Source organism: Lethenteron reissneri, chromosome 59, assembly GCF_015708825.2.
Source record: "Lethenteron reissneri isolate LAM-NWPU_2019-01 chromosome 59, ASM1570882v1, whole genome shotgun sequence".
In the NCBI taxonomy this organism is placed as follows: Eukaryota; Metazoa; Chordata; class Hyperoartia; order Petromyzontiformes; family Petromyzontidae; genus Lethenteron; species Lethenteron reissneri.
Genome location: NC_083837.1, coordinates 4,940,320 through 5,054,874, shown reverse-complemented (window position 1 = coordinate 5,054,874; position 114,555 = coordinate 4,940,320). Strand labels below are relative to the sequence as shown.

Below are 114,555 nucleotides of genomic sequence, written 5' to 3'. Positions count from 1 at the left end.
TTATATGATTGTGGTTATGGTTGCACTTTATTAATCCCTAATCTCTGCCATCACATACAATGAAACAAGAAAAGGTAAAAAAGAAAAAAACAGAGCAATGCAATACAATACACTATAGACATTATTGTAAAAAAATTAATAAATAAAAAGCCCATCCTATGTGTTAGTGAATTTTTTTCATATTTTAGGCAGGAAATGGCAGGAATTTAGTTTTCAAATTTAGATTATTTTCTGGGGGGGGGGGGACCCCAGACCCCCTGAAAGATTTGGTCCCCCCCAATATTGACTCCATGGCTACGGCCTTGCCCTACAGTCACGAAAGTGTCAAGTCAGCATGTAACCTACACAACCGGCCTAGACATCACCTCGTGGCCACTGTGCGTACTGCATCTCGTGGTGGTGGTGGTGGCATCGTGAACACGCGGGGAGCGGTAGCGTCGTCGCGGTCATCGCGCTGCGGCACGAGATAATAGACAGCACTTGCCCCCGACATTCTGTTAAGGCTACACGGGGGATCTGTGCCTTTGTTTTGTTGTTGTTTGTGGTTACGCAGTAGTGCAATGGTTCGTGCGTTGCCCTGCGAATCCGGCGACCCGGGTTCGATTCCAACTCACGGTCACCACCGCCGGTGACGATTCTCTCTGAACCGGTCCTGGGCCTCCCCACTAGGTCGACTCAGCCTCAAAATGAGTACTAGGGGAGACAAAGGCGGCCGGGCGTGGTGTTGGCCACCCACCACCTCGTGCGCCGTGCCGGCCTTCATAGGGTTGCTAAATAGGGCAGCTGAACGATTCGGGGAAAATATCTACAGTATCATCTTGGTTCTTTCGGTAAAGTCACGTAGAAGGGAAATAATAAAATAATAAAAATGTAACATAATAAAATACAATGCTCACGACGTTTCGGCCACAACGCAAGCAGCCGTCCTCAGGTGAAGAACAGGGCTTTAAAATCGAAAAATATCTACAGTAATTGAGATTTTTCTGACAGATATTGCGATTTGATTTGAGATTCAATTTGTTAAAGTCAAGCTTCAGTTCAATATTCACTGTGTAATAGATTTAAAACATGCGATGGAGCATTTCCACATGATACCATCACAATATGAACTGTTCTATATATTCTAATGCGAGGATGAGAACTTGAAAGATATGAATTGAATTTCGATTTAAAGCTTTCGTGACTGCAGGGATTCATCTTCTTGGTTCTTTCGGTAAAGTCACGTAGGACGGCTGCTTGCGTTGTGGCCGAAACGTCGTGACAATTATTTTATTGTTTTATTTTTATTATTTTATTACTTCCCTTCTACGTGACTTTACCGAAAGAACCAAGAAGAGATATGAATTGCTTCCGGCATGTATTTATAAAAAAAAAATTGAAATAAAACAATCAAACATAGAACAATTGTTAAGGTAAATAAATACAATAATATGTATCTTGGTGATATCTGTCTGCTTACATTTCTGTCTATAGTTTTCTGATTAGATTCTATGTCGCTATTTCATTATACCTGATGATGATTGCTTGTGTTGCAATCGAAACGTCGTATGCTATTATTTAATTTATTCTTTTATCTTTATACGTGACTTTACCGAAAAAACCAAAGAATAGGACTTTTCAAATAGCAAAAAAATCGCAGCCTTTACAATTTGCTAACCGCATTGCTTCAAATTGCGATTTCGATTTGAAATCGATCAATCGTTCAGCCCCCAGTTGCTGCACGCTGACAGCACTTGCCCCGACATTGCGTCACAGGCTACACGGGGCGCCTTTGTCTTTAGTGTTTTTTCTCTGTGGGCGGAGTCCGACGTCACGGGGAGGGGCCACCGGCTTCAAGGTGACTCGGCCAGCTCCATCATCCTCCTCCTCTCTCTGTCGTCGCTTTCTCGCCATCGTCACCACCCTCCTCCATCCTCCTCCTCCATCACCATCGTCGTCTCTGGCTACAGCGCGCAAGGCAGTGGGAGCGAGAGACACAGAGACAGAGACAAAGACAGACAGACAGAGAGACACAGACAGAGAGACAGACAGAGACACAGAGAGCGGCTTCACGAAGCGAAGTAGGTTTCGCGACGCGAGATGTCTCTCAACAAGGTGACCATCGACAAGGTGGACGTGAAGGGGAAGCGCGTCCTCATGCGGTGAGTGTCTTAGTTTGTGTGTGTCTGTGCCTGTCTGTGTGTCTGTCTGTGTGTGTCTCTGTCTGTGCCTCTGTCTGTGTGTGTCTCTGTGTGTGTGTCTGTCTCTGTGTCTCTGTCTGTGTCTCTGTGTGTCTCTTATAGGTGCTCGTTAACAGCACTTGCCCCTACAGTCTGTTAAGGCTATACGGGGGATCTTTATCTTTGTCTCTGTGTGTGTCTGTCTGTGTGTCTCTGTGTCTCTGCGTCTCTGTCTGTCTGCGTCTCTGTCTGTCTCTGTGTCTCTCTGTGTGTCTCTGTCTGTGTGTCTGCGTCTGTCTCTGTGTGTGTCTGTGTCTCTGTGTGTGTCTGTGTCTCTGTGTCTGTCTCTGTGTCTCTGTCTGTCTGTCTGTCTCTGTGTGTCTCTGTCTGTGTGTCTGCGTCTGTCTCTGTCTGTCTGCGTCTGTCTCTGTCTGTCTGTGTGTCTGTGTCTGTCTGTCTGCGTCTGTCTCTGTCTGTGTGTGTCTGTGTCTCTGTGTCTGTCTGCGTATGTGCCTGTGTCTGTCTGCGTCTGTCTGTCTGTCTCTGTCTGTGTGTCTCTGTCTGCGTCTGTCTCTGTGGCGGAGCGCTACGAACCCCGTGCCCCCCACCCCCCGCTGCTTCCATTTCTCGCTCCACGGCCACCCAACAACCACCCACAACGATCACCCGAACCGGTTCACGGGTCTCCCCCCCCCCCTAGGTCGACTCGGCCTCAAACGAGCCACCCCGGTTACGGGTGCGGTGTAAAACGTCGCCATAGGGGGGGTGGGGGGGGAGACAAAGACGGCTCTGGCGTGGTGGGTGTTGGCCACCCCACGTGTGCCGACTCTTCAATGGCCTTGCTGCTGCACCGTCTGGGCGAGTCGCTGTCAGCTGGGGGAGCTTTGTCTTTGTGACGTCATTGGGGAAGACAAAGGCGGACGGGACGGGGCGGGGTGCCGGCCAAACCCACGGGACTTGATGGGCGATCATCAACCAAACTTGCCCTCCAGGTTGACCCGATGCCTATTATGCGGTAATCAAATAATACGAAGTGGCAATTGAATTGTTTTATTTCAGGGGCCACTGAGGGTCACCATAGAACAGGGGTCGGGAACCTTTTTGACTGGGAGAGCCATAAAAGCCAAATATTTCTAAATATCTTTCATTGAGAGCCATATAGTATTTTTAACGTATAATACATTTAAAATGTCTTACTTTTAATGCGACTTCTGGTCACGGGACCCGTGACCCGTGAAATTTATCTTCAAAACTAATTTCTGTTTACTTTAAAATGACACAGTATTATTAAGCAATATCACAAGTATTTTAAAATCAGTTCCAAACTGATTTTATTATTTTTTTATTTTCATTTTTTCAACTCAAAATTGTCTGGGAGCCATATGCCGTCACCGGAAGAGCCATATATGGCTCGCGAGCCATAGGTTCCCGACCGCTGCCATAGAACGTCGCACGAACGTTGCGTCAACGTCGCCCGAACGTTTGGCCCGACGTTGGGACACCGCATAGCACACGCAATGTCCGTGATGCTGTCCAATTTTTTAAGTCTTTTGATGGTTTGCCCCGGAGTGACCGCCATAAGCTTCAAGTGTCAAATCTTGAGTGATGGGTTTTACAGTAACAATTCTTACATTGCCCCCGTTAACGGCGCTGACCCAACATTCTATATAAAAATAGATCGTTCCGCACAAATATAAACGGAGGCGTCTATTAATAAACGTTGACATTTTAACAGCAGAGAGCCGTGGAATGCGACGGTCAGCAACGAGGATGGACCCCCTCCCCCCCAAATCCCCCTCTCGGTTATCGGTTCTCTCAACCGGTTACCGGTTCACAGCCCTCGACCCGTGGCTGGTTTGTGAATGATGCGTCGACCGGCGTTGCCATTCCCCGAGGGCATTTTTTTTCCCTTCGCCCATTTCCGCATCGATGGCGATGATTTTTTTTTATTTTGAAAGCGTTTTGAGGCTTTAGTATTAACGCGGCTTTAAAGAGGAAGAATAAGACTGGGTTGTAGGGGGGGGGGGGGTGCAGACTTGGTGTGGTGTTTGCGCGGCCCTCTGCAAAAAAAACATGAAACGTCGGGACGAACGTTGCGGCAACGTTGCCCGAACGTTGGGCAGGACGTTGGGTCAACGTTGCATATTTGATGGACGGCGCATTCGCTACGTGGTCGGCGCAGCCCAAATGAACATGAAACGTTGGGGGGAGGGGGGGCCCGCCAACGTTGGATGAATTAATAAGTGGGGGGGGGGGGGGCAACGTTGGATGATTGAACACGTGGGGGGCCCACCAACGTTGGATGTATGGACAAGTGGGCGGGGGTAGGGCAACGTTGGATGAATGTACAAGTGGGGGGGGGCCCCAACGTTGGATGTATGAATAAGAGGGGGGGGGGCGAACGTTGGATGATTGAACAAGTGGGGAGCCCACCAACGTTGGATGAATGTACAAGTGGGGGGGGGCTACGTTGGATGAATGTACAAGTGGGGGGGGGCAAACGTTGGATGAATGTACAAGTGGGGGGCCCACCAACGTTGGATTTATTAACAAGTGGGGGGGGGGGCAACGTTAGATGAATGAACACGTGGAGGGGGGCCCAACGTTGGATGTATGGACAAGTGAATGACTTTGCATGGCTGCTCGGCACCACTGCGCCAGTTGATTCACTTCCCCTGCCCCCCTCTGCACCGAGTGCGCACGCGTGCGCCTATTTATCAAACAAACACACACACGCACACAAAGCAAGTAGCGACCTCGTCAATCCACTGCTGCTTGAGGACCTCCCAAGACCAAAGCCCGCACGAACCGCGCCTCAACCTCTCCGGCAAGGGCGCCCGAGCATGAGACGTGGGCGCGAGCATAGAAGTACAGCACAACGATGGATTTTTGCTGCGACAGCGGCAGCCGATTTAACGCGAATGCCTTGCCCTGGTGCAACGTTAGTTAGGGGCCGTCCATAAATGACGTCACGCACCTGGGGGGGGGGGGGTTAGACATTTGTGACGATGGGGGGGGGGGGTGAGAAATGTGACGTCACATCAAAATGCGCAACTTTAAATAATTATAGACAACACGTTCTACTTAATTGAATAGACTTTTTCATAAATGTTTTCTATTACAACATCAGAGTGCAGCGCCACATTAAATACGCACTACACTGACAATAGTTTAAAGCGATTTGAAGTATGTATTATTTTCAAAATGGAAATATGGTTTTGGGGTGGGGGGGGGGCTTTGTGACGTCATATTTGAGGGGGGGGGGGGGTCTGACTTTTTGTGACGCCATGTGACGAGGGGGGTGGGTCAAAAATCGTCCAAAATCGCGTGACGTCATTTATGGACGGCTCCTTATAGCATGGCTTCACTGGGGTGTTGGCCGCCCATTCAATCACTGTCCATGATCATCAACTCTGCCTATGGTCCGAGATCTGACGAGATTGGGCACGTTTCAAAGTGATTCGGTCATGAATCAACCTGAAAACATTCCTACAGTGGGTGGCTTCGACAGGACACCCTCTGGATACCCGTTACCCCACTTGTGAAAAACCACATGCATCCCACGAGCATGTTTTACAGTCTGCAGCACCGGCATGGAATCGGCGTGTAGCCCCAGTGGGGGTCGGCTACCAAAAATGACAAGGAGAGGCATTTTTGTTTTCGGATTCGGTAAAAATAAGAAAATCTGCAACATTTCAAGAGCCGCAATGCATGGTGGTGAATACGAGAAACAGTCCTTAATGGTAAACTGGACTCCCATGGTGAACGGGACTCCCATGGTGAACGGGACTCCCATGGTGAACTGGACTCCCATGGTGAACTGGACTCCCATGGTAAACTCGACTCCCATGGTAAACTCGACTCCCATGGTAAACTCGACTCCCATGGTAAACTCGACTCCCATGGTAAACTCGACTCCCATGGTAAACTCGACTCCCATGGTAAACTCGACTCCCATGGTAAACTCGACTCCCATGGTAAACTCGACTTCCATGGTAAACTCGACTCCCATGGTAAACTCGACTCCCATGGTAAACTCGACTCCCATGGTAAACTCGACTCCCATGGTAAACTGGACCCTTGATAAACTGGACCACTTCCACAGTTATGGATTGGCAACCAAAATAACAAGAAGAGCCATTTTTATTTTCGAATTTCCAGAGCCGCCACTGCAGTCCCTTAAAGAGTCACCGCACGCCATTCGGCTAAGCAACCGCAGGCTGCTGACCCCCTGGCCACCGCCAGGAATACAACATAATTTGGAAGCTTGGCAGATTTTAAACTTGGATTTCACGTTTGGATGGGCAATCGCCATGCATGGCTGGTTGATATAGGGTGGACAGTGTAGCAAATGGAATTGTTCTGTACTGTACTTCGATGCTCATCATATCAGCGGTCCCCACCTTCAACTTACACTCACCAACGTGGTGAAGTATGGTGAGCAAATAACTCCCTCATCTAGTAGGGAAGGCTGTACATGTGTAGTGACACAGCACCAAATGCTGTCCAGCAGCGGCAACTGCGGTGGACAGCGCACACGCAGTCGAGCACATACACGGCTGTGTGTGCCGGCAGGGCGGAAGAACTGGGGCAAGGGTCACGGAAGACCTCATAGGGAGGCCCCTGGAACCATCTAGTATGTTCGAGAAGTCTAGAAGGGAGGCGCGGCTAGGGCGGAGCCAGGCTGCGCCGAGTAGAATAAAAGCAGCGGAGAGCGAGAGCTCCGGCCTGCCGGTTCTGGGAGTGGACTCGTTCCGACGTCGCAGCAAAACAACAGCAACAAGAACAGTCCCAGACCAAATCAAGACAACGACACGCAGTCCGTCAATAAAATTGCACATGACGGTACTGCGTCATCCGCAGCCACCGCCGAAAAACCACGGGTCTTTAGCGAGCGCGGTGCCAATCTGCTGCGTGATGGAGGCCGTCCTCCCCACGTCGTTTTGGTCGTGGGAGTTTCGCAACCATAGGCGTCGCCACACCCGCTCGTTCATTTTGTGTCCGTCGTTATCGACTTGGTCCGATCGTTGACGACCGTTCGTGTGCACTGGCCCACGCGCGGTCAGTCCACGGGCGTAAATTATCAGCTGTGCACGGCTCCTCGAGCAGGCCAACCACATATAAACATGCATCACTTTGCCAATGGGAAGACTGACCTTTAACGATACTGTAACAAGTGACCTTGGATAACAAACAGTATTCAACCTCCGTCAATCGACTGCTGGAAAGAAGGCCTCTGCCACGTCATTTCAGTCATCGTGGTCGCTTGACTACTGCACCACGCCAGTCAGTCAGCATTGAAGGTTGGGGGGAGGTGGAGGGGTGGCAGAACTGATTCAGATGTCCACTCTGCCGCTGGCTGGGAATCAAAACTCAGGTGGCCAGATTCAGAGTGCGGTGTGAGAAACCCGGGCGCTGCCACTGCACCATATGCGTATATGTCCAGACCAGCGTAGGCTTCGCCTTATTACTGAATCGTTCTTCGTAATATCACTTCACAACGTTAGCAAGGTGGCAGGTGGTTCGTTCCCCTTGTATGAACCGCTTGCGTTGTGCAGCGCTCGCATAACTGGAATAAATAAGTAAGGTCACCGGAGCTGCGTGTAGCGGTGCACGTCCTCAAACCGCAGGGGATTTCAGGGAACCGCCCATCCCTGCCCTGCCGAGCCCTGCCCAGCCCAACTAGTTCTGCCCTGCCCTACCCTGCCAAGCCCTGTCCAGCCCTCCCTACTAGCCCTGCCTTGCATCTCGAGTAACTCGAGCCCGCGCAGGAATTTGCCCGCGTTGCTTTGGCGTGGAGCCGTTTTGGCAATAGCACGCGTGGGGACGTGGGTGCAAAGTACAGTCCTGTTTGCAGTGGATGCTCCCGGATAGGACGCATCACTGTGACCTCTTTTCCATGACTGGGCTAATGTCTCTGGAAGCACGAAGAAGTTTTCATTAGGCGATATTTATTTTTTATAAGGTCATTTACCCAAAGGTCTGCACTTGATCAGATTCTTAGATGTCGTAGCGGCGACAAAGTTGTGGAACCAACTGGTGATCGCTTCTCTGGCGATCACCACTGCCATCTCTCTACTCTTTTAAACATACATTATTGAGGTCGAAATAACACAAATGCGAATGTATATAATTGTTTTGTAAGCTCAATTGGTTTTAATGACTTTATTTGTATTTTATATCGTGCCTATTAATTGATGTATAACTCTTGATGCCGTGCCTGTCTGCTGGCCGAGTCACCATTGAAAAATAACTCAATGGGTAATCTCCTTGGATAATACATTTCTGATTCTGCGAGGCATCCCAAATTGCCAAATCGCCCAGAATGCGCCAGACAGAGGAAACTAGGCAGGCTGGATGGCTGCCGTAGGGGGTTGCGGTGTCAGCAGAAGGCAGTGCCGCAACCATCCATTGTCGTTCTGTACAATGCTGTCCACCTTTACAGCCGTACTTACCGGCGTGGTGAAGTATTGTCAAATAACCTGCAGCACCTGCATGGCCTGAATCCAGCAGGGGATTGGCAAAGGGCTCACAACCATTACTGTACCATGAAAGGGTGGAACAGTGTTAAATGTCAGCCTGCCCATTTGCTAAATTACACCTATATAATGAAAACTAAAAACGATGAAATTTTTTGTATCTTACCAGGTAAGGCCCACTGAGCTACATGGCTCTTTTTCAGAAGTGACCTGGCCACAATTGATGACTCGACGAAGTGTGGCATTTGATAGCAGACAAATATTCTTGAACGCACGTTGATTCTAAATGTGGAGGGAAAAACCGCCAGAGGACGCGGAGAAAAATCCACGTGACCACGGGGAGAGAGACACGCAAACTCCAAATGTACAGGCGTCAAGGTTGCGATCGAACCCGCAAACTTATTTGCTTAGAAAGTGTGGCTGACATTGGAAAGTATCACCTCTCTATGACTCAACATTTTATGATTCATTTGCTCCAACGCATAGAATTAGCAGAATCAATCGAATGATTCACTTCTGGCAGCACAAGAAGCGTTTTTTTTTATTTTACAGGAAATGCTGCTCGCTATAATTCGGCACACAGAGCGGGGGTTCTTGAGTTGATTCTTTCTGCGGCAAACAGAATTCATGAAACCATGGTGATTATCATCGATATCTCTTCTGGGCTTGACTGGGACGTACACCGTGTGTGTGGACTGGAGCATTGCTTTTCGGTTTGTGGGAAGTTGGAGGTGCAGTAGTTGTCGTTCATGGAGACCGGCCTGGGAATGTGGAACTTTCCACCTGTGGCTCAGACACTGGCAACAGAGATGACTGCCCCCCCCCCCCCCCCCCCCCCCCTCTTTTGAGCAGACTCTAAAATGCGTTACCTTTACTGTAGCCTTATACTCCTTTGATTTTCAATCGTAAAAAAATTTAAACTGTCAATAAATACATAGGTTTAATGAAACAAAGTAAATGCATACCCTTTGGTTCTTTCGGTAAAGTCACGTAGATAGGAATTTAATAGATCACGACGTTTCGATCGCAACACAAGCAATCGTCATCAGGAGGGGTGGCCACAGCAATAAAAAACTGCTGTGGTTGTCCTATCCGATAACGGTCGCTTGTGTTGCGAACGAAACGTCGTCGTCTATTAATTTTCTATCTACGTGACTTTACCGAAAGAGCCAAAGAGTATGGATTCCTGCAGTCACGAAAGCTTCAAATCAACAAAGTAAATGTACTTTCGTGTCCCGTGCTTAATTTGTATTTTGGATGATTTACCTCCGAAAAAATCCTGGCCATATCTCGCACCCCAGAGAGTGCTTGCACCCCAGGTTAAGAACCACCGCGCTAAGCACTGGACTGCAGGCCGAGGGTGGGGGACAATGTGTGGATGTTGAGAACCTAGCCTGGTACGGACCGCCACGCCGGATCGGCTGTGTTGTGATTTGACGGCGTTTGCCTGTTTTTCAGGGTGGACTTCAATGTTCCTATGAAGGGGAAAGAGATCACCAACAACCAAAGGTAACTATTGCCACGGAGAGCTGCGCTTGCTGTCCTATCGGAGCTACCGCGACCCCTTGGCTCATTTCCCCTCTCCGGATGGCTGTGCGTCACTCGCTCGCACGCAGCACATACGCTCCCTGCTGCCGTTCCTTGGAATTCCCACCTACTCCTTACGATATGGCACGGTAACGGTAAACTGCGATGCCTTTGCGATGAGCGCGGCATCGAGGGTTTTGAATGGGTCGTGAGTGGCGTGAACGAGGTACGGACGTCGCCACCTACGAGTGAGATGGCAAAAGACGGAAAAGAAACTCGACACTTTCGTCAATAATAACGCTGTGCGTGCGCGGCCTGAAAAGGAAACACAATACGCAAAGTGGGAAATGTTTGGGGCAATGGCCTTTCTTCGTCGCACGATTGAGTTTGTCGTCTACGTTACTTGTGCTTGTTCACCACCAAGCCGCGCTCGTACCGCCGTCCGGCAATGTGCCCACGCCCCTTGGATCACCCGTCATTGCACAGTTTATCCCGGCGTCAAACACCTGCCGCACTTTTGCCGCGGCGCTTAACGCGTGGGGGCGATTTAACGCCGCGCGACGGGAAAGAAACCCTGAACGCGAAAGCAAAGCCCCAGACCATTCCGCTGTCAATATTCTTGTCATTGCTCGGCTTGTTTGCCCAGAAAACCCTCACCGAGTCTCATGACTGCTTTCCAGGAGTGTCCTGGCAGGGTTTCGCAGTAGCGGGGGTGGCAACAGTTTATAAATTCAAATTTAGTACTTTGCGGTGTAATTGTTTTTGGAAAATTACCCCCCAAGATAGGTATTTTCAAACTGAAATAAAATGCATTCTCTTTCTATTCCCAGTTGTGTACGTTGAACTTCTTTCGCACCGTACGTAGCCAACCGTGCTAATCGGGGGTGCGGGGGAAGGACAACAAACTTAACACTAAAAGCAGTTCGAAAGAATTTCGTTTCCAATCTAGATTTTAAAAGTGCATAGCTCCAGCGGCCTCCGTGTATCCGTACCGGAGGTTTCGGTTCGCTCATGTTTGGGCACACACCGAGAAACTAACACCGTAGTCACGTCCGTGACGCCGCCGCGTGTTTTGACTGGGATCTCTCTCCGTCCAGGATTAAGGCGGCAGTGCCGAGCATCCAGTACTGCTTGGATCATGGGGCCAAGTCGGTGGTCCTCATGAGCCACCTTGGCCGTCCCGACGGGGTCCCCATGCCCGACAAGTACTCGCTGGGACCTGTGCAGCCCGAGCTGAAGAAGCTGCTGGGAAGGTGGGGTTCTGTATGTGTGTGCGTGTGTCTTTGTGTGGCTGCGTTGGCTGGGTCATGTAGCCTGCATGCCCAGCCACCGCATGCCTAAACAGCTTTTGTTCGGCCCGGATCGAGGGGGCTAAACGGGCATGGCATGGGCTAGAGAACAGATGGAGTGATGTGGTACAGGAGGACGTGGAGCTGAGTGGACTTGGCATTGACTGGTACCAGCGGTGTCAAGATCGGCCTCTGTGGAGGAGGCTCGTGAAGGACGCTACTGGACAGTTGGAGGCAGTCGCCCTCTAACAACAACGGAGGGCGGAGGAGCGACGCTCGCAACAACGAGCGGTGCGCCGGGTGGCTAAAGCACAGCAAGTTAGCACAGTAGGGGGCACAGGTGGTGCATCAGCCAGTCATCTCAGTCTTCTCAGTCAGTCGACCCGTGGCACCTGGGTCTGCCCCTGACCTCCTGACAGCGGGCGTTCGACACTTCACGTGGCCTCAAGGTGCACATGGCCTGGCACAAGCGTCGTGGTGACATCACCGCCACTTAGTGGCGAATGGCGGTTTTTGTTGTGTGTGTGTGTGTTTGTTTTTTGGGGAGCGGTGGTGGCGCAGTTAGTGCAAACCTAGCGACTCGAATTCGATTCCCGCTCACGGCCAACACCAATGACGATTGTCTGAACCGGTCCTGGGCCTCCCCGAGGTCAACTCAGCCTCAAATGAGTACCTGGTGCAGTGTGTAAACATCACCACTGGGAAGACAAAGATGGTCGGGCGTGGTGCTGGCCACCCATCCGCACGTGTGCCGTGCCGGCCTTCATAGGGGCTCGCTAACAGCACTTGCCCCAACAGCCTGTTAAGGCTATACGGGGGATCTCTATCTTTGTTTCTTTATTTGTCTGGAGTGGTAGTGCAATGGTTAGTGCGTTTCCCTACGAGCCCGGCGACCCGAGTTTGTTTCCCGTTCACGGCCAACACCAGTGACGATTATCTGAATGGGTTCTGGGCCTCCCTTGAAGTTCCTCAGCTGAATTACTGAAGTTGTCTTTCGAATTCGTCACCAGCGGATATTTTTTTTTTATCATGCGACGGTTTTCGGTGAACCAGGGAGCGGAGAAAATTCAGGGGGAGAGTTCACGTAGAATTAAAGAGTGATCATGGGGGGAATGTTCAATCGCTGCGATGAGACAGAGGGCGGCAGTGCGACGCCGGGCAGCAGACCGTAGCTAAGGCTGCGGCCGCGACTCTGTGTCCGTTTGCGATCGAGTGAGAGTTACGCGGCCGGTGCCGTACCTGTTCGCGACGGAACGCAGGGACGTGCAGTTCCTGTCGGACTGCGTGGGGCCCGAGGTGGAGGCGGCGTGCGCCAGCCCGGCCACCGGCTCCGTCCTGCTGCTGGAGAACCTGCGCTTCCACGTGGAGGAGGAGGGAAAAGGCAAGGACGCCGCAGGGAACAAGGTGCGTGGGCTCCCCCCCCCCCCTCCTCGCCTGCAGTCTACGCCACTAGCCCATTGGCACCTCTCTGGCCTTGCTCAATGAGCCGTGCGTGTCGGGGTAGCTCTCGGTTTGCAGTGTTGGAAATATGCCTTTTTCTAAAAACTTATATTAAGAGTGATTTTGCCTATTTTTAATGGAATCGTTTTTTTTAAATCCTTTATATTAAGTTCGCTTGCTTGCTTAGGACCGTGCAAATCTTTCGGTCGTTTTTTAACCCACTTCCCGTGATCCAATCGAGCTGACATTTTGCACACAGACCCGTTGTGCGTGACAATGCATTTTCGTGAGAATTTTTTTCCAAAATTTTACACTGTTTAGGGGAAACAATTTAATATTTAATTACCAATTGTTTAATGCTGCCAGACAATCATCTGACCCATAGGTGGCAGCCATCTCAAGCCAGAGGACGAGAGGACTCTAGCCGCCCCGATGCCACGCATATAAAGGATTTATAGTGAAAAACTTTGTTTTTACGGGTTAATTTTTTTAGTTAGATCTGCATTTAGCGCTGTGGCACAGACACGTGGTCACTGTGGGGGAGGGGGGGTGGCACGTGCCAAGGGCAGTGAATCATTACAAGCTGGCTGGGGTTTAAAAGTTCAGCAGTAGAGTTCCAAGCTTGGCTATATCATCAACCTCGGGATATCAAAACATAACTTGAGCATAAGAAGCGCGGACCTTTGGCGACACAGATGGGGAATAAAGGTGAATAGGCCCTCGACTGAGTGTGTGTGCGCGACGCACGCCGCCCGCACACACACACAAGCCTCGAGCAGAAGGAAGAAGAGACCTACGACACTACACTCCTATACACACATAGATCATAGATATACACTTTCACGTAATATTTTTAATCACACATTTAATTACACGTACGATTGATTATATTACACTTACAATTAATTAACATGAAACACACGCACACGTTTAATTATTTTATTATTTTCGCCTAATTTGCATACTTACATAATTTCATACATTTGCTGAGAAAAATCACGTGCGGGGAAAAAAAGATCTGGAACGCCCTGCCACCGGACGTCACGAAGGAGCCGAGTGTCTCTCAGTTCCGTGGTCCATGCAAGACGCATCTGTTCATACTCGCATTCCCGTAAAATATTACTATTTTATTTACCGCTTATTTTTCTCATGCTATTCGTTAGGCCCGGTAGCACTTCATTTTGCGTGCGGCCGCAATCTACTTTGCTCAGTTGGTACGCTCCATCACCGTTAAGCCTTCGTGCAAAGGTTGTGAAGAGGCTTACCGGCTGTTGCGTACAGAGGAAGAGACGGCCCCCCACCCCATACGGCAGTCGTCCCTGTAATCGTGGCTCGGCTTGTGTGTACGTATGTATGTTGAACTTCTTTTGCACAGTACGTAGCCAACCGTGCTAATCAGAGGTGTGGGGGAAGGACCTTGGTTTGGGTGTGCAGTGGTCAAATGTTTTTGCTGTTTTCTTATACAGGATTGTGAGATGCAGTTTTGCATGAACGACGCTACGTAAAATGTGATTATGATTATAAGTTGTACATATCACTCGTGACTCATGTTTGCCATGGCCGGGAATCGAACTCAGTTTTCCGCGTTTATAATGCAGCATGGAAGCCACCGCTACACCTGGTCTAAGGGGTGCGATGTGATGGCTGATGGCGGACGGGTGATGATGGCTATGAAGGGCATGAGAGAAGGGGGGAAGCCCCTTAGTTGTGAGTGTGTGGGTGGAGGGTCTGTGGTGGGTGTTGTGTTAGAACGGTGTTCTTCATTGTAAGGCCTGGGGCCCCTGGTAGCTTTTTGATGGGGCCCCTGACAATACACAAATGTGAAAACACCCCACCATCATCATCGTGCTGTCTAACCCAAAGGTTTCAATTCAAATGTGTGGCGGCCCTCGCACTGAGATGTCTTCTCGGCAAAAGTGCCCCCCCCCCCTCTCAAATTGAGTGAAGACCACCACGTGAGCAGCGCCTTGTTTCTCCTCCCGCGCTCGCAGATCAAAGCAGACGCAGCCGCCGTTGCGACGTTCCGAGCATCGCTCTCCAAGCTTGGAGACATCTACGTGAACGACGCGTTCGGCACCGCCCATCGCGCTCACAGGTGTGTCCCCCGCACGCGTGCCCGGGTTAACGGCCACCCTGGTGAACATGTGCCCGGGTGAACGCACACCCGGGCAAAGGCGGCGTGGCGTGAGTCATGCGGAGGGGTGGGGTGGCCTCGATCGCTGGCAGTGAGCAAGCCAGCGTCTGTGTCGTGTTAACATGTCGCGCGCGCAAGTCAAATTTATATCCGGGAGTTAATTTCACCGTGGATTTTCCTCGAAGTGTTGTAAACGTTCCATCCGACTTTGCAGCAGCAAGACAAATTGTGACACTGTACCGTGCTGATGAGTCTGACCTGAGGATGAAACCAGCCCATAGTTGTGCATCACTGCTGCTGATGCTCAAATTTTTATTTTGACGCTGATCTAAGACGCAGGACCACGATGCACCTCTTTGGGAAACGGTGATGGCGATCTGGTTGCAATAGGCGCCGGGTAAAAAATAATTACCACTTGATTGACTGACACCAGGGATGCTGCCTTGCTGCGCTACATCGTACGATTCAAGATCCACACTAATCGTATCATCAGTTACGCAAAATATCATATTGTGATTTATAGTTGGTCATTTAATTTGTCTATTTCATTTTGTGACAGACTATAAAATAACAACAAAGATCGAAATAATAGTTTAACACATTGGATCGCAATAATAAAGTAAAAATATAGCTTTCACCCATCAACTTAGTGCATGGTAAATTATTTTTTGGAGTAACGGACTGCCCCAATTATTATATTACGTCACAATTTTCTGACAGCATGTGCGTTATAAACATAATTTTCACTCTTATTTGAAGTACCAGGCGAGGTAGTTAACATCTCGCCACCAAATTGCCCTTCCGCTCTAATCTTTTGCCTCGACTTCTGCTAGACGTCTCAACATCGATATCGTGCGTAGTTCAAAGCAAGAAGGACGACAACCGAAAGTGATTTTTTTTTCTCCCCTTTTCTCGTTCCCGCGCGGTCGCGGACAAAACGCGGAAGAGAAAGCCTCTTGGGCGAGTTTTGCGAATCGCGGTCCGCTCGTGTTTTTTTCTCCCCCAGCTCCATGGTCGGCTGCGACTTGCCCATCAAGGCGGCCGGATTCCTGATGAAGAAGGAGCTTGACTACTTTGCCAAGGCTCTGGAGAAGCCCGAGAGACCGTTCTTGGCCATTCTCGGAGGGTAAAGAGCCAGACCCGGCCATCGATTTGAGCGATGTGAATTGTGTGGTTGGTGACGGCGAACGATAACCTTTCGAGGAGCGGCGCGCTGATGCGAACGATCGATTAACGCGCTCCGTGGCTTAATTGGTGCACCATCTTCGCGCCTCTGAACACTTTACGTTCAGTTGTGAAACCATAGATCAGAGCGGTGCACACGCTCGTCTATTCGCTCATCTATTTATTGCGTCCCCCTCGTGTTTAAACCGGCAAATGTGACGAGTTTTAATGGGGAGAGTAACGCTTGCAATGCATCTGTTGCATGGCCTGAGCAGGGCCAAGGTGAAGGACAAGATTCAGCTGATCAACAACTTGCTGGACAAGGTGGACGAGATGATCGTGGGCGGCGGCATGGCCTACACCTTCCTCAAAGTCCTGCACAACATGGAGGTGTGTGTGCACTCGGGCGTCTTTCTCTAACAAAGGATTAATGAATTTCGATTTAAAGCTTTCGTGACTGCAGGGATTCATCTTCTTGGTTCTTTCGGTAAGGTCACGTAGAAGGGAAGTAATAAAAGAATAAAAATAAAACATAATAAAATTATTCTCACGACGTCGTGAGAATTATTTTATTATGTTTTATTTTTATTATTTTATTACTTCCCTTCTACGTGACCTTACCGAAAGAACCAAGAAGATGAAAGGATTAATGATAATCATTTTGACTTGTTACGTGCACACATTTTTGCTCGCCCTCGAAGAGAGTACGTGTGTGTACGCATGTTGAACTTCTTTCACGCCGTACGTAGCCAACCGTGCTCATCGCAGGTGCGGGGAGGGATAACTAAGCACAAAAATGAGGTGTAAAAAAAAATGGGAACGAACGACTCGGAGGCACGAGGAGCCCACCGCGCACGAGCGGGGAAGGCAGCGACCAGGCAGCGAGGCGGCACCAGCATTTGCACCCAAGCTCTGCGGTCCTCCGTATACGAAGATGTTTTCGGCCGAATAGTGTGAGCGTTTATATGCATGGGAGGAAACCGGAGTACCCGGAGAAAACGAGATTGAGGGGTCCAGCTGGAAATCGCCAGGTCACCTTGGTTGACGTTACCCGCGGTGTAGCAACGGCGTGGTGAGGAAGGAGTGGTGAGGAAGGAGGGGCTATGTTCATGTATTGAGTCTCAAGCTGTGACACGCCCCGTGGCGTAAGTTTTTATAGTACGCACAGAATGTATGAATGACCGATGCATTTATTTATTTGTTTAATCAGCTTGACATACGGTTTGATTTGTTTTCCTATAATTCTACGATTGGTTGCGGATTGTAAAATAGTTTTTTAGATTTTTACTTGATCGAGGGTTGGCACATATTCTTAAACGGCAGGGCACCATCTGCAGTTGCAACGTTGTGAATGAGATCTCGTTGGAACTTCTTTCGCACCGTACGTAGCCGACCGCGCTAATTGAAGGCGCTTACCAGGCCGTCCTTCGAGCGGGAGAGTTCCTGCTCTCGTGCCCGTGTGACTCGTCGCCCCCGCGTGCTTGCGCCAGATTGGCGGGTCGCTGTTCGACGAGGAGGGAGCGGGCATCGTGCGCGACCTCATGGCCAAGGCGGAGAAGAACAAGGTGACCATCACCCTGCCCACCGACTTCATCACGGCGGACAAGTTTGACGAGAACGCCACCACGGGCACCGCCACGCTGAAGACCGGCATCCCCGCGGGGTGGATGGTACGTCGCGAGCCTGCACCACAATCCGTGAAAGGGAGCGTCCGTAGCTCAACGAATTCCTCCAGTATGAATAAAATAATCTGATTCTCATGCGACGTCGGATCGTCGCTTGTCAAAACGGTTGTTGCGGAATTCCCAGAGCAGGGATTTTGCCAAAAAACAATTATTGGTGAGCGGGGGCTAAACTCTCGACACTTGAGGATTCCCGGTTTCAATCGCAGGCAGTGGCCGAAACCATTTTGAACGCAGGATCTCAGCGGTGCTGGGCTCAGTGCTCTGACCTCTGAGCCACCCTGAGCAGCCACGTATATTAAAAAAAGACGTGTTCAATGGATAATTCATTCATCACAGATGCATGCGTTCCGTACGTATGTGTCGCGCTTGCCGTCAGTATCCATAAAGTCACTTGAAACTCTGCCTCTGCTAAGCTTTAGGCTTCGAAGTTGCGGTGGGGGGGGGGGGGCCGGCTTTGGACAAATAGTGAACAATCCTGCCGTGCGTGTTGAACGTTGCCAAGGTGTACTTGACGGCCGTGAAAGTTGGCGGCGTCACCGATTGGTGTGGGGTTTTTTTTTTTTTGTATTCAGGGCCTGGACTGCGGACCAGAGAGCGTGGCCAAGTTCACGGATGCGATTGGGCGAGCACGTCTGATCGTGTGGAACGGGCCCGTGGGCGTGTTCGAGTTCGCCAAGTTTGAGGGCGGCACCAAAGCCGTCATGGACAAGGTCGTGGAGGTCACCAAGTCTGGCTGCATCACCATCATCGGTGCGTGGGAAATAAACATTTCTCTCCCCTTGCTGCTCTCATTGACATGCTAATTTCTCTGCCCCCCCCCCCCTCTCAGAGTGTGTCTCCGGGTCCTCTGTTTTTTTAAATCCTTTATATTAAGTTCGCTTGCTTGCGTGCTTGCTTGCTTACGACCGTGCAAATCTTTCGGTCGTTTTTTAACCCACTTCCCGTCATCCAATCGAGCTGACATTTTCCACACAGACTCGTTGTGCGTGACAATTAATTTTCGTGAAATGTTTTTCCCAAAATTTTACACTGTTTAGGGAAAAAAATTTAATATTTTATTACCAATTGCTTAATGCTGGCAGACAATCATCTGACCCATAGGTGGCAGCCATCTCAAGCCAGAGGACGAGAGGACTCTAGCCGCCACGCATATAAAGGATTTAGAGTGAAAAACTTAGTTTTTACGGGTTATTTTTTCCCTCTATATTTAGAATAATTACGCATTTAGAGTATTTGGCTGCAATACATTTCCACATGATAAACCACTGAGTTGAGACATCATTAGTTGCCAGGTCGCTTCTGAAAGAGCTATATAGCTCAGTAGGCCTTACCTGGTAAAATAAAATAGTTTCATACATCAAGTCAAGTGAATGTTTTCTCATGCTTCCTCAAGTGACGCAAGTTTCAAGTTGATTTTGTTTCTCACCTGTTTAATACAACATATTAAAATAAACTAATTGTGGTGTCATCGATAAGACATTTCTAATGTAGCCTCACGGCCTTACAGAACACCCCGTGTTCACATTGTTTGCTGCCCCCCGTGCCCCCCGCCTGTGCCCTCGCGCTCACCTGCTCTGCCGTTACCCGTGTTGCTGGGCAGGTGGAGGTGACACGGCCACGTGCTGTGCCAAGTGGGACACGGAGGATAAGGTCAGCCATGTCAGCACCGGTGGAGGTGCAAGCTTGGAGCTGCTGGAAGGTGAGCTTGACAAGTGGAGAGGAGTGGACCCAAGGTCAATGCGAGATGAGGAAAGTCGGACAAAGTTTGGGTTTGGCTTGAGTGGACAATGGACAAAGATGGTCATTCGAGGCTCGGTCCCAAGAAAGCGATGGCACGACAGGACCCAGAAGAGCTCGGACTCGATGTCGCTGTTGTTGCATGGGCAGGGCTCGGGTGTGGGACTGCTCCTCTCAAGGACTGCCAGAAAACGGAGCCCTGTGACGTAGGAGAGTCCATGCCGCAAACAGCCCTCGGGATCGAGGAAGGCTAGAAGCGGCGACAGACGATAGACTGTAGCCATACTCTTAGTTCTTTCGGTAAAGTCACGTAGGTAAAAAATGAAATTAAAATTAAAAAATATATATATTTTATTGTTTTTATTTTTAATTAATTTTAATTTCATTTTTTACCTACGTGACTTTACCGAAAGAACTAAGAGTATGAATCCTTGCAGTCACAAAAGCTTCAAATCTAGAATTAGACTGTAGCCAGTTTGGAATTGGATGGGGTTCAGTGAAGGGAGAGCTGCTCAAAAGAGATGCACGAGTTGGCGCATTTGCTATGGAGAATTTGAAGCCTTGAATGAAGGTGATGAAATTCTGCCACCCCTGAATAGGCACGAGCATGCTCTAGCCAGGAGGAATGGCTGCATGGGAGCTCATTGGGTTTCTCAGGCAGACGATGGCCAAAAGGTGCCCTTCTTGCAGATTGTAGTGGGCGAGAAGTGGCACAGCATTGATTGAGTGGAGATTTAGCTGGGTGAAGTGAACAGGAGTTGACTTATGCTGCTCGAGGAGGATACCGTACAGCGGTGGAGGTTGTTGAGGTGAGATGGAGCGGTTGTGGCATAGGGGGTGTGGTGGAAATTGCCTTTGAGTCGTCGTCGTCATTGAAGAGTGGGCAGGGGAAGTAGACATGGGGTTGTCTTAGTTGATGTGATGCAGCATTGGATGTGGAGGTGATGGAGGATGTGGGGGAGGGGTTTGGTTGGCTTCGTTTGTTCATTGAGCCCTGGTAGAGAGTTGTGGAAATATTTAAGTCTGAGCATGCAGGGTTTTTTTACACGTTTTTATTTAACTCGCTGTCTGTTGTTGTATCCTCAAATCTTGTAACTCAATTTTAACCCACTTGCCAATGTGGTATCGACTGCAAACTTGGTATACTTATGTCATACTGATGACAATACTATATTCTATCATAAAAAAAAAATTTAAACATTATTTATTATATGTTATGTTTTGGCTTGGGTCTAATTGTCCACGCTAAACTCACGTTGGCTGTAAATCACCACGGCCCCTTACGTTATGGCAAGCTTCGGGGCCACTTCCTGGAGTCGTGGAGTTCTTCCATTACTAGTACGGTACATTTCATTAAAGCGTGTTTAAAAAAAAAATTATATTACTTATTCCATTCCTGGTGGGACCAGGCCAACAAGATGCCTAGAGACATGCTTGTTTCAGCAAACGCTGCCTTTGGCAGTGTCCTGTTCGTGGTAACTCGACCATCTCCACCTCCACTGATTTTAGCTCTGGCATGGATCCCAATTGTCTGGATTACATGGCTAAAGATAGTAATTCGGAGAGAAAAAAATCAGTCTCATACAATTTCTTCTTTTGGGCAGTGGCTGTTCTTCAGACGAGTCCTTTTATGATCATTTGAATTATTCCAAGTCGTTAACTTTGGCATTTGATCGAAGATATTACTGGTAGGAACCACCTGGTTACACCAGCCCACAGGGGATTATTGTGTCCGTCGTGCATCCAAAAATGGGTGGGGCTGGGTGGAGAGGGGAGGGTGGGGAGGGGCTGGGTGGGGAGGGGCTGGGTGGGGAGGGGCTGGGTGAGGGGTGGGAGGGGTGGGGCTGGGTGGGGAGGGGCTGGTCACCCCGTGGTGCCCTTATCAAACTTAACGTTTAACCTACTCACGCCGGCTTGTGCCCGCCCTCACAGTCGGCCATATTTGCGGAATACACCACGCCGCCGTTGACCCTGGCCATTGACCGAGCAACCCGACGTTCCTACCAGCTCCCTCCGCAGGAATGTTTTAAACATTGTTAGCCGTGAAACTCTGAAGCTGTATAACTTGCATATCTGTGTGGTTATTTTTCAACAGGGGAGTGGCAGTGTTAGTGGTTAGCGCGCTGCGCTATGCACCCAGTAACCTGAGTTCAAATTCCTGCTCACAGACAATGACAGTGGCGAATATTTGAACCAGTCCTGGGCCTCCCCTAGGTCTACCGAGCCTTTAATGAGTTCCCAGTGATCTGTAAACATCAGCACTGTGGGAGACAAAGGCGGCCAGGCGTGGTGCTGGCCACTCACCCCTTCGTGTGCCATACTGCCCATCATAGATGCTCACTTAAAGCACTTGTCCAAGCGGTCTGCCGAAGGCTAATACGGAGTGTCATTGTTTATCTTTTGTCTGTATTTCCGCAGGTAAAGTCCTTCCTGGTGTAGCTGCCCTAAGTGCTGCTTGAAAAGGGATCTCAAAAGATGCCTGCGATGCGCTTCGTCCCATCCAACATGCCGAGCAACGATGTCGTCTTGTCACTCGCCTGCCTCGACCACACGTGTTTTCTCTTCAGCGGTGCAAATGGTGTCGAGGCGTTTATTCCATTAACAACACGACGCCCGTGTCATTTTGACGTGAGGTTTGCTTGGTGTGATTTTAGTTGCGTGCAATGCGGAGCCCTCGGAGCCAACGTTATCCAGCTGTCGATGCCACCGGTAATCTTGTGCAACGTTTCCTAGCATTTCAGTATATGTCGTGGTCTGACATTGTCGTATCATAGTTCGTGCGAGCACGTCGCCAATTAGAAAGTGGTCAATTCACGCCGTATCCTGTGCAAACACCGACCGTGTATTAAAACAAAAATATTCCGCTCGGATGCATTCAATACTTTGACCTAATGTCCTCTGCTGTGGTGCGCACTGACTGACCCTTGTGCAAAAGATGGGATGTATCTTGCTTGAGCTGCAGTAATGTACACGTGTTTTGGCTTCACCAATCAGAGTTGTACGTGCTGTGTGATATCGCTCTGCCCATTTCAATCACACAATCACCCTTGCTTGAATTGGGAACGTTTGTTTGTTGTGTTGTCATGTTGTACGAATAAAGTGTGATGTGCAGTGCAGTATTCCCTACGTAATCATTTTATAGGTTTTTTGATCGAATATTTTGTTTAGAAAGTTCAAATCCACATTTACAACACAAATAGAAAGGCCAGGTTATAATAAATTAGGGGGTTTAATATGTTTTAACTCCTGTATTCCAATATCGGTTTTTTTATTGTTCCCCTTCAGAGAATTGTCAATCTGGTAACATAATTCTTAGCATTGTGGAGGGACAAAATCCGAAATCCAATGCTTGTACTGCCATCGCCTTGCCATCCCGCAGCCAGCCCCAACCGTCCACATTCTCGCGATCGCCATGCAGTCTCGCATTCAAATACAAACCAGGCTCAGCCCTGGCATTGTCAAACATCTTTAATCGGGGAAGACGACTGAAACGGTGACTTTTTCATAATATAGGTTTTTGGGTCAGATCGCGTTATTTATAAATGTGTCGTAACCCTCCAACACCCGACATGGCCAAATAGTAAAAAATGTGTCACGTTTTTCAAAGGACAAAATTATTCACTTCTTTAGCCCACCGGTGTGCTGAAGAGAGCATCAACAGCATTTTAAATTTGAGTAGTACGACGTTTCGCTGATTATTACAATCGGCTTCATCGGTCAAAAATGCTGTTGATTCTCTCTTCAGCACACCGGTGGGCTAAGGAAGTGAATTATTTTGTCCTTTGAAAAACGTGACCATTTTTTACTATTAAGCCGTGTCGGGTGGTGGAGGGTTACGACACATTTATAAATAATGCGATCTGACCCAAAAAACCTATATTATGAATAATATTTGTCACGAAAGCCTACCTGTTAAATTGACAGTGACTTTTTGTCAAAGTTGTAACAGACATACGGGGACTCAATGTATGTTAACTGCCTTGCCTGGTGTACAGGAGGTCGTGGGTTCCATCCCATGCCTGACGTCTGTGTATTTGGACTTTGCATGTTCTCCCCGTGATCACGTGGATTTTTCTCCATTTACCAACGTGCGTTTAAGAGTATTTGGCTGCTATAAATTTCCACGTGGTAAGCCACTTCGTTGAGTTATTATTTGTGGCCCAGGTCACTTCTGAAAAGAACTACATAGTTCGGGTGGGCCTTACTTGGTAAGATAGCTCCAGGGCCTTCGGGCGATATCTGTGTCAAGAGGCTGGGTTATGGGTGGATGTTGAGTAATGGTGCAGCGACATAAAGAAAATAATACTGGTATGAACCTCCTGGTTACACCAGCCCACAGGGGATTATTGTGTCCGTCCGCCGTGCAGGGAGGGGCTGGGTGGGGAGGGAGGGGCTGGGTGGGGAGGGAGGGGCTGGGTGGGGAGGGGAGGGTGGGGCTGGGAGGGGAGGGTGGGGCTGGGTGGGGAGGGGCTGGTCACCCCGTGGTGCCCTTATAAAACTCAACGTTTAACCTACTCACGCCGGCTTGTGCCCACCCTCAGTCGGGCATATTTGCGGAATACACCACGCCGCCGTTGACCCTGCAGGCCATTGACCGAGCAACCCAACGTTCCTACCAGCTACCTCCGCAGGAATGTGCTATGTGGAGGAGGATATCGAGGCAGGAGCAGGATCGTGACATGGGCATCGCTTTTTCAAAGGAGGTGGACGTGGAAGGCGAGTGCTGTGTTCACGTGCGCAACTTCATCTTCGACTCCTGTTTATTCACTAAATTTCAGTAGGTGGTGGGAGGGGGGAAACTCGCCAATAAGAAGACATCATCTTGGTTCTTTCGGTAAAGTCACGTAGAAGGAAAATAATAAAATAATACAAATAAAACATAATAAAATAATTCTCACGACGTTTTGGCCACAACGCAAGCAGCCGTCTTCAGGTGGAGAACAGGTCTCGACGGCTGCTTGCGTTGTGGCCGAAACGTCGTGAGAATTATTTTATTATGTTTTATTTTTATTATTTTATTATTTTCCTTCTACGTGACTTTACCGAAAGAACCAAGAAGATGATTCCCTGCAGTCACGAAAGCTTTAAATCGAAAAAGAAGACATCATTTGTGAGGGTCGCCATACCACTTGAAACAATTTTGGGGTTTGGACAGCAGCACGTTGATGGTGGCCTCAAGAGGCCGTGGGGCCTTGCAATGAAGAACGCTGTCCGAGACGTATCCACAACGTTTCATGTATGCGTAGTGGGTACAAATTAGAGGGCCATAATTATAATATATATTCAAATATTCAAATATGCTCAAAATGTCCCACTAATATAAATATATTGCTATGAAAACAAATAATTGCTTTGCTATGTAAATAAAAACAACAATTTGCTAAACATTGGCCACAATATCTGGACTTGTCTTCATATAAATCAATGCATAGATTTCTGTTTATATGATTGTGGTTATGGTTGTACTTTATCAATCCCTAACCTCTGCCATTACATACAATGAAACAAGAAATGGTAAAAAAGTACAAACAGAGCAATGTAATACAATACACTATTAGACATTATTGTAAAAAATAAATAAAAAGTCCATCCCATGTGTTAGTGAATTTTTTAAAATATTTTATGCAGGAAATGAGTTTTCAAATTGAGATTTTTTAAATCCTTTATATTAAGTTCGCTTGCTTGCTTGCTTGCGTGCTTGCTTGCTTGCGTGCTTGCTTGCTTGCTTACGACCGTGCAAATTTTTCGGTCGTTTTTTAACCCACTTCCCGTGATCCAATCGAGCTGACATTTTGCACACAGACTCGTTGTGCGTGACAATTTATTTTCGTGAAAAAAAATCCTAAATTTTACACTTTTTAGGAAAAAATAAATTATATTTATTTTTCGATTTAAAGCTTTCGTGACTGCAGGGATTCATCTTCTTGGTTCTTTCGGTAAAGTCACGTAGAAGGGAAGTAATAGAAGTAATAAAATTATTTTATTACTTCCCTTCTACGTGACTTTACCGAAAGAACCAAGAAGATAAATTATATTTAATTACCAATTGCTTAATGGTGGCAGGCAATCATCTGACCCATAGGTGGCAGCCATCTCAAGCCAGAGGACGAGAGGACTCTAGCCGCCACGCATATAAAGGATTTATAGTGAAAAACTTTGTTTTTACGGGTTATACTTATTCTGGGTTGGGACCCCCCAGACAACCTGGAAGATTTGGTCCCCCCCAATGTTGACTCCATGGCTACGGCCTTGATTGGAGGCAACACGTTTATTTTCCAATAGCGATACAGAACACAGAGGGGTACAGCCCCTTCGACCCACTACACTAGGAAGGTGTATCCTCCTCACTGGCGTGCCCGAAACATTCGGGACTAATCTCTGTAGAGTCCTCTGCTATCGGGGTCTAGGGAGGCTACCTGACCCGACCCAGCCAAGGTCATTGGGTCCGGCTCTGCCTATTTTGTCTTCAGGGCACCCTCTTCATCTTCGAGTGATTTTCGAAACGTTTATTGGTTTGCCCATGTTTTTCATAAGCAACGTTTTTGGGTTTAGATCGCGTTATTTATAAATGTGTCGTAACCCTCCACCACCCGACACGGCCAATCAGCAAAAAAGTGTCACGTTGACAAAAGACAAATAGTTCACTGCTTTAGCCCACCGGTGTGTTGAAGCGTGAAACGCGATCTAAACCCCAAAAACGTTGATTATGAATAATATTGGTCGCGAAAGCCTACGTGTTAAATTGGCCATGTTTGTTTGTTGTAGTACAGAGTTAGACTGATGGCCTTAATCTAAGTTGTCTTGTGGTTGTTGTTGTTTGACTTGCATCCCACTGGGATTTTTGCACACAGCGTTGGTGTACGGTGCTTTATCTGCAATATTTTGCTGTCTTTTCTTGGATTTTCTGTTTGCACATAGTCACTTTAAGATGTTTTCCTGTTCATGTTTTTGTTTTTTGTTTGTTGCGATTGCACCCGATTCAAGAGCCGAATGGCTCACATGGCTATACCTAATAAATGAAACTGAAATGAAACTGAATCCCATTCCCCCTCTACTCTCGGTCGACAACTGCCCGTCCCATTCAGGGGTCCGGCTTTTATACCCGATCCCGGCTCACTCCCCCCAAGCCACTCCTCTCTTCTGGAACCGTCTAGAGGGGCCTGGAGTGTGACGTCATCCCCCAGCCCCCCCCCCCTATTGGGGTCAGGGGTCAGTGCCCCTGAACCAGAGCTACCCTGGGGGTGACCTTTTGCCCAATGGCCTCACTAATCTCCATCAGCCTCCCTTCTGCCCCCTGTTGACCCGAGGCCGTTATTACAGCCTGTAAGTCGTGGCAATCGCACACAGCGCTCAACGATGCCGCTACTACATCTGTATACATTAAATTGCAAAAAAATTAACCCGTAAAAACAAAGTTTTTCGCTATAAATCCTTTATATGCGTGGCGGCTAGAGTCCTCTCGTCCTCTGGCTTGAGATGGCTGCCACCTATGGGTCAGATGATTGCCTGCCACCATTAAGCAATTGGTAATTAAATATAATTTATCTTCTTGGTTCTTTCGGTAAAGTCACGTAGAAGGGAAGTAATAAAATAATTTTATTACTTCTATTACTTCCCTTCTACGTGACTTTACCGAAAGAACCAAGAAGATGAATCCCTGCAGTCACGAAAGCTTTAAATCGAAAAATAAATATAATTTATTTTTTCCTAAAAAGTGTAAAATTTAGGATTTTTTTTCACGAAAATAAATTGTCACGCACAACGAGTCTGTGTGCAAAATGTCAGCTCGATTGGATCACGGGAAGTGGGTTAAAAACGACCGAAAGATTTGCACGGTCCTAAGCAAGCAAGCAAGCATGCGAACTTAATATAAAGGATTTAAAAACAATGTTTACTGTACTCAACACGAGTCTACAGCAGTACACTTCTAACACGAATTATACAGGGTGCAATGAAATGCAGAACACGAATAAATAAAACCGCCCACCAAAATATTGTACGTAAATTATATAGTGTATACTATTTGTTTATTTCGGTAAAGTCATGTAGTTAGAAAAAATAACAAAAGGGCAGATAGGTTATTTTTATTTCTATCTACGTGACAGCGACCTCTGTCTTTGTAACAGACAGAAGCAACTCGTGGCGGTAGCCTCTGTCTCGGTGACAGGAAGAGGACTTCGCCATGACCCGAGGCTGTGTAAAAACAGCGACCTCTGTCTTCATAATAGACAGAAACAACTCCTAGCGGTAACCTCTGTCTTGGTGACAGGAAGGGGACTTCGCCATGACCCGAGGTTGTGTCTTTATAACAGACAGAAGCAACTCGTGGCGGTAACCTCTGTCTCGGTTCCATGATGCTCAAGTGACACGAGGCTGTGTGAAAACAGCGACCTCTTGCTTTAAAATAGACAGAAGCAACTCGTGGCGGTAACCTCTGTCTCGGTGCCATGATGCTCAAGTGACCCGAGGCTGTGTGAAAACAGCGACCTCTGTTTCGGAGACGAGGGGAGCGGTGGCGCAGCGGTTAGCGGCGTCGAGTTCGATTCTCGCACACGGTCAACACACACGAGTGACGATTATCCGAACTGGTCCTGGACCTCCCCTAGGTCGACTCAGCCTCAAACCATCGCCGCTACTTAAACATTTTTTGTTAAATTGTCTTTGCATTTTATTTTAGTGGTACAATGTTGTGATAGGTTTGAAATAAATACGGTTTACTCGGGGAGACAAAGACAGCCGGGCGTGTGCCGTTCCGGCATTCAAGAGGCTCTGCTCGCTGAACAGCACTTGCCCCAAAAGTCCTCCACAAGCTACAACAAACACGGGGGGATCTTTGTCTTTGGTGGCTGTGTGAGTTGTGAAAACAGCGACCTCTGTATCCCGGGGGAGGGGGGGAGGGGTGTTGTAACAGACAGAAGGAACTAAAGAGACGTTGCAACGTCACGCGATTTCCCGACAGCCTCCGCGCGTCCCTCACTTTTAAAATTGCCGAGTTCGTTACCCCGCGAACATCGCAGCTGCGGCGGCGTTAACATCACAACAACAACAACAACAACAACTTTATTATTACAACAACAGCAGCAGCAGCGTTACAACTTCTTCCTTGGCCGTCAACCTTCCGAGCGGGAACGCGAGCAGCCAAGTGAAGGTTCGTGTCCGCGTCGCTGACTTGAACACGGCCTACGACTGCCCGCCACTTGCACACACGACATACACACAACACACACTACACTACACACATTACTCACTACACTACACACACACTACACACACTACACACACTACACACACACTACACACACTACACACATTACTCACTACACACACACTACACACACACTACACACACACTACACACACTACACTACACACACTACACTACACACACACTACACACACTACACACTACACAACATACACTACACACCACACACACTACACACACACAACATACACACTACACACATTACACTACACACACTACACTACACACACACTACACACATTACTTACACACTACACACATTACTCACACACTACACACACACTACACTACACACACACTACACACACACTACACTACACACATTACTCACACACTACACACAACACACTACACTACACACCATACACACTACACACACAACATACACCCTACACACATTACTCACACACTACACTACACACATTACTCACACACTACACTACACACATTACTCACACACTACACTACACCATACACACTACACACACAACATACACACTACACACATTACTCACACACTACACTACACACATTACTCACACACTACACTACACACATACTCACACACTACACTACACACATTACTCACACACTACACTACACACACTACTCACACACTACACACACACATTACTCACACACTACACTACACACACACTACACACACACATTACTCACACACTACACACACTACACACACACACACACATACACTACACACACACTACACTACTCACACACACTACACACACACACACTACACACACACACACTACACACACACATTACTCACCAACACTACATACACACATTACTCACACACTACACGACACACACATACACTACACACACACTACACACACACATTACTCACACACTACTCACACACTACACACTACACTACACACACTACACACACACATTACTCACACACTACACTACACACACACTACAAACACATTACTCGCACACTACACACACACTACACACACACATTACTCACACACTACACTACACACACACATTACTCACACACTACACTACACACACACTACACACACATTACTCACACACTACACTACACACACTACAACAACAACAACCGCCATTCGCCACTAAGTGGCGGTGACGTCACCACGACGCTTGTGCCAGGCCAAGTGCACCTTGAGGCCACGTGAAGTGTAGAACGCCCCCTGGCAGGAGGTCACGGGGCAGACCCAAGTGCCACGGGTCGACTGACTGAGATGACTGGCTGATGCAGATGCACCACCTGTGCTCTCTACTGTGCCAACTTGCTGTGCTTTAGCCACCCGGCGCTCCGCTCGTTGTTGTGAGCGTCGCTCCTCCGCCCTCCGTTGTTGGAGGGCGACTGCCTCCAACTGCCCAGTAGCGTCCTTCACGAGCCTCCTCCACAGAGGCCGATCTTGACACCGCTGGTACCAGTCATCGGCAAGTCCACTCAGCTCCACGTCCTCCTGTACCACATCACTCCATCTCTTCTCTAGCCCGTGCCGCGCCCGTTTAGTCCCCTCAATCCGGACGAACAAAAGCTGTTTAGGCATGCGGTGACTGGGCATGCAGGTTACATGACCCAGCCAACGCAGCCTTGCCTGTGAGCTCCTCACACAATCCAGCCTGGTGAAACCCAGGATGGATCGTATGCAGGCCAGCCTAAATGTTTCCAACCGGCGAAGATGCTCCATTAGGGGGGTCCACGTTTCGCAAGCGTAGAGAAGGGAGGGAATGACCGTGGCCGAGAAGACCTGAAGCTTCGTGCGGAGCGACAGACCAGGTAGCTTCCACACAGCGTTACGCAACCGATGAAAATATATTGCCGCGCGACTGATTCGGAGTGAGACCTCTGCTAATAAACTGGAGCCGGTCATGAGCACACTGCCCAGGTATGGGAAACTCTCCACTCTCTCCACAACTGCCCCATCACTGATTGGGAGTTGTGGGGGTGGAGTGTCCGATGGTACAAAATACCCAGGCAGGTGCTTAGTTTTGGTGGGGCTAATGGTAAGGCCCCACCTCTTAGTGGCACGCTCCAGTCTCAGCAGCAGCGTCTCCAACTCCTCTTCTGAATGAGCAGCTATTACCAAATCATCGGCATACATAACGTGGTTGACCAATAGGGAGCCATCCCTTGATCGCACCCGGGCGTCGATCAGCCTCCCATTATATCTGTACCAAATGGAAATTCCCCCGGTACAGCTATTGAAGGCTTCACAAACTACGCAGTCGAAATATATGTTAAATAATGTGGGAGCCAGAGGACATCCTTGTCGCACCCCAAGGTGTACAGTACAGGGAAAGGCTCCGACTCCCGGCCACGTAGTTTTACCCGGGCCCGCTCACCATCATGAAGGTCCTTAATGATCGTGAGCAGAGGGTCAGGGACTCCGAAAGCACGAAGAACAACCCAGAGTCCAGGCCTACTGATGGTATCATAGGCCTTGACCAGGTCAATAAAGCAGAGATGTAGGTCTTGTTGGAATTCCCTACACCTCTGCTGTAGCAGACGGACAGAAAATATGGCATCTGTGCAGGACCGCCCTTTCCTGAAACCGCATTGGGGTTCCACAAGCCTCTCCTCAGCGTGCCTAGCAAGGCGATGTTGAATAATCCTTGCCAGGACCTTTCCCGGCACACTGAGGAGTGAGATGCCCCTGTAGTTGTTGCAGTCTGTGCGGTCCCCCTTCTTAAAGAGGGGGACCACCAGGGCATCCTTCCAATACTACGGAACCCGTCCAGTGGTCCAGACTGTTGTTATGATGTCATATAGGGCAGTCTGTGCACAAACGCCACCCTCCACACACTACCCACACACACTACCCACACACTACACACACAGTATTCACACACTGCGCACACAGTATTCACACACTGCGCACACAGTATTCACACACTACGCACACAGTATTCACACACTACGCACACACTACTCGCACACTACGCACACAGTATTCACACACTACACACACAGTATTCACACACTACACACACAGTACTCACACACTACGCACACAGTATTCACACACTACGCACACTACACACACAGTATTCACACACTACACACACAGTATTCACACACTGCACACACAGTATTCACACACTGCACACACAGTATTCACACACTACGCACACAGTATTGACACACTACGCACACAGTATTCACACACTACGCACACAGTATTGACACACTACGCACACAGTATTCACACACTGCGCACACAGTATTCACACACTACGCACACAGTATTCACACACTACGCACACAGTATTCACACACTACGCACACAGTATTCACACACTACGCACACAGTATTCACACACTACGCACACAGTATTCACACACAACGCACACAGTATTCACACACTGCGCACACAGTATTCACACACTACGCACACAGTATTCACACACAACGCACACAGTATTCACACACTACGCACACAGTATTCACACACTACGCACACAGTATTGACACACTACGCACACAGTATTCACACACTACGCACACAGTATTGACACACTACGCACACAGTATTCACACACTGCGCACACAGTATTCTTACACACTACGCACACAGTATTCACACACTGCGCACACAGTATTCACACACTACGCACACAGTATTCACACACTGCGCACACAGTATTCACACACTACGCACACAGTATTGACACACTACGCACACAGTATTCACACACTGCGCACACAGTATTCACACACTACGCACACAGTATTCACACACTACGCACACAGTATTGACACACTACGCACACAGTATTCACACACTGCGCACACAGTATTGACACACTACGCACACAGTATTCACACACTACGCACACAGTATTCACACACTACGCACACAGTATTCACACACTACGCACACAGTATTCACACACTACGCACACGGTATTGACACACTACGCACACGGTATTCACACACTACGCACACGGTATTCACACACTGCGCACACAGTATTCACACACTGCGCACACAGTATTCACACACTACGCACAGTATTCACACACTACGCACACAGTATTCACACACTACGCACACAGTATTCACACACTGCGCACACAGTATTCACACACTACGCACACAGTATTCACACACTACGCACACAGTATTGACACACTACGCACACAGTATTGACACACTACGCACACAGTATTCACACACTACGCACACAGTATTCACACACAACGCACACAGTATTCACACACTGCGCACACAGTATTCACACACTACGCACACAGTATTCACACACAACGCACACAGTATTCACACACTGCGCACACAGTATTCACACACTGCGCACACAGTATTCACACACAACGCACACAGTATTCACACACTGCGCACACAGTATTGACACACTGCGCACACAGTATTCACACACAACGCACACAGTATTCACACACTACGCACACAGTATTCACACACAACGCACACAGTATTCACACACTACGCACACAGTATTCACACACTGCGCACACAGTATTCACACACTGCGCACACAGTATTCACACACTACGCACACAGTATTCACACACTACGCACACAGTATTGACACACTACGCACACAGTATTCACACACTGCGCACACAGTATTCACACACTACGCACACAGTATTCACACACTACGCACACAGTATTCACACACTACGCACACAGTATTGACACACTACGCACACAGTATTCACACACTACGCACACAGTATTCACACACAACGCACACAGTATTCACACACAACGCACACAGTATTCACACACAACGCACACAGTATTCACACACTGCGCACACAGTATTCACACACTACGCACACAGTATTCACACACAACGCACACAGTATTCACACACTGCGCACACAGTATTCACACACTGCGCACACAGTATTCACACAACACACACAGTATTCACACACTGCGCACACAGTATTGACACACTACGCACACAGTATTCACACACTACGCACACAGTATTCACACACTACGCACACAGTATTCACACACAACGCACACAGTATTCACACACTACGCACACAGTATTCACACACTACGCACACAGTATTCACACACTGCGCACACACTATGCACACAGACTACACACACAGTATTCACACACTACACACACAGACTACACACACACTACACACATAGTATTCCATAAGGAAACACCGCCACTACATGCGTGTGCCCTGTGCTAGGAGGACGCCTCGAGTCACCGTCACAATGTCCAAGTCTCTGGGACGTCGCACCTCCACGCTGCCGCAGCGGGTGAAGGCGGACGGCAGCATCAAGAGCCTGGCCACTCCGCAGAGGTGAGGCACCCGCCGCCATGACTCCAGCCGGGATGCCACCGCCAATGCCTGGCTCGCAGATTTTCTCCTTTCTCCGCCTCCAATTCCTGGCTCGCAGATTTTCTCCTTTCACCACCCACAATTCCTGGCTCGCAGATTTTCTCATTTCTCCATCTCCAATGCCTATGTCGTGAGAGGCTCATCGTATGAAATGTATTTTACCGTGTTATGTTTTCTTGTGTTGTCGACCTGTGGAAGTCTTCTTTGGTGCTGCTGGTTCAGCAGATGTGTATGATGATGGGCACGATGCTACATGCGATTGTCTCTGTGGGTCTGGTGTTTGTGTTGACAGTGTGCGCAAGAATCGCCAAATGCCTCTTGGGAACTCGACCGCTTCGAACCGCAAAATCAGCTTCTTTGGAAACAGGTAATGCGACACAATATGACACCACGACAATAAGATGACACTGTGACACGACATGGCACGAGAAGACAACGTGGCGTGACAAGACATGACACAATCACACGACATTACAAGAGATGAAACGATGACACAACATGGCATGTGATTACACCTTGACATGGTGCACGTATGCACGTTGAACTTCTTTCGTACCGTACGTAGCCAACCGTGTTAATCGGAGGTGCGATGTAATCTCATCTGACATGAGATGACATTGCCCCAAAGTGACATTAGATGACGTAGATTTGAAGTTTTCGTGACTGCAGGTATCAATACTCTTTAGTTCTTTCGGTAAAGTCACGTAGGTACAAAATAAATTAAATCACGACGTTTCGGGCGCAACACAAGTGCCCGTCATCAGGTGGAAACAACCACAGTTGCTGTGGTTGTTTCCTACGTGACTTTAACGAAAGAACCAAAGATTATTAGATTACGCGTTCAATTCTGTGACGCTGTTACATGATGTGACACGTGATGGCATGTGGCATGAGATTATATGATGAGCACATTTTTCCTCCAAATTGTGATCTCTGCCCTGGATGAACTGAGTTTTCCAAGAGCAGTATCCGGAGTGAACTGCACGAGTACACAAAGGTTTAATTGGACGTCAGATGTAGAGCTACCCGACTCGCGTTCACTTATTATTGCACACACACCACTTGTCTCAAACGCCACGTTGTTAGCTGATGCGAGCAGCCGGAGGCTTACTTGCGGTGTCATTTCTCGATTGACGTTTCACCTTGCAGCAAGTCCTTGCTTAACGCGGGGGTTGCATTCCTGAAAATTTTTGCATAAAGCGAAGTATCATTAAGCGGGAGTAATTTTATTCTTTTTATTTTTTGGTTCTTTCGGTAAAGTCACGGTAAAGTCACGTATAAAGATCTTTATACGTGACTTTACCGAAAGAACCAAAGAATAATTCCTGCAGTCACGAAAGCTCCAAAACTAAGAGGGAGTAATTTTCCCAAAGAAATAATGGTGAAGGTGGGCGTGCCGTTGCAGGCCGTAATACGATTATCATTGTTATATGTATATATTTTCAACTTATTTCGCACCGTACGTAGCCAACCGTGCTAATCGGAGGTGCTGGGGAAGGACAACAAGCTGAACACAATAAACAGTTCTAAAGAAATTAGTTTTCAATCTAGATTTCAAAGTATATAGCTCCATACTCTTAGGTTTGATACAGTAAATTTAGCTGTGACGGTCCCACCTGATGACGGAGACTTGTGTTGCCTCCGAAACGTCGTGATTTATTATTTGATTTCTATTATTATTTCAATTTTTATTATTCTTTATTATTATTTTTTACCTACGTGACTTTACCGGAAAAAACCTAAGAGTATGAATCCTTGCAGTCACGAAAGCTTCAAATCTAGAATATATAGCGCCAGTGGCTTCCTAATATCGGAAGGAAGGGCGTTCCAGACAGCCGCAGAAGTGCATATGAAAGCGCGCGATACAATGACCATCTTTCTTCGATGGTTAGCCAAAAGCCGCTGTTAGGATAACCGGAGTTTGTGTAATGGTTTAGGCTAGTCTGCTCTTGTGTCCACGTAGTTTGCTTGCCCATGTCTGTTTCTTTTTTCCCCATTTGTTGCTCTCTCTCCTGTTGTTGCTGCACTTCTCTTTTCTCTCTGTCAGTTCATTTCCTGTTTGATGAAATTCTGATATTGGGCTATGTATTTAATGATATGAAAGCATCACATGATTTCAACATTGACCGACACGCAAGATGATGTGTACATGAAGTACATGAAGAGTGTCGTAACGTCACCTACGATAATAACATGATACGACGCCTCAAGATTGCATGAGCTGTTACAACATTCCACCATAGCACGAGGCGGCATGTGTTTGCATGCCCATGCCTGGCTTTTTTCTCTATTTGTCTCTCTTTCCCCTTGTTCCTGCATTTATCTTGCTTCTCTCCGTACGTGTTCCTTCAATTCCCACGTGTTCTTGTGTCTCTCTTTGTCGCTGTCCGTCCCTGCGTCTCCGAGTTTCCCGTCTGTTCCTCCGTGCGACCTTTATGTCTAGCGTCTCCACTTGTTTTGCCGCAATCCCCGATGCGCGTCCATGCATCTCTCCCCACGCCCCCCCCCCCACACTCTGTGTGCGTTTCTCCTCCCCTTGCCTTGCCACACATCTCAGTGTGACACGCCACTCGAGTCAATATGGAGCAGTTGGGGGATCTGAGAAAGTCAAGGACACACGCCCGCTCCATGACAAGGGCTTCCAGCAGAGGACTGTGAAGAGTCTGTGCGAGGTGAGGGTTGGGAGAGGGGGGGAGGGAACGGAGAGATTGAGGAGGAGGAGATGTGGCGGAGAGGCAAGACTGTTAAAGACGGAGAGACTGGGGAAGGGAAACGTGGAAGCGAATGAGAAAGGGAAGAGAGATTGAGGTGGGGAGAGGGCAAGCGATGATATGTAATACAACAAACACATACAGGTACTATTTAATTTTTTGAACGGAAACAGGCATCAACCACGGGGCTGTGTGATGCTCCTTCGATTCCTATCTGGCAGCCTCCTGCTCGATGTGCCACATCACCGCCTTTGAGCTCCCCTGCATGTACTGAGCCCGTTTCGCAACATGACCAAACTCCCACAAGGCACTGCACAACGTGATGTAGCTGTAGTACCAGAGCGATGGCATTGGCCACAGTGCGGAGGGCAGAGAGGGCTGCGGCCCAGCTGTGGGTCCGTGGTAGGGCCACATGGATGCCTATGTGACCAGCTGCAGTGCAGTCACATCACGTGGAGGGCTGTGGGGTCCCCCATGTCCAATCAGAGACCCTTATCTCAACCACGGTATTAGCTCTGACAAGGTAATCCGCGTGTGCCAGTCGTACCGTAGTATTGTCACTTGAGGGCACTATAATGCTGCTTCTAAATTCAGATTCTTCGAATTCAGGCTTATTTTCTCATCAATAAAGCATGAATGTCAGAGTAGGTATGCATCTACTGGGATTGTAAAAAAAAAAAAATCCTTGCCACATGAAATATAAGTGTGTGTATGTCTGCGTGTGTACGTGTGCCTGCATGTGCCCGCGTGTGTGTACGTGTGCCCGCGCGTGTGTGTGTGCGCTTAGTTCTTGAGCGAGCATGATTGCCCTCTGGTCGTGAGCCCCCGTGAGCTGCAGGCTCCGTCCACGAAGCTCTTCCTGCGCATCTTTGAGTTCATGTGCAGATTCCTGGACCCCGACTACAGCCTCCCCAGCAGTAAGGTTGACGAGGAGGTGCCTCGTCTCTTCAAAGAGTTCGGGTGAGGGGAAGGCACACGCGTGTGCGCCTGTGTGCCACGTGTGCGTGCGTGTGTCTTTGTCCCACCGTATGCAACAGTTAGCGCACTGCGCTGCGAACTCGGCGACCCGAGTTCGATTCCCGCTCACGGCCAACGCCAGTGACGATTATTATCTGAATCGGTTCTGGGCCTCCCCTAGGTCGACTCGGCCTTAAATGAATACCTGGTGCGGTGTGTAAACATCGCCACTGGGGAGACAAAGGCGGCTCGGCGTGGTGCTGGCCACCCGCCCCTTCGCGTGCTGTGCCTGCCTTCATAGATGCTCCCTAACAGCACTTGCCCTAAAAGTCTGTTAAGGCTATCTAGGGGATGTTTATCTTTAGTGCTGTGTTGTGTGAAAACAGGGACCTCTGCCTCGGGGATTGACAGGAGTGACTCGTTTGAAGTAAATGTTGCTTGATTAGGCGAAAACTCAGGTCAGCACGAGTCTCATTTGCAATTGCAAAAGAAAAACAAATACTAGTTTGAACAAAACCGTTGTCTTTGTTCTGTGTCTGCAGGTACCCATTCACACTGTCGAAAAGCGCCATGTACACAGTGGGGGCACCGCACACCTGGCCTCACATCCTCGGTGCCACCCTGTGGCTCATGGAGCACATCAAGGTGCGCACGCACGCTATATACACACACGCTATACACTCACACGTTATACACACACACGCTATACACACACACACGCTATACACACTATACACACACACACACGCTATACACCCACACACATGCTATACACACACACTACACACACACACACTATACACACACGCTATACACCCACACACGCTATACATTCTAGATTTGAAGCTTTCGTGACTGCAAGGATCCATACTCTTTGGTTTTTTCGGTAAAGTCACGTAGGCTAAAAAGAAAACAACTAAATTAAATCACGACGTTTCGGAGGCAACACAAGCCTCCATCTTCAGGTGGAACCGTCACAGCAAAATTACTGTATCAAGTGAAGAGAGCTCTAAGAGACACGACCTTATATACACGCTATACACCCACACACGCGCTATACACACACACACATGCTATACACCCACACACGCTATACACACACACACATGCTATACACCCACACACACGTGTGCGCGTGTGACCTTGAGGATCAGATCCACGTTTCAGCCGTTCACTGCTTAAACCAGGGTGTCACGTGTTGCAATTTGGATGGTTTCAATCTGGTGACCGATAACTGCACAAGAAAACCGTACTGTTAAGTTGTATTTCACATAGTTTAGTACTTTGTGTTAAGTTTGTTGTCCTTCCCCCACACCTCCGATGAGGACATTTTCCTGCGTGCAGTGTGAAAGAAGTTCATAAAACACATATATATAAAGCACTGTAGAAACGAACTTTCAAATGTCACGTGACATATTTGGCGGGCGGTGGTGGCGGCGCACGCCTGGAATCCAGCACTGTGGAGGCAGTGAGGATTGGTGCATCCTGCAGTCGTCGAGGTGTCATACCCTAGATTACCAGGCAGAAGGCAATGAAGCAACAATGTGGGCTCCCACCTGTTTCTTCTATAAGGGACACTCTTTCCCCCCCCCCCCGCACTTGTGGGTTTTTTCCGTGTACTCCATTTTCTTCCCGCGTGTAATTGGCCAATACCATTTTAATATGTAGAGGACCGCAGATCTTGCACGATTCTTGGTGCGATGTGTAAACGTCATCACAAGGGAGACAAAGGCGGCCAGGCGTGGTGCTGGCCACGTAGCCACCACGTGTGCCGCGTTGGCCGTCATAGATGGTCGCTAGCGGCACTTGCCCCAACAGTCCATTGAGGCTATACGGGGGGGATCTTTGTCTTTGTGTGGCTGTATGTAGGGGTGTGTGCACGCTTAATTTTTCCTTTGACCTGCAGATGACGATGGGAGTGTCGGAGTCGATAGCTCTGTTTCCGCCCATGTTATTTGCGAACGAAGAAGAGAGGATCGCTTACATGGAGAGGAAGGTAAGCGGGCACTGTCGCTTTCGACGGCACGGCACACAAGGACTGCATCCGTACGTCTCGCTGTTGACAAAAAACACGGAGGCAATCTCCCCACGGACAACGAGAAATAAACGCCGGTCGTATTACCTCTTCTCGTGTCTCCATCGAGAGAAGCGGTGGAGCATCGATTGCTCCGTTTCACAGTCAAGTGGTGCAATCTTGATTTGAAGCTTTCGTGACTGCAGGAATCCATACTCTTTGGTTCTTTCGGTAAAGTCACGTAGGTCATCAGGTGATGACGGACGCTTGTGTTGCGCCCGAAACGTCGTGATCTATTTTATTTTATACCTACGTGACTTTACCGAACGAACCAAAGAGTATGTGAAGTGGTGCAATTTAGTGCCTTGAAACATGGTAATAATTCGGGGCTCTCTTCCTGCCCAGGTTTGTGGGGGGAGATTATAGATGTTTTTTTAAAGCACGGCTGGGATTTAAAAGAATCAAAATCTTTATAATGGAGGAATCCAATGAACTAGAAAGCTCTTTTTCCACAGATGTCCAGTTGGGGTGGGTCAGATAGTTCCAACGACAAACAAGATGAAAACACGATAGGAGCGTGAAATCAAGAATATATATCTGTTTATTTTACCAGGTGAGGACCGCTGAACTATTAGCTACTTAATCAGATGTGACCTGACCACAAATTATGGCTCAACGAAGTGGCTTATCACGTGGAAATATATGGAAGCCATAGTATTAAATTAATCAATAATGAGTATACCCGGTCATCGAAGATTGTGGTTAATGGAACAAAACCTGTAACGTATAGGTCAATCGGGCAAATGTGTCTTCCTAAACCAGTGGTTTCCTATCATATATATTCAAGTGGGAGAGCCCTAGACAGGCTTGAGTCTTAGTAGCAGGTCGCTGCTGCATATCCTGGTGTTGTTAGAGGCGAGGGTCATCTTGTACGGCAGCATTGTTCAATCTCATTGTGTGCGTGCCGTCTTTGGACAAATGCTATTTGATTATCTGTCGTAATGAAAAGGGAGCCTAGTCCGTGACTGAGGACATCCCAGACTCGTGAGGACCCGGGCCGATTTATCAACCCAACACGGGGGGGCGTTAAGAGTTGGTTCGATGAGCAGCTTCTTCATCCATGACGGAGATTGCCATTGTCATCCCAGTTCAGAGGAGTTCCATCATAAAAGCAACCGTTAAATCGGATAAACCCCTGCCCCTGGTAACATATATTCACCCAACGTTTCAATGCAGGATCTTCCCGAAAGTCTTGATTCGGTGAACCTTTCCGGCGATAAGACATAACGTTTGAATTTGTGGTGATGTCAGAAATACTGAAAAATGTATTTGCCCTAAACGTCACTAACTCTGTTTAACTCGTAGGCTTTCGCGACCAATGTTATCCATAATCGAGGTTTTTTTTGTGTTAGATCGTGTTATTTTAAATATGTCGTCAACCCGCCACCACCCGACAAAGCTAATTAGTCAGGTTCGTCACGTAAAGCAAACGTGCCAATTGGTTACTAGTTCAGCACAGGAGGATTTCTCCACAACTCTGCCTGCCGCCTGATGAGACTGGTTGTACCTACTGGCAAAACGACTTGCTCGAATTGTAAATGTCGTAGATTTACTCTTCGAAACGCACCGGTGTGCTGTACTAGTAACGGATTCTAGATTTGAAGCTTTCGTGACTGCAATGATTCATATTCTTAGGTTTTTTCGGTAAAGTCACGTAGGTAAAAACATTAAAAAGTAAAATAAAATAAAAATCACGACGTTTCAGAGGCAACACAAGCTTCCGTCTTCAGTAGGTACCGTCACAGCCACGACTTTACCGAAAAAACCTAAGAATAGTAACGGATTGGCATGTTTTGTTTACATTTACAAACCTTACGAATTGGCTGTGCCGGGTGGTGACGAGTTTAACGACACGTTTACATTCACGCGCTCGAACCCAAAAAAAACATCTGTGATCATTCAATAATAAAAATGAAAAATGTCGCCTTGCGTGTCCCGCCTCTGCCAGATCGACGACGATAACACGTGCAGCGCCTACAACAAGTTCATGGAGGGAAACGACGACTTCACTTACGAGGAGAGCAAGGTCAAGAACGACCTCAGTGAGTGCCGGCACTCGATTTTGATCTGGATTGATTTTTTTTATTTCATCATTTTTATTGTATTTCAAACGTGAGCTCGGCACAGAGCACGAACCGAGACGTGAGGATGGGGGCACAGGAACTCCACGGACAGAAGTCCCAAAAAATCTAAGCTGCTGGGTTTAGAGGAGGGGAAAAATTTTACTAAAACTGAACTAAACTGTTTTTATTTAACCAGGTAAGGCCCACTGAGCTATGAAGCTGTTTTTCAGAAGCGACCTGGCCACAAATGATAGCCCAACGAAGTGGCTTATCGCGTGGAAATTTATAGAGGGGAAAAACCGGAGGAGCCGGAGAAAAATTCACGCGACCACGGGGAAAGAGACGTTTCCAGGCGTCAGGATCTCGATCGAACCGACGACCTCCTGCATTCAGGCGAGGTAGTTAACATCTCGCCATTGTGGCGCCTCGCCTAGGTGTGGACCGCGAGTCGGAGCAAGTACTTTGAAATGGGGAGGGGAATATCAGCGAGGAAGAACTAAAGTTGAGGGGGTTGATCTGGATTTTAATAAAAAAATCGTTTATTCCAGCCCATACCTACGATGAAACTTTGTCGACTGTAAAGCTAGAAGAGGTGGAGAGGCAGTGGCAAGTGCGGGCGGGGAGGCTCTGAGCTCAGGGGGATCACAGCGACGGTTTGGGGTGATGCGCAGACTCCTCAACGTGGCCATGTCAATGGGACTGAGTGACGCTTCCCATCTGAGCTGCATTAGAAAGATGAGTCTTAAGCTTCTGAGGTCCTGGTTGGAGGTCTGCCATCTTCACGGACTGCCTCTCTTTCGCTTCTGAAATGTCTGTGTGGTGCCTTCTATGGACGTTGTTTTTAGTCTGTCCTCTGTACAATGTCCGCTCTTGGATTCTGATGGAAAAGTTTCTCGTTGCTGCCAATGTGGGTTTTTTTTCCTTTTCGAATTGGTCTATTTTCACAATGCCTGCCAATATGATTCCTATTTTAGCTAAGAAACAAACAAACTCCCTTCTCTGCACAATAAGTAAAATGTTATGTAGTCAATTGGTCCATCAGCCTTCTGGACCAGTGTTATCCAGCAGTATTTGTGTAAGCGAGCAATATTAATGTGGAGAGAAGGATGGCGTTTTTCTAATTTATATTCAAGCCCATAGTGGTCCACAGCGCATGATGTATGTGTGTGTGTGTATACATGATTTCTCTTCGCCTGGTCATTGATAAGAGCTCTGCGCCCCCTGAACGATATCTTAATAGCTGCGATCGACTGATTTCTGTTTGCCGACTGGTGGTTGACGATGACGTGCGCCGCTTTTGCCACAAAAAGTATTTCCCGTGAATTGTCTCGTGGACGGAATGCAGAGGAGCTGTACATGGTGGACGAGGATCAGCAGAAAGCCTTGAACGCTGAAAACGAGCGTCTGGAAGCGGAGCTCCAGTACCTCCTCATGGAGAAAGAGAAAGCCCCGGTTTGTGCCTCGCGAGCCATCCCTTGATCCTTTTGCGCACCCGTCCGATTCCACGGCCCGTCCAGGATGAGTCCACTGAGGGGGGGGAGGGTGTGCCGCCAGGACAACGCCTTTATTTATCGTACACATTTTGGGCAAAAAAACAAAGGCGCAATGTAACTGGTGTCGGGACAAACATCCCTAACACTGATAATGTCCTGGGGTTGGGGGGGGTGGTGATGGGGGATGTATATCTAAAGAATACAGGTAGTCCCCGACTTAGATGCGTTACGACGACCCCATCGTAAGTCGAAATATCGTAAGTCGAAGATGGCCTAGCCTACCCAGGAGTCTTACAGAATGGTGATAATTTAGCAAAACAGAAATTTACAGTACCGTACTGTATAAACTATATGCTGTATGTATTTATTAATTACAATACTGTATTGCACAGTAAAATTTTAAGTAAAAAAACAAGGTAAATTCTTAGCCTAGCTACATGAATCTTCTTGGTTCTTTCGGTAAAGTCACGTAGAAGGGAAGTAATAAAACAATAAAAATAAAACATAATAAAATAAAATAATTCTCACGACGTTTCGGCTACAACGCAAGCAGCCGTCTTCAGGTGAAGAATGAGACAATGCCAAGCTAGGAGCTTATATATAAGCTGCGTTGGAGGTGGAAGAAAGAGCGCCTTAACAAAAGAATGTGCATATGAAGAGGAATTTAGCATATTCATGGAAAATGCGTAGGAGGTGGGCGGGGGGGTTTCAAAGTCATATTATGCCCATGCATTATGCAGGATCAACAGCACCAAGGGGGGGTGCAGGGATTAGCAGTAACAAAGGAAAGGAATGTTAATGATATGTAGCTGCAGTTACTCAACAACCACGTAGAAAACTAAAGTATAAACTACATAAAAAACTAAAGTATAAATAGCATAGCACCATCAGTATACTTACTATACTCTACACTAAGCTGAGTTACTAACAGCAAGTAATACATTACAATTCTACGTCGTAAAAATTATATAATATGCTTCCATCTAAACTTTATTCTATTGCATCACACGAGCATATACCGTACTATATACTGCCAACATTAAATTATATACTGTATTGCTGTAAACCAACCTATATCTTATACATTTAATATAACACTATGTATTATTCTACCCACCCTAATGTGTGTCAAAATGGTTTATTACGTCCTTCCAATGATTGCTAAGCCAGAATCCATCTTCTCGGTTAAAATTGTCTCTGTGTTTGTATATGTGGATCGCCTCATGAACGAATCTCTCATGATAGCCAGATGGCTTGCAGAGAACCTCTGTCTTGGAGAAGTCAATATCATGTGAGCCCACTGAGTTGTAACAGTGATCTGCCACGGCTGAGGAGTTTGTCCTACCGTGTTTCAGGTCAGCTTTATGTTCACGGATGCGGTCCGAGACATGTCGTTTGGTTTCCCCAATGTAACTGCTACCACAGAGGAAACTTAGTTTGTAGACGCCAGGGTACTGTATGTCTGGAACCACATCTTTTACAGACGGTACCAGATCACGGATTTTATGTACTGTGTTGAATCGGACCTGGATCTTGTGTTTAATCAGGATTTTGGGGATCTTTTTTGTGACCCCAGCAATGTAGGGTAAGGTGATGGTCTTGAAAGGCTCCTCAACAGGATCCTTCTTGATGGTTGGAGTGATGGCTTTGCGGATTGTGTAGTCGGAGTAACCATTAGCCTTAAGAGCTTGGCGTACGTGTTTGAGTTCACTGGCAATGTGTTCATGGTCGGAGATGCATTGGGCTCTATGATATAGAGTCTTGATGAGGGAATTCTTCTGGGATGGATGGTGGTGGGAATCCGGTTTTAGATAAGCATCCGTATGGGTGGCTTTCCTGTAGACAGAGTGGCTCACTGAACCATCAGGTCTCCTTTTGATTAGGACATCCAAAAAGGGTAGCTTGCCATCTTTTTCGACTTCCATGGTGAATCTGATGGCTGGGTGTATGGAGTTGATGTGGTCATCTGGCCACATGGCCGTGCTGCTCTAGACCAATTTCTCGACCACATCAACTCCATACACCCAGCCATCAGATTCACCATGGAAGTCGAAAAAGATGGCAAGCTACCCTTTTTGGATGTCCTAATCAAAAGGAGACCTGATGGTTCAGTGAGCCACTCTGTCTACAGGAAAGCCACCCATACGGATGCTTATCTAAAACCGGATTCCCACCACCATCCATCCCAGAAGAATTCCCTCATCAAGACTCTATATCATAGAGCCCAATGCATCTCCGACCATGAACACATTGCCAGTGAACTCAAACACGTACGCCAAGCTCTTAAGGTTAATGGTTACTCCGACTACACAATCCGCAAAGCCATCACTCCAACCATCAAGAAGGATCCTGTTGAGGAGCCTTTCAAGACCATCACCTTACCCTACATTGCTGGGGTCACAAAAAAGATCTCCAAAATCCTGATTAAACACAAGATCCAGGTCCGATTCAACACAGTACATAAAATCCGTGATCTGGTACCGTCTGTAAAAGATGTGGTTCCAGACATACAGTACCCTGGCGTCTACAAACTAAGTTGCCTCTGTGGTAGCAGTTACATTGGGGAAACCAAACGACATGTCTCGGACCGCATCCGTGAACATAAAGCTGACCTGAAACACGGTAGGACAAACACCTCAGCCGTGGCAGATCACTGTTACAACTCAGTGGGCTCACATGATATTGACTTCTCCAAGACAGAGGTTCTCTGCAAGCCATCTGGCTATCATGAGAGATTCGTTCATGAGGCGATCCACATATACAAACACAGAGACAATTTTAACCGAGAAGATGGATTCTGGCTTAGCAATCATTGGAAGGACGTAATAAACCATTTTGACACACATTAGGGTGGGTAGAATAATACATAGTGTTATATTAAATGTATAAGATATAGGTTGGTTTACAGCAATACAGTATATAATTTAATGTTGGCAGTATATAGTACGGTATATGCTCGTGTGATGCAATAGAATAAAGTTTAGATGGAAGCATATTATATAATTTTTACGACGTAGAATTGTAATGTATTACTTGCTGTTAGTAACTCAGCTTAGTGTAGAGTATAGTAAGTATACTGATGGTGCTATGCTATTTATACTTTAGTTTTTTATGTAGTTTATACTTTAGTTTTCTACGTGGTTGTTGAGTAACTGCAGCTACATATCATTAACATTCCTTTCCTTTGTTACTGCTAATCCCTGCACCCCCCCTTGGTGCTGTTGATCCTGCATAATGCATGGGCATAATATGACTTTGAAACCCCCCCGCCCACCTCCTACGCATTTTCCATGAATATGCTAAATTCCTCTTCATATGCACATTCTTTTGTTAAGGCGCTCTTTCTTCCACCTCCAACGCAGCTTATATATAAGCTCCTAGCTTGGCATTGTCTCATTCTTCACCTGAAGACGGCTGCTTGCGTTGTAGCCGAAACGTCGTGAGAATTATTTTATTTTATTATGTTTTATTTTTATTGTTTTATTACTTCCCTTCTACGTGACTTTACCGAAAGAACCAAAAAGATTAATCCCTGCAGTCACGAAAGCTTTAAATCGAAATTTAGCTACATGAACTGCAATTTCATAGAAAGTTTTTTCAGGAAACAATCCTATCTGCTATAAAAACTTTTAACATGCATTGAACGTATGCATCGTATCGTGGTAACCCTAAAATGAATCGCTAAAGCTATGTATCATACCTGCATTGAACGTATCGTAACGTATCAATATTCTACTGTACTCACCAAGATTCTGTCTGTCGTCTGCATACTTGAACGATGTTAGGTTGTTGAAGGCTACATTAACTTAGTTGTCGGAAGAGTAGGATGGCAATGATAAAGTACAGTATCGTACCTCGTACGCTGCTGCGTTTGCCTGCCGCGCGAAATAAATTTTGTCATATCGCTAGCGCCATCGTAAGATCTAAATATCGTAAGTCGGAGACTACCTGTATTTGAAAAAAAAGATTCCAGCTATTATTTACTCAATTGGGATTAAGAGCCTTGAAAAAATAACTATGGTGCTGGTAATCCGGGTTGATGGAGCACAGATTTCCTTGCGGGCTGCGAGTCTCCGAGCGTGTCTGGACTGTGATGTTTCTGGTGTTGATGGGAACGATGATGATGACGTGGTAGTGGTGGATGATGATGCTCGTAGTAGTGGGGAGCGTTAGTGTGGCGGTTAGCGCGCTGCGCTATAAACCTAGCGACCCGAGTTCGATTCCTGCTCACAGCCGACACCAGTGACATTTATCTGAACCAGTCCTGGGAATCCCCTAGGTCGACTCGACCTCAAATGAGTACCAAGTGCGGTGAGTAAACATTGCTACTACGGAGGCAAAGGCGGCCGGGCGTGTTGTTGGTCACTCACCCCCTCGTATGTCATCCTGGCCTTCATAGGTGCTCGCTAATAGCACTTGCCCCACCAGTTTGTTCCACCACAAAGATTCCCCAGGCTTCTGTGGCCGTCTGGAACGCTCTTCCTTCCGATATTAGGAAGCCACTGTAGCTATGCACTTTTAAATCTATATTTAAAACAAATTTCTACTTTAGTGTTTAGTCTTTTTGTCCTTCCCCAGCACCTCCGATTAGCACGGTTGGCTACGTACGGTGTGAAAGAAGTTCAACGTACGTACGTGTCATCTCCCAGGATCGCCTTCAAGCTCTCAAGCTGGAGAAGCCGAGGCTGCTGCGTGTGATGCTGCAGACGCAAAGCTACTGTGTCGGACATGCAGGCTCACTGCCAGGTGCTAGACCAGAAGGTCGCTCGGAGCACCCAGGAGATGGAAGATGCCGGTAAATAGCCCCACACCTGCGAGCACCTGGGTTCACACCCCTCGGCGATCGTACTCTTGTCAGGGCCAGGTCGGCACTTGCGCGATAACCCCGAAGCACCGATGAGACTTGCGGCCTTGGGCGTTCCACGTTTCGGGCTCGTAATGGCGACAAACCCCAACAGCACAGCAACAGGCTGATGCGCACATCTTCATGAAAAGAAAATCAAAGACACAAGCGAAAGTAGTGCGATTGTGGCTATGCAACCCAAACTAAGGACCATATAATAAAGCACTGTAGTCTGCGCTCATTCAATGGAGGAACAGCACACCTACATGAACTGTCTGCTGAAGCCCTCTTCTGGCTATCAGACCTCAACATCGACATTTACCTCCTCAACATATTGACAATACGCAAGAATAGAGTAGCATTGTCAGGCTATTGAGCCCATACCTCTCGGGATCGAGGTTTGAGCCACGATGGTGCTTATGGGTTTTTTTCCCAAGCTCTCTGGACCTGCGGACCACTGCCCACAATGCACCACTAACACATGAACCTCATGGCGGTACCCCGGGCCATAGTACCCAGGCTCTCGCATAATGATCCGTGACACAGTAGTTTTTAGTCTGTTGATTGTCGGCGACGCGGCAATCGACTCATCTCGACGAGCTGTACACGATGCACGGCTGCAGTACGTACGAGCGTTCAGGGTTTTGGCGCGATCGTCCTCGTTGCGTTTTGACATCGCGGCGTAGCACTGATTTCGGATTGATTGGTACCCCAGTTGCGGAGTTAAGTACACCCCTGGAAAAAATATAAATAAAATATTTAATTGCCTCGGCCATTTTGTATTATTTGGTACCCCGGGGTACCGCCATAAGGATATCTTCCTAAATTAAAACAACGCTCAGAGCAGTGTAAAATACGTATTAATAAGCTACAAAAGTAAATAGTTTGCTTTTGTGTTGACTCGCGTTCGTGACGTTGCTGATGCTACTCGGTTTTTTTTGGCAAAACGAATAGTGGCATCTGCAAAAGTTCCGTGGCCCACTTCCCACGGCCATGCTAACATGTTGGGGATCACTGTTCTACGAGTTCTCATAATGGCTCTGCTGATCCAAGTCAGCCCCTCAAGTCCTTGGTTTGAGCACTGGGGCTGTGTCTCACGCTCACTTTAAGTGTACTCTTAGTTTTTCGGTAAAGTCACGTAGGTAAAAAATTAAATAAAAATTAATAAAAGTAATAATAGAAATAAAATAATAAAAATCACGACGTTTCGGAGGGAGGCAACACAAGTCTCCGTCATCAGGTGGGACCGTCACAGCTAGATTTGCTGTACAGGACTAGTTGGACCTTAGCTTCAAATCTAGAATCACTTTAAGTGGTTGAATATCATTACAGCGGCTCTGCGTTTGTGGCTCGGTATTTCCAGGGCGTTGTGATGCTACTAAAGGTGGCGATGTTGCTGACGGTGACGAAGGCAATGGTGGTGGGTTGTTGCAATGCTAACGTTGATAAACCTGCGCCGTCGGTGACGTCATAGTGCGCGGTGCGTTTGTTTGGCAGCGTCGGAGCTTCTGTCCATGAGGAAGGAGACCGAGAGACTGGAGGAAATCTACGCCCGACAGGAGATCACTCCCGCAGACGTGCAGAGACTGCGGTATCCACCACAAACACATCCACAACCATCATACTCGTTGGTTCTTTCGGTAAAGCCACGTAGGTATAAAATAAAATAAAACACAAGCGTCCGTCATCAGGTGATCATGGTGATGACGGACGCTTGTGTTGCGACCGAAACGTGATTTATTTTATTTTATTTTCTACCTACGTGACTTTACCGAAAGAACCAAAGAGTATGGATTCCTGCAGTCACGACAACTTCTAATCAAGACATCCACAACCGCAGCCCTCCCCCATACTGACTACAACTAGAACCAGGCAGTCTCCGGCACTCCCGCAGCCACGTCTGGGTGACTGGGGCAGGACCTCCGATTTGCACGCTTGGCTACTTAGGGGCCATCCATTTAGTACGTACGCATGGAGGGGGGAGGGGGGGGTTAACCCAAATGCGTACGCTTGCGTATGCGGGAGGTCTACTGACAATGCACGCATAGGAAACGGGGGGGGGGGGGGTGAAGCCTCGATAATAATTTGTCTACATTGGCCTTCAATTGAGTTAGATAGTCCGGCGGTGCACTATCCGTTTGCTTAAACACGTTAATATTATGAATCCTTGATCGTTTTTGCGTGGATTAAATATCGGCCGTTCGATAGGATTCAAGGGGGGGGGCTGGCGTCAAGCGTACGTACGCAGGTGGGGAAGGAGGGGTGTAAAAAGTACGCGTGCGTACAGGGAGGGGGGGAGGGGTCAAGTTTTGACAGATTTTTGCGTACGTGCTCAATGGATGGCCCCTTACAGTACCAAAGAAGTTCCACTGACATACAGGACTAGTTGGGCCTTGGTGAGACTGATGTCCTCTCAGCTCAATCTGACATCAGTCCGCTAACCTCTGCTGATGTGGATCTGCATTCACGGCAATGACCCCCCCCCAACCCCTCTGTCCTTTTCCGTTTTATTTACGATGGACGTTCGTGTTTATTAAAGAGAAGGCTTTTACCTCCATGCCAAATCTCATTTTTACATTTCACCTGATGTTGCGTTTCCCTTCACCTTCCCCACACACACACACACGCGCGTCGTGTTATGCTACATAGAGGCTATAATGGGAGGCGACGAGAGCACGGACGGCGTGCTTTTTAAATCCTTTATATTAAGTTTGCTTGCTTGCTTAGGACCGTGCAAATCTTTCGGTCGTTTTTTAACCCACTTCCTGTGATCCAATCGAGCTGACATTTTGCACACATACTCGTTGTGCGTGACAATGCATTTTCGTGAGAAAAAAAATTCCCAAATTTTACACTGTTTAGGGAAAAAGATTTAAATATTTAATTATCAATTGTTTAATGCTGCCAGACAATCATCTGACCCATAGGTGGCAGCCATCTCAAGCCAGAGGACGAGAGGGCTCTCGCCGCCCCGATGCCACGCATACAATCAAACCATGCCACATCGTTGACTTGCTAGAGTTGAGAGCCACTAATTCTACTCGTGCACGAAATGATGGCAATTTGTTCCGGAGCTGACTGCCAATGTCGAGGTTTGCTCGCCACCCAAGAGAGGGGGTTTACGCTGACGGCAGGCGTGGCGACGGCGGTAGCCGGAATCGTGTGTCTGGCGACCTCAACGTCCGCCGTCCTTCCCGCTGCTAAGGCCGCAGGTCTGTGCGTCTGCAGGTGCGAGGAAAAAGAACTGCAGGCCATGCAGCGGACGATGGCGAAGGAATGTGAACACTCGGACAAGCAGTGCTGGGACATGGAGATGAGCCTCCACCGGATGCGGGAACGGGTACGAGGCTAGGAGACCCCTGTTTCAGCGACAACATCTTGAGATATCTACGGATTTTAAGGAGCGATTTCGGCATTCATCGAGAGTGGAGTTGGGTTTGTTGTGTGTGTACTCTTGTGTGGGGAGTGGTAGTACACCGCTGTGCTACTAGTTCGATTCCCGCTCACGGCCAACACCAGCGACGAGTATCTGAACTGGTCTTTGGCCTCCCATAGGCCTTCATAGGTGACTACTCGCTAACGGCACTTGCTCCAACAGTCTGTTAAGGCTCTACGGTGTATCTTTGTGCCCATACAGGTTGGCCAGCAGCACCTCATCTATCAGGATGTTGCTCGCAAACTGCAGCTCATGCCGGCCACAGCAGACAACACGGGCGGGAAGGACTTGGACCTCAGTCTTCACTTCCACGAGCAGCCCGGGCAGGCCCAGCAGCATTTCCTCCAAGTCGTGAAGGTGAGAGGGGAGAGAGAGTGGAAGGAGTGGAGATAGAGGCAGGAGGAGAGACGGTATGAGAGGAGAGAGAGTGGATGCTGTGAAGATCGAGCAAGTGGAGGGATAGAAAGAGATTATGTGTGTGTTTGCTAACAGCATTTGCCCCAACAGTCTGTTAAGTCTATACGGGGAATGTTTGTCTTTGTGCGTGTGTGTGTACACGCCTCTGCGTGCGTTTGTGCATGTCTGCGCACAGGTGCAAAATCGTTAGCACTCTGCTCTCAATTTGACAACGTGAGTTTGATTTCAAACCATGGCCACAGTGGCGAGTGCTATCTGAACCTCCCCTAGGTCGACTCGGCCTTAAATAAGTCCCTGGTGCGGTGTGTCAACATCTGCTCTGGAAATATTAAGGTGGCCAGGCGTGATGCTGATAACACCACCGCCCCCTGGTGCGCCGTGCAGGCCTGACTGCGAACAGCACTTGGGCCAAAAGTGTTGAAGGCTGCACGGGGAATCGGTGTCATTGTGCTTTATAGACCGCAGCTTTGTGCCACGGAGGGCACGTCATTCGTGAGGTGGTTTTACGTGATTTCATCCAAGTATTGGTTGCTGTTGGTAACATGCCTGTGGTGTTTGATGTCATCTCCCTTTGTCCGTTATACCTTCCCTCGATCTCTCCCTTAGCCCATGATTACATCGTTCATCGGGAAAATTAAGAATCAAATCCAAACCGCGCAAAGCCAAATCGTGATGAAGAATACGGCTCTTGAACAGGTAAGAGGGGCACGAACGTGGCGGATAAAACCCTCGGCGGAGCCTTGTCTCGGAACTCCCGTGGTGAAACAAAACCCGTTCTCAGGACCCTTGGGCAAAAATCACGTGTTTGCAGAAAGTTGATTGATATTTGGCAAAGGGGGCCTTTTCTGCCACTGAAACGTTGGCCAATCGGCTTTTCTGCAATAATAGGCATCGAACCTCGGATATCTTGATCCTATCATTTCTTATTATCCTATTTGAGGAGGATGAGGGAGAGCGTTTGCTCTTAAGGCGGCAGGGTGTTCCGCCTGGCATGTAGGCGCGCGGTCTGTCCCAGCGGGTTTGGGTTGCGGACCACCGCGTGTCTTCCTGCCCAACGTGTCTGGCACTGCTGCGGGATCAGTAGAAAGACGAGGATGTGGATCCGCTGGCCCAAATTTGTGGCCTGTGCCTCGACCTCAGTCCACCCGGCCTCTGTAGCGGCCTCCCCCTTGGCACGGGCCGGGCGGAGTCCCGGCAGGAGGGTGGCAGAGTGAGCGTGCGGGCGGGAATGGTCACCCCTAGAGTTTCCGCAGCTGACGGCCCCAACTGACCGGTGGAGGGAGTTGTGGCATGGCCCAGCGGCCGGTGAGGACGGCGATAATGACAGAGGCCGACAGGATGGAGCGAGGAGAGGGTTGAATTCAGGCTTAGGTAGTTGCACTGCTTCAGGCGGAGGGTTGGACACTCCGTGTGGTATAGCACTCACCCTCGGTTGTGTGCAGCTGATCGGCAGACTTTCTGGGAAGTGAGGAGGAGGCAGAGTTTCATACTCTCTCACGGGGGCGCCCTACCACAAGACTCTGTGCACAGACTCTTGGTCATACAGAGAATGTACCTAATCAGTACTGATTGTGGCTACTGCCACAAAGCCTACAGAAATCCATCATACTGCAATCATTCATATTTTATCTTTTCTGTAACTTACGGCTTTTATTAAAAAAATAACAACTCATTTGCAAAACTAGCAGTCGTCCCTGTGGGTCTCTTGTGCAGTAAGGGAAGTGAAGAAAGAGGCTCGTGGTGCGTGCGAGAGAGAAGCTGAAGGAGCTGTCGCCCACAGGTGCTGTCGCTGATCTCCGACCGGGAGAAGGACATCAAGAAGTTGGAGTTTCAGCTGCGCATCCTGGAGGACAGCCTCTCGCTGGAGACTGAGGTGCGACGGCGGTGCCGTGGGCTCACGAGTCGGCGCTCCAGGCTTTGACGCCAAGTGTTTTCGAATATTTTACTCGTTCGTATTTTTTCCCACCAATATGCATTTAGTTGAATTTGCTTTGCTTTCCAGCTTTCCGATGTATTTTTTATTAGTTTGCTAAAACTTGTAGTTCTTTTCTTATTTTCACTTTTGTTGAGCAAAGATTTTACAAATGTCACCGATGTCCGGAGCGTGTCTGCACTGCGCTGTTCATCTGTGGCAGATGAGCCAGTGTCCATTCGCGCGCAAGTCGGTGTGTGCACGCGCGCCTGTGTGCGTGCACGCACATGAACGCACTCGTAGCAAGCGGCATGATTGAGCCTGTGTTTGTAGCTTTGTGTGTGTCTCAGACACAAACAGGTGACGTCACCACCACTTCCGTGTCGAATGGCGGTTGTTGTCTTCGCATATGTGTGTGCGTGGAGTGAAAGTGTAGCGGTTAGCGCACTGTACTACGAACCTGGCCACCCGAGTTCAATTCCCGCTCACCGTAAACACCAGTTACTATTATCTGAACCGGTCCTGGGCCTTCCATAGGTCTACTCGTCACTGGGGAGACAAAGGTGGGCAGGTGTGGTTTTGGCGGCCACCCACCCCCTCGTGTACCACGCCGGCCTTCATAGGTGCTCGCTAACAGCACTTGCCCCCTACAGTCTCACAGGCTACACGGGATCTTTGTCTTTATCGTGCGTGTGTGTGGGGGGGGGGGGGGGGGGGCAGTGACTGCGTAGCGATTCGCGCGCTGCGCTACGAACCCGGCGACCCGAGTTCGATTCCCGCTCACGGCCACCACCACCACCGGTGACGATTATTTGAACCGTTCCTGGGCCTCCCCTAGGTCGACTCAGCCTCAAACGAGTAACTGCTGTGATGTGTGAACATCACCACTGGGGAGACAAAAGATGCCCGCGAACAGCACTTGCCCTAAAAATCCGTTCAAGGCTATGCGTGGGGGGGGGGTGGCGGCGATCGTTGTCTTTGTTTGCGCCTGCAGGCGTTTGAACGTGAGGAGCGACGCCACCGGCAAGAGATTGAGGATCTCGCCCACTCCCACTCGGATATCCAGAAACACGTGGACGACGGGATCCAGGAGGCGATGGACGAATGCAAGAAGCTGGAGGCTAAGTGAGGACACGCGCACAGAGCTGAGGGCAGCACCGGTTCTAGCCCTCACTGAGGGGGCACAGCACTGGGCTTGAACAGGGACACGTGTGTGTATGTGTGTAGTGCGTGTGATTGTGCACGCTCCGTGTGTGTGTGTGTGTGCAGTGCGTGTGATTGTGCATACTCCGTGTGTGTGTGGAGCGGTAGGGCAGTGGTTGGCGCACTACTCTTCGAACCCAATGACCAACAATTCGATTCCCGCTCGCAACAAATTTAACCGGTCCTGGGCATCCCCCAAGGTTTTCTCAGATTTGAATGAGTACCTAGTGCAATGGGTTAACATCACTACTGGGGAGACGAAGGTGGCTGGCCATGGGTGCTGGCCACCCACCGCCGTCGTGTACCGTGCGAGCCTTAATAGGTGCTTGCTAAAAGCAACTTTTGAAAGCTATGCGGAGGATCCTCATGTCTTTGTGTGCGTGCGCAGTGTAAAGGAGAATATGAAGCAGATGGAGATCCAGCGGCATGCGAGCCACGTGCTCCTGGGAGACGTGACGCTCGCCATCTACAAGCACTTCACCTTCTTCGAGGTGCGGCCACTACAGCCTCTCGTGCACCCTCCGGCCCGGTCTTGTCGTCAGTCCTTTGGGTTTTGTGCCGATTTGTTTCGTCGTTTTTGTGCTCCCTGTTGCGTTGAGCTTTAATTTGGCTTCCTCCGGTTTAGCTGAGATCTGTAGACCACATTTTTCACGGTGGCGAGATGATGTTTTCGATTGGAAACTCATTTCTATGAAACTGCTTTTTGTGTTTAGTTTGTTGTCCTTCCCCCACAGCCCCCGATCGGCACGGTTGGCTACGAAAAAATTTAAACGTACATGCTTGCAAGTAGTCCTCTACTTACGATGGAGATGCGTTACGACGACCCCATCATCGTAAGTCAAAAATATCGTAAGTCGAAAATGGCCTAGCCTACCCAGGAGTCTTAAAGAATGGTGATGATTTAGCAAAATAGAGCAATTTACAGTACCGTACTGTATAAACTATATACCGTATGTATTTATTAATTACAATACTGTATTGCATAGTAACATGTAAAGTAAAAAAAGGTAAATTCTTAGCCTCCCTATATGAACTGCAATTTACTAGAAAGGCGGAAGATGCGTTCAGTACATCCCGGCAGCGTCCCAACGTACAGTATCGTACCTCGTACGCTGCTGCGTTTGCCTGCCGCGCGAAATTTATTTTACAATTTTGTCGTATTGCCATCGTAAGATCGAAACATCGGACCATCGTTACTCGGGGACTATCTGTATATGTTAACTCCCTCGCCTCGTAATGGAGGAGGTTGTGGGTTCGATCCCGACCCTGACGCCTGCTGTATATTTTGAGTCTGCATGTCTCTCTCCCCGTGGTCGCGTGGATCTTTCTCCGGGTTCTCCGGTTTTTTTCCCTCTACATTTAAAAACGTGCGTTTCCAGTATTTGCCTGCTATAAGTTCTCACATGATGAGCCATTTCGTTGAAGCTATCATTTGTGGCCAGGTTGCTTCTGAGAAATAGCTACAGAGCTCAGTGGGCCTTACCTGGTAAAATAAAAAGAGTTTATAGTTTAGTTTGATGGGACATGTATGCGTAAACAGTGTATATCTTGAAAAATAGGTCACATTGTTTTAAAATATCTGTTTGCTCGTGCGAGTTAACCTTTAATGACCTTTCTTTATTCGCGAAGTCAAAGTGTCAGTCAAGAGGCTATCATAGCCACCGCTATTAATGCCGCCAAGCGTCTTCCCCCACGACTCTTGCACACCTGGCACCCCACCTGCAATGCGTGGTCACACTGATGCGCCCTCAAAGGTTATCCCCGGCAGCCTTCCACTGCGCTAGCTTGTCGCATCCGAGTGTTGCGCCATTTGCTCCCTCGTGACAACCTCTTGTCTTCCATCGTGCACACACGTGCCCCCACCCCACCCACCGTGGCCTCTTTTCGCACAGGACAATTACGGTCGGTGGCTATACAATTACAGAAACTATTTTTTCTTCAACTCAGGAGGTATGATAATGATGATGGTTATGTGCCATTCTCTTTTGAAGCAAGGGAACGATGATGACAGCGTGGTGAATCGACACCTAACTGCAGTTTTGAACTTGAAATATTCCCGGTCTGGAGTCACAATTTAAACAGACAAATATCCCCGTATAGCCCGAACAGAATATTGGGGCCAACACTTCTAGTGAGCACTAAGGAAGGGCTGGCATGGCACACGAAGGGTTGGTGGCCAGCACCAAGCCCGGCTGCCTTTGTCTCCCTAGTGGTGTACATTTGTTGAACTTCTTTCGCTTCGTACGTAGCCAACCGTGCTATTCTGAGGTCCCGGGAATGGTGACGTTTACACGCTGTACCGGGTACTCATTTGAGGCTGTCGACCTCGGGGAGGCCCAGGACTGGTTTAGGTAATCGTCACTGACGTTGGCCATGAACGAGAATAGGACTTGGGTAGCGGGGTTCATAGCGCAGCGTGCTAACTGCTACACTAACACTTCCCGTACTCTACGCCGTAATACACACTCATTACACATACACAGAACGGTTCCGTCGGTTGTCATAAAGCTTCGGAGAATGTTGCAATTGAGTTAATCTGGCGTGACGGAGCCCTTCCAGGAACGGGGCAGGCAGGCGGGAACACAATTGTGGCGGAATGCACTTGAATTGTGTACAAATTGCACAATTATGCCCACCCCCCACTTATGTCCCACTCCCTGACCCTTTCTGACCGTGGTCTCAAATCACACATAACACACTGACTCCATCATCAGTCTTGAGGTCCGCTGCCTATCCATTAAAACCCAGGTCACTGTGTCACCCTGTCCCCGCTCTCCACGTGGTTGCAGAACTTGATGGAAGACTTCAAGCAGCGCGTGCAGAAGGAATATGAAACGGAATGCGCCGCCAACCCGCTCGCCAAGCTCCTTCAACTGTCCCCGGCGGAGCAGGATATGATGGCCATTATTAGCATACAGGATGGCGGGCTGCAGGATGGCGAGGGGCAGCAGGAGGAGGGCACTGCCTACGATGGGAACAGAGAGTGAGGGTGGGATGGGAGTGGTAAAACAAACATTGGCATGGCGGCAATGCAGATGTGTGTGTGTGTGTCTGCTTTGACTTTTGTTTCATTCTCTTTCATTGTTGTTCCCGCTGTTGTTCTCAATGTGCCTTGCAATCTCTGCCTCGTCTGTTACAAGTGTATTTTAAGCCTCTCCTAACAGTTGACCCAAATGCGAGTGCAGATTGTTTTGTTTAAAACGTGGTAATGTGGCAATTGAAACCAAATTATTTTTTTCTGAAGTCCTAATGGACATGTGTGAAAAAGAGCTTGATAGCTTATCGCATTCCTCCAGTAATTTTTTTTATTAATTCTGGTTCTGAATGCACGGGGACTGCAATTCACACTTCGACCTGTTTTCCAATACCACGGTGGCACTTGTGATGATGGCATATCCTGTTTAAATGTACATGCTTAGAAAGTAGCCCGTTCCGGTTGTGGAAAACTTTTTTGAAATTTTGTAATGATGGCTTTTTGTAGCCTTTTCATACGTTTAAGAGTTAAGCAGAGCCCAATTATAAAGTTGCGTTGTTTTTTTTTCCTCTCTCTCTCTGCTTCTGATATTTCACACCGGGCCGTAATGATCTTAACACAGACGCGCCCGAGGGTGCCACTCGTCAACTCGCTCGTGTGTGCGTTTTCTCGGCGATGATAGTTTTTGATGGTTTCCTAACACCTCGAAATCTCCGAACCCTCACTGTGCTTCTACAGAATAGCACATGCGCTTACATCGCCTCTCTAATTTTGTTACGGATGATAATGGAGTGGAGTGCTCCATTAACTGGTGTATCATTTTAAAGTATTGAACGTTAATAAAGTTGAAAAAGGTGAGCTGTAAAGTGTGCTGCTTTAGGGGATATGTGTTTGTCCAAGACGGTGTGGAAGCTTCAGGGAATTCGAGAGTGAGCGGACACGGTTTTACCCGAACCAGCAAATGCGTTGTAAAGTTAACGTTACAATAACAGCAGATATGGGTAGATAGAAGAAAACTCAACATGTTCGTCAATATCACTGACATTCCTCAAAGACACTGGTAAAACCATCAGAACATCAACAGCAGGCTGATGCGCACATCTTCGTGAATTGAAAATTAAAGACAGGCCACAGTAGTTCGATTGTGCATTTGCGCCACTGCCAATGTAACAGCAGCGCCGATGTTTTAAACAAATTACTCTTTGGTGTAATTCCAATTCACCAAGATGTGTAATTCCTGCAGTCACGAAAGCTCCCAAATCAAGTTTATGTTTATTGGAAGTGGGAATGTTCGTGTTGGCTGCAATTCTCATGTTTCCGCATGGCATGGGCATAGACCAGAGACTTGCCTCTCTGGCATCAATAAGGAAATTATCTGCTGGGAGCTCCCTCTGGTCAAGTCCGATGTTGATTGAAACGGAGTAAAATCTCAGGAATGTACAGGGTCGTTGGAGGTGAAAGTCGAGGTGAGGCTGTCAGTGACGTGAAGTGTGGGTTGAGTGGACGCGCATCGGTCCGTGCTGTTGATGAATTGACGTCTTGCGAAGCGACGTAAGAAGGTGGAGATGTAAATCGGCGTTTTACTGTGTTTAGGGGGGAGGTACGCGTATGTTAAGTGAACTGCATATTCTTAGGTTTTTTTCGGTAAAGTCACGTAGGTAAAAAAAATAATAAAAGTACTTGATGCAGCAGTCGTGCTGTGACGGTTCCACCTGAAGACGGAAGCTTGTGTTGCCTCCGAAACGTTGTGATTTTTATTTAACTTGTATTAATTTTAATTTTTTTTACCTACGTGACTTTACCGAAAACCCTAAGATTATGAATCCTTGCAGTCACGAAAGCTTCAAATTTAGAATGAAGTGAACTGCAGTTGAACGTTTCAACTATCAATGTTCATTTGTATTGGAAGTTGCAGCATAGCCACACGCACGGAAGAAAAAAAACAATACATTAAAATGCGAAATAAAGTTTGGGAAACTTCGTAATATCGTATCGTGGAAATGTATATCGCGGCAACCGGAGCTTTAAACAGGGGAGGATACTGTGTGCGTGGCGTCACACCTCCGATTAAACACGGTTGGCGACGTACGGCGTGAAAGAAGTTCTTCCGTGTACACAGACTACAGATAAGGGACATAGGCACACGGAGAGACAGGCACTGGCTCAAAGGACCCCCCCCCCCCCCCCCCAATACAATGTCGGTGATGTGTTTATTTTTACCAAGGGTCAAAGGTGTGGAACTTAAGATACGGGATATTCAGCACAACAATAACGTTGGCTGCACGCGGCTTTCTCCTGCCCCACAACAGACAGCCGACAGAGATAGATGTCACACAGCAGCACCTGGTGATGCATGGTGGCTGGTGGCAGCTCATCCCAGAACTACCCAGGCTCGCACCTGCTTCGCTTCACGAGATGTCACGCGATGCGGTGGGGGGGGCATGCCAAGTGCTTCGGTCGTGAGCGAAGAAGTGGTCCTGGATAAATAAAGAACATTGCTGTGACTGTTGTTGCTATGACTGACTTTGTGGTCAAGGCGAAGGTGAGGGCGTGTCGGCTATCCTCAGGGCCACCCCCGAACTGATGGTTCGGGTTGTCGTCCCTGCCCTCATCAAAGGGAGCAAACCCCGGGGCACTGGCACTGAATTCCAATGTTTGAGGAGAGCAGACGAGGAGGGGTGTGGTGAGGGTCGGGGTGGAGGATGGTGAATGGAGGGATGTGGGTGGGTGGAGGATGGAGAGGGTTGGGAGGATGGAGTGTGAGGGTTGCAGGATGCTGGATGGAGCGGTGGGATTGTAGGGTGGGCGGGGGCTGGTAGATGGATGGGAGGGTGGTGGAGAATGACGTTGGGGTGGGGGAAGGGGGATGGAGGGTGGAGAGGATGAGGGTGGTGGATTGAGTGGAGGGGGTGGTGGGAGGTGGAGTGGGGGGGGGGATGGAGGGGGTGGTGGGAGGTGGAATGGGAGGTGGAGTGGGGGGTGGAGGATGGTGAGGGCGTGGTGAGGGAGTGGAGGGCGTGGTGGGGGATGGAGCGGGTGGTGGGGGATGGAGGGGGTGGTGAGGGGGTGGTGGGGGGTGGAGGTGGAGGGGGTGGTGAGGTAGTGGAGGGGGTGGGGGTGGTGGGAGGTGGAGTGGGGGGTGGAGGATGGAGGGGGTGGTGAGGGAGTGGAGGGGGTGGTGGGGGGTGGAGGTGGAGGGGGTGGTGAGGTAGTGGGGGTGGAGGGCGTGGTGGGTTAGGGTCGTTGACGTCAATAAACGTCACCTGTGGGGCGCGCCTAGGAGCACATTCTTGCGCTGATCCAGGTGTCCGACGCACATCCACACGGCTGGGTTTGACTCCGGGAAGAGGCTCATCCGACAGGTAAGGCTCTCGTCTGTCTGCCTGTGTGTGTGGGGGGGAGGAAACTGGAGATTTAGTAATGTCGTGACCATGCGAATCAAACTACGGCGTGCGCATCGTAAAGCCACCGTGGCCATGAGCTCATTCAAAGGAGCTGGGGAAACGGCCAAAAAAAAACGACACCAACTCTCTCGCCGCGAACCTCGTCGTATGCACGCGTGCACGTTTGCACCTCGAACCTCTTTCGCACCGTACGTAGCCAACCGTGCCAATCGGAAGTGCCGGGGGAAGGACGTTCGAAAGAAACGAGTTTGTCAATCTCGATGATGATTTTAAAGTGGCATCACAGCTCCCAGTAAGTTTCCCAATATCGGAAGGGAAGAGCGTTCCAGACGGCCGCCGGAAGCGCTGAGCGCCGTCTCTGTTCGCCGTCGCTGCGAGGATGACCGATCGGAGTTCGTGGGATGATGATGATGGTGGTTGTGGTAGTTTTCGCTCCTTGGCGAGATCGGCCAAGGTGCTGTGGTTTCATTTGTTTGCAAGCACTTTGTGTGTGTGTATTTATATAATGAGCGCGACCCTATCAACGCGTTCGTTCGGCAACCAGAAGCCAATGCAGCTCACCGGACGGACACGGTCTCGGATCTTGCAGTAGCCCCCCAAACCCCCCAACCCCCCCAGAGTGCTGTGTAAACGCTGCCCATCGCAGCCTTGTTAATATCGTGGGCAGCAGCAGCATCAGCAGTAGCAGCAGTAGCATCAGCAGCAGCATCAGCAGCAAATGCAGCAGCATCAGTAGCATCAGCAGCAGCATCAGCAGCAGCATTAGCAGCAGCAGCATCAGCAGCAGCAGCGGGACCTCGACATTTGCGTCGAGCTCCATGAACCACGACGCTCCTGTTGCTGTTGCTGCTGCTGCTGTTGCTGCTGCTGCTACTGCTGTTGCTGCTGCTGTTGCTGCTGCCGCTGCTGCTAAAATCGTGGACGAGAACAGTCGCGATTTGCTGCCAGCGTCTGCGTGATGAGAGGCGAATGCCCTTCAGTGCATCGGTCACGGGGATTTGTTGACTCTTAAGAGAGCGCGCCGCGACTCCAGATCTCGACGATAACGCATCGAGTTCGCGACAACATCTAGCACACGACTATAACACGTGGAAACCACGATATAACCTCTATATATACTGTTAGGGTTTTTCGGTAAAGTCACGTAGGTAAAAATAAAATAAGTAATAAAAGCAACAGAAATAATAATAGAAATAAAGTAATAAAGCGCATTTTATGTATTGTTTTATTTCTATTATTATTTCTATTATTTTTATAATAATAAATCACATTTGATTAATTATTTTATTTCTATTATTTCTATTATTTTTATTATAACAAATCACTTTTTATTTAATATTTTATTTCTATTATTATTTCTATTATTTTTATAAGAACAAATCACATTTGATTTATAATTTTATTTCTATTATTTGTATTATAAAAAATCACTTTTGATTGATTATTTTATTAATATTATTATTTCTATTATTTGTATTATTTCTTTTATTTTTACCTACGTGACTTTACCGAAAAAACCTAAGAGTATGAATCTTTGCAGTCACGAAAGCTTCAAATCTAGAATTAACCTCTATATATATACAGGGGCCAATGGTAACCCAATGGGGTTCACTATAATGCCTGATGGATTAGTTATAACTTATGAAACTATAGCAATGTGTGTATGTTGTGAACTCCTTTCGCATGGTACGTAGCCAACCGCACTAATCTGAGATGCGGGGTGGACTTGCAATGTACAAAACACCCTTGCTAACGCATGATAACGTATGGACCCATGGTAACACACGTTCCCCATGGTAACGCATGATAACGTATGGACCCATGGTAACACACGTTCCCCATGGCAACGCATGATAACGTACGTACCCATGGTAACACACGTTCCCATGGCAACGCATGATAACGTATGGACCCATGGTAACACACGTTCCCCATGGCAACGCATGATAACGTACGTACCCATGGTAACACGTTCCCATGGCAACGCATGGTAACGTATGGACCCATGATAATGCACAGAGACCCGTGGTAAGGGGCCGTCCATAAATGACGTCACGCGATTTTGGACGATTTTTGCCCCCCCCCCCCCTCGTCACACGGCGTCACAAAAAGTCAGACCCCCCCTATCATATGACGTCACAAAGATCTGCCCCCCCCCCGCCTCAAACCATATTTTCATTTTGAAAATAAAACATGCTTCAAATCGCTTTAAACTATTGTCATTGTAGTGCGTATTTAATGTGGGGCTGCACGCTGATGTTGTAGGAGTGTTGTTAAAACAATTAGTGTTGTTATAACAATTCTATATTTAGATTTAAAGCTTTCGTGACTGCAGGGATTCATATTCTTTGTTCTTTCGGTAAAGTCATGTAGAAGGGAAATAATAAAATTATAAAAATATAAAACAATAAACTTCTCACGACGTTTCGACTGCAACACAAGCAATCATCATCAGGTGTGAAATCCACAGCAAGAAAATTTGAAAAAAAGTGGCGGTTTTATGTTTATTATTTTATTATTTCCCTTCTACGTGACTTTACCGAAAGAACCAAGAATTTGAATTCTATATTTATTTAAAGTTGCGCATTTGATGTGACGTCACATTTCTCAAACCACCCCCTCGTCACACATCGTCACAAATATCTGACTACCCCTCCCCCTAGATGCGTGACCTCATTTATGGACGGCCCCTAACGCATGTATCCATGATAACGCAGGGGTTCCGTGATAACCAATGATAACACACGATGACACGTACAATGTGTCGTGTGTTCCCTGGCATGGACTCATAATAGCAGTCGTTCTGCAATGAGATGTGGTCATTCGTGGCGTTTGAGTGACGTTGTTTCTGCACCGATTGCAACATTTCATTTGCGCTCGGCATTTTCGGTGACCCCAGACCACTCTCGCCGATGAGACTCGCCACCACCTGGTGTCCTAGAGCCTTCACGTGGTGAAACAAAATACGTTCGCTTTATTTGTAGAGCGAGCTTGCGTACAGGAGGGTTATAAAGATCCTTCCGTGATGTTGTTGAGGTGTGGCGCCTCGTGGCCCAAAGTTCAGTCCCGAGCTGCCATCCGTTGGGATCGTTAAATAATCTCCGCACGTTTCATCGAAATCGTCGCATCCGCACCCTCCTGGCTCTGACACTTCTCATCCAAGGCACCGCCGGAGCCATCGATCGCATCGGAACATCGTGAAACAGGCCCGAGTGCTGCTCCACATCTCCTTCGTGAATGGGGGGAATCATTGATATGCGAATTTTTTCTCTGCCCCCTCCCTCTCTCCGCCCCCGCCCCCCTCTCTATATTTAAGGCACCGTCACAGAAACGACCTCTCTCTTTGTGCCGATATGTGTCCTCTCTCTGTGTGTCCTTGTATGTCTGTCTATAGTTTTCTAGTTAGATTTTTGTTGCTATTTCTTTTATGTCTGATGATAATTGCCCGTGTTGCAATCGAAACGTCGTAATATGCTATTATTTAATTTATTATTTTATCTAAGAACCAAAGAATAATTCCTGCAGTCACGAAAGCTCCAAAATTAAGAGGGAATCAAGAGCGCAGTGCGTAGCGCGATTGTGACCATGCAATCCGATCTATTGGACCGTAGTGTAAACCCGCAGAGGGGTACAGTGCAGAGATAGAGAGACAGACTCGGAGAGCTACAGAGACCCAGAGCGACACATAGGAGACTCCGAGATGCATACTCATAGAGATGCATCGAGACCCACAGAGATTCATGGAGATACATTGAGAGCCACAGAGGTCCATAGAGATCCACAGAGATGCATTAAAGACTGGCCACAGTAGAGCAAGCGGTGGCCATGCAATGCAAACTATGGACCATGGCAGTAAACATACTCTTTGGTTTTTTCGGTAAAGTCACGTAGGTAAAAAAGAAAATAAATGAAAAAAATGTAATTAAATCACGACGTTTCGGGCGCAACACAAGCGTCCGTCATCAGGTGAGAAAGCATGACCTACTGCTGATGCAAACTGTTTTAAAACGGTTTTAGGCCATGCTTTCCCACCTGATGATGGACGCTTGTGTTGCCTCCGAAACGTCGTGATTGAATATAGTTGTTTTCATTTATTTTATTTTTTACCTACGTGACTTTACCGAAAAAACCAAAGAGTATGAATCCTTGCAGTCACGAAAGCTTCAAATCTAGAATCATGGCAGGAAACCCACTGTGGTCTGCACTCTTTCAAAGGAGGAGGAGGAAGAGCAAAACGACACGAACTCTGAACTAGATTCGAAGCTTTCGTGACTGCAGGAATTACTCATTGGTTCTTTCGGTAAAGCCAAACTTTCGATTTTCTTGCTTGTAAACCAGGGGTGGGGAACCTTTTTTCTGCCAAGGGCCATTTGGATATTTATAACATCATTCGCGGGCCATACAAAATTATCACCTGAAAAATTAGCCTGCTATATTTGGTCAAACATTTAATTAACTCACCCCTAATGTGGCTGGAACTGCTTCTCTTTGGCGAGGCGTGTGACGTTAGCTGGTACTCTTGGGTTTATTCGGTAAAGTCACGTAGGTAAAAAATATAAAATTAAAAATTACTAAAAGTAATAATAGAAATAAAATAAAATAATAAATCACGACGTTTCAGAGGCAACACAAGTCTCCATCATCAGGTGGGACCGTCACAACTAGATTTGCTGTATCAAGTGAGGCAGAGATTCCAAGATATAAGTTCTTAAATACAAGTTAAGGAAAAACAAACCCTAAGAGTATGAATCCTTGCAGTCACGAAAGCTTCAAATCTAGAATGTTAGCTGGTGTTGATGATGTTGCTTCTCGCAACTGCTTTTCCAGGTTTGCTCCTAGATTTATTGCATTTCGAGTCCCGCCTGCGGTTGCCTTGGCAGGGCAAGACCCAATTGATTTCGAACGTTCCCCACCCCTGATTTAAGGCCTCGGCACAGATTCGTTGTAGTTCAGTTTGTCTTGGTGAATGTCTCGCTCGGTGTGTCTTTGTGTGTCTCTCTCTCTCTGCACGTGTGTGTCTGCCAATGTTGTTTCCGTGTCTGTGTTTTATCATTCATTCGCACCTGATGACGGTTGCTTGTGTTGCAATCGAAACGTCGTATTCTATTATTATTAGATTTTATTGTCTACGTGACTTTACCGAAAGAACCAAAGAGTGACACGAACTCTCTCTCTCTCCTGATGCCCTATCGCCGTGGCCAGTAGCAGACCTCGACATTGGCATTTAGCTCCCGAACAATATTGCCATGCGCAAAATGAAATATCAGTGCGTAAAAAAACATATATAATAGGTGACGTTTCGGGATGCTGTTGCTTAGCAACTCGGGGTGCTGTTGCTTAACAACTCAGGGTTGTGTTGCTGAGCAACTCAGGGTTGTGTTGCTTAGCTACCCAGGGGTGTGTTGCTTAGCAACTCGGGGTGCTGTTGCTTAGCAACTCGGGATGCTGTTGCTTAGCAACTCGGGGTGCTGTTGCTTTACAACTCAGGGTTGTGTTGCTGAGCAACTCAGAGTTGTGTTGCTTAGCTACCCAGGGGTGTGTTGCTTAGCAACTCGGGGTGCTGTTGCTTAGCAACTCGGGATGCTGTTGCTTAGCAACTCGGGATGCTGTTGCTTAGCAACGGGGTGCTGTTCCTTAAAAACGCAGGGTTGTGTTGCTGAGCAACTCAGGGTGCTGTTGCTTAGCAATTCAAGGTTGTGTTGCTTAGCAACCCAGGGTTGTGTTGCTTAGCAACTCGGGGTGCTGTTGCTTAGCAACTCGGGGTGCTGTTGCTTAGCAACTCGGGGTGCTGTTTCTTAAAAACTCAGGGTTGTGTTGCTTAGCAACTCGGGGTGCTGTTGCTTAGCAACTCGGGATGCTGTTGCTTAGAAACTCAGGGTTGTGTTGCTTAGCAACCCAGGGTTGTGTTGCTTAGCAACTCAGGGTTCTGTTGCTGAGTAACTCGACTTGGCAGGGCACGCTCGAAGTTTTCTAGGAGCGGGAGCTTGGGACAATTACAGACTCTCATGGCTATCAAAGTCTGTAATTGCCCAAAGCTCGAACGCAAATTTTATGATTATTTGTGTTTAGTGTTGGGCTAATGAGTCTCAAATGACATGCGCAAACAACCACGTGCAAAAAGTGCAACCCAGGGTTGCGTTATGCAAAAACCATCGGCCTCTTCTGAACAACGGCATTTTGACCCGGATTGTCTCAGGTCGCCTTCGAAATGTATTTGAGCAAATGCCACCAAATTGACAGCAGCAGCAGCAGCAAGGATGATGCCAAAACGGAAGTCTGTGGACCGATTTCGTCCGAGCCAGGACTCATCGGCGCAAGTAAAGTCACCCACGCTCACCGCTTCACAGCGTGCATTGGGACACCTTCATACGGGGAGTGTGCCCTTCGACCGCTACCCCAGTAGACATAGTATATTCGGGAAACTTGGTCAAACGTTGTAAAACCGCATGCCAACGTTGGCATGCTCACTGAGATGTGAGGCTCATTCATTTCGAGTCGACGGAGCCAGACGCTCGGGTAGCCAGACTATATTCCGAGGATTATTATGATTCGGAGGGCTAATGCCAGGGCTCGCCGGCTCGCTCACAATGGACAGGGTTCACGGCTAACGCCACACTTGCGGCCAAATGACCCGGAAAGCACCTGGTCTCCTCAGCCCTCTGGAGATGAGCAAGTTGAGATGGGCGACCGACTCCCTCCCCACCCACCGCCACGCAAGCCGGCTTGCCAGAGGCGGCTGTGGGACGCATTGCGGTGCTGTACAGTACTTCCATGCTCCCACGTCTACGCCCGCCTGCCTGTAAGCAACCCGCATGCCGTGCGGGATGAAACTCATCCATCGGTGGATCGATACACAGGGGTTGTTGGTACATTGGCCTGAAAGCATGTGTGTGTGCGCTCTTGCTGATCGACGACCCTCAGCTATTCATTCATCCGTCCTCTGGACAAGCACGGAGCCCGCGACTCTATGGGAATCCCAAATCTTTGGCACGTGGTCGTGACGGGTACTGCAAGATCTGACCGTGTCCTCCGTCCGGTGCTCGCCGAAGCTGCATTGGCTTACGATTGCCGAGCGAATGCGTTAATAAGGCAGCACTCGTTACCCACAATCTGCTTGCCACAAATGAAGCACAATACCTCGCTGATCTTGTCCAGGAGCATGAACCATCTTCGCGCAAACTCCGGTCACACTCGCAGCAGCAGATGGCGGTCACCGCATCGCGTGACGCTTTCTGATGCGCTTCAGCGGCCGTCTGGAACGCTCTTTCCTCCTATATTAGAACGCCACCGGAGTTTTGCGCTTTTAAATCTAAATTGAAAACTCATTTCTTGAGAACTGCTTTTTTTGCTTTCAGTTTGTTGTCCTTCCCCCGTACCTCCAATCCCCACGGTTGGCTCCGTACGGTGCCAAAAAAGTTCTACTTAGATACACAGAAAAATTGCTGCCTGAACAACACTGCCGGTGCTGTTGACCAGAATCACCGGAGTTCTCCCGGCCGTGATCCTCACGAGTTCGGTAGAACTTGTGCGTCACGTCCTTGCTTCCCACTCCGCGTCTCTCTGTCAGCCGAGGGCCCCAACGCTCCCCACTCGCACTCGGGGGGTGCACGTCAGCCGTCACGCAACAACAACCGCCATTCGCCACTAAGTGGCGGTGACGTCACCACGACGCTTGTGCCAGGCCATGTGCACCTTGAGGCCACGTGAAGTGTCGAACGCCCGCTGGCAGGAGGTCAGGGGCAGACCCAGGTGCCACGGGTCGACTGACTGAGATGACCGAGATGACTGGCTGATGCACCACCTGTGCCCCCTACTGTGCCAACTTGCTGTGCTTTAGCCACCCGGCGCTCCGCTCGTTGTTGTGAGCGTCGCTCCTCCGCCCTCCGTTGTTGTTGGAGGGCGACTGCCTCCAACTGCCCGGTAGCGTCCTTCACGAGCCTCCTCCACTGAGGCCGATCTTGACACCGCTGGTACCGGTCATCGGCAAGTCCACTCAGCTCCACGTCCTCCTGTACCACACCACTCCATCTCTTCTCTAGCCCGTGCCACGCTCGTTTAGCCCCCTCGATCCAGCCGAACAAAAGCTGCTTAGGCATGCGTCACGCACGCACACACAGCCTGCAGGCCATGGTGAACTACCACAACGGTGCACGTTTCATTGATGCGCCGACACGCCGACACGCTGACTCGCTGACACACCAGCGCACGAACAACCCAGGTCATGATTCGGCCTGGACACGCTGGCACACACCGGTTTCCCTGGCACCATCTCGCGCATCTCTCGTGCGTGCTTTTTGGAGTGTTTTTTTTTTGGTCATGGTGCTTGTGAACTGCTGCCAGCAAGATCGCCAAGTGACTAACACCGGCGTCTTACGCGAAACAGACGTGTAATTCAATCTAGATTTGAAATTTTCGTGACTGCAGGGATCCATACTCTTTGGTTCTTTCGGTAAAGTCACGTAGATAGAAAGTTAAATAAATTAAATCACGACGTTTCGATTGCAATACAAGCAATCATCAACCTGGTGATGCTCATCAACCTGATGATGATTGCTTGTGTTGCAATCTAAACGTCGTGATTTATTTTATTTTATACCTACGTGACTTTACCGAAATAATCAAAGAGTACAGACATGTACATTTTTTATACTCTTTTCGCGTCATATTTTTTCGCGGCGATTTCGAGTCCGTGCCTGTGGGGGGGATTTTCAGTTTTGTCGGCTCGTAAAAAAAAAATCCGCTCACTGTATCTGGTGCTGGCCAAAACAACATCTCAGTGTTGAAAAATTTACCCGCAAATTACTCAATTGGGATTCCACTCTACACGTGGATATTGAAGCCCCGCACTGAGAAAAACTTGGCAGGACCCCCCTTGTGGCATGAACAAGAATCTTGCACCTCAGTGTCCTGAGTAAACAAGCATCATAATAATAACTCAAATCATTAGCATCATTGTGGAGGATATAAGAAAATCTGCCGATGAGACACTGTTTGTCGAAACCAGTCCGGAGTTTTGCTTGTCTTGAAATCAACGAAGCCCATGTTTTGCTCATGCACTATATCATAACACTGGTCAACAAAAAAAACATTTTTTTCTGGCCTGGACTTTTGCAGCTGTTTTAGACTAATTTCAGGGTGCCGATTCCAAATCTGATCTCAGATTTGCTCTATCACATTTCATTTTTATGCTATCGGCATACCCCATTCTCATTGATTTTACCCGAAATTAACTCTGTCACTTATGATTGCAAGTTGTTGCGAGTCAGTGACTGCTTTAGTGTTAAAATATGGTGCTGTATTTTTAGGATAGTGTGTTTATAATATAATCTTATGTAGATATCCACATTTATTTAATATTTTTCTGCAGTTTTTATTGAAAATGCAATATTTTATATCTCAAAAACCTGATGTGATAGACAAAAACTGATGCCAGATTTGGAATCAGCACCCCAAAATTACCTTAAAACCGTTGGAATACCTTATGCCAGAAAAAGTGTGTTGACCAGTGTAATAATTGTGATTTTTTTATTAGGTGGAGAGAAGCGGATACGTGAATGAGACTTAATGTCTTCTTATTTATTTTGTTCATTATAATAACGATGATCATTTAGATTCTGCGTGTACAAGTGCAATTGGCCGTGTGTTTGTGGGCTCGAGTTAAAACCAAACTAAATAATTTAATTTACCAGGTAAAGCCCCACTGAACTATTAGCTTTTTCTTCTTGGTTCTTTCGGTAAAGTCACGTAGAAGGGAAATAATAAAAATAAAACATAATAAAATAAAATACAATTATTTTATTACTTCCCTTCTACGTGACTTTACCGAAAGAACCAAGAAGATGAATCCCTGCAGTCACGAAAGCTTTAAATCGAAATTTATTAGCTTTTTTTTCAGGAACGACCTGCCCACAAACGATAGCTCGACAAAGTGACTCATCACGAAAATTTTGAGCGGTCAAATACTCTAAACGCGTGACGCTGATTCTAAATGTGGAGGGAAAAACCGGAGGACCCGGAGAAAAGTCGACGCGACCACGAGGAGAAGACGCACACTACAGATATACAGGCGTCAGGCTCGGGATCGAACCCAACGACTTCTTCCATACCAGCCGAGGGAGTGAACATCTCGCCACCGCAGGACAATTGAGTCAACATATCTCGGCTAAACTGGAGCAAGACAAAGCTAAGCCCCAACGCACAGGAACACAAAACCGAGCAAAACAATCGATACGACAGCTGACAGACACGCAAAGGATTGGCAAAAGACCAGGCACAGATGCAGGGATGTCCGTGGCGGCATAGGGGCCGTCCATAAATGACGTCACGCACCTAGGGGGGGGGGGATCAGACATTTGTGACGATGTGTGACGAGGGGAGGGGGGTTTGAGAAATGTGACGTCACGTAAAATGCGCAACTTGCTTGTGTTGCAATCGAAACGTCGTGATGTAATTTAATTATTTTAATTTTTTATTTTATTCTTATTTTTTTTTCACCTACGTGACTTTACCGAAAGAACCAAAGAGTACGTTTAAATAGACTTTTTAATAAATGTTTTCTCCTACAACATCAGAGTGCATTAAATACGCACTACAATGACAATAGTTTAAAGCGATTTGAAGCATGTTTTATTTTTGGGGGGCAGTGCTTTGTGACGTCATATTTGAGCGGGGGTCTGACTTTTTATGACGCCGTGTTACAATGGTGGGGGGGGGGGTCAAAAATCGCGTGATGTCATTTATAAACGGCCCCATAGCAGGCGAGGGAGATGACATCTCAACCACCACGGCGCCTCCAAATCTCACCAGAATGGTGACACCAGTTTAGTCCGGGGCTTTGGAACCGTGCCTCTCGCAGCCCTGTGAGCCATTCGGCTCTTGAATCGGGTGCAACCGCAACAAACAAAAAACAAAAACATGAACAAGAAAACATCTTAAAGTGACTATGTGCAAACAGGAAATCCAAGAAAAGACAGCAAAATATTGCAGAAAAAGCACCATACACCAACGCTGTGTGCAAAAATCCCAGTGGGATGTAAGTCAAACAACAACACCAACCACAAGACAACTTAGATTAAGGCCATCAGTCTAACTCCGTACTACAACAAACCAAAAAAGTTTTCTAAATCACCAAAATAAAGCCATAAAAGCAATGTAGCAGTGATCATAGGGAACTGTGACCGAATTTTCACAATAAACGACATAAACAACACGTACCACCAAACCCTGCAGCCATGGCTGGCTGCACGCGTCACTCCACAACAGCAGGAGCATCAGTCGGAGTATCAAAGTTTTTCAATGCACCTTTAAGATCAGCACACTAAATCAAAACACAGATCATACTTGGGGCTCTCTCGCTCCCTCCATCCCCCCAGGCTGCCTGCCGCGTGCGATGCAGCGTCACCCGCGTGAGTCGAGGGCGTGTTCGCGGCCCGCATGGCCGTGGCTCGAGCTTTATTAAATCATTCGTGATTTGTTTGACAGCCGACAAAGCCACCCAGCTACTGGGCGATGCATCTGATCTTCCGATAACCATCGACTCAAGAAAATGTAATGTTCGCGGCCTGCTTCCCCGACCCCCAACACACCGCCGCAATCGTTGCACGTAGATGAGTTCTCGTGGAACAATGCAACCCACTGTGTGTCCCAGACAACGACCCGCAGAAGTGGTTATCGCATCGCAGAACTACTACCTGTAATACGAAGTTCAACTTATAAGGATAGGTGTGACCCTTTCTGGAAATAAAACAGCCGTAAAAAAAATCTAGATTAGAAGTTTTCGTGACTGCAGGGTATCCATACTCTTTGGTTCTATCGGTAAAGTCACGTAGGTTTAAAATAAAATAAATCACGACGTTTCGGGCGCAACACAAGCGTCCGTCATCAGGTGGGACAACCACAGCAAGAAACAATTGCTGAAGTGGGCCAGAGAGCTGCCGTGACAAGAGGTTATATAGGTGAGAGAGGGGGGGAGGAGCAAGGGGGGAGAGATAGAGAGAGGAGGGGGGGGGTAGGGGAGCGCTGCGTAAAAATGTTAAAGCATAAAACCGAAACCTTTTGCAAGGAATCCTGTCTGCATTCACCACATTATACTCGTGGTGAACATGCAAACAAAAACACGCTCTGATAGTATATGATGCATTGTCTATGAAACTGATTGGTCCACACCAGAGACATCTTTCTCTCGAGCCTCGTCTCAAACGGTGTTAGACCAGAGGACGCCAAAAGGCAAACAGCACAAGGACCATGCCACTCTCAGGGCATTGAGAGTCCGGCGTGAGCAGCTATATCATGGGACCTGCCTTGCCAGGATAAAAATATAAGAATATGTCTTACACTTTCTGGCAATAAAACAGCTGTGTTAAGATGTTAAAGCACCAAACAACAACAAAAAACAAACACGAAGCAAAAAAAATTGCATGTTTTTGTTTGAATGTTCACCACAAGTATATGTGGTTAGTGCAGACATGATTCATTGCAAAAGGTTTCAGTTTGCTGTTTTAACATCTTAACACACTTCGATTTAAAGCTTTCGTGACTGCAGGGATTCATATTCTTGGTTCTTTCGGTAAAGTCATGTAGAAGGGAAATAATAAAATAATAAAAATAAAACAATCGAATTATCACGACGTTTCGATTGCAACACAAGCAATCATCCTCGGGTGTGCAAACCACAGCAAGAAAATTTGAAAACCGCCACTTTTTGCATATTCTTAACACACCTTGTTTCATTGCCAGAAAGTGTCAAACCTCTTCTAATATTTTGATATACCGGCAAGGGAGGTCCCATGGAGTAAGTTCAAATGGTTACATACTGCCGCAAAGTATCCACTCGCCCTCGGAGACTTAGAGAGGACGACTCGGAGATACAAGGAGAAAGCACAGACTATGAACGTTGAGCATTTTTCGCACCGTACATAACCAGCCCTGCTAATCGGAGGTGCGGGTTAAGGACAACAAACTGTAAATAAGAAATTGGTCCTCGATGTAGATGATTTGAAAGGACATAGGCTTCCTAATATCGGAAGCAAGAGCGTTCCAGACGGCTGCAGAAGCGCATCTGACAAGCGGGAAGGCACCAGCAACCATGGGGTGAGCTGGCGCTGTCAACAATTGCCCAAGCTCTGTGTTCCTCTAAATATGAAGGTTTTATCGGCCAATCAAATGAGCATTTATACATGTGACAGGAAGCAGGAGTGCCCCGAGAAAGCCCACGCGGGCGAGGGGGCAACGCGATATCCCATAGAGATTGAACAGGTGGAGTCCGAATTTTGCTGTACCGCCTTCTCCTGGCAATCGAGGGTATGGCTTCACATCGACACCTGTTGAAAGGGAGTTTCACAACATCTCTGTGTGTGAGCCACCAGTGCTCGATTACAGGCGTGCATAGCTACCACCGCCCCTTTGATTGAGCACTATCATGCACCAGTACCTGCAATCCGTACTTGGGATCGGACTAGAACGTGTGAAATACAATCGTGGAGATTACTAGAGCAGAAGCAATTGAAGGCCGCATGTTCCAATGACATCCTGTATTGATGGTTCAGCTGCCATTATGATCACATTCGCAAATATGCTCTTACTGTACCGTAAATATTAGCTTTGGCGCAAATAGTGTAAAAACAACATTCGTCACACTGATCAGTCGCACTACCTACTACGTTGTATGTTTGTTGAACTTCTTTGGAGCCAACAGTGCTAATCGGAGGTGCGGGAATAAAAATATATATTTTTATAACTGAAGAAATATATCATAGGTTTATGTTTCGGGCAATGGCTCTGCTTAAGAGCAGGGCCATTGCGAAGGGAGGCCAGAGAGATTATTGTCGGAGCCCTGAGAAAACTGAGACGTTTTTTTGGAAAATTCACCCACGAACACCTTCGCGTTGATTGACATAGGGCAATTTCGCATCGGCTGCTGTTGAGCGGTGTTTGCTTTCGATCATTCGAACCGAGCACATTGTGTTTAAATTCATGTAAAAGAAAGACAAAAACCCCAGAAAAAACGGGGGACACGCGTGTTGGTAGGAAGCGGACAGAAACCGCATCTCGCAAAGATGCGGTGCCACTCGCAAACAGGACGTCCGTATACACGCCGGGCGTGCGTTCGTGCTACGTGACCACCACCGCACTTGCATTCACAGCGTCCTCAGCCTTGTCGAGACCACCGCTTCCAAAAGGCACTGAAACGTGAGAGTGTAATGATGTTTGTTCCGAGCACTCAGCGAAATGTGCAACACTGCACGTATTGCTGGGCACGAACTCAATAGCTTTTGAAACTGTGGCCGTCCCTTTAGGCAAGTGTGAAACAACTGTAAGACCGGTTTCACGCATATTTTGTGGTCAAGAAAGGTCCTTGGCTGTATTACATTACGGGGCGTAACGATGGATCCATTCTTTGACTGCAATCCATAATTTGACACGGATCAGATCTTACGAATTAGATTAGATTTTTTATTCGTGTGTGTGTTGTGAGGGCAGCGGTGGAACAGCGGATGACGCAATTCCATGTGAATCAAGCAGCCCGAGTTCCATTGCTATCCACGGATAATGAACAATATCCGAACCCGGTCCTGGCCTGCCTCCATCACCGATCTGGTGAAGTATGGTCAGTGGTCCTCTCCCACGACTGACATGGGATGGAGATTGAGGCCTTCTTTCAGCAGTGGATTGACAAAGAGTTCGTCAATACCACCACATGTGTGGCCTTAAAAGAGAAAACAAAAATCCATAATAGGCGACGCTCTGGGCAAGGGCAGCGCTATTGACGGATGTATTGAGTTTTCTTTGTAACCTGTGCTTGTGCACCAAATATGTAGCGTGTAAAGATAATTAGCTCACGTGATCCCGCGGCAAGCCGCTCAGAGGTGCCACAGTGCATCAAAAACGTTCAAACAATTCCAAGTGGGCCCGGGAATGCGTCGCGAAGTGAACCACGTAAAAAGATAAAAAATATTTTTTTTATAATGTGATTCTTATTACGCCATATGGTATATTTAGCGCTGCTCTCCCAACTCTGGGTCCTCAGGTTTTTTCCCCTCCATATTTAGAATCAACAACGTGATACATTTCCACGCAACAATAAGCCACTTCGTTGAGCTATCATTTGTGCTAACCAGGTCGCTTCTGAAAAAGAGGCACATCGCCTTACAAGGTAAAATCAAAATGAAAGTTAAGAAAGTTATCCACTCCATCCAATGCCAGATTATCCGAGTAGCAAAAGTAGCGACATATGCTATGGGCCCCACACTTTCAAGGGCCCCGCGCTAAATGCTTTCAAGCTATCAATTTGCACTTGCTCTATTACTATAGTACTATACCGCCTTCAACTTTAACGAACGACTGGGTGTTTAAGGTTAGAGATTTGTCGTATTATCTGGCTGTAAAGCAAATGAAAAAATCGAATTACTTTACTATACAAGTACATTTTTTTTAAATATTTTTAAAAATGTAGGGCCTCTTTATAACATACGCTTCAGGCCTCGCACTAGCTTAATCCGGCACTGACTCCACTTCCTTACCGTCTCTATGTACACTGAAGAAGGCCATAAGCAGTGTTTATCAACAAACGTGCTGAGTTTTTGTTGTTGTTGGCGCTCGTACACCACTGCCAACGCAGCAGCAGCCTCGCCAAAATAATTTCGTTTGACCCTCGTATCGGCGACCCGCGACACCGAAGCGTTGCCTAACGATGGCGACGATGTTGACTTTGTCCTCGTCGGATGCTGTCTGTTCCGCGAATAATGCAGACGCCGCTGCCACCGCTGCCACCATCGCCACTGCCGGCCCCATGGCGTCCATGAACCGTCACACGGGCAGCGGCGAGGGCATCGGCTCCATGAGGCGCGTCCCCGCACGCTTCTCAACGCTCCCCTCGCTCCCTGGCGGCGGGCGGCTCAACGGAGGGCCCGGCGGGGGTGGCTCGGGCACCCTGGGACGCCCGTGGGGGGCGACGATGGAGGGGGGTGCGATGGGGAGCCCAGGGAACGGCCCGGCGATGATGGAGGGGGGCGCGATGGAGATGTCCCCGGGAGGCGGCGGGGGCCCCTTGTCGCCCACGGCATACGACGTGCGCACCGAGACCTTCGAGCTGCCCAACATCTGGAGCCTGTTCGCCTTCAGGAACGTGGGCAACGCCGGTGGAGAGGTGAGGTGGTCGTGGTGGCGGTGGTGGTGGTGGTGGTAAAGTTCGCGTGCGGGCGACGCGACCGGCCGCCCGGGGTCACCGGGTCGGGAGGTCGGTGGCCCCCGAGCGCGAGCCGGCAAAGAGCGGGAAGAGGCCCTGTGGTGCCGGCTTGTAGGCAGGGTGCGGGCCACCTTCAAGCGTCTTGTCCCAGGGTGGTGGCAAATCGTTGAGACTCGGGAAAAGGGGGCGGTTGTTGTCAAGTTCTGGCAAGACGTCATCGGCACGTGGAGGCAGCGATGGAACTCGAGGTGGGTGGTGGGGGCATGTCACTCTGTTGTCTCCTTGCACCAAGGGGCAATGTTAACCACGTGCAGCCTCCTTCCAGTGATGAATTCATAATGAGCGAATGAACTGCCGCAGCATAGGTGGCACCGCAGTTGTGGGTAGTGGCGGGGGTGGGGGGGCTATCGGATCACATCCCCATTCGGCAGACTGGATTAATAATAATTGGTCAGCGTTTTTATTTTTCCACAGTTTCGTCCTGATCGCGATATCGGTTGTCGTGTCACGGGACAAAGAATCCCTTTCAGATCTCGCGCAGAGCAGCCACCCGCACCCCTCCACGTTCGATTTCGAGAGCAGTCCACGGAAGTGGCTACCACAGGGCTACATCTTAAATCCCTTCTTCAAATGACACTTCGGTTCAGACAGTAGAGGGCGGTGCTTTGCCACACGCCCTGCCACTAAGAGCAAACTTTCGTCGCGTGACGGTCAAACAAACTAATTTAGCCAACTTAAGTGCGATGATAACTTTTTTATGGGTGTGTGTGTGCAATTATTGGTAACGGGAGGCGATGCTGAGGCCATCCACTCGTTCCACTGGAAGAACGCCTCACTCGTAAAATGGCGGCACGGCCCACGTAGAGAGCTATTCACGTTACAGTGCAGTTTTTTTTTCTCTGCCCCGGGGAGAAATTCTCTTACAAAAAACACCACCGCGCCGTGTGTGTGCATTATTAATGTGTGTCGTGTTTCAGCCGCGGCACGTTCACTGTTCCTGTGCTCTTCACCGACCCGCATTGACCAGCGTTGGTCGAGTATTGGGTCAAAGGGCAACCACCCGACACACACGAGGCATGGGGGAAAAGCCCTGATCCCTGAACGGTGGACTGGCGGTCGTTTTGTCATTGTTGTCTTGAGTCTTTGAGCCAGCCTGGGCCAGGACTGCACGGGCATTTCGCAGCGCACATTTTTCACCCAGGCAACCCGGAGCGCAAACCAACTTAGACGTCTCACGACTTATCCCGATAGTGACAAAAGGCGCCGTACGCTTTGCATTTGTATAAACGGGTGAATTAAGATGCCCAGCATGTCACGGCCGGTCTTTGTGGGGCATGCCGAAGCCACCTCGCCCTGCAATCAGTGCCGGATTAAGCTAGTGCGGGGCCTCTAGCATATGTTATAAAAGGGCCCTGCATTGTAAAGTAATTGTATTTTTTTATTTGTAATACGGCCGGATAATACGACAAATTGCTAACCTTAAACACCCAGTCGTTCATAAAAGCTGAAGGCGGTATAGTACTATAGTAATAGAGCAAGCACAGAATCACTGAACCAAAATTGATAGCTTGAAAGCATATAGCGCGGGGCCCTTGAAAGCGCGGGGCCCGTAGCATAATTATGTAGCTACTTGTGCTACTACGATAATCCGGCACGTGCCGTCGTGTTGTGCTTTGGGGGGGGAGCGGCGGCGTAGTGGTTCAGCGCACCGACCGCGCTGTGAGACCCGACGGACCGAGTTCGATCCCTCCCGCTCACAGCCAACACAGGGTGGCAAATATCTGAACCCACTTCTGGACCTCTCTTAGGTCAACTCGGCCTTATTGAATGAGGACCTGGCGCAGCGCGTAAAAAAAAAATCGGTACTCGATTTGAACCATCCGTCCCTCACAGAGGTGGTGGGGGAGAGGGGCAAGAACACGCTTTGATAGTGTGCAGAAAACATGCACTGTGTGTGTGACATTAACGCCAACTGCTGGTGATGCAATCTTTTGAAAGTCGATGCAGGTGAGAAAGACGGTTTGCTCTGGTTACTGAAACGTTGTGTCTGTTATTACTTTCAAAGTTAACTAAATAGAGAGTTTAATAGATGAACGGCGTTAATTTTGTTTATTGTCAGGAGATCGTGCCGAGTGCAATTTTGGACATGATTCGTTAAGCGCCAAAAAAGAGTGAAATATAGGACGGCACGATGATTGATCCGTTGTGATCCGAACTGTAAGGATAAAGTTACGTTGCCATTTGGGACTTCCTTGAAATGGAAACTGACCAAATTCATCAAAGGGGTTGCCCAAAAGCTGGAGACATAAAATCCAGAGTGGAAAAAGGACTTTGCAAATATGGAAAACCCATTTCGCCCTGACGGCCCCCCATCCTTGTCTTTCGTAGCGCTCGCTGAATATATCCGATGTGTATAGAAATAATTTCAGCTTGCCACGCGCCACCACACGTGACCATAAACGAGCTGGAAAGCAGTCCCACTGAGCCGGCGCCAACAATTACCCAAGCTCTGCAGTTCTCTATATACATGAAAGTGTTCTCGGCTAATGAATGAGTGCTTAAATGTGGGAGAAAAATCCAGAGCCACGCGTACGAGGGGGAAACACTCGATTTACATACAGAGGGAACAGGTGGAGTCCACATCTTTTTAGCTGTACCGCCTTCTGGCGAGCTTAAGGCAGGGCTCATCCTCGACGCCTACCCACGGGGAAGGGATTTTCACCACATTTGCGTGATCCACCAACTTTCACCTCCACAATGCTGGGTTACAGGCCGTGTGCATAGCCACCAGCGGCCAATGACAAAGCAAAAAAAGACAAAAATCCCCCGTGTAGCCTTAACAGACTGCTGGGGCAAGTGCTGTTAGCGAGCACCTATGAAGGCCGGAACGGTACACGTAAGGGTTGGGTGGCCAACACCACGTCCAGCCGCCTTTGTCTCTCCAGTGGCGATGTTTACACACCTCACCAGGTACTCATTTGAGGCTGAGTCCACCTAGGGGAGGCCCAGGACCGGTTCAGATAATCGTCACCGGTGTTGTTCATAGAGCGGGAATTGAACTCGGGTCGCCGGGTTCGTAGCGCAGCGCGCTAACCGCTGCCCTACCGCTCCCCACGCATCCACATGCACATACACTCACGCACACACACGCCCAGGCGAGCGCGTGGTGGAAAGCGTTTCACGACTGACAATCCATGCGCGCGCGCGTGGTTTTTAGCTGACCCCGGGCGTGTCGGCACGCGTGTTCCCCAGCAGGTGCGTGCGCGAGGCCCCGCGGCCCTGCAGAGGAACGTGAGCTTCCACCGCTCCAGCTCGCGCTCGCGGGCACCCGCGCCATCTTCCTCACGCGACACTCTGCGTAGCACCCTCGACACCGTAAGCCAAGGCCGTCATTATAATATATATTGGGGGGGGGACACATCCCCCCCCCAGTATTCAAATATGCTCAAAATGTCCCCCCCCCCCCCAATATGTTGCTGTAAAATAGATTTCTGTTTATATGATTGTGGTTATGGTTGTACTTTATTAATCCCTAATCTCTGCCATTACATACAATGAAACAAGAAAAGGTAGAAAAGAAAAAAACATAGCAATGTAATACAATACACTATTAGACATTATTGTGAAAAATAAATAAAAAGTCCATCCAATGTGTTAGTGAATTTGTAAATATTTTAGGCAGGAAATTCGTTTTCAAATTTAGATTTTTTTTCTGGGGGGGGGGGGACCCCCAGACCCCCTGGAAGATTTGATCCCCCCAATGTTGACTCCATGGCTACGGCCTTGCCGTAAGCCACCGACAGCCGATCGTCGTCGACGTCGGCCACCGCCGCGGTAGCCGTGGCGATAGCCGATGCCGGCCGCCGCGTCAATTCCCGTGGTTTTGAGCGACCACTCGACTCCAGAGACACGGAGTGCTGCTGCTGCTGCTCTGAGGGAACTGGCTGTGGTAGAAGGGCGCTTACCGCTGCCCTTTGCCAGGCAAGCGCAATAGTCGTAGCTGTCACGGGTGTTTTTTTGACGCCGTGTTTTCTCGCCGTACCGCGAGTTGTTCGGCACGATGTTTCGCTCCGCGTGTTGGGAGCGTCTTGGGGAGCGCATCAGCGGCGAATATTTGATCTGGTGACCAGGCCTCCCCTAGGTTGACTGAGCCTCATACGGAGCGCCTGGTGCGGTTTGTAAAGATTGGCGCTGGGCAGACAACGAAGGCGCTCTTGCGTGAAAGTCGGTGGGCTTGAGCAGACCGCATCTCTCGAAGGGGAGATGGCAGATGGACCAAGACTGGTTTGTGGAATGACAGCCAATGCAGAGAATGTGCTCGTGGCAGACGTTGGATGAGAGAGGCGAGATAAAGTGGGGCAAAGCAATGAAGAGATTTAAAGACTTGCGTCAGGAAGACAGCGGTAGTACAATTATTTTCTTTGGCAATTGTGGACTGTGACACTGGCGCGCACGGCCTACGACTGTTTTACAAATTACGTCACGGGATCTTTAAAAGTCCACCGCGACGCAGATGATGCGCGGTGCGTTAACAGTTAATGCACGCGGCAGTATTAACCGGGGCAGTCACCGTGCTCGAACCGCGCGGACGCCTCTGCAATGAGCGGCGAACGCCGCCTCCATCGCCGCCGCCGCTCAGCCCCTGTTGCCCGTGGACTCCGTGCAGACGCTGCGTCTCTTGCGGGGCGTGGGGCTCTCCGATTATGAGGAGCGGGAGTTCGAGGCGAGCATCCAGGACCTGGCGAACCAGGTGCGAGAGATCGAGGCCGAGGAGCGCGGAAACGTCGACAGCAAGGTGAGCGTGCGTGTGTACATGTGTACGTGTGTGCGTGCGTGCGTGCAATCGATCGGAAGCAAGTGTAAGTCAACTCAATAATCGCGCTGAGCTGCGTGATTTTTCAACCCTTTCCTCTTCCGAGACTTCTACAAGTTGCAGGGTGGGTGTCCCCGTTCACCGCTGAATCTCGAGAGGCGTAGTAGCGCCGTTGCTTTTAAAGACATTGTTCCGTTCTGATGACGTAGATGTATGTCATCGGAATGGAATCGGAATGGCAAAGGGTTCATCCTCTCATGCACGAGCCCTTACAAGCAAACGCATTGGCTGCGTGTGATTTTGGTCAACGGAACGCCCCCTTCCAAACATGCGGAGAAAACATTTTGAGTTAATTGTCCACAATATTATCGCAACGTCCATTGCAGAGGACGTCTGTCACATTGTCCACCACCAGGTAGGCCACGTTGAGTTGTCCACGACCATGTGGCTACGCTAAATGGAGAAGACTGCACTGGCGGCGGAAACGCCATCACATCTTTCGCAGTCCACCACGGTGGACACAGTGCATGAAGCGCTTCATATCGGATATAACTCTAAATTTTCTGCGATAAACTTGACAATGCATTTCACTCGTATATCCTTGTATTTGTTTACATATGAGCACAAAGTCACCTTGTACATCTTTAAAGTTCCTGTAGCTTAATTTTGTAATCGTACTGCCCGAGCCGACTTGCGCTGCCGGGAGTGTTATTGTTCAACGTCGATTCATGCTCGTGAAATGTTAATGTTTTACATTTCTCTCGTAAAGCGGTTGTACCGCTCTCACTTCTATTCACTTTGTTGCTTTTTGAGATTTCAGTGACCCAGGCCAATCCGAGTCTCGAATAAGACTCCAAATGAGACTCGGATTGCCCTCTCCGAGTTCTCACCCGGTTAATCGAACTCAACGCAAACACAGTACCGTTGGCGGTGTGCCGTGTGTTTGTGTTGTGTTGTGTTTCCACAGCGTCAGCAGCATCTGCTCGCCCGGAAGGAGATGCTTTTGGTGAACCTCATCCTCATCCAGAACGACCTCCTGGGATACAAGGCCCGCATGCAGGGGCAGCGCTACAGCCAGTGCGTTCAAGCCACACACACACACAGAGCCGCTCGCGTGGACGTGACTCAGTCTGACAAAGTCCGCCCCGTATAGCCGTAATGAATGTTGGCGCAAGCGCTGTTAGCAAGTAGCACCTATAGAGGCCGAAACGGCACACGACGGGGTAGGTGGCCAACGCCAACGCCGACTGCCTCCCCAGTGGCGATGTTTACACACCTCATCGGGTACTCGATTAAGGCTGAGTCGACATAAGGGAGGTCCAGGACTGACTCAGATATTTGTCACCGATGTTGGCCATGAGTACACATCAAACTCGGGTCATCGGGTTCGTAGCGCAGTGCGCTCACCACTACACTTACCGCTCCCCGCTGACTCACAAACACACTCGCCCTCATGAGCAGAACTGACCAAGTGTTAAGTGCATTGGACGGCAGGGTGGCACAGTTTTAGCACTTGTGCCTCACAGCTGTTCTGCATAGGTTTTCTCCGGGTTCTCCAGTTTCCTCCCATAGATAAAAAAAAAACATACAATGTAATAGGTTTTAGATGTGAGAACATCCCAGTGCTGAACAGTTACCTCCAAACTACTCAATAGGGATGAGGTGGGAAAGCAACTGCTTTCCCATGCTTGTGTTGTGCCCGAAACGTCGTGATTTATTTTATTTTCTACCTCCGTGACTTTACCAAAAGAACCAAAGAGTATGGATTCCTGCAGTCACGAAAGCTTCAAATCAAGATTAAAAACTAAACGTTTTATATTACTAGGTAAGGCCCACTGAGCTGTATAGCTCCTTTTCAGCAGCGACCTGGGCATAAGTGATAGCCCAACGAAGTGGCTCATCATGTGGAAATTGATAGCAGCCAACTACTCGAAAGCATATTTCTAAATGTAGGGGGTAAAACCGGAGGACCCCGAGAAAACTCCACGCAGCCATGGGGAGAGAGAGACGCGCAAACTCAAAATATGCAACAGGTGTCAGGGTCGGGATCGAACCCACGACCTCCTGCATACCAGGAGAGGTAGTTAACATCTCCAAGCCACCGTGGCGATACACGGATGATGTGGACGGGTTTGCTGGCCGCTCATTGTCGTGGTGCCCATGGGTGCGGATGCGATTGTCTAGGAGCAGCGACGAGCAGGACTGGGTGTTTGAGGAATCGACATCGAAAGGGAGCGGAGGCGGAGGTGGAGGAGGTGGAGGAGGTGGAGGAGTCGTGGAGCAGAGGACGAGCGAGAGCTGGAAACGTCGCGTGGAGAGACCGCCGACCACTTCGTACACCGCCAACAACCACACGGTACGTTGCCTTTGAACGTCCACGTACGGCTGACATTGAGGTGGTCGGGCCCGGTGATTCACAGTTGAACAGTACGTTGAATGCAATCACAAACACGTCTGTGTTGAGGATTTTTTATTTATTTCCTATGCTTTGTCATCTTGTTCTCGTCAAGTATTTCCTTGCATCGGTTTGGTAACAGAGAAGTCTCTGAGCTCACCAGTTCATGAATGGGTGACCTTGTGTGCACTTGTGTACAGCCGTAGAGATTTCCCTGCGAAGACGCCACGGTGGTGAGATGTTAACTACCTCACATGGTGTAGTGAAGGTCGTGGGTTCGATCCCGACCCTGACGTGTGCTGTATATTTGGAGTTTGCGTGTCTCTTTCTCTCTCCGTGGTCGCGTGGATTTTTGTCGGGGTCCTCCGGTTTTTCCCCCCCACATTTAGAAACAAGCGTTTGGAGTATTTGGCTGCGATAAATTTCCATGTGATAAGCCACTTCGCTGAGCTATAATTTGTGGCCAGGTTGCTTCTGAATAAGAGCTATATACACTAGCTCAGTGAGCCTTACCTTATCTGTAACACCTGGGATTGTGTTGTGACTGACCAGCAGCGAGCCCTCGACACTTAATAAAGAAAGTCAAAGTCGTTTCGTGCCCAATGAGCATCGATGCGGCGCTCATCTCGTGTTTACAGCCCTGAGCCGGTGATGGATATTTCACATTCCCGTGGCCGGGGCGAGCCGATCCACAAGGCAACCACTGTTGACTTCCCCACAATTTGGTAATAATTGTATCGACAGCGGAGGGGTAATGAGTCAACCCCTCAATCAGGATTTTAATTCGCAACTTTCCGATGGCGTGCCATTCGCTCCACCGCCTCAAAGTGCACCTCGCCTGGCACACGCGCTGTGGTGGAATTGCTGCCACTTGGTGGCGAATGGCTGCTGTTGTTGCTATTGAAGAGTTTTTTTATTATCTTTTATTTGAGAGTCTTAGCGCCACTTTCACGGGCTGACCTTGACTCCAGCACACCTTCGACGCAATAAATAAATAAACTCGGTACTGTTTTTTGTATTACCGAATAGTGCACAAGGAAGCATGTTTGAGACGCATTCTTCGAATTGCACTGAGGTACAGAAATAGGCTCATGCACGTACGAGAATAAATTATCCTTATGGCGGTACCTCGGGGTACCAAATAATACAAAATGGCCGAGGCAATTAAATATTTTATTTCTGGGACAATATTTTTGTCCAGGGGTGTACTTAACTCCGCGATTGGGGTACCAATCAATACGAACTCAGTGCTACTCCGCGATGTCAAAACGCAGCGAAGACGATCGCGCCGAAACCCTGAATGCTCGCACGCACCGTGGTGGTGCATCGTGTACAGCTCGTCGAGATGAGTCGATTGCCGCATCGCCGACCATCAACAGACTAAAAATGACTGCATCGCGGAAATTGTGCGGTTCCCCGGGGTACCGCCATAAAATTCATATGGCGGTTGACGATTCAAACTTTCGAGAGGAGTGAGCGAAGCTCGGGCAGGAAACGTCCTGGCCAGAAGCGCGTCCGGAAGAATGTCCGCCGGGGAGATGGAGCGATTAAATCTGTTCGTGAGCAGGTATCGGGTGCTTTGTCACAGCGCAGGATCGAGAGCGGGGCTGAGGTGGCAGGGGAAGCCTCCCATCCAGCAGTAGATCGACCATGGCTTATGATGACGACGGTGTAAATGTATATTAAACTTCCACGTAACGAGCACGCAACATTTTTACTTTTTTAAATTTAATTTTACATTTTTAGAAGTCGCAGCAGGGGCTTCAAAGCGTGCCGTACAGTAAAATGTATACAGAGGATGGGGAAAACCCATCTCCAGTGCACCAAACATAGCTGAGAAAATCGGTGAGTTTTTAGTTCGTGATTGGGAAAAACTCGGTGGCCAGGCGCGGCTCTTCAGAGCGTTCCAAATCTTGAGTGCCAAGGGCCGACAAAGCTTGCGCTCCGAAACGTATTTGACAAAGCGCGGATGACAGGCAGATAGGGAGCACGGACGTCACGGCATGAGGACCTCAAACTCCTTAGGAGGGTTCTAAAAGCTGCCGTTTTTATCGGTCAAATGTCGAGACGATTGCTCGCTTGCAAAAGAGTGCTCCGTGGAATAAAGCGCAGAAGTTTTCGACACAGCATCCCTACCCCCCCACCCACCAAGACGAATCTCCACTGGTGTGAATCGATGGGTGCGAAGGCGCGCCCTAGCCCCGGGGGTTGACGCACCAGTGACCTCACAGCACCAGCAGCAGGGAGAGCAGCCCAGCCCGGTCCGACGGGTGTGACGAGCTCAACCTGGTGGCTCTGGCAGGAGGAGGAGGAGAGGGCTGTGGCTAGCATATGAGGGGGCGGGGGTGTTGTTGTGGCTGTGGGGTCGAGGGGTCCCCACTGGCTTATCGTGGGAACGCGGCGAGGTCTGAGTTGGTGGTGGGTGGTGAGGTTAGTGGGTGGAGACAGCGGTGAGGTTGGGTGAGTGGGTGGAGATGGCGGAGTAGATGAGGTTGGGTTAGTGGGTGGAGATGGTAGAGGTGGTGGATGAGGTTAGTGATTGGGGATGGTAGGCAATGGCGGAGGTGATGGGCAAGGTTAAGTGAGTGGTGATGGTTGAGATGGTGGCATGGTGAGGCGAGTGTGTGGAGGGCGGGTGAGTGTTAGTGGGTCAGGACGGTGGAGGGTGGGTGAGTGTTAGTAGGTCGAAATGGTGGGTGAGGTTCGTGGGTTGTGACTGTTGAGATGATGGCAGGGTGGGGTTAGTGGGTAGAGATGGTGAATGGAATTAGTGGGCGGAGATTGTGAATGGGATTAGTGGGTGGAGATGGTGACAGGGTGGGATTAGTGGGTGGAGATGGTGAATGGGATTAGTGTGTGCAGATGGTGGATGGGATTAGTGGGTGGAGATGGTGACAGGGTGGGGTTAGTGGGTGCAGATGGTGGATGGGATTAGTGGGTGGAGATGGTGACGGGGTGGGATTAGTGGGCGGAGATGTTGACAGGGTGGGGTTTGTGGGTGGAGATGGTGGATGGGATTAGTGGGTGGAGATGTTGACAGGGTGGGGTTTGTGGGTGGAGATGGTAAATGGGGTTAGTGGGTGGAGATGTGGGATTTGGCCTCCGGCCACACGCACGCGACTGGAAGGTTCTGACGTCCCGGGCCACGTTCATGACGGAGCCCTCCTCGCGTGACTTCCCTCGATTATGCCGTGCCAGTCGCTTTGCCTTGCCCGACCTTTGTGCTGCACCGCCCGATCTGGCGAGGTGCAAACCGCCTGCTCCGAGCAGGCGACAGACGATCCGCCTGCGGTCGTTTTGGGCGGGGGGCTGACAAATGAACGAGCGTCAGAGCGTCCCTCCCTCGTACAGAGTGGGGGGCAGAGCGGGGGGGGGGGCAGAGCGGGGGGGGGGGCAGAGCGGGGGGGGGGGGGCAGAGCGGGGGCGGCATGCACGACACACGAGAGCAGGCCTGCATGGTTACGCTTTTCTGCTCAGCGTTTAACGATGTTGAAAGTTAGTTTAAAATAATTGACTGTGTCACGCCCACCCACCGCTCACGATCAATTCGAGTTGTGTATTGCTGTTGAATGTTGCAAGACGAGCAGTTCACCGGCACTCACTCGTTCACAAGCAAGCCTGGCTGCTGATGAGACACCGTGCGTCAAAACGGGTCCAGAGTTTTGCTCGTCTTGCGGTGAATGCCGCTGTGAAAGTGTACACTCCCAGAAGATCGTGATGGGATATACGTGAAAATAAACACATTCCTGTGGAGAGAGCGAGCTGGTAGGAACGTTGGGTTGTTCGGTCAATGGCCAGGGTCAACGGCGGCGTGGTGTATTCCGCAAATATGGCCGACTGTGGGCGGGCACAAGCCGCCGTGAGTAGGTTAAACGTTGAGTTTTATATGGGCACCACGGGGTGACCAGCCCCTCCCCACCCAGCCCCACCCTCCCCACCCAGCCCCTCCCCACCCTCCCCACCTAGCCCCTCCCCACCATCCCCACCCAGCCCCTCCCCATCCTCCCTCCCCACCCAGCCCCTCCCCACCCTCCCCACCCAGCCCCTCCCTGCACGACGGACGAACACAATAATCCCCAGTGGGCTGATGTAACCAGGAGGTTCCTACCAGTATATCAAATTGTCCCCTCGTCTATGACGCTGCAGGGTCTGCTGACTCAACACGCTTCAGGTCTGGCCCGATTCATGGCTTTCTTTTAAATTAAACTAAAACCATAAATCTTTCATTGTCAACTTCTCACGAAATGTGTGGCTTCTGCTGCCTTGCCAATTCGCTTTAATGGCGATGTGGGCGTACAAATTGGCACGGATCACAGCTTCGAAGGGTTTTGAGCCGGGTCTTCGTTTGGCCTGACGCCTTCCTCTGTCGAACAAGCATTTCGTGGATAACAAATAGTCGTGGAACGCCCCTTCCTGGGGGCGTCGAGGAGGCCTCCGTACCGTGGCTGGCCAGGAGAAGATGGCACAGCAACATGTGGGCTCCATCTGTTCCACCTGAACGGGGTTAGAAGTCACGTGACTTACGGGAGGTTTGAGTTGATTTAGATGAGTCAAGTTTTGATTTGAAGCTTTCGTGACTGCAGTAATCCATACTCTTTGGTTCTTTTGGTAAAGTGACGTAGGTTGAAAATAAAATAAATAATATCCAGCACTGGAACTGCTGGATGATATTTTTTCCGCCTGAGGACGACCGCTTGTGTTGCGATCGAAACGTCGTGATTCATTTCATTTTATACCGAAGTGACTTTACCGAAAGAACTAAAGAGTAAGAGTCAAGTCGTATCTCGTACTTCTTGTGGTAAACCCGACTCATAAAAATGTCGGAACGCCTTCTGCCACGCATACAAATTAATTCTTGCAATTCTTAATGGGCTCATAAATTATTTTGCTCAGGGGCCAAGTGGTTTTAATATATGAAACATTCATTATAAATTTATATCCATCGAACATGCAACGATAGCGGGCCTGCGTTACACTTAGGCAGCATTCAACGTTTATATCACTGACCGCAACTGCATCAAATGAGTTTTTTAATTGTCTTGAAGACATTCTACGGTAATCTCTCGGTTAATTTATCGACGAGTTTCCTGTATAAATACTCGTTTAAACTTTCCGGTTCCTACATTTTAAACTGTTTTAATTGCGCTGTTTTTTTTGGCTCTTTATTATTTTGACAATTTATTTGTGTGAATCGCGCAATGTGCTACAAACTCCGGTTCCCAGAGTTCGATTCCGGGCCACAGCTAATGTCAGTGGTGGCTATCTCAGCCATTCATGGGCATGTAAATGAGTGTCTGGTGCAGTCTGCAAACAGCAGCCCTGGGGAGACAAATGTGGCAGGGCACAAGAACAACAACAATAACCGCCTTTCACCACTAAATGGGGTGACGTCACCACGGTGCTTGTGCCAGGCTATGTACATGTTGAGGCCACGTGAAGTGTCAAACGCCCGCTGGCAGGAGGTCACGGGACAGACCCAGGTGTCAAGGGTCGACTGACAGATGACTGGCCGATGCACCAACTGTGCCCCTCCCGGGCAGGGCACGGTGCTGGACACACAACAGATTGTGTAGGCTAACATTGGAGATCTTTATTTAAACACACATGCCATGTGTACCCATGTGTGTGTGCGCGCGCGCAAATGTGGTAGTGTAACGGCTAGTGCACTGCGCTCGGAACCTGGCGAGCCGAGTTCGATTCCTATTCGCGGTCACCCACACCACTGAGAATGATCTGAACTGGTCCTGGGCCTCCCCTATGTCGACTCAGCCTCAAATGAGTACAGTACCTGGTGCGGTGTTGTAAACATCGCCACGAGGGAGACAAAGGCGGCCGGGCGTCTAGCTGGCCACCCACCTCCTCGCGTGCCGTGCCAGCCTCCATGGGCGTTACTCTAACAACGCTCGCCCCGACAATCCGTGAAGGCTATCGGCGTGATCTTTGCAAGGCCGTAATTATAATATATTGGGGGGGACACATCCCCCCCAATATATTCAAATATGCTCAAATTGTCCCCCCCCCAATATATTGCTATAAAAAATAATAAAAACAACAATTTTCTAAACCTTGGCCACAATGTATGGACTTGTCTTCATATAAATCAATGCATAGATTTATTTTTATATGATTTTGGTTATGGTTGTACTTTATTAATCCCTAATCTCTGCCATTACATACAATGAAACAAGAAATGGTAAAAAAGTAAAAACAGAGCAATGTAATACAATACTGTATTAATAATAAACGCGTTAGGAATTTTTAAAAATATTTTAGACAGGAGATGAGTTTTCTAATTTTTATATTTTTCTGGGTTGGGACCCCCAGACACCCTGGAAGATGTGGTCCCCCCCAATGTTGACTCCATGGCTACGGCCTTGGATCTTTGTGTGCAGATGAGAGGCCGGGCGAGCAAGGTGGAGGTGATGCACACGGAGCCGCCGCGACCCGCCAGGCGCCTGCCCTCCCCGGCCGCCCCCACGCCCCACGAGCAGCACTCCGTGTCCCCCCTCGTGTCGCCTCCTCCGGTCGCTCCACCTCCCCAGCACCAGTTCCCCGTGTCCCCCGCGCCCCCCAGCCCGAAAACGGTGGGTGCACCATGACCATGGCGACGGGTTCACATTGTATGACCACCCCCCCCTTACTCTCCCCCCATTCAGAGTATTTGGCTGCTATAAATATCCACGTGATAAGCCACTTCGTTGAGTTTCTCTCATGTATGATGGCCAGGTCGCTCCTTATAAAGAGCTCTACAGCTTTAGTGGGGCTTACCTGGTAAAATACTAAGCAATTATTTAGTTAATTTTTGTAATATGTTCGCCTCCTCGTCACAGTTCCATCGCTACTTGCTGTTCCTGTGATTGCTGTTCCTGTGAACTTCCACAGGAATTCAACCTACCGTTTCATCTCATCCACACTTCAGTCACCACCACTACCACACTTCAGCTCACGACAACATACCTACCCACTCACTCGCTCACTAATTGATCCACCCAACTACTCACCAAACTACTCGCCCACCCATTCACTCACTCACGCACTCACCACCCACTCACCACACTGCAGGTCACATCGGTTCCCTTTCTGCTTTTCTCCTCGCACCGTTCCACTCTGGAATTCCCTCCTCCCATCACTGTCTCTTTAACCCGAGCCCTTATGATATTATACTCTTTGATTCTTTCGGTAAAGTCACGTACAGTGAGGGAAAAAAGTTTTTGATCCCCTGCTGATTTTGTACGTTTGCCCACTGACAAAGAAATTATCAGTCTATAATTTTAATGGTAGGTTTATTTGAACAGTGAGAGACAGAATAACAACAACAAAAATCCACAAAAACGCATGTAAAAAATGTTATAAATTGATTTGCATTTTAATGAGGGAAATAAGTATTTGACCCCTCTGCAAAACATGACTTAGTACTTGGTGGCAAAACCCTTGTTGGCAATCACAGAGGTCAAACGTTTCTTGTAGTTGGCCACCAGGTTTGCACACATCTCAGGAGGGATTTTGTCCTACTCCTCTTTGCAGATCTTCTCCAAGTCCTTAAGGTTTCGAGGCTGACGTTTGGCAACTCGAACCTTCAGCTCCCTCCACAGATTTTCTATGGGATTAAGGTCTGGAGACTGGCTAGGCCACTCCAGGACCTTAATGTGCTTCTTCTTGAGCCACTCCTTTGTTGCCTTGGCCGTGTGTTCTCGTATGTGGAGTTTCGTTTGCCACGCCGGCCCATTCCGCTCGCAGCATTCACCCCATCGGGGCTTAAAAGAGCCACGCGGGGGATCTTTACCTCGGTGTTTCACGCTGTGTCCAGCTGTCGCGGCAGCACGACGCGCTTCTCAGCCAGGAGCTGCAGCCGGTGAGTGATCTGCTGGGAGAGCTGCGCGGGACGTCGAGCGAACTCTACACCTGCCTGGAGACCAACGTGCAGGGCCTACGTACCAGGTGCTGCCCCCCCCCACCACTCCCTCTCTGCCATCACCAAAGACAAAGATCCCCCATATAGCCTTACCAGACTATAGGGGCAAGTGCTATTAGTGAGCACCTATGAAGGCCGGGACAGTACACGAGGGGGTGGGTGGCCAGCACCACGCCCGACCGCCTTTGTCTCTCCAGTGATGATGTTTACACATCGCACCAGGTACTCATTTGAGGCTGAGTCGACCTAGGGGAGGGCCAGGACCGGTTCAGGTAATCGCCACTGGTGTTGGCCGTGAGCGAGAATCAAACCCAGGTCGCCGGGTTCATAGCACAGCGCGCTAACCGCTACACTACCGCTCCCCACTCCGCCATCACCAAACAGACACACACAAACAACAACAACAGCCGTCATTCGCCACAAAGTGACGATGACGTCACCTCTAATCAATTGCCAGGCTAGGTGCACTTTGAGGTCGCGTGAAGTGTCCAAGGCCTGTTGTTTGGCAGGAGGTCATGGGACAGACCCAGATGCATACTCATAGGTTTTTTCGGTAAAGTCACGTAGGTAAAAATAAATAATAAAAGTAAAAATAATAGAAATAATAATAGAAATAAAATGAAAAATCACGACGTTTCGGAGGCAACACAAGTCTCCGTCACCAAGTGAGACCGTCACAGCTAGATTTACTGTATCAAGTGAGGCAAAATTCCAAGAGACAAGCTCTTAAATACAAGTTAAGGGAGGAGGAGGGGCTTATCTGCATGTGGTAGCCAATGAATGGAACGTGTTGGGGGTGGTGGGCGGGGCTAAAAGAGAACAATAGGCGCAACATGTTTTTTACTCGGTGTTGGTTGACAATCCAAATACAAAAAGGAGAGTACTGTTAAACGCTGGGGATGTCAACACTCGGCCGAGAGGATGACTATATCATCTCTCTAAGATGACCAAAGGCCTCTCCCTCCTATTCACCACCCTGTTTGTGGAAGCATGTTTGGTAGCATGTTTATTAGTATGTTGCATTGTGTATGCTGGCGTGAGGCTGAGCTGATTATGGTGTTGGTCATTACCAGTGACGCGTCCCAGTGCTAGCGAGTTCGCCACTCTTTGCAGAGGTTCGCGGTTGGAATCCAGCGGCCACCCTGATTATTGCTACTTTGTGTGGTATGAACCGTAATAATACTACGCGTCATCTGCTTCACTCACATTTGACGTTTTGATCCCGTGACGTCATTCGCAAGAGTAAGCTATTGTGTGCCAGCGTCAGGGTCTGTATTTGCCAAATTTTGAAACTCCATCGCCGATTACTCAATTGAGGTTGTGTGTAGCCATCATCGCCCCCTACTGGCAAAAAATGTCTCATTGCTCTGTATGTACGTATGTTGAACTTTTTTCGCACTGTATGTAGCCAACTGTGCTAATTGGAGATGTTATGACCCTGATCCAAGTCGCTCTTGAAAATGAGACTCTTTCCTCGTCTCTCGAGTTCTCACGCAGTTCAACAATATCAACTTGGTGTCCCGAGTTAACACTCAACTGAGATCACTAACTGCGGCAACATTTCTGCTTTCCAGGCTGAAATCCCTGGACAGCCCAGCGATAAAGGTAATTGAGTCCGATGTCTATGCATGAGCGCTCACAAGGAATCAGGATGCGGGCCCATAACGAAACACATTCACCACACTCTTGATCTACAAGGTGGCCCAAAAGTCAGGACACACAGGACTATTTAATTTAGTTGAACACTGGTGTTAAAATATGTTTTATTCTTTCAGGTAATATTTTTTCGATTGTCATTATTCGTATTTCTTTTTCTTCTTCCCGTTCTTATCACCTCAAATCTGTCGTTGACAAAACTCGACCAAGAACCCCGAGCGAACTGAGACAACAAAACTTAATTGATGAATGTTCAAAGATTTACACAGCTGTAATATTTTTTTTAAAAACGTCTATATGTATTTCAAATAATAATTCGTGGATGCATTCATGTTATTGGAAGTCAGTTTGAACATTAGTTAAAATACATTAAATAACCCGATGTGATATATATAATAACCCTATGTGTCCTGGTTTTTGGGTCACCCTGTATGCACGACACACGGGCGGCACATTCAACACAACCGGCATTTGCTCTTTTGAATAACGCAGAGAGCAGCTGGATATACGAACGCTCGTGACAACACGACGACGGTGCCACGGCTGCTGTGTAACCATGCTTCACCGTGCTGGTCACAGCACGGGTTCATAGCTCGGTCTGATAGCCATTTCCAAAGGATAAAGGGGCAGCCCTGGGATTTCTTACTCGTGCCACCTCTGGCGGAAGGGTCGCTGCTGGCCCGAATGGCTTCCGCTAAAGGGGGGATCAAGAGAGCCCAATAGTGGGAGCGGCAGAGAGCTTCTCCAGGCGGTATTCGGTCTACTCTTCCACACTGACCAAACGTCCGCGAAGAGGTGGACGCACCCACACTTTACCCCCACCACCCCACGTGACCTGCCAGTCAACTAACTGCGGTGAACCCATTTTTACTGCTGGGTGGGGTCGGGGTAGGGAGGGGTGGATTTGAAAAACTGGCACCGTCGTTTCCACTGCCGCACCGGGAGATAGACTCAAACGGGGTGACCTCCGCACTGCGAGTAATGTGCACTCGCCGACACACCATGCGAGCTCGCCCTGTTAGTTATATCCCCGGAAATCTCCAGCGCATCAAGAGTAGAGACGGAGCGAGCAGAAGCGAGCTGCGTGGAGGAGCAGAGTCTGTTTCTCAGCGGGCGGCGGTGGGGCAGAGTGGGGAGGGATTCCGTAGTTATCAACCCATATGGTTTACCCGTATTCTTGTACAGCCGTTTCAATACGGGCAAACATTTTTTTTGTCTATTTGTTTGTGTTTCTCCCTTGTGATGGGACTTTGTAGAATGAACGTTGAGATTTATAAGGGGCACGGGGTGACCAATAAGGTCTGAATTGGTCTGTAATGTGGTAGGTACTGATTAGGTGGTTGACAGGTATGGGATTCAGAGTGGGAGTGGCCATACATAAGTCACGTGATTTGAGATACAGAGATTATCGCGTCGTGGAATCCGGAATAACCGCCTCTAGAGCGGGAGTTGACGTGTCCGCGTCGCCCCGCCCACAGAACGACGTCGACAACCTCGACCTGAAGATCCCGGGAGGGACGTCCGACACGGTGCGCTTGCACCTGCGGGGACTGCTGGAGGTGAGGAGCATCCCGCGCGCCCACTCGCTCGCACAGCACCAAAACGCATCACCACTCGCCCACCGCCCCAAGTGGAGCAGCTATCGAGTCGTGTGCAGGCGGTGCAACTGCACCGGGCCCAGGCAGCGGAGGGGCCCAGGCAGAGGAGGGGCCCAGGTGTTTGGGCTAAATGTCGGATGGGTGGGAGGAATGGAATAGCGGGGTTACCCCATTTAGACCCTTACACCAGGGCCCATGCCAACCACGCTATGCCCACTGCCCCTCTGTCGTTTGAATGAAATGTCACGATTGGGGCATTGCGATCCTCTGTCCAGCAGAGGAAACGAGAAACAATGCGGAAGTCTCAACTGGTTAGCACACGGCGCTAACAACCCGCCCAACTGGGTTTGATTCCTGGCCATTGCTAAGGCCCTTGGGCCCCTCCTCTAGGTAAACTCGGCCTCAAAAGAGGCCACACCACCCTCTCCGCCCTTTACGTGTGCCACGCTGGTTTTATTTGGTGCTCGCTATGAGCACTTTCCCTGACAGTCTGCAAAGCTAAAACGATCTTTACATTTACCTTGCGCGCACACGTGTGCATGTGCATGCATGTATCCTTGGAAGTTATAGCTGCTTATACACAAGCTTCAAGTTTATTGAGTGTTAAGGGCACTGAGTCACGAACCCTCAGTTACTGAGGAATCCGTGGACGAGTTAACTCATCCACTAAGTTCCACGGGGATTTGGGTTGCAGGTGAAGTCGTCCATGGAGAGGGCCATGAAGCTGGTGATGGGGACCTTCGGGGCGCTCACCACCGAGCTCGCCCGTCTGCAGGATGATGTCCGGGTAAGAGGCCACACAAGGGGCCGGTTTAAAGTTATACCACAATGTCTGTGGGAGGCTCAATCGGCACGCGTGGGGGGTGCTGGCCACACCTCCCTCCATTAACCCCGCCTACTTTTACATAGCCACGCCCACCCCTGTTCTGTCTGACATTGGCTCCGCCTGCTGTTCATAGGCCACTACTCAGGTAGTACCCCTCCCCCTACTACTCAGATGGCCCCACCCACTACTCAGGTAGTAACCCTCCCCCCACTACTCAGGTAGCACCCCTCCCCCTACTACTCAGATGGCCCCACCCACTACTCAGGTGGCCCCACCAACTATTCTAGTGACTCCACCCACTACTCAGATGGCCTCAACCACGACATAGGTTAGCTCTGTCCACTGCTCATATAGCACCGCAAAACACAATCTGCTGATAGACTCACTGTTGCGGAGCTATTTACACGACTGCGTGGACATAGGTGGAGGGATTAAAGAAATTAGCAACATCGTTTCAACTGCCCTGCAGGGAGATTGGACCGGCAACCTCTGGATTACAATTCCAGACCACTATTACAGCAGCAGCGTCGTGACAACTCTCGACAGCTTTAGAATTGGTCGTGGAAATGTGGGATTAGAGACTTATTGAGGTGCCAGTGGCTGTGCTTTTCAATGTTATCACCTCCACGCACGACCCCTCGTGTGTCACCAGAGCTCGGAGAACGCTCGCTTGCACCTGTCCGAGGAAGCCGTGAAAAAGGGGCAACTCGCCGAGCAGTACTCCCAGCTGGCGAGCAACCTCCAGAAAAACAACCTGGAGCTGCAGGTACAGACGCGGAGGAGAAGCTTTCTTCGCGAGCACTTGTTTTAATAATCGGCTGTGAAGTGCGTCAGGGCGTGCCGGGCAGACTGGAGGATGACCGGAGTTTGCGTGACGGTTTACGTTCCTTGACAAGATCAGCAAAGTATTGTGGTTCATTTGTGTGTAACGAGCACGTCCTTATGTATTCGTTCGGCAACCGGATCTTTGTGTTCTGCGCGTGTACGTGAGCAGCAGTCCCTGGCATCCGGCACAGCTGACTCGCTGAGCCTGCAGGAAATGAAGCGAGCGTTGCAGGCGGCGCGGAGCGAGTGCGAGTCTCTGCAGCGTAAGAACGAGTCGGTGCTGCAGCAGCAGAGGCAGCAGCAGGAGCAGTACCAGGCACAGGTATAGCGACAACTATGGCAGCCGATGCCCTTTAACGCAGCAGATGGAGAGACGTTGTTGTTGACATTTTGCTCCTCCGTGAAACCGAGACGGTGACCAGCTGTCATGCAGATCAGGAGAGACGAGCACAATTGCTAATTTTAGAATATTATATTTTTGTTCAATTCGATTTAAACGGGAAAAAGCAACGGATGCAGTGTCAGGTGAATGAAGGGAGGCTTTTTTGCCGGGCGGTTGTGACGACACACCTCCGATTAGCGCGGTTGGCTATGTACGGTGCCAAAAAAGTTCTACATACATACATAACACCTGTGTCACTTTACAGCAAAGGGCCTGTGTTGGATTCCCGACTCGGGTGCCTTCCTGTGTGGAGTTTGTATGTTCTCTCCCCATGTGCTGCATGGGTTTCTTCCGGATTCCCCAGTTTCATCCCATAGCTAAAAGTACAGTGTAAACATAATCGGTTAAACTGAATACTTAAATATTACCTGCAAAACACTCAATTGGAATTGCACGTATAAATCATAGCTCCCTGCTGGCATATCAAAGCCTCAGGTCACATGACAGGCCACTCTTGCAAATGAGACTTCCCCTTGTCTCTTGAGTTCTTACCTGGTTAAACAACATAAACTTTAACTGGAACTCACACTAACTGGCATGGTGAAGTATGGTCATATAAACCCCCAATGTGACATGGGAACGTTACCATCCAGCAGTGGAATGATGCGCACCACGTTGGCGGTGTCTCGGGTGGCGACGTTACGGATGGTAGCAGCGTGGACAATCGAGCGATCTGTTGATTTCGATTCTCAATCTCGTCTTGGCATTCCGTTTACGATCGTTTCAGCTCATGTCCCTGAAGTCGGAGAGGGAGTCTTCGAACCAGGCGTCGATGGAGGAGATGCGACGCCGCTACGAGTCGCAGCTCGCTGACCAGGCCGCCGAGAGGGACAGGGAGGTGTCCAGCATGAAGGTGATATAGAGGTCACGGGGTCAGGGGTATTGAGACAAGGACCTGGCAAAAACACGGCTCAAACGACGCAAACGTTTCTATGAACTGGAATTCCTCCTGCAGCGGGGGGTGGGGTGGGGGGGAACCCAGGGCCCATGGGTAACACACGGCCAACAGCTTCACATCACACGTTCTGTGCGTGGTCACGTGAGGCCTACCACTTGAAAAGGGCCCACAGGCCATATTTCCACCACTGCGAGCATCTTAGCTGCAGCGGGTGGACATCAGAAGTGGGCAGTATTTGTTGAGCTGCCAAAACTGCGCCGCTGATTTTGTCGCGCTTCGTTCACTTCCGTCGCTGCAACGGCCTCTTGCCCGTTACCCCGTCAATCCTATTCAGCTCTTTGGCTTCTCACGACGTGACTTATTTTTAACGAGTAAAGTATTCAGAGTAATCTGTCCGAGACAACTTGCGTGTTTTTGCTCCGATCCCGATTCCCTTTCATTACATCGCTTTGGCCACTTTGGTGACGCAGGGGGTCGCACACGGCGAGCGAGTCTCTAATCCTGCTCTCTTGAAGTCTCACCTGCCTGCTTTAACAAAATGAACGTGAAACGTGATACATGATATGTTTGAATGAGATGGAATTGGAACAATAAAGGCTTAATCCAGCAAAATAGTTTTACATTGAAAAGATTATCCCCGTATAAAATAATTGCAGTCACGATGTCGCATTCCGCTTAGTCGGAGTCGTTTGCAACGAGCGTAGGAGTGGTGAGTCCGTGCGTGTAGACGCCATCAGCTAAACGCGATTCTCCATTCTCACGAAGGCCTTGATTAAAACGGTACCGACTGTGCGCCCAATCTTGACCTGGTGAGAGAAGAGACAGCTTCTCTGTCATTGTCAGTGCTTTGGATTCACCACTCTGGGAATTATTTAAATTATACGCCACATCACATCTCACCTTATTTTATCCACATTTTTTAGGAAGCTGTTCATAGGATCATGGAAATATAGGGTCCAATAATAAAGGGTTATTGTGGATGGAGGGTATACCTTGTTCCTCGCAACCAAAAGAACCAAAGAGTATGGATTCCTGCAGTCACGAAAGTTTCAAATCAAGACTAGAGGGGGAGAAATTTAATAATGATTGAAGGAATTGAGCCATGTGGCTCTGCGAGCTCAGCCTCCACTACTTGTGTCCCAGTGCTCCCTCACTGTGGCTGGACAGAGGTGGAGGGATTTAAGAGACCCGTCCCGTTGTTTTAACTCTCTTGCCGAGAGTTCCAACCGACAGCCTCTGGATTACGAGCCCAGAGTGCTTTGCTGTCGCACTTAGCCAGCCTGGGGGACTATCGTGATGGGAGCAAAGATGTGGATGATGCTTGGTTGCGTGCACGTTTGTGTGTGCGTGTGTGTGTGTGCGTGCGTGTTTGTGTCGATGGGTGGAGAGCGGTTATGTGCAACTATAGTGTGCACCACAAACCCGGCGACCCGAGTTTTATTTAGATTCCTGCTCACAGTTAACACCAATGACGATTATCTGAACCGATCCTGTGCCTTCCCTAGGTCGACTCGGCCTCAAATTAGTACCTAGTGCGGTGCGTAAAACATCGCCACTGGGGAGACAAAGGCTGATAGGCGTGGTGCTGGCCACCCACCCCTTCGTGTGCCGTATCGGCCTTCATAGGTGCTTGCTAATAGCACCTGCCCCTACAGTCTGTTAATGCTAAACCGGGGATCTTTGTCTTTGTGTTGCTGAGTGGACAGCGGAAGTGTAGCGGTTATCGCATTGCGCAATGAACTAGGCAACCCCAGTTCAATTCCCACTCACTGCCGCCACCAGTGACGATCATTTGAACCTGTCCTGGTCCTCCCCTAGGTCGACTCAGATTCAAATGAGTACTTGATGTGATATGTAAACATCGCCACTGCGGAGGCAAAGGCGGCCGGGCGTGGCGTTGCCCAGCCACCCCCTCGTGTGCCATGCCGACTTTCATAAGGACATTTCCCGGACGTCTGTGAAAAAGAGCTTCATAGCTCATCGGATTTCTCCCAGGAGAAATAAAGATTCTGAGAGATGCTCGCTTAACAGCACTTGCTCTGGCAGTCTGTTAAAAGGTGGGGGGGATCTTTGTCTTGTGCAGATGAGGATCGAGAGCTTCCAGCAGCAGAGCCAGAGCTCGAGCCAGGGCAGTGACCAGCGCCTGGCGGAGCTGCAGCGCACCATCTCCCAGCAGGAGCAGATCATTGCCACGCTCCGCGAGGTGATACACGTTCCCTTTCTCTCGCACTACATCTCCGTTGTCAAAATAAGAACAGGTGTTTTCCCTTTCTGGGAAAAAAAGGAGTTGTGTTAAGATGTTAAAAACCTTTTGCAAGGAATCATTAAAACCACACGTACTTGTGGTGAACATGCAAACAAACATGCTCTGATAATATATACATTGACACTCCATATATCATCAGAGCATGTTTGTTTGGTTGCTTCTGAAAAAGGCATCTATTTGATATTTGAACATCTTAACACCTATTTAATTGCCAGAAAGGTTAAAACCTATTCTCATATTTAAAACTTTGATACAAGCAAAGATATGTGCCATAGATGTCTCCGTTGTTGTCTTCTCCACCGTTTATTTTCTATTTTCCACCCGATCGTACTGGGTGGCCATCGCGTCACGGAGCAGTAGTGGAGCAGGATGTGACCATGCTGTGTTGGAAGAGAACAAAAAGTAACGTTGATTTTGTTTGACCCAGTGGGAATGCAAGAGACCCAAGGGGGAAGTCTCATTTGCGAGTGGCCCGGGGCGTTAGTCTGCCAGTTGGGGGCGACGATTACCGCTTCCTACAATCCCAGTTGAGTCATTTGCGGTGTAAATTTTTTAATTTGGTAAATGTGGACTCTGAAGCTGGTGGCACACAATGGCCTGCTCTTGCGAATGACGTAGGGGGGTCGTGAACGTCCACTTTGAGCGATGCTGGTGGTGGCTGGAATAATTCCGGCAATTACTAATTCCTGTCCGCATCCTTAAACCCTTAACTATCCTCCACCTTCCCCTTCCTAACCTCGCCATCCTCTCCCTTTCCCTATCATCACGCTCCCTTACCCCCCCCCCCCCCCTTCTCCTTCCTAACCTCGCCCTTCTCTTTTCCTATCATTACCCTTCCTTGCCATCCCTTCCCCTCCCCAATACTCAAACTCCAACCCTTTTCCCCATCAGCCAATATTAATGTAAAATGTATTATTCTTGTCAAGTGCTTTGACAAAAATGCAACGCAAAATCCTAGATAAAATGAGAAATATACACCGCAGTAATAATTATTACTGGTAACTATTACTGCGGTAATTATTATTAATTATTACTGCCCGCCCTAATAATAATTAGAGCGGGCCGCTGGATTTGAACCAAGAAGCTCCACAACAAGTGGCGAATGCACTGCTTGCGAGGCCATATCAATGCCCTATAGAAGCGGATATCACAAAGCTACCTCCACCAATCACAAAGTAGCCCCGCAGCTGCCTATGACAACCTACCATGCATGGTGATCACCCACTTTCCAGGCTCAACTTCGCTTGACGTCCGAGATGTGATGAGATTCGGTGCATTGCAGGTGATTTAATTATTGGACATTGCTCTATTAAGACAATGGGATGACCAAAAATAATATAATAATAAAATAATGAACAAAACAGAACTTAAAGAGACAAAGAAAGCGTAATTCTTCAACTGAATCATGGCTCCAAATCATGCTACTAATTACTCTTGTTGAATTGCCGGAGAGGTGGATGTTTACAGAGACTCAAGATTCTCTTTCCGGAAGGGTCCTGCGAAGTTTTTTTCACTGGAGGGGAGCGATGTTGCTACTGCTCTCTGCGATCCTGATTAAGCAATTTTTCAGGAATTTTTCACCATTCAGATATTTTGGCCAATACCGGTTACACTGTGCGATTATTTTAGTTATGAGAGGAAACAAGGAGAAACCTTCGGAAATCCATGCAGAACAGGGGGAAAACATACAAACACAGAGGGGCGTCCGAGTCAGGAAACGAACCCGGGTGCTTCTTGCTCGCGTGGCGCAAGTGTTACCTTGACGTTGCTACCCTGCCGCCCGACATGTGTGAACTTGTGTGTCTGTGTGTGCAGAGGGGGTGCTCGCTAACAACACTTGCCTCAACAGTCTGTTAAACCTCAACGGGGGATCTTTGTCTGTGCACAGGAGATGGAGAGGTTAAGGATGTCCATGAGCCAAAGGTCGTCCACGCAGTCGTCCACCGTGGTGAACACCACCGTCAAGTAAGGGCCCCAAGGGTCCTGCAGCGAGTGCCAATTAAATATAATGGGTGCCACAGCGTCGATATGTTGTCTCCCTCGCCTGGTATGCAGGCGGTGGTGGGTTTGATCCTGACCCTGACGCCTGCTGTGTAGTTGGTGTTTGAGTGTCTCTCTCTCGCCGTGGTCGTGTGAATTTTTCCGCGGGTCCTCTGGTTTGTCCCTCCACATTTAGAATCGTGCATTAAAGGATTTGGTGGCCGTGCATTTCCACATGATACGCCACTTCATTGAGCTATCCTTTGTGTCCAGGTCACTTGTGAATAAGTAATATTTAAAAATACTTGTTTAAAAACACGCTTTAATTAAATGGACCCTACTTGTAATGCCAGAACTCCACGACCTCAGGAAGTGGCCGCAAAGCTTGCTATAACATAAGGGGCCGTGGTGATTTACAGCCAACGTCAGTTGAGCGTGGACAATTAGACCCAAGCCGAAACATAACGTTCAAAAATAATGTTTATTTTTTTTATGATAGAATATAGCATTGTCAAAAGTATGACATAAGTATACCAAGTTTGCAGTCGATACCACATTGGGAAGTGGGTTAAAATTGAGTTACAAGATTTGAGGATATGACGACAACAACAGACAGCGTGAGTTAAATAAAAGTGTGTAAAAAGAGCGATGTAGCTCAGTTGAGGCCTTACCTGATAAAATAATAAATAGTTTAGTTATTAGTTTCATGTGACCTCGGCCGCTCGGACCGAATCCCATGAGCGCCGTCCTCCTCTCCGTGACTGCCGCTCTTTCTTGCAGGCGGGAGACGGAGTACCCGTATCTGCGCCTGGTGCCCACGTATGGAGAGTGCGTGTACAGCAACTACTCCGTGCAGGTGAGAGTCCCCCCCCACCCCCACTCTCCCCTACTCCCCCACGATGGTTCAATGTGGGGGCTGGGGGTCTTCTTGTTGGAGCTCCTTCCTCTGTGTGTGTCTGTATGTGTAAACATTGCCACTCGGGAGACAAAGCAGGTCGGGTGTGGTGCTGGCCACCCACCCCCTCGTGTGCTATGCCGGCCTTCATATTTTCCCACAAACAGCACTTGCCCCAACAGTCTGTTTAGGCTACACATCAGCATCGTTGTCAAGCTTCTGTCTGAGAACAGATGGTTGACAACAGGGGCATATTTTGGAGGTCGCTGAGTGCCTCTCCTGCGCAGAAGCTGCGAGATCTGGCCAATCATAGAGAACGTTGGCCGCGAGGTGCAGCGGTGGCGTCTGCGGCTTTGGCCACGATGACGTCTCGATCTTTGGCCTTTCCCCCGACCCCTTCCGCAGAACGCCGGACACCACGGAGACAGCAGAGTCGCGAGCGAGAAGGCAACCAAGACCGTCCGATTTGCGTAATCCGAGAGAATCTTCTAAAGAGGAAACGCATGGTGCCACGTCCACACGCGGGAGCGCAGACTCACCAGGAAATAACTTGCCCCAATGGTCAGCAACCAGTACATCAACTGGGCATGTATGGGTAACCCTCTACAGACAACAACAACAACGGATGCCAATTGCCCGCTAAGTGATGGGGATGTCACCACGGCGTTTGTGCGAGGCTTAGTGCACTTTGAAGCCATCGCGTGAAGTGTCAAGGCTTGCTGTGGCAGACCCATAACACCTGGGTCTGTTCCCAGGTGTTAATGGGTTAATTCTACAAATGAGCACACGGAGCTATGCACTCAAATGCATGCACACGTCCTCGCGTGCACACACACGGATGCATAGGTTGCTGGCCAATGTCACTCTTCAACGTGAACAGAAGCACCGCAATGCTTTTGGTGCAGGTTAATTGGGTTTGGGTTTCTGAATTTTCTTAATTATTCTTTTTATTTAGCTTTTTGTACACTTTAATGTGTTAACAAAAAAGAATTCATTTTTTTATTTGTTACTGTTTAGTAGTTTAGTCAAAGAATAACATCATTTTGGGGAAACTGAATGTCAGGTGAGTGGCGACGCATTCAATGGCACTTGGATTATCTCAGTTGGCTACGTACGGCGCGAAGGAAGCTCAACTTAGGTTTTTTTGGTAAAGTCACGTAGGTAAAACATTAAAATGAATAAAAGTAAAATCAAATTTTTATTTTATTTTACTAAGAATATGAATCCTTGCAGTCACGAAAGCTTCAAATCTAGAAGGAAGCTCAACGTGGGTATACAATTCTACACTCCCGCCAGCTACACCGTCTCGTTCATCCCAACCTCGGGGGTGGAGGGTTGGCACCGGATTCGGACGCGGAGAGAACTTCGCACCCCCACGGCCTGCACAGTACCCAGTGGCACGAACCACGAGTCCTGCTCCCCGTGCATTACGCCAATGCCTACACTGCACTCATTGTTGGGGGGGGGGGGGGGCTATTTGACCATACTTTACCATGCTGGTTCGTGCGGGTTGTCTAAAGGCAGGGGAGGCATAGACGTGAGGGCACAGTAGCGGTACGATTGATGCTGCTGTGCCGCCACACCTCTGGTTGCACACACTCAGCGTAGCTTGTGACAAATGGCCCGGAATAGGTGCGCGATCTCAGGAGCTAAGCAGGTTGAGCCTGGCTAGCGCTAGGATGGGCGACCACCGTGCATTAAACAGGTGTCACAGGCTGCGGTGTGGAGATGCGTGTGGCGTGACCAACGTGTGTTGAGAAATACGTTAATAAATAACACGGGCCCGTTCGCTAATTTTCTAGATTATTTTTAAAACCCACATTGTCTACGTTTTTAATAGTGTAATGAAATCCATGCGTTTTTAGCGCTTTACTGAATGAATGCTACTGTAATGATGTAGTCAATCATTTATCTCAGAAGACATGGAGGACCCTGCAATGGAATATTTGGCCAATTACATTAAGGAGTGTTGGTCGTGTCGAATGGAAAACAGGATTACCCATAAAAAAACCGCGCAAGAAGGGAGTAGCAATCAAAGGCCCACGCAGATAGAATCCAGAATTTGTATTGCCATTGCTGGTCACCTCACAGCCCAAGTCTTACAACACCTGGCATTCAGTCACCCACAAGATTATCCCAGGCGGTGGTGGTTATACAATGGCTATAACCTAGTCTGGGAAAACTAGACGAAAGACCCATGATCAGGGGAGAGACAATAACTGACCACACGTCGGAGGGGTGTCTGTACACAGATTGTCCTTGGCAAAAAACAGGCTTACGTGGCTGTGGAGACCACTTTCGAGGACAATGTTTGAGCTGTGACTTCGTAACCCTTTCGAGGACTTTTCAAGCTATATTTGAGATGCAATGGACATTTTCAAAAATGTCAGGGCCTAGCATTAAAGACTGAGGAATCGGAGATACCAGCAGCAGTCTTGAGGGTATTAGAAATGCTGAAGGCATTGACGGTGGCATGAATTGAAGCCCCGTTAATGAAAGGGGGGACACGTTGAGATATGAGTTTGATGGGTAGAGAATACAGGATAAAAAATATTTTTTTAATTGATTTGTAGAATTAGTACATGCTACTTTTTAGCAAAGTAGTTTGCCCACCCCTGTGCAGTAGCGCACTACGATGAGCTACAAAGTCTTAACACGATTCAGCATTTACTTACTTGTACCTCTTTTCCACTGTAGACTTGAGCTTCGACAGAGCAAAGCCAGCCAGGCTGTTGTTTTTTCCATGACAGAATCCGAGCCGGGCTGTTGACGTCACACGGAATTTACTATGTTGAGTCGCATGTAGATGACGCGGTGACACTGTCCTCACGGCGTACTAACTGACGTCACACACGATGAACAAATCATTTGCGCTGGCCCTGTTTGGCCATGTATTTTACTCGGTGAGAGCAAGAGGCCAGAATGAGTCTCATTTGCCAACCATGATCTGGGGGAATCATTCCACCAAAATGGAGCAATTATCCCTTTGCATCGTCCTAAATGAGTAATTTGCGGGTACTTTTTGGCATTTCGCAGATTTGGACCCTAATGCCCACACACGTTGGGCCACCCTTGTTACTCGCATCAGGGGATATTCAACGTCCATTTAAGCAGAGAGCATGGTATTATTGCGTTTGTTACACCGGCATTATAATAATCGGGGCGGCTGGTTGATTCGAACCTCGAACCTCTGCAACAAGCGGCGAACAAGCTACTGGAAGGGGCCATGTCCATCGCATCAAGTTCTCCAAGAACGTATCGTGAGGCTCGCGTACCGCTGCTCGGTTCTGGCTCTGCTCAGCAAATGGCTAGTGGAAAAACCATCCAAATACGGCGGCCAACTAATATCGCCAGTGGAAAGAGGGGTATGGTAATTAACACTGGGTTTTGTACACGGGTGGTGAGGAAAATGGTTTAAGTATGTGGACACGCGCGCGCTCGTTATGCTCTGCTTTAGTACTTGCACGCTGCATGCCTGGCGAGGTGGAGGTTCGACGAGTTTGTAAGGGAGGTGTCGGGGTGTTTTCCGTCCATTTGGCAGCGATTGTCAACACGCTGTTCATGTAACTTGGCCAAAATAAACAGAAGTCTGCATGCATCTTTAATTAGCCTGATCTTCATTTACTTGACCACGACAGTTCCCAATACCAGCGGCCTGCGTATGCACAGTGAGAACTGGGAACTGTTAAGACTGCGGAAGACGTTCCATTGAAACTTCAGCATGAATCCAAGTCGACTAAGTGGGCTCAGGGGGCTCATACCATGTACTGCAGCTCCCAAGACGTCTCTTTGGCACACCGAACCCTGTGGCCTCACGGCAGGTGGTGGAGTTGGCTCCAGCAGCAAAGTCGGGGAGTCGGCGGACCCCTCACACGTTTGGCCACGCGTGTGTGTGCGAGGAACACGGGGCGGCGTAATGAACGGTTTCAACCTGGAGGGGTGCACGTACCACCGACGCTTCCCCCACTTGATGCGTACACATTGCGACCGCAAGACCTGTATGACCTCCATGGGCCCCCGCTACAGCCGTACCAGCTTCGACGAGGTCGCCAGTGGCACCTCGGGACAGTGCAACCATGCCCTGTCCCCCGGTTTCCATTGGAGCACATGTGCCCGCCCCAGCCTAAGCCTCTCATTCGCCCTTTGGCGGAGTTCCGAATTTTGCATGGCCACCTCCCGCGCCTCCGTTAATTTCCCGATGTTAAATTTAACGTGGTCGCACAATTTCGAGTTTGCCTGCGGCGTCGAGAGCTTCAGCTGAGTCGCCACAGGCGGGTTAGCCTCGCGGCCATACATTAAGAAAAAAGGTGAAAATCCGGTGGCCGCATGGGGAGCCATCCTGTAGGCTTGCAAAACACCCGCAATGTGAAGGTCCCAATCGGTCTGGAATTCCAATACCTGCTGGGACAGCATGGACGTGATAGTCCGATGCAGCCGTTCCACCATCCCGTCAGTTTGCGGGTGATATGGGGACGTTCGAATTTTCTCCGTACCCAAGAGGTCGCACAGCTCGCGGAGGAGTTTCCCCAAAATTGTTTTACCCTGGTCGGTCAGAAGCCGTTCCGGAGCACCTTTGTCGAGGACGTAGCCCTGGACAAAGGCCTCCATGACGGCTGCTGCCGACTGGTTGGCCAGGGGCCAGGCCATGGGCCATCTCGTGAAGTATTCGACCCCTGTCAATAAGTACCTATTTCACCTGGGTGTAACGGGAAATGGCCCGAGAATATCCAGTGCAACGAGCTCGTTAATCCGGGAAACCTTTATCGACTGCAGCGGAGGGTTGAACCCCCTCGCCGGGGGCTTCCGCTGTGCGCATTGAGTGCACGACCCCAGGAGATCCCCCACGTCCTTTGCCATGCCCGGCCAGAAGAAATCGAGCTGGAGCATGGCAAGGGTCTTGTGAGTCCCCAGGTGAAGGAGCCGCTCATGCGCAGCCCACACCACTTTACCCCTCAATGCTGAAGGCACCACCAGCCATTGGCGGCGGGATCTCCCGTCCCAGTGCATTAAAAGCCCCTGGAACAACCCCCACGAGTCAACGTTCGCCGCCCCCTGACCAACCCGCCCGATGCGACGGCGCCAAGCGAGGAGGGAGGTGTCCTCCATTTGGAGGCGTCCCCACTCCGCAACGGACAACCCCAGCAAGGCATCCCTCCTTTCTTGCTCAATAGGACCCGAAGTTGAAGGCGCATCGGCGGCGGCCACAAGGACCGATTCAGTGATCACGTTCGGAGGCCTACAACGCCCCGAACCCAAGAGGCAAGCGCACTCTGAAGTGGGCGGCAACCGTGACAGAGCATCAGCATTCGTGTGGCGGATGCCCTTACGATATGTGGTGACAAAATCGTAGTCTTGGAGAATCTCCAACCATCGAGACAACTGTCTCGATGGTTGTTGAATCCGCAAGGCGTACTGCAGCGCAGCATGATCTGTACGGACGGTGAAACGTCGACCGTACAGATATGGGCGGTACTGCTGGATGAAATAAACGATCGCCAATAGTTCATGACGGGTAACGCAGTACCGTTGTTCTGCCGGAGACAACACCTGACTACCGTAAGCCACCACATGCTCTACGCCACCAATGAGCTGCGACAGCACGCCCCCAATGCCCGTGTTACTTGCGTCTATATCGAGCAAGAAGGGTTGTGAGAAATCGGGATAATTCAATGGCGGAGCCCCCACCAGGGCATCCTGGAGGGAGCAAAAAGCAGCCTCGTCTTCCGGTCCCCAACGAAACTTGACTCCCTTGGACGTCAAGGCATGCAAGGGTTTCGCGATTGTAGCGAAGTCATCCACAAACCGTCGGTAGTACGACGCGAACCCAATGAAACTCCTGATCTCCCCCACCGAGGTGGGAGTCGGCCAGGAGCTGACACATTTCGTTTTGGCGGGATCAGTGGATATCCCCAAGCGTCCAACAATATGACCCAAATACCACACTGATTCACGGAGCAAATGGCACTTCTGCGGTTTAAATTTCAAATTGGCAGCCCGCATTTTGAGGAAAACAGCACGCAACCTCTGGAGGTGTTCATCGAATGTTTGCTAAAGACAATGACATCGTCCAAGTAAATTAAACACGAATCCCATTGCAAGCCCGCCAAGACCAGTTCCATTAACCGCTGAAAAGTTGCCGGCGCAGAATGTAATCCCATCGGCAAGCGGTTAAATTGGAAAAGGCCGTGCGGTTTAGATTCGTCATCCAGAGGAAGCTGCCAGAATCCAGAAAGTAAATCCAGGGTGGAAAAGAATCGCGCCCCCGCCAAGGCATCAAGCGACTCATCCATTCGAGGAAGCGGGTATGCGTCGGCTACTGAAATTTTGTTCAACCGCCGAAAGTTGACACAAAACCGCAGTGAGCCGTCGTGTTTTTTCACTAAAACGATCGGTGCGCCCCAAGGACTGTTGGAAGGGGATATGATATCGGCGGCTAGCATGTCGTCAACGGCCGATTTGACATGATCTTTTTCGGCGGGACTCAACCGAAAGGGATTTTGGCGGATAGGCGCGCTGTCACCCGTGTCAATGTGGTGTCATAGCAATTTAGTACAACCAATATCAAATTTGTGTTGACTAAAAACGTCGGCAAACTCTTTCAGGAGAACTCGCAGCCTCTCACGCTGTGAGTCGGACAGGTCCACTGATCCCGCGCAAAGCGCATCTAGCCATCCGTCATCACGGTCCGAATGCGGTCGCGATGGAGGATCGGTGCTCACCTGACCCACGAGCAGTTCCTCACAGGGTGCCGGCGTCGCGTGTGCAAGCACGGTCCCTTGAGGAACCACGGCCGTTCGCGATCCCACATTAAGGACTGCAATGAAGGGGTCCCCATCCCCTTTTACCATGGTCTGAGCCGCTAGCAAATCAGGTCCATTGACCCCGGCTCGAGATGGTCCCAACAAGACCCCCCGATCCGCAACCCCCTTGGCAAACGGCCGATGCAACCTAAGAGGGACGAGCATCTGAGCTCCCGGGGGTACGCGTACAGTACTTGCCACGAGCGCCTGCACCGTCGCAAATGCCCGATGCTCCGTGGCGGGGGAAGACAAAAACATTACACATTTGCCCGACGGGAGTTCGATGCACCCCTGGTCGATCAATATACGGATAGGCATTTTGGCCAAGAAATCCGTCCCCAACAGGCACGGAACCGCCAGCAAGGAGGAAACCAATACCGGCCCGGATAATTTGATGGCCCCAATGCAAAATTTTTGCGCGGATCTGCCCAATGATGCCCAGCGAGCCCCCGTTAGCAGCAAAGCATGGCACGTCAACGGGGAGCAAAGGACGGCTTTGAACGGGAAGGATGTTATAAATTAAATCAGATATAATGGTGGCCGATGCTCCCGTGTCAATTAAAATCCACACCTCAACCCCATCAATGTGACCGACCACGACCGACGACCCCGCCGACGCGGCAACGACACGATGGGCAAGCTCCGACCACTGACCCGGTTGGAGCGCTCGCCGCATTTCAGAACACTCCGACGCAACGCCCGGCGATTTTCGAGCCCTGTTTGTTTCAGCGAGTGAGTGTGTGACAGATGTGTGCATGGGCCAAACGTGTGAGGTGCCACGACTTGCCGTATTTCTCTGCTGGAGCTTGGGTGGAGGCGACGCGGCATCCCAACGAGGTGTCGCTCCGCGCTGTCGAGGAGCCCGGCATCCTGAAGCCACGTGGCCTTGAAGGCCACAGTTGTAGCAGCGTGTGAGCGCCCCAGATGGCCTGGGCTGCTCCTGGCGGCTCGGTCCATTCCGAGCCTGTGGTCCCGCAGATCTCCACTCCCCCGGTCGCTCCACTCCGCAGACCTCCTCCGATGGGAGGGTGGTAGCCGCCATGGCATGGCCGGCCACCCCCTTGCCGGTCTTGCGATGCAGGGACCGCAAGCCCGCGTGGATGTGGCGCGCAACCAGCAAGGAAGACATCTCTGCGTCGTCTTGTGCCAAGACGGTGACGTCCAACTCGTCCGCGAGTAGCAACAGCTTTTCCGCCACCATGGCGTCCACTCCCTCCTCGTCCATCCGCAGACAAGCTGCCTTTGCCAGGGCCAACTGCAGCGTGGCCAACTGCAGCGTGGCGCACTTGTCCTTAGGCGCCGAGGTGAGGGTAGCCAGGGCGTTGTTATCCAGCATTGCCGGCAGCGCGCGTAGTGCTTCGCTGTCCGTCCAATTCGCCATCTCCTGATGAGCGAGGAATCGTCTCTTGAAGCCACCTCAGTCCCCGTCCGTGCCCACGAACTCTTTGAGAGGCAGTAGTCGCTGCTGTAACGCGACGTCCGTGGTCGTGGATCGCGCTCCGTCGTTCCCGGCACTCGGTACAGTGTGGGCGGGCTGCGCATATGGCATCGCCGGTCGCTCCGTTGGCGACGCGCTGGCCGGTGTTGATGACGTCGCAGCTTCTACTTGGCCCTCGGTGGTCACCTGACGCGGGCCGGCTCCGCCCTCTGCTCCCACTGTAGCGATGGCGGGATAATTTGAGTGCGAGCCGCGTCGAGGTGGCGGGAAACGGCGCTGCGCGTCGGCCGCTGTCATCCCGTACAGCATCTCCAGCCCCCAGCCGCGTGATCTCCTCCAACGTGGCGGCCGCAGCGTAGAGCAGCTCCGCCAGGCGGGAGTGAGCCAGCCGAAGTCCCTCGGCCGACGCTCCCCACCCTTCCTGTCGTTGCGGCGCGGGTGTACTCAGCCCCGGCTGCTCGGATCCAACTTCAGCCATCTCTGGTGCCGAGTCGGCCGAGGTGTCCTCCATCTCCGGCTCCCTGGTACGAGTCGTCCCTCGTGTGTCCATCGTTGAACGATCACTTCTGACCCCAGATGTAGTAAGTTGCAGGAGGCTCGGACGACGTAGTTGGAGGCACACTTATTTATGAATACCAACTTATGTACAGCAACGGGAATACACAGCACTTGAAGGGGTATCGGCCCCTTCACCCGTCTAACAGTGAGACCCAATGTCTAACCCCGCTAACCTACGCCCGGGTCCTCCACTATGGAGCTAGGGGAGGCTACCTATCCCAGCCCTGGTCAAGCTGGGATCCCGGCACCCTGAGTCTCCAAACCGGCTCTTATAAGAACGTCAGTCTGGACTCTCGGGGCCACGCCACCGGCTTTCCCTGGTCGGTCCTGACAAGGACAGCGAGCCAGGGGAGCTCTGGGGCCTATTCTAGCTGGTCTTCACTCTTCGCTGGTTTAAGCTAACACTGGACCTCGAGCCCTCCGGCTCACCACCTTTGATAGCAATCGGCCCCCGGGGGGGGGGGCCGTGGGGGATGCAGGTGCGGACGTCGGTGTGAGCACCTCCTCTGTTTACGGCCCTAACCACGCCCCTTGTGTTTGTTACCCATCCGTACCCATACATCTTTGCAATTACACCTCTACACATGTTTTAAATACGTTTTTATTCCTTGATGCTGTTGATGAAAATTAATCTCATGGTTGTTATCAAGGGCACCCCCCCAAATCGTAGCTTTGGCTACCGAGGGGGGCGGGGGGCAAGGCACCCCTGCCCCCCACGATAGTTATGCTGCTGCCACTGGGTTAGAGGCAACCTAAAAGTTAAGACATTGCCTGCTCAAATGAGACAAGACAGCGATCATCTCCTGTTTTACAGCAATGAGCCTTTTATGGAAATGTCACATTCCTATACTAGGCACGAGTCTCTCCATCGTCGGACAACCATTGTTGACGTCCCCACAATGTGGTACTTATTTTATGGACCCTGTAGGGATGATGGACTGAAACTCAAGATCATTTTAATACAGTACTTGCATTCATATTGTACCCATGTCTGATCACGCGATTGTTTAGCCTAAGGGACCTACTAATGGCAGCTGTCCCTTTGCAAGACAAAGTGAACAGAGCACCGGCCTGCAAGTGGGCATTAATTGGTCTGCCAGTAGGTTGCAGTGTCGCTATTTGTTATTCTGATTAAGTAAGATGTGGCCAGTCTACTTATGCCTGGTTTCCACTGCCATTGGGAAGCCGGCTCTGCCGGCCCAGTAAAGTACTGGCCCAGCACATCACCTAGGCCCAGATCTGTGTCCCAACTTAACGCACCATGTGGCTCCATGAGCTTAAACAACAACACTTAGCTTTCCCCCACCCTGGATAAACTACAGGCAGGTA

At 49.2% G+C, this 114,555-nt stretch overlaps 3 protein-coding genes across 4 annotated transcripts; all 3 read left to right on the top strand.

Moving 5' to 3' along the window:
* The first annotated feature begins 1,863 nt into the window (after positions 1 to 1,863).
* LOC133357665 (phosphoglycerate kinase-like) lies at positions 1,864 to 22,730 on the top strand. Its single transcript, XM_061575749.1, has 11 exons — positions 1,864 to 2,141; positions 10,097 to 10,147; positions 11,263 to 11,418; positions 12,714 to 12,858; positions 14,886 to 14,989; positions 16,035 to 16,154; positions 16,468 to 16,582; positions 17,683 to 17,862; positions 18,450 to 18,627; positions 19,478 to 19,576; positions 22,033 to 22,730. The coding sequence occupies exons 1-11, from the start codon at positions 2,080 to 2,082 to the stop codon at positions 22,071 to 22,073; spliced, it is 1,251 nt and encodes a 416-aa protein (XP_061431733.1). The 5' UTR covers positions 1,864 to 2,079; the 3' UTR covers positions 22,074 to 22,730.
* A 5,850-nt stretch (positions 22,731 to 28,580) lies between these two features.
* Positions 28,581 to 59,203, top strand: NDC80 (NDC80 kinetochore complex component). The gene is given in 19 exon segments (XM_061575794.1): positions 28,581 to 28,762; positions 34,102 to 34,215; positions 34,547 to 34,621; positions 36,812 to 36,926; positions 37,753 to 37,925; positions 38,465 to 38,567; positions 39,829 to 39,918; positions 41,945 to 42,038; positions 43,405 to 43,511; positions 48,202 to 48,270; positions 48,272 to 48,347; positions 49,893 to 49,986; positions 51,624 to 51,735; positions 52,033 to 52,188; positions 52,855 to 52,944; positions 54,029 to 54,121; positions 55,155 to 55,285; positions 55,752 to 55,854; positions 58,153 to 59,203. Coding segments are annotated over 18 exon segments (1,968 nt in total). The 5' UTR covers positions 28,581 to 28,762; positions 34,102 to 34,126; the 3' UTR covers positions 58,351 to 59,203.
* A 2,359-nt stretch (positions 59,204 to 61,562) lies between these two features.
* LOC133357674 (inner centromere protein-like) lies at positions 61,563 to 108,035 on the top strand. 2 transcript variants are annotated; one of them, XM_061575759.1, is made up of 18 exons: positions 61,563 to 61,699; positions 77,488 to 77,885; positions 81,180 to 81,299; positions 82,591 to 82,719; positions 83,705 to 83,814; positions 84,922 to 85,093; positions 91,525 to 91,716; positions 92,940 to 93,070; positions 94,619 to 94,649; positions 96,179 to 96,259; positions 96,993 to 97,085; positions 97,777 to 97,890; positions 98,119 to 98,271; positions 99,119 to 99,244; positions 101,373 to 101,492; positions 103,444 to 103,520; positions 104,316 to 104,391; positions 104,836 to 108,035. In XM_061575759.1, the coding sequence occupies exons 2-18, from the start codon at positions 77,529 to 77,531 to the stop codon at positions 104,902 to 104,904; spliced, it is 2,151 nt and encodes a 716-aa protein (XP_061431743.1). In that variant the 5' UTR covers positions 61,563 to 61,699; positions 77,488 to 77,528; the 3' UTR covers positions 104,905 to 108,035. The 2 variants fall into 2 exon arrangements, with proteins under 2 accessions (XP_061431743.1, XP_061431742.1); XM_061575758.1 differs by having other exon boundaries at positions 81,177 to 81,299.
* Positions 108,036 to 114,555: the final 6,520 nt, after the last annotated feature.

Excerpts from the sequence above, each read along its gene's own strand:
- LOC133357665 (XM_061575749.1), top strand. The coding sequence starts at position 2,080 with ATGTCTCTCAACAAGGTGACCATCGACAAGGTGGACGTGAAGGGGAAG. Across the intron at positions 16,155-16,467 it reads TTCTTGGCCATTCTCGGAGG|GGCCAAGGTGAAGGACAAGA; the intron begins GTAAAGAGCCAG and ends TGGCCTGAGCAG. Across the intron at positions 19,577-22,032 it reads AAGCTTGGAGCTGCTGGAAG|GTAAAGTCCTTCCTGGTGTA; the intron begins GTGAGCTTGACA and ends GTATTTCCGCAG.
- LOC133357674 (XM_061575758.1), top strand. The coding sequence starts at position 77,529 with ATGGCGTCCATGAACCGTCACACGGGCAGCGGCGAGGGCATCGGCTCC. Across the intron at positions 82,720-83,704 it reads GCGGAAACGTCGACAGCAAG|CGTCAGCAGCATCTGCTCGC; the intron begins GTGAGCGTGCGT and ends GTGTTTCCACAG. Across the intron at positions 94,650-96,178 it reads TGGACAGCCCAGCGATAAAG|AACGACGTCGACAACCTCGA; the intron begins GTAATTGAGTCC and ends CCCCGCCCACAG.